This window comes from Erinaceus europaeus, chromosome 7, assembly GCF_950295315.1.
Source record: "Erinaceus europaeus chromosome 7, mEriEur2.1, whole genome shotgun sequence".
Lineage (NCBI taxonomy): Eukaryota > Metazoa > Chordata > Mammalia > Eulipotyphla > Erinaceidae > Erinaceus > Erinaceus europaeus.
In genome coordinates, this window is record NC_080168.1 from 117,512,491 (window position 1) to 117,656,669 (window position 144,179).

The window sequence follows — 144,179 nt, forward strand, 5'->3', positions numbered from 1 at the left end:
GTAAACGCACCCTAGAAATGCCAGCCCTCTTGGGGGAGGGTGTTACGGGAGGTGGCTGATGTCTAATTGCTCAAGAGGCAAGGAAGCAGTGCAAGTCCAAGCAGGGTGCTCTGGATCCTTCTGTCCTCTTCCCCAAATGCCTCGCTGCCTGCTTCCTACACAGCCTTCAGCAGGAGGATTTGGAGGCGTCTCTCATCAGCCTGACAGGAGGTGCACAACCACCCACAGCAATAATGTTTAACGAAGCTAAACAGTGTAAGGGAGCTTTCACTTGCGAATCTGATGAGCAAAATTATAGGGCTTAGCTCTAATAGGAGGGGGAAATGGAGCTCAACTCAGTGTTTCCTCTTTAAGATTAGCAGCTGGAAAATACAGTACATCTGTCAAGTGATAGCGTCAGAGATACCCCTGTTTTGTAGGACACCGGCCCCCCATACCAGAAGAGAGTAAAGATAGATGGTTTTCTGAGAGGTCATGTCGGACGGACATGTGTTTGCCACATAGCAAACAAGGCTACCATGACATCAAGTTCTGAAATTATTGATTAAGTTCTTTGGAAAAAAGGAGCTAGGGAGTCGGGCGGCAGCGCAGCGGGTTAAGCACAGGTGGTGCAAAGAGCAAGGACCCGCGTAAGGAACACAGGAGATGTCTTTCACAGGTCAGAAGGAAGTGTCCTTTGCCTGAAGACATCCTCCTTTCTATAAATCAAATAGGGAAGATGGGGACAGAAGGAATAAATGTAGGAGTAACAAGTTGTCCTGGGAGAAAGTGAACACCCCCCCCCCTTTCGTTTCTGTGGATTATTTATTTCTGCATCAGTCAGTAATTGGTTGGGGTCTTAGCTCCCAAGAGACTTGAGTTTAAAACCTTCTGTGTCATTGACTTGTGAGGCCTGAAGCCAGCTTAGTCAAGGTTTTGCTTTCTCACTGGGTAGGAGATAACAAAAGAACCTAGATGGTAGAATTTCAAATGAAATATTAAATTTTTTACAAAGAACAATTGTATACCTTGCTCATAACTTCCTAGATGTTTAATATTATTAGTTTTAACAAACAGTTGAGATTAGAAATGGTCCTCAGGAACTTTTATTGTAATCAAAATAATAGTTTCAAATATTCAGCCTAGAATTTGTTGAACTCCATAATCTTGGTATGCTCAGCTGTATTCTGGGCAGTGTGCATGTGTGTGTGTGTTGGAGGGGTGGCCAGCCATCTGGTTCTGGGGTAGCAGTGGGGTTCCTCACAGGGTAGAAGATGCAGCACCTGCCCATAATCTTCTTAGTTTTTCTCCAGCTTCAACCCAAACCCTTCCTGATTGAAGAACAATGTCAAAAAATTGGACCTAATTACCTAAAAGCTTTTTAATAGGTTCCTTAGGAAATTATTTATAGCATGGCACTTCGCTTAATGTCGTTAAGATAATTCCATGTGCACTAAAGGAAACTTATTTCGGATTGCTGTGATGCAAAATGTCTTTCCTACATTTTTTAGGTTTCACTTGCTTAAAATAAAAATTTGGATCAAGCAGCTAATAGAAATTTTGAACAATAGGCATGGATAGAAAATTCAGAGTGGGTACAAGACTTATAGCCAAGTTCTAACTTATAGAGTTACTATGAATATATATATATATATATATATATATATATATATATATATATATGGCTATGTAGGCAGGCTTCAGCAATAAATGCATATATTAACAATTAGTATTTCAGGGTAGAACAAAAGTGACTTAAAATTGAGTTTTAATTATGAACACTCATTTTCTCTGCAATTTGAAAAAGGTCCTACTTTGCTAGTGCACGCTGCTTTGCCATGTGCACAATTCAGGCTCAAGACTGATTCCCAATGTATTGAAGGAAGCTTTGGTACTATGCCTGTGTGTGTGTGTGTGTTTTCTCTGTCTCCCTATCTCTATCTAAAATGCATGCATGCATACATACACACATACATACATATACATGTATACATACATACATACATACATACATGGCCTTCCTTTGGGAAATACTTTGGGTCTATTTTTTAGAGGCACTTGGACTTCATGCAAGCATGATTCCACTGTCCACAGAACAGATTTTTTTTTTCCCATTTTATTTCAGAGAAACAGAAAGAGATAGAGGTGGAGAGATAGTTGCTATAGCACTGCGCCACCACCTGTGAAACTTCCTGTGGTGCCCAGGTACTCCCAATGTGGTGTCAGGGTTCAAACCCTCAGAGTGAGAAGGGTACTTTATTGAGTGAGCTATCTCCCTGATTTGGAAGCTTTCTGAAATATGTGCTATAGTCACTTGCTTTGTGCTTTGTTATATTTATAAAGTTTTTCATGTGTGTGTGTAGTAAATACAGAATTTCCTCCTTTTTATTTTTTAATTTTTATTTATTTATTTTCCTTTTTGTTGCCTTTTTTTATTGTTGTTGTAGTTATTAATGTCGTTCTTGTTGGATAGGACAGAGAGAAATGGAGAGAGGAGGGGAAGACAGAGAGCAGGAGAGAAAGATAGACACCTGCAGACCTGCTTCACCGCCTGTGAAGCGACTACCCTGCAGGTGGGGAGCCGGGGACTCAAACCAGGATCCTTATGCCGGTCCTTGCGATTTATGCCACCTGCACTTAACCCTCTGCACTACCGCCGACTCCCAGAATTCCCTCTTTTTGTTATTGTCTTTTCTACGCCTAGAAACTAGTTTTCCACTCATTCATCTCTATCTCCAACCATTACTTTACTGAATTAATCTCAGCTACCTAAGAAATAGTATCGAATATTTACAATATTCTAGGCATACATCAAAAACCAAACCATACAATATTTTCTGCCCTCACCAAATTTATTTCCCAAGGAAAGAAGAGAAAGTATGATTAAAATACAGTGTTCATACCCAAGATGACACTTAATAATAAAACGGTTGGGGATGGAACTGAAGCGGGGTAAGGGGATCAATCATGCTAAGGGCTGGGAGGTAGGATTTGTTGCAATTATAAACAAGGTGACCAGAGTAGAATTTATTTGAAGAGGTGACATTCGAAGATGTTTAAATGAGGTGAATGAATAGGAAAAACCTAGTAGGCAAAAAAAAAAAAAAAAAAAAAAATACACGTACAGACTCTGGGACCTGAAAGTGCTTTGAATATTCAAGAAATAGCATGGAATCCATACATTATGATTGGAGTGGACTGGGAAAATGAGAGAAGAATCAGAAAATAAATTTCCAGGGTGACAGGCCCCTCCCTGTACCTGGAGGTCAGTGACAACCGTAACCTCCAGAGAGAGGAAATATGGACATATTGTCATCGACATAATAGTTTCAAATATTCATATATATTCGGGTGGTGGTGTACCCAGTTAAACGCACACAGCGTCAAGTGTAAGAACCCACACAAGGGTCCAGGTTGGAGGCCCTGGCTCCCCACCTGCCAGGTGGGGGTCACTTCACAAATGGTGAAACAGGTCTGCAGGTGTGTCTATCTTTCTCCCTCTCTATCACCTTAAAAGGTTCTGGTTTTCTTTTTCTTTTTACTTATTTATTTATTTAATTATTTTCCCTTTTGTTGCCCTTTTTTTTTAATTGTTGTTGTAGTTATTACTGTTGTTATTGATGTCGCCATTGTTAGGACAGAGAGAAATGGAGAGAGGAGGAGAAGACAGAGAGGGGGAGAGAAAGACAGACACCTGCAGGCCTGTTTCACCAACTGTGAAGTGCCCCCCCCCCCCGCAGGTGGGAAGCCGGGGACTTGAACCAGTATCCTTAAGCTGGTTCTTGCACTTTGCGCCAAGTGTGCTTAACCCGCTGCACTACACTCTGACTCCCCACCTTAAAAGATTTTAAGTGCACATGGCACACTTAAAAGCTTCCTAAGCTGGGAGATAGCTCACTCAATTTAAAAATAATAATAATAAGCTGCCAGGAACAGTGGCTTCGTAGTGCTGGCACCGAGCCCCAGTGATAATCCTGGAGGCAAAAAAAAAATTCAGCCTAGAATTTACTTAACTCCAGAAATCTGCTTAAAGCAGCTCTGCTCAACTTTGGTAATTAACAAAGAAGTCTAAAGTAGCTGTCCCATCAGCTGTTCACAATATATCATTTCCTTGTAGAAAAGACACATATACTGGGGCCAGGTGGTGGTGCACTTGGTTGAGTGCATGTTACAACACACAAGGACCTGGGTTCGAGCCTCCAGCCCCCACCTGTAGGGGGAAAGCTTCATGAGTGGTGAGGCAAGGCTGCAGGTGCCTTTCTGTCTCTCTCCCTATCATTCCCTTCCTTCTTGAAATCTGGCTGTTTCTTATCCAAATAAAGATAATTTAAAAAATTTTTAAAGACATATATAACCAACTGCTTTGTGCACTTTGGGGGTTCATATTGGTGGAGCCTCCTAGCAGACAAAACCCTTTTCTCCTGTTACTCTGTACTGTGTTGATGTAAATATCAGGCTAGCCAGAGGCATTTAGAAGGAGAAAACAAATTTTTCTGCTCTACACAATTACTCCATGCACACAAAATGATAACCAAGTTTCTGTCTTTTCGGTAATTGCATCTTTTTATCTCCTTCCCTCCTTTCACGGCTAATTGAGACTCATCTAAACCTCCGTAACTCACTACAGAGACTTGCCACTGATCTTTGCAGCAATCCTAGAAATGAGGTTGGGCTGCTTTTTACCTAATTGAAATTGCTGCCACTGCTGTCTTTTCCTCAGGTATCCCTTCTGTTTACGAGCCTCCAGCTACTCCACCATAGGAGTTCTGTAGCTTCTAATCTGATACATTAAAAAAAAAAAAAAAAAAAAAGCTCCTCTTCTATCCTCTCCCGGATCAGCTAGGAATACCAAAGGAGACCACCCGGGACTGAAACAAGACAGGACTAGAATGACCACAGGAACCCAGTAAATCACCGGTGAGTACAAACATGTGTGGCTGGTGACAGAGAGGAGAGAGGAGCGTAAGGAGAGATTAAGTGACTGCTAACAGTTCAGCAGTTTATCAGTTGAGACACCACCTCCAGTCTGCTCCAACAACAAGGGGACAGCTGAAGGGAGGAAAGGACTCCCCAGAGACTCACCAAGTGCAACTCTGAGTCTCCATTGCTATTACCCTCAGAATCTGGAGCAGCGACAGGGAGGGACACCAGGGGACAGAGATCTAACCAGGAAACTCAGGAGAAGACCTATACCTCGGTGGCATAGCTGAGGGGCTGTGAAAGTCTCTTTGCATAACCACTGGGTTATCTCTGCCACACCCTGCTTTATCTCTTGGTCAGGAGTCAGTGATTAAGCTAAGAAGCCTATTGATAGTTTAAAAGCCCTCAGGCTCCCATAGCCTACAAGGAAAGAGGCTTTTAAACCACTGAGCTCCAACTCAGGGATTGAAACAACTATTAACTTCCACCACTGTGAACCCTTTAATTAACTTACTTAGACACAAGTCAATCCAGGCAATAGTGATCAATAATTTGAAAAGTACTGATAAAGGGAACTCATAACATAATATACAAAATGATTAAAACAGCAAGAAAAAATATTGGAGAATCGAACCAGGACAAGAGACCAGTTAAAAGTTCTCGAGAGAGTGAAGCAGAAAATAACGAGTTCAACATCCAAACATTAGCTAAGCAAATAATAACAGGAGTGAGTAAAGAATTTGAAAAAATTGTAATCAGAAATACAGGAACAACAAATGAAACTATGGAAGAAAATACTAATTATCTCATGGTTATTAGAGAGCTGAAAGCTGAAATCGCTGAGCTAAGAATGCAACTAGCTGAACAAGCTAAAACAGTATCAGAGCAGGGCAACAAAATAGATGAACTCCAGAAAACAGTAGAGGGCAGAGAGAATAGAATCTATGAGGTTGAAGACAGAATTAGCAAGATTGAGGATGAATTAGAGACAACTAAAAAAGAAGTAAGAGATCTCAAAAAGAGATTAAGAGATGCTGAAAACAACAGAGTCCTATGGGATGACTTCAAAAGAAACAACATACGCATTATTGGCATACGAGAGGAAGAAAGAATTTTCCAGGCCATAATAGCTGAAAACTTCTCTAGTCTAGACAACATCAAAGACATAAAGATTCAAGAAGCCCAGAGGGTCCCAAACAGAATTAACCCAGACCTAAAGACACCAAGACATATCATACTTAGAATGGAAAGGAATAAGGATAAAGAAAGGATCCTCAAGGCTGCAAGAGAAAAACAAAGAGTCACCTACAAAGGAAAACCCATAAGATTAGCAGTAGACTTCTCCATACAAACACTACAGGCCAGAAGAGAATGGAAAGATATCTATCGAGTGCTCAATGAGAAAGGCTTTCAGCCAAGAATACTATATCCTGCTAGACTGTCATTCAGACTAGATGGAGGCATCAAAACCTCAGACAAGCAACAGTTGAAGGAAGCAACCATCACCAAACCTGCCCTGAAAGAAGTTCTGAAAGGTCTCCTATAAACAAGCAGACCACCACAAATAGGCCATATATCAGAACACTCTAAAAATCTACAAGAATGGCATTAAAATATCTTCAATCTTTGATATCAATAAATGTCAATGGCCTGAATTCACCTATTAAAAGACACAGAGTAGGAAGATGGATCAGAAAACACAACCCAACAATATGCTGTCTACAGGAAACCCACCTAACTCAACAAGACAAACACAGACTTAAAGTGAAAGAATGGAAAACTATCATACAAGCCAATGGCCCACAAAAAAGGGCAGGAGCAGCTATTCTCATATCTGACATGATCGACTTTAAAACAGATAAGATTAAAACAGATAGGAATGGACACTACTTAATGCTCAGAGGATCAGTCAATCAAGAGGACTTAATTATTAACATCTCAGCACCCAATGAGAAGCCATCTAAATACATCAAACTTTTTTTTAAAGAGATAATGGGGTCTTTTTTTAAAAATGTTTTTAAATATTTATTTTATTTATTCCCTTTTGTTGCCCTTGTTGTTTTATTGTTGTAGTTATTATCATTGTTGGATAGGACAGAGAGAAATGGAGAGAGGAGGGGAAGACAGAGAGGAGGAGAGAAAGATAGACACCTGCAGACCTGCTTCACCGCCTGTTAAGCGACTCCCCTGCAGGTGGGGAGCCAGGGTTCAAACCGGGATCCTTATGCCGGTCCTTGTGCTTTGCGCCACCTGCACTTAACCTGCTGCGCTACAGTCCGACTCCCAATACATCAAACTTCTACTGAAAGAGCTACAGCAATATATTGACAGTAACACAATCATAGTAGGGGACTTCAACACCCCACTCTCTCAACTTGACAGATCATCCAGGCAGAAAATCAATAAAGACATAAGGGAGCTAAATGAAGAGATAGATAAACTAGAACTATTGGACATTTGATAGATAAACTAGAACTATTGGACATTTTCAGAGTCATTCATCCCAAGAAACTGGAATACACATTTTACTCAAATCCACATGGGTCATTCTCAAGGATAGACCATATGTTAGGCCACAAAGACAGCATCAGCCTATTCAAGAGCATTGAAATCATCCCAAGCATCTTCTCAGACCACAGTGGAATTAAACTAACACTTAACAATCAACAAAAGATTAGTAACAGTGCCAAAATGTGGAAGCTCAACAGTACACTTCTTAACAACTTCTGGGTCAAAGAGGAAATCAAAGAAGAAATCAAAATGTTTCTAGAGTTCAATGAAAATGAAGACACAAGCTATCAAAATATTTGGGACACAGCTAAAGCAGTCCTAAGAGGGAAGTTCATAGCTATACAAGCACACATTAGGAAACAAGAAAAAACACAAATAAACAGCCTGATTGCACATCTTAAAGACCTAGAAGAAGAACAACAAAGGAACCCTAAAGCAACCAGAAGGACAGAAATCACTAAAGTTAGGGCAGAAATAAATAACACTGAGAATAGGAAAACCATACAAAAGATCAATGAAAGTAAATGTTGGTTCTTCGAAAGAGTAAACAAAATCCACAAACCTTTAGCCAGACTCACAAAACAAAAAAGGGAGAAGACCCAAATAAATCTGATAGTAAATGAAAGAGGAGATATCACAACAGACACCGCAGAAATTTAACATATCATGTGAGGCTTCTATGAACAACTATATGCCACCAAGCTAGAGAACCTGGAAGAAATGAATGATTTCCTAGATACCTACCAACTTTCAAAACTAAGTAAAGAGGAAGTGGATAACATGAACAGGCCCATCACAGCTAATGAAATTGAAACAGTTATCAAAAATCTCCCCAAAAATAAAAGTCCTGGACCAGATGGTTTTACAAATGAATTCTACAAAACCTTCAAAGAAGAACTAATACCTCTACTTTTAAAAGTCTTCCAGAAGATTGAAGACACTGGAATACTCCCTGCCAGCTTCTATGAAGCCAACATCACCCTGATACCAAAAGCAGACAGGGACACAACCAAAAAAGAAAACTACAGACCAATATCTCTGATGAACACAGATGCGAAAATATTGAACAAAATTCTAGCCAACCAGATACAGCAGTATATCAAAAAGATTGTTCATCATGACCAAGTGGGGTTTATCCCTGGCATGCAAGGTTGGTTTAATATACGTAAATCAATCAATGTGATCCACCATATCGACAAAAACAAGACCAAAAACCACATGGTCATATCAATAGATGCAGAGAAAGCCTTTGACAAAATACAACATCCCTTTATGATCAAAACACTACAAAAAATGGGAATAGATGGAAAATTCCTCAAGATAGTGGAGTCTATATATAGCAAACTTACAGCCAACATCATACTCAACATTAAAAAACTGGAAGCATTTCCACTCAGATCAGGGCTGCCCACTGTCACCATTACTATTCAACATAGTGTTGGAAGTTCTTGCCATAGCAATCAGGCAGGAGCAAGGAATTAAAAGGCATACAGATTGGAAGAGAAGAAGTCAAACTCTCCCTATTTGCAGATGACATGATAGTATACATGGAAAAACCTAAGGAATCCAGCAAGAAGCTTTTGGAAATCATCAGGCAATACAGTAAGGTGTCAGGCTATACAATTAACATTCAAAAGTCAGTGGCATTCCTCTATGCAAACACTAAGTTAGAAGAAATTGAAATCCAGAAATAAATTCCTGTTACTATAGCAACAAAAACAATAAAATATCTAGGTGTCAATCTAACCAAGGAAGTGAAAGACTTGTATACTGAAAATTAGGAGTCACTACTCAAAGAAATTGAAAAAGACACAAAGAAGTGGGAAGATATTCCATGTTCATGGGTTGGAAGAATTAACATCATCAAAATGAATATATTACCCAGAGCCATCTACAAATTGAATGCTATCCCCATCAAGATCCCAAGCATATTTTTTAGGAGAATAGAAAAAATGTACAAATGTTTATCTGGAACCAGAAAAGACCTAGAATTGTCAAAACAATCTTGAGAAAAAAGAACTAAACCGGAGGCATCACACTTCCAGATCTCAAACTGTATTATAGGGCCATTGTCATCGAAACTGCTTGGTACTGGAACATGAATAGACACACTGACCAGTGGAATAGAATTAAGAGCCTAGAAGTAAGTCCCCACACCTATGGACATCTAATCTTTGACAAAGGGGCCCAGACTAATACATGGGGAAAGCAGAGTCTCTTCAACAAATGGTGTTGGAAACACTGGGTTGAAACATGCAGAAGAATGAAACTGAATCACTGTATTTCACCAAATACAAAAGTAAATTCCAAGTGGATCAAGGACTTGGATGTTAGATAAGAAATTATCAGATACTTAGAGGAAAATATTGGCAGAACTCTTTTCCGCATAAATTTTAAAGACATCTTCAAAGAAACGAATCCAATTACAAAGAAGACTAAGGCAAGTATAAACCTATGGGACTACATCAAATTAAAAAGCTTCTGCACAGCAAAAGAAACCACTACCCAAACCAAGAGACCCCTCACAGAATGGGAGAAGATCTTTACATGCCATACATCAGATAAGAGTTTAATAACCAACATATATAAAGAGCTTGCCAGACTCAACAACAAGACAACAAATAACCCCATCCAAAAATGGGGGGAGGACATGGACAGATTATTCACCACAGAAGAGATACAAAAGGCCAAGAAACACATGAAAAAATGTTCCAAGTCTCTGATTGTCAGAGAAATGCAAATAAAGACAACAATGAGATACCACTTCACTCCTGTGAGAATGTCAGACATCAGAAAAGGGAACAGCAGCAAATGCTGGAGAGGGTGTGGGATCAAAGGAACCCTCCTGCACTGCTGGTGGGAATGTCAATTGGTCCAACCCCTGTGGAGAACAGTCTGGAGAACTCTCAGAAGGCTAGAAATGGACCTACCCTATGATCCTGCAATTTCTCTCCTGGGGATATATCCTTCTTCCCCTTTCAATTGCTACCTGTCCTAACAAATAAAAGAAAAAATAAATAAACATGAAAAATAAAAAAGACCGGGGCTTGGCGGGAGCACAGCAGGTCAAGTACACATAGTACAAAGTGCAAGGACTGACGTAAGCACCCTGGTTCCAGCCCCCAGCTCCCCACCTGCAGGGGAGTCGCTTCAAAAGCAGTGAACAAGGCTACAGCAACAAGGGCAAAAGGGGGGAAAAAAGTTCGTCACTGGAATTTTACACATTTAGATATGGCCTTTGGGAGCCGGGTGGTGGCGCACCTGGTTGAGCGTACATGTTACAATATGCAAACTCAAGTTCAAGCCCCCTGTCCACACCTACAGGGGAGCAGCTTTATGAGGGCTGCTGGCGTCTTTCTCTGTCTCTCTCCCTCTCTCTCCCCCTTCCTCCCAATATCTGGCTGTCTCTATCCAATAAATAAATAAAGATAACTAAAAACATATATTTTTAAAAGATGATGGCCTTTTTTTTAAAAAAAAAAGTCAAGCAATAGTCTCATTTTTCTGGAAATAATACTTGTGGTTGTGGTGAGACCAAGGACCTACTGCTAATATTAAAAATAAGAGTCCCAGGGGGGCGGGCTGTAGCGCACCAGGTTAAGTGCACGGTCCTTAAATGCAAGCGCAAGGACCTGTGCAAGAATCTCGGTTCAAGCCCCCAGCTCCCCACCTGCAGGGGAATCGCTTCACAGGTGGTGAAGCAAGTCTGTAGATGTCTTTCTCTCCCCCTCTCTGTTTTCCCCTCCTCTCTCAATTTCTCTCTGACCTATCCAACAACAATAACAGCAACAACAATGAAAAAAAAAAAGATAGCCTCCAGGAGCAGTGGGTTTGTAGTGCAGGCACGGAGCCCCAGCGATAACCCTGGAGGCAAAATAAATAACTAAAAGGCCCAGATGTTCTGTCTTGTTCCTTATGCAAATTTCAAGAAGTTTTTTGGAAGGCAGCTATGCTCACCACTAGGCCATCAACAAAGTTAAGGAAATTACTTTAAAAAAATAGTTGATTTATTTCTTTACTGCACGGAGACAGAGAAAAATTGAGGAGACAGAGAGAGCAAGAGTGAGTGCAAGAGAAAGGCCTGTAATAGAGCCTTCCCATTGGTGAAGCTTTCCCCTTGCCATGTGGGTACCAGGGACTTGAACCTGGGTCCTTGCACATTGTAACATGGGTATTCTATGGGGGCACGAAACTGCGTAGGCCCAGAGATGACTCTGAAACCAAGTAGTGGGGATAAACTTATAAACTCTGCCAAACTACTTTTGCAAAAAAAAAAAGGGGGGGGGAAGCTTTATTGTCACGGGACTAGGGATATTATTATTGAAACCAACTTTCCATCCTCCAAGAAGTGTGAGTACTTCTACCAGTAGAAGTAGGGAAGGCACTGGACTTAGGGACAAGCAGGTAAGAGTCCAAAGCCTTCAGATCTGTTCTCCTCTGAGCCAGGCCTTCATTAAACTTCATTCTAGAACAGAACCTGTCATGCAGTCTTTTAACTCTTCTGTTTGGTTTTGGTTGTTGTTGTTGTTGTTGTTTTTTTAAGAGACAAGGTGAGTAGAGAATTGGGCCCCTCTGTTTCCAAATTCAGTTTTAGAAGATTAACTGTTTCTTTGCCAAACAGTTCCTGTAAGCAGAGCACCCAGAGAGATTATCAGATCTCTTGCAGCTCAAGGCTATATTAGACAGTCTGTCCTTTGGGGCTTGGTTTAAATTGAGCTGCTATCACTTTTCCCATCTGTATAGCAGCCCACAGTTATATTCCTCATATACCAGAGTTGGTGGTGGTGGTGGACAGTGGCACACGTGGTTAAGTATACATATCACCATGTGCAAGGACCCAGGTTCAAGCCTCTGCTCCCCACCTGCAGGGGGAGTGCTTCATGAGCAGTGAAGCAGGTCTGCAGGTATCTATCTTTCTCTCTTATCTCTCTATCTCTGCGTCCCTTTCAATTTCTCTCTGTCCTGTCAAATAGAAAATAAAGAAAAAAATAAAATAAAATAAATCAGCAGAGTAGAGCATTGCTCTGATATTTCTCATTTCTCTCTCTCCTCCCTCTCTCTCAGAAATGCAAACAAACAAAGCCTGTAAAGCATCTTACAGCCCAGGCACATCAACGTTAATGATGTGTAATCATCTCAACACTCCCCTATGTAATTTTCATCCAGGTCGTTCGTTTTGGTTTTTTTTTCCCTTTCCTAGTCTGAGATTAATTTGCTTTTCCTGCTTGCTTTTTGCCAACCTCTGTTTTCTATGTCTTTCTCCACCCCTTTATTTTCAGACACCGCTTTTCCTTCGCCTAGATTCAGCCTGGCCTTGAAGGCTGAACCCAACTGTGTAATCAATGTGTCAAGTGACCTGTTCCTCCCACGTTCCCTCAAGCGCTCCCAGCTGAGTCAGCAGCCTGCAGGGACATTCCCCCCAAGCTGAGTTCATCTCTGCGGGTGAAGAAAGGACATGCCCATGGGGTGCCTTGCAGTGTTTTCTCCATAAGGGATTAGCAAGGATTTACCTGATTTGAGTTTGTGTTTGTTGATCTCAGGGAGGGTTCAAAGCAAACTGGATTGGCTATTATAAGGAAGCAAGGTAATTCTCTGACTGGAATCTTAATAAACGTTTTGTAGCGAGAAGGCAGACTCCAGAGAGACTGAATTGAGAAAGAAGCAGCTGTCATTTATTGACTGGTGAAGGTGCTATAAACAAATCAGCCCAAGTTCCTCAGAGCCTTTAATTCTCAAGAAACCCATCTTTGCTGGGTAGATTATTTTAAACTGAAAAAGAAAATTTTTAAAAAAGCAGGCCTTGAATTCTCCAGACTAGCTTGACCTGCCCCCCTTTACCAAGTGAACACCACCTCACAATCATGGCCTTTCTCAGTGCTAGAGTTATTTTCAATCTCTTTCAAGTCTGTCACCTGGAGTCCTCTCTCCCCTCTCTTAAAACTCCCCCAAGGGAGTCAGGCGGTAGCGCAGCAGGTTAAGCGCACGTGGCACAAAGCACAAGGACCAGCGGTGTAGGGATCCTGGTTCAAGCCCCCGGCTCCCCACCTGCAGGGAAGTCGATTCACAGGTGGTGAAGCAGGTCTGCAGGTGTGTCTGTCTTTCTCTCCCCTTCTCTGTCTTCCCCTCCTCTCTCCATTTCTCTCTGTCCTATCTAACAACGATGATATCAGTAACTACATCAATAGCTATAACAACAATAAAAAAAACAAGGGCAAGAAAAGGGAAAAAAAAAAAAACCTCCCCCCAAACACAGTTTTGAACATAAACACTCTCACTACCACTGTGGTGTCTGGACCTCGTGCATCATTAAATGATTTTTTTTCTCCTTCACTCATCTAATGTCTGAGAAGTACCCAGAAGACAGGGATTTGCCCCTGCACCATAACACTTTTGCGAGCCAACCTGGAGAAACTTTGTAGACTAGACATGTTTCTTTCCTCTGTGAAATATCTCGGAGAGAGATATGGACATCTGACAAAAACCAGCTATAGGTGGTTTTTTCCCTTTTGTTTATATTTACTTATTTATTCCCTTTTGTTGCCCTTGTTGTTTATTATTGTCATTATTATTGTTGTTATTGATGTCATTGTTGTTGGATAGAACAGAAAGAAATGGAGAGAGGAGGGGAAGACAGGGAGGAGAGAGAAAGATAGACACCTGCAGACCCGCTTCACCACCTGTGAAGCGACTCCCCTGCAGGTGGGGAGCCGGGGGCTCGAACTGGGATCTTGATGCCAGTCCTTGTGCACTGCCGCCCAACTCACTTTTTCCTAAATTTTTATCCACAAGCTACAGAAGTGAGATACGTTGAGTTTTTTTTTTTTTTCCTCTTCCTATATTTTGAGTTAGCAACAAACAAACAAACAAACCGAAAACTAGTTCAGTGGTTGTTTCATTTGGTTTTTTTTAAAGGGTCTTTCCCCTCCCTCCCCCCTTTAAAATTGGTTACTCATTCAAAAAGTCTTTGGTTTATTTCTCTTTCCTATAGATCTCCTGAAAGAGACATTGTGTTTTGAACCTTATTATGTAGTCTCTCTTGCATAGGCCTCTTCTGTCTAAAATCATGGCAAATGAGAGAGTAGTTTGGTAAAAATATAGTGTAGGCCAGAGAAGTCACCTTGAAATCTTTCATAAGGATGGTTAATTGCTCTGAAATAAATTTACTAAGAGTGAAACCTGGGCCCCCAAAAGGACAGAGCTGGCTATCTGAGATGGCCCTGGAGCAGCAAGAGTCTGAGAAAATAGGTTGAATTTAACCCCAGCACTCAGTATGTAAAAAACAAATATGAAAAACAAAGCACGCCCCCGTTTCCTTCTTGTTTATTTCTCCCTTAAAAATCAGATGGAATGATCACAACTGAGTAAAGGCTTTGCTCTAGGAAGAAACTTAAGGAGCCATGGTCTAAAGATCAGGCGCTTTGAAGACTTTGGACCTTTACTTGCTGTCTCAAGAATCCGGCTAAGCACACATGATCAGCAAACGCAAGGACCTGGGTTGGAGTCGCCTGCAGGGGTTATACTTCACAAGTGTTGAAGCAGGTCTGCCCATGTCTGTCTTTCCGTCTCCCTCTCTATCTCCTCACCCTCTTCAATTTCTCTCTGTTCTATCAAATTAAAAAAAAAGAAAAGAAAAGAAAAGGAAAAAAGCTTCTGGGAGCATCAGATTCATTGTGAAGACACCAAGCCCCAGCAATATCCTATTGGCAATTAAAAAAAAAAAAAATCCAGTTCCTCCTGATTGTCCAGCCTCTCTTTCTACCAGTATAAATGCCAAATCCCTTTAGAGGAAGGAGAGATTGATATGATACTAGTCCTCACCTTCATCTCTGGTTTGAATGGTAATTCAACCAGCTTTTTTCCCTTCATGCAAAAGTTGGTATAACAGTGTTTGGCTTTGAATTGGAAACAAAATGCTATATATAGATATTTTTCTAAAAAGTTGTTTTTGTGTGTGAATAGAGAGGGACACTGAGACCAGAGCACCACTCAGAATCTGAGCTCAAGAATATGTGAAGCCAGGAATTGGACCTGGGGCCTCTGGTATATGGTGGGATTCTGTGCTTTACAGCTAAGCGCTCTAGTCCTTTTTTTTTTTTTTTTCCTCCAGGGTTATTGCTGGGCTCGGTGCCTGCACCATGAATCCACTGCTCCTAGAGGCCATTTTTCCCCCCTTTTGTTGCCCTTGTTGTTTTAGCCTCGTTGTGGTTAATATTATTACCACCGTTGATATTGTTCGGTGTTGGATAGGCTAGAGAAATGGAGAGAGGAGGGGAAGACAGAGAGGGGGAGAGAAAGATAGACACCTGCAGACCTGCTTCACTGCCTGTGAAGCGACTCCCCTGCAGGTGGAGTCGCTCTAGTCCTAAGACACCTATATATAAAGAGTAGTTAGAGAAAGCTCGTGAGAAAAAACTTTCCTATCGGTATTCTTTTTTTTTTTTTTTTTGAAAAGTAGTTCAAAAAGAGAATACAGAAAAGAAGCTTAAAGGCACCCCCCGCTCTAGTCCTAAGACACCTATATATAAAGAGTAGTTAGAGAAAGCTCGTGAGAAAAAACTTTCCTATCGGTATTCTTTTTTTTTTTTTTTTGAAAAGTAGTTCAAAAAGAGAATACAGAAAAGAAGCTTAAAGGCAAAAGTGAAATCAGATTTAGAACAGAAAAAAAATCACAACTTTTATGGGAGTCGGGCGGTGGCGCAGTGGGTTAAGCGCACGTGGCGCAAAGCGCAGGGACCGGCGGAAGGATCCCGGTTCGAGCCCCCGGCTCCCCACCTGCAGGGGAGTCGCTTCACAGGCGGTGAAGCAGGTCTGCAGGTGTCTATCTCTCCTCCTCTCTGTCTTCCCCTCCTCTCTCCATTTCTCTCTGTCCTATCCAACAACAAAGCAACGTCAACAATGGCAATAATAACCGCAACGAGGCTGCAACAACTAGGGCAACAAAAAGGGGGAAAAATGGCCTCCAGGAGCGGTGGATTCATGGTGCAGGCACCGAGCCCAGCAATAGCCCTGGAGGGGGAAAAAAAAATCATAACTCTTATCAAACACGGACTTCTCTTTCGACTCCACTTCTCCTCCTCTAGATCGAATCCTCCCACCAACTCCAAGGCTAGCCCTTGCTTAAGTTTCTGAAGCCTTAAGAATCCGACTTCTCCAGTTACACCTTAAAAGCTACCAGCTATCTGCTTCATTTCTCTTCTTTTGCAAGACTGATGTTTATCTCGCTGCTCATTGGCCATGTCTGTGGCACAGTGACAATGAAAGCCAAAGCTAAGGAGAGGGCTTTCACAGAGGGGATTTTTTCTTTCTTTCTTCCTTTCCTTCTTTCTCCCTTTCGTTCATATTTATTTTTGTCTCTGGGGCTCGGTGCGTACACAATACATATCCACTGCTCCTGGAGGCCATCTTTCGTCTTTTTTTTAAAAAAATTATTACATTTTATTTATTTATTGGATAGAGACAGCCAGAAATCGAGAGGGAAGAGGTGATAGAGAGGAAGGGAGACAGAGAGACACCTACAGCACTGCTTCACCACTTGCAAAGCTTTCCCTCTGCAGGTGGGGACTGGGGGCTGGAACACAAGTCCTTGCTCACTGAAACATGTGCGCCCAACTAGATGTGCCACCACCCGGCCCCAAGGCCATCTTTTTTTCCTTTGTTGTTATTGCTGTTATTGTTGCTACTTATTGTTGTTGTTAGGTAGGAGAGAGAGAAATTGATAGAGGAGGGGAAGACAGACAGGGGGGAGAGAAAGACCTGCAGACCTGCTTCACTGCTTGAGAAGCGAGCGGGGCCTTCTCCCCTTCCCCCTCCTCCCCACCCGGGCAGGTGGGAGCCAGGGATTGAACCGAGATCCTTGCGCCTGTCCCTGCGCTTCGCCATATGAGCTAACCCGTGCGCTACCGCCTGGCCCCCGAAGATTTTTATTTTCAGGGGTGCCTTCCTGGGAGAAGGGCCAGCTACCAGCTCTGAAATCAGATCTCACTGACTAGAAGATGGAGCAGGAGCTTAAAGAGGTGGGAGAAGTCAGGGTACCAGGTCCAGGGGAGCTTCCTGGACCTCTTCTGGGATGGTGATTATTGGAAGACTTGCAGGCCACTGGGTGCAGGTATGAGGAGTGGTGAAATATTCTGTCCATGTCCTCCCCCCATTTTTGGATGGGGTTATTTGTTTACTTGTTGTTGAGTTTGGCAAACTCTTTATATATTCTGGTTATGAGCCTCTTGTCTGATGTATGGCATGTAAAGATCTTCTCCCATTCTGTGAGGGGTCTCTTGGTTTGGGTAGTGGTTTCTTTTGCTGTGCAGAAGCTTTTTAATTTGATGTAGTCCCTTAGGTTTATGCTTGCCTTAGTCTTCTTTGTAATTGGATTCGTTTCATTGAAGATGTCTTTAAAATTTATGCGGAAAAGAGTTCTGCCAATATTTTCCTCTAAGTATCTGATAATTTCTTATCTAACATCCAAGTCCTTGATCCACTTGGAATTTACTTTTGTGTTTGGTGAAATATAGTGGTTCAGTTTCATTCTTGTGCATGTTTCAACCCAGTGTTTCCAACACCATTTGTTGAAGAGACTCTGCTTTCCCCACTTAATAGTCTGGGCACCTTTGTCAAAAATTAGATGTCCATAGGTGTGGGGGCTTACTTCTAGGCTCTCAATTCTATTCCACTGGTCAGTGTGTCTGTTCATGTTCCAGTACCAAGCAGTTTCAATGACAATGGCCCTATAATACAGTTTGAGATCTGGAAGTGTGATGCCTCCAGTTCTGTTCTTTCTTCTCAAGATTGTTTTGACAGTTCTAGGTCTTTTCTGGTTCCAGATAAACATCTGTAGCATTTGTTCTCTTCTCCTAAAAAATATGCTTGGGATCTTGATGGGGATAGCATTCAATTTGTAGATGGCTCTGGGTAATATATTAATTTTGATGATGTTAATTCTTCCAACCCATGAACATGGAATATCTTCCCACTTCTTTGTGTCTTTTTCAGTTTCCTTGAGTAGTGACTCATAATTTTCAGGATACAAGTCTTTCACTTCTTTGGTTAGGTTTACTCCTAGATATTTTATTGTTTTTGTTGCTATAGTAAAAGGAATTGATTTCTGGATTTTGTCTTTTTCTAACTTAGTGTTTGCATAGTGGAATGCCACTGACTTTTGAATGTTATTTTGTAGCCTGACACCTTACTGTATTGCCTGATGATTTCCAAAAGCTTCTTGCTGGATTCCCTAGTTTTTCCTATGTTTAGTATCATGTCATCTGCAAATAGGGAGAGTTTGACTTCTTCTCTTCCAATCTGTATGCCTTTAATTCCTTGCTCCTGCCTGATTGCTATGGCAAGAACTTCCAACACTATGTTGAATAGTAATGGTGATAGTGGGCAGCCCTGTCTAGTACCTGATCTGAGGGGAAATGCTTCCAGTTTTTCACCACTGAGTATGATGTTGGCTATAGGTTTGCTATATATAGACTCCACTATCTTCAGGAAGTTTCTATTATTTTCATTTTTTGTAGTGTTTTGATCATAAAGGGATGTTGTATTTTGTCAAAGGCTTTCTCTGCATCTATTGGTATGACCATGTGGTTTCTGGTCTTGCTCTTTCTTTCTCTTTTTTAAAGAATATATTCAGACTTCTTATTTATTTATTTATTGCCTTTTGTTGCCATTGTTGTTTTTATTAGTGTCGTTATAATTGCTGTTGTCATCATTGTTGGATAGGACAGAGAGAAATGGAGAGAGGAGGGGAAGACAAGAGGGGGAGAGATAGACACCTGCAGACCTGCTTCACCACCTGTGAGCCAACCCCCTGCAGTTGGGGAGCCGGGGGCTGGAACCGGGATCGTTATGCTGGTCCTTGCGTTTTGTATCATGTGCACTTAACCTACTGAGGTACCGCTCAACTCCCTCTTTTTAAAAATATTTTATTTATTCATGAGAAAGACAGGAAAGATAGACAGAACCAGACATCACTCTGGAACTTGTGCTGCTGGGGACTGAACTCAGGACCTCATGCTTAAAAGTCTAGTGCTCTATCTACTATGACACCTCTCGGACCACCTCTCTGCTTATTTCTCAATTCGCTCCACGGTCCTTGGTCCTCGGGATGAGTAAGAATACATCATGTATTTCTGGTATCATTGCTTAAAAAAAAAAAACAGAGGTACACCCTCTAGTGAAAAAAAAAAAACAGTGTAATAAATACATGTCGTGTTTCCCTCTTTTACCTAGATATTAACTTGCTTTAACCAGGATTTAATCTACAGTGTCTCTTACCTAGGGCTATAAAGTTGTTTGAAGGCAGAACTCATTAACTCTATATGGCTGAGTGATTCTTAACTGCTTTGAGATGCTTCAGAAATCAGCAAACATCTGTAAATCTCGCTGCACTGAAGTAATTTCACTCTGTAGAAAATGTATGATGGTATTTTAATTATGGTAGTACCAAGTCACCCTAACGTCATAAATTTCAGAGGCATCCAAGTGTATATTCTTCCCAAGAATGAATCTGCTTCTTAACCTTTATGGACTTCCCTTCCCTGAGGCCTACAAATTAGAAAAAAAAAAAAAAGATTTATTCATTTGCAAGTGAGAAAGACACACAGAGAGGGAAACAGGATCACTCTGGCACATATCGTGATGCCAGGGATCAAACTCTGGACTTTGTGCTTGAAATTCCGACACTTCATCTGCTATACCACCTCCTAGGCCACAGACTGTTAAGTTTTGAAAAGGCAGTTATGTCAATCTCCAACTGTTTGTTCTAACTTCTTTATTTCTAATGATCTCAAGGAAGTTGCTTTATTTTCCTGCTGATGTTCTCTCAAAACAAATCAAACGGAATAAAAATAAACACAGACTAGAAAACAGAGCATCCTCAGTCATCTAGTCAGGCAATGTGAAATGTGTACATTATGCAAGCACTGCCAATTATATTTTAGGCATCAAAGACAAGCATAGATGTGATTATTCTGCTAACTGACAGACCTACTTTAGAAAACTACAAGCCACAGTATCAACAAATCTCTAAGGACAATGAAATAGGAAAAAAAAAATCTCATAAAAAATTGATAAGAAAACGTGAGGGATAAGTCACTTTTCCTATCACATATAAATATTCCTCCCAACATATTATTTATTTTTATTTAACGTGTGTGGGGCCGGTGGGGAGAGAGAGGGAGAGAGTAGGGGCTGGAGAGACAGTGTAGCACAAAAGACTCTCATGCCTGAGGCTCTGAAGCAGAGCTGAACAGTACTCTGGCCTCTCTGTGTGTTTTCTTTCTCTCTGTATCTCTCTCATTAAAATAAGTAAAAATATTTAGTGTGTGTCTGTGTGTGTGTGTGTGTGTGTGTGTGTGTGTGTGTGTGTGTGAAGTAACTCAGTTTAAATTCCAACTTGAGCAAAGAGTAGTGTGCTTCACACATCACCTGGGTTTGAGCCCCAGCTCCCCACCTGCAAAGGGAACACTTCACAAGTGTTGAAGCAGGTCTGCAGGTGTCTATCTTTCTCTACCCCTGTCTGTCTCCATTCCACTTTCAATTTCTCTCTGTCCTGTCAAATAAAAATAGAAAGAAAATCATTGGATCGACCTTCTCGTGGTGCATCCCGTGAGTACCCATTCATTGGGGAAACTGACGATCCTTCCTAGCCGACTGAATCCACATGGATCCCAGTCACTTTCAAAGCCAGCAACAAGCAGCTCCTGACAGCTTTCAACCTGACCTGTTGACTGGCTACGGAAGAAGGGCAAACGCTAGAAGAAGAAGAAGGAGAAGAAGGAGAAGAAGGAGAAGAAGGAGAAGAAGGAGAAGAAGGAGAAGAAGAAGAAGAAGAAGAAGAAGAAGAAGAAGAAGAAGAAGAAGAAGAAGAAGAAGAAGAAGAAGAAGAAGAAGAAGAAGAAGAGGAAGAAGAAGAAAGAAAATCCATTGTTGGGAGCAGTGGATTCGTAGTGAAGGATCAGTAAGAGTCCACATTAATATTGGTGTGCTCTGGAGGTACTAGTCATGTAAAGCATATATATTCTGCACCTTTGTCTAGACGTTAAATACAGCCTATTCATATTTAGGTCAGCAAAACTGTTGTTAGTTGAAAACAAAATTTTAATGGCAGACTGATGTCTCACATTGAAACCCATCACACAAAAAGCTTTGCAGCAAGGAACAATTCAACACAGCTTGCCTCCGGTGGCATCAGAATGCCAGTATTCAAGGGGGGAAAAACACACCTTCTCGTGGAAAAGCTTAAGTTAGGCCTGGAGAACAGGACACAATATGTAATTATCTGCTCTCCTCCCAACTTGACATGTAGCTGTTAGGTAAGAGAAGGTAGTGGATGGAAAAGAGCATCTTAAAGATGAAAGAATCAAAGCCATCAAATTGTTCAAGAGGGAACAGGACTAAAATGGTGCTTTTAACATCTATAATATGAATCTGTGTCCTTGCTTTATAGCAAAATCCAGCTAGCTGCCTTTCATGACTAAATGACTGAAGAGAGGAACCAAGACACAAAATGTTCTCTGATTTTATTTCTTTGACAAAGACTTTTTCTCTCCCACCATTGTCATCAAACATCTAAGGAACAGATCTACCGGCTACTACTACCTACTGGTAAGTCTCTCTCCTATAGTTCAGGACCTACTGTTCTTTTCTCTGAGAAAAGACCTCTTCTCTTCCTCCTGGGCAATTCACGTCTTAGGTTTGATAATGCTTCGTGTGACTCCTAAAACAATTTAAAATCTTATTTTCTCTCTCTCTCTCTCCCCTTTTCTCATTTCCTCCAGGATAGACATGACATGTCGTTGACAGATATGAAATCAAAACATCCCTCAGGGTATTCTTTCATTATGAATGACATTTCCCTTCCAGAATTCTTACTTTTTCTCTTCAGCTTCCCAGGCAATGGTAATACCTGGGGTAAACATACAGCAGAGCTGGGGAGGTGGTTCAGTGTAAATTACAGCACTTGCCTGTGTGAAGCCTCAGTGTGTATGTATATGTGTGTATGTACACACACACACACACACACACACATTTTCTCTCAGTAGATTTTTTTGGGGGGAAGGAATTTATACAATGAAACTTGCTGGATTTTTAATTTTTTTTTTCAGAGAAGTCATCTGAATTTTCCCCTGAAGTCCTTTAGTTTTCTTAGAATATTTCTGTGGGGGAAGTAATTACAGAAGCCAGACATTACCACCTTCTGCTTCCCACAATGACCCTGGGTCCATACTCTCAGAGAGATAAAGAATAAGAAAGCTATCAGGGGAGGGGATGGGATACGGAGTTCTGGTGGTGGGAGTTGTGCTCCTCTTATCCTATGTTTTTTGTCAGTGTTTCCTGTTTATAAATAAAATAAAAGAAAATTCTTCTGTGCTCTATCCTTTCAAGTAACCTTAAATTACCCTTAATATGTGTCCCTATCTGTTGTTCTGACTCTGGTGTATATCTCTCCTCCTTGAAGCTCCTTTTGAATTCAGTAGAGAGTCTCTCTGCAGAGCTAACTGGATGCTTGGGCAGATAGGATGCTTGGCCTGGTAGCATAAGGGCTCTATGAAATAAACAGGCTTTATTTTCACTCGATGAAACTGATTACTTGCAATTCAAATCATTTTCCAAACCAGCATGTCAGGGAGACAAACATAATGAAACAAGTAACACTCTGTGGAGATGCTGGTATCACCTATATGAATTATTCATTCAAGAAAACCAAAGTTCAGAGAGCAGTGCTTTGCCACCAGATGGCTACATCTTCCCTGTATCCGGTCACGTACGGCATGCCCTTTGCTCTGCAGTGTGCTCCCCGTGAACTTTTACTCATTCCTGCCTGCCTGGGTGTAGTAATCCATCTGCTAACTAGTAATCAGCTAACTAGTTAATTCATCCACTAATTTATTGATTCATTGTCAGTTTATACAATCACAATGGGCTCCGAGCCAATCCTGATTTAAGCATCCTAAAAAGGATATTAGAAGGTAGACTGTCGCAACTCATGTGGGGAAACAGAAGAACACTCTTGTTTCTCAACATTTCTCCCCACTCTCCTTAGCCCTAGAGTGCAGCCTCTTACCCTTCTCCACCAAGAAGCTAAGCCTATTGGAGATGGCTTCTACCTTTACTAGGCAACTTTGAAGTATCTGGTTGGAATAGCAATGCCAGTGCGTCATACTGAAGATAATCTCTTTTATTGTATCTCTTCCAAGCTTACAACCTACCTCCACAAAACTTCTGATCAGGAAAAGGAAATTTCAAGCAGCTTTTCACTGGCCTTTCACTAGAAATAACTGTGAGTGTCCGAGCATCTTAAAATGCATCCAAATCACAAGATGTATGGCAGGCTTGGTTCACAGAAAATGAAACTATGAAGTGGAACTCTTGTGGACTGGGCAGTAGCGCGGAAGGTTAAGTGCACATGGCATGAAGCGCAAAGGACCAGCTACAAGGATCCTGGTTCGAGTCCCTGGCTCCCCACTTGTTGGGGGTAGGGTGAGGTGGGGTCGCTTCTCAGGCAGTGAAGCAGGTCTGCAGGTGTCGGTCTTCCCCTCCTCTATCGATTTCTCTCTGTCCTATTCAACAACAACAAGGGCAGCAAAAATGGAAATAATGGCCTCCAGGAGCAGTGGATTCATAATGTGGGCACTGAGCCCCAGCAATAAACCTGGAGGCAAAAAAAAAAAAAAGGTGGAACTTCGTCAGGAGGTATAAGCTTGTTCTTTCCATGTATGGTTATCTTGGAAAAATGTAGTTTTTCTTTTTTTTATTATCTTTATATATTTAGAGACAGCCAGAAATCAAGAGGAATGGGAGCTAGAGAAGGACAGAGATAGAGAGACACCTGCAGCCCTGCTTCACCACTCGTGAAGCATTCCCATGGCAGGTGAGGACCAGGGGCTGGGACCTGAGTCCTTCTGCATTGTAACATATGTGGGTCAACCAGGTGCACCACCACCCTGGCCCCTGAGTCTTTATTTTCTTCATCCTTTACGATAGACACAGTGAGTTTTAAATTTCTCCCCCCTGACTTGTAAATGTACTACATGGTTTTGTTTGCTTATTTGTTGGCTCTCACACACCCCCAGCTCATTTTAGGAAAGTGCTTCTGTTTTTTTTCTGGAGATGTTTCTTCCACTAGGAAGAATCAAAAAAGGAAAGAGAGAGAATGAAGAAAAAAAAAATGGCATAATTAGGGGTTGTATTGTTATGTGGAAAACTGAGAAAAGTTATGCATGTAAAAACTATTGCATTTACTGTCGAACGTAAAACATTAATCCCCCAATAAAGAAATTGTTTAAAAACAGAAGAAAGAAACTAAAAAAAAAAAAGGAAAAAATTGGGGGCCAGGTGGTGGCCTACCTGGTTTGAGTGCATATGCTACAATGCTCAAGGACCCAGGTTCAAGCCCCCAGTCCCCATCTGCAGGGGGAAAGCTTTGCAAACAGCAGAGCCATGCTGCAGGTGTCTCTCTGTCTTTCTTCCTCTCTATCCCCTCTGCCCTCTTGACTTCTGACTGTCTCTATCAATAAAGATAATTTTTTAAAAAATGGCATAGTTGATAGATGAATTTGATCATCTTTGACTTGAAAGTGGACACACTCTTTGCCATATGTCAGAAACCATGGAATAGTCGTTATCATCCCATTATGCTCAGCTGTTGTTTACTTTCGGTGAAGTGAATGTTGACAATTATAGTCTGAGGATTTGTTTTCTCCCTTCTTAACAGCATATGCTGAACTAGATAAAATATTTAGAACAACTTACTTTGAACTTAGTCATTACGGTACATTCTTTCAGCCCATTTATGACTAAATTAGAACATTTAGTAATGTTTGGTGACAACACCCACACTTTGAAAGCACTAAGGGGAAAATATAATGTATTTAATTGGTTTTCATTTGGAAGGGAAATAACCCCATTTCAGTGTGTTCCCAGGAAAATACACAGATGCCGATACATTTGGGGACATTAACATATATCTTCCACAAGGAAACGCTATGAAAGCTACTTCATTGCATCCCGAGCTTTCCTTCCACACATGTTCACAGGAGCATTGCCAGTCACCTCTTCCCTTGCCACAGCCTTCCCTGAAGACCTGCACATCCGAGATAAGGCCGGTAGATTGGCGCTGGTTTGCAGAACTACGAGACGCCGACTATCTGGCATCATTCACTCAGCAAGCACTTAAAAAGTGGCTACTCTGTTAGGCCAGATTTGTGCAGGGTGCTGAGAGGCTAAGATGAATAAAGACAAACAAACAAATTCATGACTTAAAGACAGAAAACCAAAAAAAATCCAGAAAACAAAGTGGAGGAAAAAAAACAAAAAAACTCCTTTGTAGGAAAGCTTAAGCAATGATCATGGCAGAAAGAAAAACCAAATCCTTTGGTTCATCAGAATAGCCCAACCTAGATGCAAGCCATGCCCCCACAGCACTGGAGAAAGCTTCAGTGCCCATGGTGTCCCTGCTACCCCCACCCCACCCCCCATCTTTCTCGCTCTATCTCACTATCTGAAAAATTTTGACCTGAAGCATGAAAGCCCATTTAGGGCCAACAACAACAACAACAAGGAAGATATAAAAAAGCTTCATCCCAGAATGGGAGAAGATCTTTACATGCCATACATCAGACAAGAAGCTAATAACCAGAATATATAAAGTGCTTGCCAAACTCAACAACAAGACAACAAATAACCCCATCCAAAAGTGGGGGGAGGACATGGACAGAATATTCACCACAGAAGAGATCCAAAAGGCCGAGAAACACATGAAAAAATACTCCAAGTCTCTGATTGTCAGAGAAATGCAAATCAAGACAACAATGAGATATCACTTCACTCCTGTGAGAATGTCAGACATCAGAAAAGGTAACAGCAGCAAATGCTGGAGAGGGTGTGGGGTCAAAGGAACCCTCCTGCAACTGCTGGTGGGAATGTCAATTGGTCCAACCTCTGTGGAGAACAGTCTGGAGAACTCTCAAAAGGCTAGAAATGGACCTACCCTATGATCCTGCAATTCCTTTCCTGGAAATATATCCTAAGGAACCCAACACTCCCATCCAAAAAGATCTGTGTACACATATGTTCTTGGCAGCACAATTTGTAATAGGCAAAACCTGGAAGCAACCCAGGTGTCCAACAATAGATGAGTGGCTGAGCAAGTTGTGGTCTATATACACAATGGAATACTACTCAGCTATAAAAAATGATGACTTCACTTATCAGCCCATCTTGGATGGAACTTGAAAAAGTCATGTTGAGTGAAATAAGTCAGAAACAGAAGGATGCATATGGGATGATCTCACTCTCAGGCAGAAGTTGAAAAACAAGATCAGAAGAGCAAACACAAGTAGAACCTGAACTGGAATTGGTATATTGCACCAAAGTAAAAGACTCTGGGGTGGGTGCAGGGGAGAATACAGGTCCAAGAAGGATGACAGAGGACCTATTGGGGTTGTATTGTTATATGGAAAACTGGGAAATGTTACACATGTACAAACTACTGTATTTACTGTAATTAATGTAAAACATTAATTCCCTAATAAAGAAATTAAAAAATGACTACCAGGAGAGTGGATGCACCAAGTTCCAGTGATAACCATTGTGGCAAAAAAAAAAAAAAAAGCTTCATCCCTCAGGCCCAGGTGGTGGTGCACCTGCCTGAGAACATATGTTACAGTGCAGAAGGACCTGGGTTCAAGTCCCTGGCCCCCATCTGCAGGGGGAAAGTTTCCCAAGTAGTGAAACAGGGCTGCAGTGTTTCATATCGCTCTTCCTCTGTCTCCCCTTCTGTCGATTTCTCTCTGATAAATAAGATAATAACAATTTTTTAAAAATACTTTAAAAGAGGACCAGGTGTTAGTGCACCCGCTTAAGAACATACATCACAGTGTACAAGGATGTAGGTTCAAGCCCCTGGCCCCCACCTGCAGAGGGAAATCTTCACAAATGGTGAAGCAGGGCTGCAGGTGTCTCTCTCTCCCTCTCTACCTTTTCCTCCCCTCTCAGTTTCTCTCTGTCTCTATCCAATAATAAATAAATACTATTTTAAAAAAATACTTAAAAAGTGAATAAAAATAAAAAGCTTCATCCCTCTTCCATTCTACTGGGACTGGACTCCAGTTCTCCTCTGTTAGGGATCCACTGCCTACTGCAACCAGGCCTGGTCACTAACAGGGATGTGATATGTCACCACCCACTATGCCACTTTGGCAGGATTAGTTTAAGATGAAGGCAAGTGAGAATCAAGATGAGAGCTTTCTGCCCATCCTGTATTTGCCTACAGCTGAGTGCAAATGCCCCCGAGAAGATGCTCCCCACATTGTAGCTGGAGGGGGAGCTGCACTCCTCTACCTGGCACGGCACTATGTGAACATCAACACTGTTGAGGGACAAGACCCCACCCAGAAACTAGGAGTGATTACAGGTGCGGCAAAAGAGAGACTTACATTGTGGTGGCCACATGGTGATGAGAGATGGAGAGAGAGAAAAAAGGGAGAGGGAGGGGAAGAGGGAGAGACAGAGAAAGCCCAAAGGCTAAGCCTTTTAAAACCCAAGCCCTGCCTCCAGCTTTCTTTTTTTTTTTTTTTCACATTTCTGAGAAAAAATGTATGATTTTTTTGCATTTTTTAAATTTTTTTTCTCTTTTTTTCTTATTGGGGAATTAATGTTTTACATTCAACAGTAAGTACAATAGTTTGTACATGCATAACATTCCCCAGTTTTTCATATAACACTACAACCCCCACTAGGTCCTCTGAATCCTTCTTGGACCTGTATTCTCCCCACCCACCCACCCCAGAGTCTTTTACTTTGCTGTGATACACCAATTCCATTTCAAGTTCTACTTGTGTTTTTTTTTCTGATCTTGTTTTTCAACTTCTGCCTGAGAGTGAGATCATCCCATATTCATCCTTCCATTTCTGACTTATTTCACTTAACATGACTTTTTCAAGGTCCATGGGATCCTTACACTGGTCCTTGCGCTTTGCACCACCTGCGCTTATCCCGCTGCGCTATTGCCTGACTCCCTCTCTGTCTTTCTTAAAGACCTCTTTGGCCTCCTTGTGGTCAGTGATGCACCGGAGAGAGAGTAAAGCAGCAACAAAGGTTTTTATCAAGTTTATTGGGATGAACATATCAAGAAACAGGCGCCAAGAGAAGCGTAGACAGTAAAGAGAAGCCATCGGCCTAAAGCTGAGGCAGAGAAAGGCCTGTGGCAAGGAGAGAACCATGGGCTCTCTGCTGGGCATCACTGCTTTTCAATGAAAACTGGGTCCCTGGGAAAGTAGGTGGCATGTATTGGTGGTTACCCCTGATGTCAGCAGCAAAATTCTATTCAGTGCCCAGGTGTCTGGATGCCTTATCTTTTGATATTCAGAATAACTGAGTTCTTGCACTTGTAAATGCCTTAAGCCTAGGGCTTTTCTATCTGTGGCTGTGGAGACACAGCAGACTGTCTCCCAGGTGATCTATTCGCAGGCCCTACCTGTGTGTCTTGGGTGACACCATGACCCTAAGATCTTTTGATTCTGCAAACGACTGTGAAATTGCTAACAATGAAATGTTCTTGAAGATTTTTCTCTTTGTCAGCCTGGCAAAAGGCCTTGTTTATTATTTTATGGCATAGCACTTCTTTCTTTTTCTTTCTATATATAGACACAGAGAGAGAATAAAAGAGTAAAAAGAGACTTTCAATGAGGTGGGGGTTAGGCTTGAACCTGGGCTGTGTACAGGGAACAGTCAGTAGCACAGTACCCAAGTGAGGTGTTTCAATGGTCAAAACCCCTCATCTTCCATTCATTTCCTACCCACTTCCCATCCTGTTCGCTTTTGTTAAAAATGGTATAAGAGCAGGGCCAGGTGGTGGCGCACCTCGTTGAGCGCATATGTTACAATGCACAAGGACCCAGGTTCGAGCCCGCAGCCCCCACCTGCAGGGGGAAAGCCTTGCAAGTGGTGAAGCAGTGCTGCAGGTGTCTCTCTGTCTCCCTCTCTATCACCCCCTTCCCTCTTGACTTCTAGCTCTGTCCAATAAATAAAGATTAAAAAATTATTTTAAAAAATGGTATAAAGGCCCGAGTCCAACTGCATCTTTGTCTCCCTGCTTTTCTGTAAATGCCTTACATGTAAATTACAAAAGTTGTGTTTTTTTCCTATTTTTTTAAATTTTATTTTTTTTATTTATTCCCTTTTGTTGCCCTCGTTGTTTTATTGTTGTAGTTATTATTGTTGTTGTCGTTGTTGGATAGGACAGAGAGAAATGGAAAGAGGAGGGGAAGATAGAGAGGAGGAGAGAAAGATAGACACCTGCAGACCTGCTTCACCGCCTGTGAAGCGACTCCCCTGCAGGTGGGGAGCCGGGGTTCGAACCGAGATCCTACTGCCGGTCCTTGTGCGTTGCGCCACCTGCGCTTAACCCACTGCGCTACAGCCTGACTCCCAAGTTGTGTGTGTTTTTTAAAAAACCAAAACAAACAAACGAAAACCTTTGTGTGTGCATATTTTTCTAAGAAGATAGATTTCTTTTTTAAAAAAAAGAATTTATTTATTTATTTACTTATCTATTTATTCATGAGAAAGATAAGAGGACAGAAAGAACCAGCCATCACTCTGGTACATGTGCTCCTGGGGATCGAACTCGGGACCTCATGGTTGAGAATCCGATGCTTTATGTACTGCACCACCTCTTGGACCACAAAAGTTGTGTGTCTTTTTTTTCTTGTTTTCATTATTGCTGAGATTTGACCATTGTAAGTGGACTTTTTCAGCTGGGAGGGCAGAGACAAAGATAGAAGGAGACAGAGGCAGAACTAAAGCTTCGTTCAGCACAGTGAGAGCCTGGCTTGAACCTGGGTCGTGTGCATGACGCAGCAGACACTCTCCCAGGTGATGTGTTTTGCAGGCCCAAGCTTTGTCACGGCTGAAACCATAACCTTGAAATCTTTTTTTTTTTTTCACCAGACCATTATTCAGCTCTGGCTTATGTTGGTGTGTGGGGTTGAACCTGGGGCTTTGGAGCCTCAGCTATGAGAGTCTCTTTGCATAACCATTATGCTATCTACCCTTCACCCCTGAGATCTTTTAATTCTGCAAACCACTGTGAAATCACTAACAGTGAAATGTACTTGAAAACAAAAAGTGTGTCTTTCCTCCTGTCACTCTGTCTTGTATTAGTTTAATTAACATGAAATTTAAGAGTGTAAAGAAAAACTTTACTTCCTAACAGTGTATATCATCATCTCATTGAATTCCCCTTTCTTTCTTTCTTTTTTTTAATCTTTATTTATTTACTGGATAGAGACAGCCAGAAATCAAGAATGGAGAGGAAGAAAGAGTGGTCCAGGAAGTGGTACAGTGGATAAAGCATTAGACTCTCAAGTGTGAGGTCCTGAGTTCATTTCCTGGCAGTACATGTACCAGAGTGATGTCTGGTTCTCTCTCTCTCTCCTATCTTGTTCATGAATAAATAAATAAAACTGAGAGGGGGCCAGGTGGTGGCGCACCTGGTTAAGCACATACATTACAGTGCGCAAAGTCCAGGGTTCAAGCCCCTGGTCCCCACCTGCAGGGGGGGGAAGCTTCATGAGTGGTGCAGCGAGGCTGCAGGTATCTCTCTCTCTCTCTCTCTTCCCCTCTCTATTTCCCTCTCCTCTCGATTTTTCTGTGTCAAATAAATAAACAAAAATAATTTTTTAAAAAATTGAGAGAGAAAAATCTGCAGCACTGCTTCACCACTTGCAAAGGTTTCCCCCTGCAGGTGGGGACCAGGGACTCGAGCTCCAGCCCTTGTGCATAGTAGCATGTTGGCCCCTCCCGTTGAATTCTCTCGCTTCTTATTAAGGAAGGTATTACCGACTGCTGCTATCACACTATATCCAATAGCCAACAGATGTTAAGGAGCTAGTCCAAGGCCATGGAGCTAATAAAGGGAAGATCTGAAATTTGGACGTATGCCTACATGACTACACAACCTGAAATCTAACAAGTACTATCTAATCCCGATATAATGGAAAGACAGGCTAACAGAGCCAGCAGACAGGAACAGAGACGACAATCAATTATCTATCACACCAAAGAGAAAGGCCTCAGAAGGGACTAGGCCAAGAGCAACTTGATCTAAGACTTACAGCCTTGACAGCAATGAGGAAAAAGACACTGCTGTTGTTAAAACCACCCATCAGTGGCACTTGGCAATGCCAACCTTATCGAACCAGTACACAGAAGCAACTAAAGGGGCCAGGTGGCCCCCTGGTTGAGCGTGTTACAGTGCTCAAGGACCCAGGCTCGCGCCTCTAGTCCCCATCTGCAGGGGGACTCTGTCTCTCTCTCTGTATCTTCCCCTTCTCAATTTCTGGCTGTCTCTATCCAATAAATAAAAAAAGATAAAACATTTTAAAATTCCTATTATGTCCTAGGCACTGTTTTTTGTTTGTTTGTTTTTTCCTTTTAAATTGCAGTGATTAACGCCCTCCAGTCATGAGCCCTTACTTCAACCACATCTTTTTAAATTCTATAGTTCCGGGAAAAGAAAGCAGTTAAATCCTTTCCATTCCATTTTCATTGTTTTAAATGCAAAACAAACGCCTACGCAGTCAGGTGGGTGCACTTAATTTAGGCGTGTACCAGGGTAACTGAGTGGTCAGTGGCTCTAAATTGAAAGAGGTGCATTTAGAGCAGGGCCTTACCTAGGCCTTTCTTTTGGGCAGGTGAAAACGTGAGATCGCGGGGCTGCCTAAGACGTGTAAAGTTATCCCATTCGCACCACGCACCCCAACTCAGAGCCTTGAGGGGGTCACGGAAGGAGGCCCAAAGGAGAGTCCTCTTTAACTGATATGGTGAAGATTTAAAGTTAAGCCAAAAAATAGTTACAAAAAAAAAAAAAAAAAAGAAGCCCCAGGCCAGCAGGGGGTGGCGCATCTGGTTGAGTGCACAAGTTAGCAGGTTCAAGCCTGCACAGGGGGAAGCTTCAGAAGCGGTGAAGCAGTGCTGCTGGTGTTTTTCTTTCTCCCTCTTCTCTCTCCGTCTCCCATCTCAATTTCTCTCTGTACTATTACATATAAGAAACAAATAAAGGGAGTGGGGCGGTAGTGCAAGTTGAGCGCACGCGGCGCAAAGCGCATTACAGGCATGAGGATCCCGGTTCGAGACCCCGGCTCCGCACCTGCAAGGGAATCGCTTCATAAGCGATAAAGCAGGTCTACAGGTGTCTCTCGTTCTCTCTCCCTCTCTGTCTTCCCCTCCTCTCTCCATCTCTCTCTGTCCTATCCAACAACAGCGACATCAATAACAACAACAATAAAAAAAAAAAAAGGGCAAGAAACAAAAATAAATAAATGAAGAGGAGCCCCACAAGTTGCAGTCCAGGTTTTTGTGTGTGCATGGGAAGTGAGTGGGAGGACACAGGGCAGTTGTGGTAGGGACTAATGTCATTCACCTGTAAGGACCCAGATTTCTAATGAAATCTTCCCGGAGTTGTTTGCTGAGTAAGAGCACACGAGCCGCACCTCTCAGGTGAGCAGACTCCCTCGCTCCGCGTGCTCCGGCCCCTCCTGCAGCTCCAGGCTTCACATGTTCCCTGTTGGCGGCAGGTGAGCCTGTGCATGGCCTGCCCCTGCCCTTACTGTAATGTTGGGAGCGTCTGTGAGCTTGTCTCTACAGCGTCTCTTTCTCAGCCTGCTGGGTGAAGAAAGATCCCACTCCCCACCACCCCCTCAGAGTATGTTTCCTTTCTTCCTTTTGACCCAAGAGTACTTACTTTCTTTTTTTTTTTTAAAGCCGATTTTATTTCTATTTTTTATTCTTGCATTTGAAGTATCATTCCTCGATGACATCTTTGGTCTGAGATTCTTTGCCATAGTCCTTCACGACTACACAGCTGCAACCAAACCAACGAGGTTTGCCCTCTCCATCAGCTTCACAGAGGCCTACCCATTCTCCAAGCTTCTTGTCATCAACCTGAACTAGGCTGCTCTGGTGTTCAGCACAGAGGGCCTCTACCAACCACACATCGGCTCATTCCAGTCGGATGCAAGCACACAAAGGTGGGCTTGGCGCTTGTCTAAGGCTTTGGCAGCTTCGCGAAGGCGCCTGCTGGGCGGTCTCCAGCACCTCTTGGAGAGCGGTATTCGCGTCCATTACACCTGCAGCTGCAATGCCTTCCTCCCTCCCTCGGCCTTGGCGGTGGGTTAAGGGTGGAGCTGAATCCTGAATACACCTGAGCCTCCGCCTCCACCTCCGCGCATCCTGGAGGCCGGCGGTAGGGAAAGAGACAACTTTCCTTTTTAGAAAATACTTTATTTTTGTTTTGTGTGTTTTATTTATGGCCTCATGAACCGAGTCCTGGCTGCTGGTAACAATTTTTGGAGCTACCGGGAATAGTTTTGGGAACTGTTGATTAACAATAGTTTATTATGAATTCCCTTTTTATTTATCAGAGCACTGTACAGCTCTGGCTTATGGTGGTGGCAGTTGGGGTGGGGGGTGGGAGATTGAATCTGGAACTTTGGAGCCTCCGGCACGAGTTTCTTTGGGTGACTATTATGCTCTCAACCCCTGCCCATGAATTACCCTTTAATCTAGTGCAAAAAATAATGCTAATGAAACTCATTTCCCCTTCACTCAGTTCACCCCTGTGGCTCTGCAGTGAGAACCTCCATCACAATTTTGGAGGAATTGCAGGACCTGTTGGTTCAGCTCCGTGTCTTCCTTCTTGGAGAAAGCCTTCTAGCACAGCACAGAGCCTGTCTTCTCCATTCTCCATTCCCATCCTCGCCTTGTCTGCAGAGGCCTGTCCCACCTAGCTAGTATCTGACTAGGGACAAGTCTGTCTAATTTCAGTCCACTAGACCTAAGCCTGCTCCCAAGCAGTAATTGAGGGAAGTGACCCTTGTTCAAACTTGATTTCCTCAACTTGTTTAGAACCCCAGTGAGGAAGAAGAGAGCGGCTTCTACCTCAACTAATCCACCATTTCTTTCAGAACTGGACTTCAATGTCTCTTGGCCAATAAATAAGGCTTTTTTGTTTGTTTGTTTGTTTTGGTGCTGGGGCCTTTCATATTTCACCATGTCCGACTGCTTTTTCATTCAGATACAGAGACAATAAGAGGGGTAGAGAGGGCAGGAGTGGAGGGGTAGGTAGCATAATGGTTACATGCAAAGAGACTCTCATGCTTTGAGGCTCCAAAGTCCCAGGTTCAATCCCCCACACCACCGTAAGCCAGAGCTGATCAGTGCTATGGTAAAAAGAAAAAAAGGGGGGGGGGCAAGAGAATATTAAAAGGAAAAAAAAAAGGCAAGAGAGACACTAGGACACTAGACCAGCAGGAGATTGTTTTAAGGATTAAATCAGAACATATATAGGCACCTGAGAAACTTGCTGGGCACCTATAAGACCAATATAAGCATTTGCTACCATTAAGAGTGGTGTTCTTAAGAGTCTATGAGGGGCCCAGGCGGTGGTGCACCTGGTTGAGTGCTCACATTACAGTGCACGAGGACCCAGGTTCAAGCCCCAGGTCCCTACCTGCAGGGGGAAAGCTTCACAAGTGGTAACACAGGGCTGCAGGTGTCTGTCTGTCTGTCTCCCTCTTTAATTCCCCCTTCTTCTCAATTTCTCTCAGTCTCTATCCAATTAGTAAATAAATAATTAAAAAAAAAAAAAGAGCCTATGAGTGGATTCTAGGCAGTGTTATTTTGTAAAATGCCCTGGATGATTCGAATGTGCATCTGAGCCAGAGAATCAAAGGCAAATGGCATTAGAGTGAGGTCTATAAAACAGGGCAACAAATGATTTTATGTGTTTTTTAATCTTTTTTATTTATATGTTTATTTATGAGAAAGAAAGAACCAGACATCACTCTGGTACATGTGCTACTGGGAGTCAAACTCAGGACCTCATGCTTGAGAGCCCAGTGCTTTATCCACTGCGCCACCTCTCAGGCCACTTATGTTTTTTAAAAGAGAGCTCAGGGTCCCAGGGAGATAGCTCAGCTTCAGAGCATCAAACTTGCATACCTCATGCCCCAGAGACCCACCGGCTTCAGTACCAGTGCCTTCATATGTCAGAGCTGAGTGGTATTCCGGTCTCTCTCATGAAAATGTCTAACTAAATAAATGTTTAAACGAATGTTAAATATTTACTATGTGAGAATGATAGAGGAAAGACAGAAGGGAGTGATCAGAGCACTGTCCAGTACTGGTATATGTAATACATATATGTGATACATGTGATACATATATGTGATACATGCTAGAGCCCTAACAGGCAGAGCTGTCTCCCCTGCTCTAAATGAAAATAAATAATTGGCCAGGCAGTGGCATACCGAGTTGACCACACACATTATCCGCAGAAAGACACGGGTTTGAGCCCTCACTCCCCACCTACGGGAAGAAACTTCCTGAGTGGTGAAGCAGGTCCGCAGGTGTCTCTCTTTCCCTCTCCCTTTATGTCCCCCTTCAATTTCTCTCTGTCCTATTTAAGAACAAGACAGACAAAGGGAAAAAAAATAAAGGAAGGAAGGAAGAAAGAAAGAAAGAGAGAAAGAAAAGGGGGTGTGTGGCCAGGAGTAGTGAATTGCTACTGCAGGCACCAAACCCCAGTGATAAACCAGGTGGCAAATAAAATTTAAACTTACGGGGAAAAAGAGAGAGATGTCTGGGTTCCCGAGTTTGTTCCCTGGCATCGCATCTACTGCAGTGCTGCTCTGGTATCTAGCGTGCATGCTTGCTCTAGAATGATTAAATCATTTAAAAAAAAAAATATTATCTTTATTTATTTACTGGATAGAGACATCCAGAAATTGAAAGGGAAGGAGGTGGTTGAAGGGAGAGAGACAGAGAGACACCTGCAGCCCTGCTTCATCACTCGCAAAGCTTTCCCCCTGCAGGTGGGGAGTGGGGGCTTGAACCTGGGTCCTTATGCACTATAATGTGGGCTCAACCCGGTGCGCCACCACCCGGCCCCTTAAAATAATTAAATCTTTTAAAAACGAGAGCGAGAAATCAGGGATCGACTGTCACTGTCACTTACCAGTAGGATGAGACTTGATAATCTCCCTAAGCCACAGTCCTATCCTTGGAAGTAAGGTTACTATCAGCATATGGCTCACAGAGGAATAATGAGAACCAGCAAATCTGAACAATAATATGTGTTCAACGGTTACAATTTGTAATGTGTTGATGAGCTGCACCAGGGCTGGGCAGTGAACATGTTGCCATACTCAGGGATGCAAGTTCAAGCCCCTGGTTTCCATCTGCAGGGGGAAAGTTTCCCAGGGGGTGAGACAGTGCTGCAGGTAGGGGTCTTTCTGTCTCCCTCTTTATCTTCCCCTCCCCTCTCAATTTCTCTATTACAAAATTTTGTTTAAAGACAGAAAAAAAATAGAGAAGAAAAGGAAATAGAAAAGGTGCATAACAGACTAAGATGGTCCGTGTCTCCCCGCCTGTATTCATCTGTCTGTGGGAAGAGTTTGTCCCACCTCTTCACCATTTATTCAAATAAAAAAAACAGCCACTAAGACTTTGATGGCGGGAGGGGGGAGTAGTCCGCATACAAGAGGCTGTTGGAGAGGTTGTCTGTACTCAGTGCAGTCACCAGCTACGTACATTCATGTGCTGGCAGTTGACAGCAGACCTTTTCAAATTGAAGTGATATTTAAAAGGGAGACTATTCAGATTGGCTAAGCAAATAATTGAAGGCTATTCAAAGAGCTCCATGCTCAAGTCTGGAAGGGTTTTCTGTTATCTTATTTGTACTCTCCATCTCATCAAATAATCCTTCCATTTGCCTGAAGCACAGCTCTAAGTCATTTGTGTTCATTATCTATGGACTCTAAATTTGGGACATTTAATTTGAGATACTATGTTCTTTCTTTCTTTCTCTCTTTCTTTTTTAAATTGATTATTGAGAAAGACAGGAGGAGAGAGAAAGAACCAGACATCACTCTGGTATGTGTGCAGCTGGGGACTGAACTCAGGACCTCATGCTTGAGAGTTTTATGCTTTATCCACTGAGCCACCTCCCAGACCACAGATACTATGTTCTTTAAAAAAGAAAATTGGGGAGTCGAGCGGTAGCACAGTGGGTTAAGCACACATGGCACAAAGCACAAGGACCGGCATAAGGATCCCAGTTCGAACCCTCCAGCTCCCCACCTGCAGGGGAGTTGCTTCACAGGCAGTGAAGCAGGTCTGCAAGTGTCTATCTTTATCTTCCCCTCTGTCTTCCCCTCCTCTCTCCATTTCTCTCTGTCCTATCCAATAATGACAACAATAATAATAACTACAACAATAAAACAACAAGGGCAACAAAAGGGAATAAATAAATATTAAAAAAAAAAAAAGATAATTGTGGTCCGGGAAATGGCACAGTGGATAAAGCATTGGACTCTCAAGCATGAAGTCCTGAGTTCAATCCCTGGCAAACACACGTACCAGAGTGATGATTGGTTCTTTCTCTCTCCTCCTATCTTTCTCATGAATAAATAAATTCTTAAAAAAAAAAAAGACCATTAGTTTTCCCCAAGATCCTAATTTGCCATTGATAACAATTACAGTCAGTGAGCCTTTAAGAGACAGATGGTAAAGGATGAATTATTGATCAATCCATAAACAAGTTCAAAAATAAAATACATTTGGCAAATTGGTTTTTGATCATTTCCGAATTTCTCCTCTGCCAACCTTACAGATGTGGAACAATAAGGAAACTGCCAAACACAGGCAGGTCCGACAGGGATGATCAGAGGCCCTATTTTATTTTTAAGCTTCTACTATTTCCAATACTAATATTTCCCTTTATGGCTTTCTTTTCCCATGAACTCTTGTTTTGAAAAACTGAGCATACCAAACTGCCTTTACCAATATTTAATTTATTTCCCCATTTTTTATTAATCAAAGTCATCTATTAACTGTCAACCAGAACATCTGGGCAGTGAGGCAAGCTGTGTTGCTCTACTGAATCTCTACAGTTCTAGGTAAATGGAAGAAAATACTCGAACCGAAATCATCTTGGACCTGAAGAGAGACCTCGCACTTTTGCCCCGTCTCAAGAACAGGCATGAAACCCCTAGTATTGGAGGCCAGTGAAACAGCTCACTTGCATGGTGTGAGGCTTTGCCACCTGCACCCGGGTTCAAGAACCCTCCCCCCACTGCCACCCCCACCCAGCATAGAAGGAAGTTCCGGTGCTGTGGTCTCTCTCTCTCTCTGTCTTGAATAAACAAACAAACAAGAAACCCTGACATTTAGGATCTTTTTTCATCTTTGGTTCCAGCCCCTGGTGGATAGAACAGCCAGCACTCGACCAAATCCGCCTACGTCCTGCTCGTGAAACCTGCCCACTAGTGTGCTGGGTTTCACGGCAACTGTGGTTACAGGGGCACTTCAGATTGCTAGTCTGAGACAAAGAGATCATGCTGGATTATCCAGCTGGCCCCCAGGCGATGACAAGTCCTCGAATGTGGAAAGCAGTAGTCAGTGTCAGGTGACTAAGACATAATCAAGTAGGCAAAAGATCTGAGGAAACAAATTCTCCAAAGACTTTTAGATGGCCCACAGACATATATATTAAAAAAAAAAAAAAGTCCCACAACACTTATCACTAGAGAAGTGCAACTTCAACCCAGTTTAATAAGCTCCTCACACCAGTGAGAATGGCCAACATCAACAAAACAGGAAACAAGGGTTGGTGGGAATGTAAACTGGTGCAGTCCCTGTGGATATACGTTGAAGAAGTTTCTGATCCCAGATTTCTTATTGTTAAAAACTTTATTGATAGGGGGCCGGGCAGTAGTGCAGCGGGTTAAGTGCACGTGGCACGAAGCGCCAGGACCGGAGTAAGGATCCGAGTTCGAGCCCCTGGCTCCCTACCTGCAGGGAGTCACTTCACAAGAGGTGAAACAGGTCTGCAGGTGTCTTATCTTTCTCTCCCCCTCTCTGTCTTCCCCTCCTTTCTCCATTTCTCTCTGTCCTATCCAACAACGACAGCAACAATAATGACAACAATAAACAAGGGCAACAAAAGGGGGAAAAAATAGCCTCCAGGAGCACTGGATTCATAGTGCAGGCACCGAGCCCCAGCAGTAACCCTGGAGGCAAAAAAAAAAACAACCAAAAAACCAAAAACCTCTATGGATGTTACCTAAAGCCTCCATGTTTACAAAACCTGTCTGGCTGATTGTAAACAGGTGACCAGGAAGGAAGGAAGGTATCAGGCCTCCTTGCTGTCACTGCTGCAGGTGCTGCTGCTGCCCTGAAGGCAGAAGTGTGAAGAGCGTCAGAGTTATGATGGCAGCCCACCCACAGGCCTGGAGATCATGCAAAATGCGGATCTGTAACTCCAGCTCCGGTTCCTTCCCTGAAGGGTATGGTATGGGGTTGTGCATAGCAGAGTGACCTGCGTATTTCTTGAAGTGTCCAAGAATTACACCTGCCTGAAGACATTCAAAGATTATTGTCATCAAGGTTTAACACATTCTTTTTTAAAAAAAAATATTTATTCCCTTTTGTTGCTCTTGTTGGTGTTATTGATGTTGTTGTTGTTGGATAGAACAGAGAGAATGGAGAGAGGAGGGGAAGACAGTGAGAGGGAGAGAAAGACACCTGCAGACCTGCTTCACTGCCTGTGAAGGGACTCCCCTGCAGGTGGGGAGCCCGGGGCTCAAACCCGGATCCTTACTTGGGTTCTTGCGCTTTGTGCCACGTGCGCTTAACCCGCTGCGCCACCGCCCGACTCCCGGTTTAACACATTCTTGATCTCTCCCGCACCTTGTAAGTCATTTGTGCTTTGACAATTGCTCTGGAGTTGTTTTACCTAAAAGCATCTTGGATCTTCCTGTTCCTTTTGATGTGATGTGATTGTATCAATAAATACTCTGTCCAGACGACCCCATCAATGTGCCCTGGAGCTCCGCTTCCCCAGAGACACACCCTACTAGGGAAAGACAGAGGCAGACTGGGAGTATGGACCGACCGACCAGTCAACGCCCATGTTCAGCGGGGAAGCAATTACAGAAGCCAGACCTTCCACCTTCTGCAACCCACAACGACCCTGGGTCCATGCTCCCAGAGGGATAGAGAATGGGAAAGCTATCAGGGGAGGGGGTGGGATATGGAGATCGGGTTATGGGAATTGTACGGAATTGTACCCCTCTTATTCTATGGTTTTGTTAATGTTTCCTTTCTTAAATAAAAATAAAATAAAAATACTCTGTCCAGAGGTCTGATGAGGGCACTCCTGACATTCTCCCATTTAAGGTATTAGGTTCTGTCCCTCTAGACTCTTCAGATACAACTATGAAGTGACTGAAGTTTATTTTCTCTCAATCCCAGGACACTCTAGGATCTCAGGGTCCTGGCACAGGGCGAAGAATTCTTCTGCCCAAGTAGAAGCCATAGACATATTCACCTCTACACTAACAGCTGCATTATTCACATAGCTAAAGTAAGGAATCAACTTAAATGCCCACTGACAGGTGACTGGATAAATAAGTTATGGGATATCTATTCATTTATCTACAACCATGCTGTTGAGAGACCTTTTTAAAAAGGACCTTTTTACTTTCTGTCTCTATCTTTCTCTCATGCCCTAAAATGTGAATGTTCTCAACTTTTCCCGAATAAAAGTTTAAAGTATAAACTGAATAATCATGAATAAACTGAATAATCATGCTCTCTCCTCAATTCTTACATGACGGTCAGGCCGAGAGCGAGGGTCTTTCTTTTAAAACCCAAGCCCTGCCTCCACCTTTCCAAGTCTCACCTGGAACCACTCCTATTTTCTGGGTGGTACCTTGTCTTTCAACAATATTATGCAATGGAATACTACTCTTAACTTTTTTTTTTCCTTTGATTTTAAAGTATTTTTTTGTGGTTTTTTTTTTTTTTTTTTTTGCCTCCAGGTTTATTACTGGGGCTCCCTGCCTGCACTACAAGTCCACTGCTCCTGGAGACCACTTTTTTTTTTCACCTTTGTTGCCCTTGTTGTTTTATTGTTGTTGTGGGTGGTTGTTGTTATTGATGTCATTGTTGGCTAGGACAGAGAGAAATGGAGAGAGGAGGGGAAGACAGAGGGAGAGAGAAAGACAGACACCTGCAGACCTGCCTCACCGCCTGTGAAGCGACTCCCCTGTAGGTGGGGGAGCCGGGGGCTCGAACCGGGGGCTCGAATGGGGATCCTCACGCTGGTCCTTGCACTTGGCGCCATGTGCGCTTTACCCACTGCGCTGCCCGGCTCCCTTAAAGTATTTTTTGGTCAGTGATTTATTTACAAGGGCAGTTTCACACCTCACCTACTGCCTAAGTTCTGCGCCCCGCCTCTCAACTATAACGGCGGAGCTCTCACAGATTCTTAGGGGCAGTTTGCTTCTTCTTTGACCTGTTTTCCTTTTGCAAGTGAATGTAGTTTTTCCCCACCCTGTATTTTCTCTCCTTTCCTTTCTCTCTTTTGACTTTATTTATTATTGGACAGAGACAGAAATTGAGAGGAGGGGAGATAAAGAGGGAGGGAGAGACAAAGAGACACCTACAGTCCTGCTTCACCACTTGTGAAGCTTTCCCCCTGCAGGTGGGGGACCAGGGGCTTGAACCTGGCTACTTTGCACACTGTAATGTGTGTGCTTCAACAGGTGTGCCACCGCCGGCCCACCTTTCTTTCTTTCTTTCCTTCTTCCTTTCTTAGCGGTGCTTTAACAGCAGCTTACAATATTGTAAAATTACAGGAATGTAGCTCTACACCACATCCACCACAAAGCTCTGTATCTCCCCCACCCAAACAGATTTATGTTAAATTTGATATTACAGTCACTATATGTGGAGAGCCATGTGCCGCGCCCCAAGATGGCACCAGCCTCCTCTACCCTCCAGACCACAGGGAGAAGTAAACGACTCCATAAATGGTCTGAGACTGAGAGAGCGCTTGCTTCCGCGATCATGTGCCTATGAGCAGCTGCCACGTGTGCCCTTGGGATTGGCTGACCCATGAGTATATAAGTTGGAGGTTAGGTTATAGCGGGGCTTTTTGCTGTTCAAGGTTCCCGAATAAACTGCTTGAAGAAGAACTCGGCGTTGCGTGATCCTTGCAGGCAAGGGTGGATGCGACAACTATACATTCATACATCTGCATATGTCAATATATAGCAAATATCACATTTACTATGTTGAATGTTAAATCACACTCAAACTGGGTTAGTAATTCCTAGAAGGTGGTGTATATAGGGGTAGGTAAGGTCATCGAATAAACCTAGAACAGATTTTTATTAAATGCATACTTTACAGCGTTGTGTCCGTCTTCATAAATACTAACTCGGGGCAGGGGTAGATAGCATAATGGTCATGCAGAGACTCGTGCTTCGGTGAAGTTTTGGCTCCTGACATTTTATATGCCACAGCCATACTCTGGCCACTCTCTCATTAAAGAAATCCTTTGAAAAGGAACTCGGGGAGGGCTGCAGGGCACTGGAGCAGCTGGTGAAGCACGCAAGCACACTTTGCCTTGCCCAAGGACCTAGTTCAAGTACTGCAGGTGTCTGTCTGTCTCTCTCCTTATCTTCTCCCTCCCCCTTTCAATTTCTCTGTCTTTTCAAATAAAGGGGGGAGAAAGGGGTAGGGGACACAAAATGGTCGCTAGAAGTAGTGAACTCACTCTCCACTTAAAACCCCCAGCAATACCTCCGGTCAAAAAAAAAAACAACAAATAACTTGGGGCTTTGCAGTGGCACACTTGGTTAGGCACACACATTACCATGTGCAAGAAGCTGGGTTCAAACCCCCACTTTCCACCACAGGAGGGAAGCTTCACAAGGGATGAGACAGCATCGCAGGTATCTCTCTCTCCTCTCTGCCTTCTCTCTGTAAATCTCTCTCTGTCCTAGCAAATAAGAAAACAGGTAAAAATTAACTCAGTGTATTGTCCACAACCATCCTGAGGTAGGTGAATTTATAATTTGGTTCTATTGTAAAGCTGGGGTAGTTTCGCATTCCGATGGAAAGGGGAGAGGAATATAGTACCAGAACTTTCCATGGTACCAGGGACTTTCTGTGTGGTGCTGGGACTCAAGCCTTGGTTTCTCGCAAGGGAAGGCATGAACTCTGCTCAGTGAGCTGTCCTTTCTAGCCATCTGTCCCAATTTTAAAGCTGAGATACGACTTTTTTTCCCCCACTCTGGTAGTGGCTTTAATCAATGTGTGGAAGGGATTATAAGTGGTGGAGCGTGTATTCTAGTTCAAGGGGTGAAGAAAGTGGCAGCCCCTGAAGCCGCTGCTAAGTGGGGCAAGCACAACTGTGGAAATAAGAGAACTTGACGGATAGTCAGGCATTTGTTGAGTGTACACCCCGAGGCACACCAGCTGCTCCTTGAGCTGTTACTCGGGCCCCTAGGACAACACTGAAATAGATTAAAGTTCTTAGAGCATCAAGCTGTTTGAGCATTTCTTCAAACCCGCTACCACTAAAACTCAACTGATAGTTTTCTTAGAGATGAGGGTTGAATTCTCAGCAGGAACACATTTGAACAAGTGTCCATTATGAGGGACCAGAGCACAGCAGTATCATCAATGACGTTCATGTTCCACCTCTTCATGCAAAAACTATTATCCAGAGCTGGGGAGATCTGCATAATGGTTATGCAAAAGGCTCTCATCTCTGAAGCTCCAAGGTCCCAGGTTCAATCCCCAGCACAACCATAAACCAGAGCTGAGCAGAGCTTTTGTCTTTCTCTGTATCTCTCTCATTAAAATAAAAAGTTAAAAAAAAGGGGGGGGGAATATTACCCAGTACTTACTAGATGCTAGATGTTGCTTCAGATCTGAGACAGGAAGGTAAATAATAGAAAGTGGACGTAAAACCTATAATTGGGAGTCAGGGGGTGGCGCAGAGGGCTAAGCGCATGTGGCGCAAAGCGCAAGGACAGGCATAAGGATCCCGGTTCGAGCCCCCGGCTCCCCACCTGCGGGGGAGTCGCTTCACAGGCGGTGAAGCAGATCTGTAGGTGTCTTTCTCTCCCCCCCTCTGTCTTCCCCTCCTCTTTCCATTTCTCTCTGTTCTATCCAACAACAAATGACATCATCAACAATGATAAAACAAGGGCAACAAAAGGGGAAAAAATGGTCCTCCAGGAGCAGTGGATTCGTGGTGCAGGCACCATTTGAAAAACCTATGTAATTTTTTTTTTGGGGGGGGAAGGGTAGATATCTGATCTCATCCATTTCTTTGACCCTTATGAACTTTATTTCTGCATGACAGCATTTTGGACAATTTTGGTCACAAAATTTTTCTCTAAATACAAACAGCTCACTAGACGAGTGTGACTAGGCTTAAACATTCAGTGTTTTCATTTTTCCTTTTTTTTTTTTAACCAGAGCACTGCTCAGCTCTGGCTTAGGGTGGTGCAGGGGGATTAAACCTGGGGCATTAAAGCCTCAGTCATGAGTCTCTCTGCATAACCATTATGCTATCTACCCACTGCCCTCAGTCTTACCTAACTACAAAACCAAAGAGTTAGTCACAGCCAGGTGTCAGAGTAGTCCAATGGGAAGTGCTTTTATACTGCAACGGTGATGCATGGTGTCATTGAACACATCTGGTCAGCCACAGTGTCATGTACACCCGTCCCCTTCATGTCAAACCAACAGACATCTGATTATACAACTATGGGATTTCTTTCTTTTTTATCACTTGCATAAAATGATCATGTACGGTGACCTGCCCCTATTGGTTTTCTATTTGCCATGGTACACTGATCAGTCCTATTATTTAAAATTGAAATAAATTACAAACAAGAATAGAGGGCTGGGGTGACAGCCTAACAGTTATGCAAAATAGACTGCTGTCTGAGGTTTCAGTCTCCAACACAATCCAGAGCTGAGCAGTGCTCTGGTCTCTTCCTCTCTTTCTCCCTGTATCTCTGTGGTTTACCCCCTCTTGCTCTCAATTTTCCTTGCCGGGCTAATGTGGGGGTGCCTCTTCTCGTGCGCAGACTCTCTGTGTTGGAGAGAACACGACCGGAGGCAGCCGGGGCTGCTACTCACTCAGCCACTTGACAGAGATGACCCAGTAACCGAGCTGGTGGTGGCAAGGCGACTCAAATCTTTATTCATCCGAGCGCCCAAGCTCTTCAAAGTCGGAAAACGGAAGTGGCAAGTCGGAAACGGAAGTGGCTTGACAATACCATACATGGATAGGAAAGGGCGGAGAAAGGTAAAAAGGGAACTGGGAAAGGTAGGAACTTCCTTAGCAACTGTTGCCAGGGGTTCAACTGGTAGGATTAATAATACCCTGCAGGCAGGGAGGGTCTTGAGGGCAGAAAAAGAATCTATCAAATGAGCAGAATGGGTGGGGAAATAGGGAGGAGACCGTAAGTCATTTGTTAGACACAGCAGAACACTGATGTGCAGATAATAAGAGAGTGGCCAGTGTATCAAGGAATACAGGGTGAGGCCGGGGAGCTGGCTTAATGTTTTAAGGAATGCTGAGCCCCTGGAGGCAGAAAAATGCAGGGTCTCTGGAGACAGGGAGTAAGCTAACAGGGAGGCAGAAAACTGAGGTCTGTTCCTCTCCCAAGCTCAACCTCAAAGAGAAAGTCTGACAGGGAGATTCCTTTCCTCAGTTCCCCATTTTCCAATGGGAAGAACCTCACCACGCTCCACCTGGTTCTCACAGTATTCCCAGCATTTCTTGTCTGTAAATGTCAGTTTTTTCTCTGTTGTTTTCCTTGTTCTCAGTTCCATCTGTCTCAAGAATCATAGCTGTGAAACAAAACGCTCTTCTTTTTATTTGTAAGGAAACAGGTTCATCCTGTGGAAGGCCTCAACATTACTGCAGAGAAATTCCGTTTTGAACAGTTTTATCAAGATGTCAAAACTAGGGGCCAGGTGGTGATGCACCTGGTTAAGTGCTCACATCATAGTGCATAAGGACCCAGGATGGGATGCACTGGATCGACCTTCTCGTGGTGCATCCCGTGAGTACCCATTCATTGGGGAAACTGACGATCCTTCCTAGCCGACTGAATCCACATGGATCCCAGTCACTTTCAAAGCCAGCAACAAGCAGCTCCTGACAGCTTTCAACCTGACCTGTTGACTGGCTACGGAAGAAGGGCAAAGGCTAGAAGAAGAAGGACCCAGGTTCAAGCCCCTAGTCCTCACCTGCAGGGGGAAAGCTTCACGAATGGTGAAACAGGGCTGCAGTTGTCTGTCTCTCTCCCTATCTCCCCTACCCTCTCAATTTCTCTGTCTCTAGCCAATAATGAACAAATAAAACAAAGATGTCAAAATTATTCTAATACTCTGCTCTCAGGAAATGCCAGGGAAAGGCAGCATTAAATATGCATACATATACACATACCTGACGACCGCCACCTCTGAGAAATAATGTCTTTATTCCAATCTTGTTTACAAAAGTACGGAGTGGGTGGGCTGGAATGCTTGGCTACTGAACTGTGGGTCAAAGGAACAGAGCCCATAGGAATGCATCAAACCGGCAACGGGAATGGACAGAGAAGCCCACGAGGGGACCTAAGTCAACGTTCAGAAGACAAAGGCCCGAGGTAGCAGTCTACTGAGGTCTCGGCTCTGGGTGGACACGGGGTCTTCTTTTGAAAGGCCTGGGCAGCAGCCTGCCAGACCTATAAGGAGCAGGAGGCCGAAGCCGGGGATATCCTCTATGAACCACAGGGCCCCACTGCTGGGAACAGGGTGGGGGGTAGGGGAGTGAAGGTGGTTGCGGGTCCAACATAAACTCAGCACCAATGGTAAATCCAGACTGGGGGCCTAAGGGGACATCTGAGTGGAAATCTATGGGGGCTTCACCAGGCTGGCCAGGCTGGCCTGGGGAGAAATGGACATCTGGGGGGTAGCGGGGGAACGGGCTCAACTGAAGAAGGGGCACAGAGTGAGGTGGTGGGAGAGGGAGTAGGGGTGGAGGTAGGCCATAGGGAGGGGGTGGGGGCGGGGGTGGGGGCGGGGATGGGGGCGGGAAAGGGAGCAGGGCTCTGTGCATAAGAGGACCGGGTTGGGGGTAGGGTCGGGATCGAGACCTGGCCAGGGCACCCCTGCCAGCCCGTGTCTCCACCCTCTGGCCAGCTCCTTTCCTAGCAGGGCCCTCCTTGATCCACTTGCCCACCCGACCACTGGGGGGCAGATCCACACCCCAGGCTTCCGCCACATGGGCCAGCAGCAGCTGCGAGAGGTGTCTGTGCGCGACCTCATTCCAGTGCACCCCGTCCGTGTGCCGGTACTGCTGGGCCAGGCGGAAGTGGAAATGCAAGTCCAGCACATCGAAGTTGTGCTTTGAGGCCTCGGTGGAGCTATAGAAGTTGGCTTCCATCACCTGGGCTTTCAGGTTGTTGAGATAGGGCTTGTAGTTGGCCGGGAGGAAGCTGGCTTTGATCTTATCGGCCACCGGCATGGTTGTGTTCCACACCAGGAGGCAAGACTCGGGCAGCACCTGGCGCAGGTGTCCAAACAGGTACTCCAGGTTCTTCAGGTAGCTGGACAAGGCCCTGGGGCCGTATCTGGAGAGGTCCCAGAGGCAGGAATTCATGACGATCAAGTCTGGGGGCTGTTCACCCAACTGCAGGTCTCTCAAGATGGTCTTGAGGTACTTGGAATACGCTCGTGTGATGAAGTAGAAGCGCACCAGGTGGTGACCGGAGCAGAACTGGCGGACCTCCTGGTAATTGATGCCACTGTGCATGGCGCACAGCTGGCCTCCCTCCAACAGCTCGTCCTGCTCAAAGCTCAGCTCGCCCTTGCCCTTGAGCTGGCTGAGGGTAAGCAGGCAGTCCTTCTGCAGCAGGAGCACCAGGTCCTTGTACACGGACCTCTGAACGGAGTCCCCCATGATGACCACGTATTTGTTGTGCAGCAGCTGCTGAACTTCTCTAGAGGTCAGCAGGGGGGCCATGGCGCCCAGGGCACAAGGCCTGGCTCCTTCTCTGGCCCAGTGTGGGTCTGTGGATTGCTAGGAGAGCAAGGACAGAATGGCTGGGAGGTGCCCACAGGACAGGATTCCAAAGGACTTAAACCTGGGAGCAGAGAGAGAGAGAGAGCGAGAAGGGAGTCCGTGGGTGGGGAGACAGGTCATGCTGTTACAGTACCAATCTGCATGCCTAAGGCTTCCGTGGCCCCAGATTCAGCCCCCAGCACCACTTGTGCCTGCGCTGAGCAGTGCTCTCCCTGCCCCCAGCACATTCACAATAAATACATCTTAATTTTCATAATAATAAAACAAGGGTTGTCTGGAGGCAGAAGTCTCTTTTGACCTGGTCTCGGGAGAGCTTAGGTCAGTACTTACAAGCCCCAGGCTGTCCTTGGCTAATAAGAACCAACCGTACCTGCCCCCGAGAGAACTTCATTTTTGCAGATCATTTTATGCCTTTACCCTTTTCAAATTTAGGGGTGGCCCAGATGAGGGCCTGTATGTCAGCCAAGTCAATCTGAGGACTGTTTCTATGACCTGGACTTCAGTCACGTCCCATTTAAATCTATGGAATAACATTTCACTCGTCTAGTTCAACTAGGGGCTCCCTCTGTCCCCCCACCCGTACCACGACACAGCCATCCACGGTGTTCCCACGGGATATGGTGGTGCCTCTTTCGTGGTAAGGCATGCACTCGACTGGATGAGCTATCTCCCACCCATTTAAAAAAAAATGCATTTTAGGGGCCGGCTGGTGGTGCACCTGGTTGAGCGCACATGTTACGATGCACAAGGACCCAGGTTTGAGCCCCTGGTCCCCACCTGTAGGGGGAAAGCTTTGCAAGTGGTGAAGCGGTATTGCAGGTGTCTCTCTTCCTCTCTGTCACCCCTTTCCCTTTGATTTCTGGCTGTCTCTATCCAATAAATAAATACAAATTTTTTTTTTTTTTGAGAAATGCATTTTACTTGAGAGAAAGAAGGAACCGGCGAAAATTAAGACTCTGGTGGGTGGGGAGAATATAGGTCCATGAAGGATGATAAATGACATAGTGGGGGTTGTATTGTTAAATGGGAAACTGGGGAATGTTATACATGAACAAACTATTGTATTTACTGTTGAATGTAAAATATTAATTCCCCAATAAAGAAATAAATTTAAAAAAAAAAAGGAACGGGCGAAAGGAACATGAACCACACGTGTGGTGCAAGCCTGCACTCCAGCTGCCGACTCACTTCCGCACTGCTGGCTTTGCTGCCTTGCTTTTCTGAGCTTTATCTTTTTTTTTTTAATATTTATTTTATTTATTTATTCCCTTTTGTTGCCCTTGTTGTTTTATTGTTGTAGTTATTATTGTTGTTGTCGTCATTGTTGGATAGAACAGAGAGAAATGGAGAGAGGAGGGGAAGACAGAGAGGAGGAGAGAAAGATAGACACCTGCAGACCTGCTTCACCGCCTGTGAAGCGACTCCCCTGCAGGTGGGGAGCCGGGGTTCGAACCCGGATCTTTATGCCGGTCCTTGTGCTTTGCGCCACCTGCGCTTAACCCGCTGCGCTACAGCCCGACTCCCTCTGAGCTTTATCTTATGTCGCTCCTGAAGATGCCACTCTGGCAAAGGCCTACTTGGAACTAAAGATGACAGAGCCCACTGGCATAGGAAGGATTCTCCACCTTCTCTTTATCTACCAGATAAAAGCACTGCATCCATATGCCTCCAGGATGGTGCCTGCCCGACTACACAGAGAAGCATCAAAGAAAACAGGACTGGCGATCCCAAGTCTAAGGCTAAACAGACTTTGCCAGCAAAGTCCAGGTTTTCAACTAGTTTACCTCCCTGTATTTTGAGAAGCAAAATTCTCCATCCCCCCCCCCACCCATTATTACTAGTCCAATCATTTATCTGCATTTTTTTTTCTTTTCAGATATCTTTTCCCTTCCTTCACTGGGGCTTCACCACTCCAGGCCAATTTTTTCAGATCCAGGTGCAGAAATACGGGGCAGAGAGAAGATACGGCAATACTTCAGTTCCATCCAGTGTGGTGGGCTCCAGGCTTAAGGCCAGGTCCCATGCATGAAGAGCAGGAGTATCATTCAGATGAACTATCTTATCTCACTGGCCCTGCAGGATTTTTTTTTGTGTGTGTGACCTCTCATGCATCTAAACGTGAATAAACTGTGTTCCTTGCAGCAGGGGTATATGATTCAATTTGTAGAGCACTGGACCTCCATGTCTGAGGTTCCAGGTTCAGTCCCTAGCACTGGATGTGACAGCGGTGCTCGGGCCTCCCCCGCCTCCCCCCTACCCATCTCATATGAAGAACCATTACGCTGTCTCCCTGCACACTCTCTGTCTTGGATGAAACACTATATGGCAAATAAAATGAACCTTTAATCACAGTGCTCCTTATCTCCTGTTAATCTGTATCATGTTGGAGGGGAGAAGAACACAGCAACTTACAGAACAGACCTCCCTGCCTGAGAAACCGAGGTCCCAGGCCCAAGTACTAAGTGGTGCTCCGGTTAATCAAATAATTGTTTACAAATCTGCATTTTGTTATTTTAATTCACAGTGCCCCAGACACTGAACCTAGTAAAAGGAAAAAGTTTTACCTTTCCAGTACATAAAAGAAATCAAATGATCAGAATTAGGGTCTTGTGGTAGGTTTTGACCCAGTCCATAATCAAACAGCCACTGGCCCTCTAAACATAAACATATTAAAGTTTTAACCTGCCAGGGCCAGGTGGGAGTACACCTGGCTAAATGCACACATTACAGTGCACAAGGACCCGGGTTCAAGCCCCTGGTCCCCACCTGTACTGGGGAAGCTTCACAAGTGGTGAAGCAAGTCTGCAGGTGTCTATCTCTTTCCCTCTCTATCTCCTCTCAAGTTCTGTCTCTATCCAGTAATAAATAAATAAAATAAATTAAATTTAAAACACAAAGTTTTAACCTGCCATTTACAATTTATAGACATCCCTGCGTCAAAGACAGAAGCACATTTCACGATCACTAGCAGATCTCAAGTGGTGAGGAAAGTGGCGGCCATTTCATTTACTTACATGGAAGCCACTGAACTCATAGGATTCTGTGCACTAGTATACATTCTGACAAGTACAGGCAGATTTAACAAATTTCCTTATCATTCAATTTTTGAAGCTATAGGATTTGTTGTTTTCCTTGGTCACAAGAACATAGAAAACAGTTGAAAATATTGGCTTGTACCCCCCCAGTTTTTTTTTTTTTTTTTTGCTGAAGGGTTACTTTGATGTTAGCTGCCCCTCCCAAAAAAGGGTAAAAATATAATTAAAGCTCTCCCTGCTCCCCACCTGCAGGGGAGTCACTTCACAGGCAGTGAAGCAGGTCTGCAGGTGTTTATCTTTCTCGGTCTTCCCCTCTTCTCTCCATTTCTCTCTGTCCTATCCAACAATGACGACATCAATATCGACAACAATAAAACAAGGATAAAAAAAGGAATAAATATTTATATATATAATTAATGCTGACACCAGGCCTTTCTGCTTTTCCTGTGAGTCCACATGCCTCTAACGTGTGTATCTTTTCCTAATAAGCTTTCCCTTGCTTACCTGAGAAAAAAAAATCCAACACAAACTCTGAGTCTCCTAGGATCTCCAGCACATTCACTCTCTTACAAAGAACTACAAAATGCTCTACAGGAACAACATAGAACCAGTCAAACAGCTGACCAGGATGTGGGGAGATGAACTAGAACTGGCATCCACCTTGTCAGGGTGACGCTCTGGCTCTCTCTCATGTTAATAAATAAAATCACTTAAAAAAAATAAATAAGTGTGCAAGGACCGGTGTAAGGATCCCAGTTGGAGTGCTGGCTCCCCACCTGCAGGGGAGTCGCTTCACAGGCAGTGAAGCAGGTCTACAGGTGTCTGTCTTTCTCTCCCCCTCTGTCCTATCCAACAACAACATCAGTAACAACAACAATTACAACATCAATAAAAAACAAGGGCAACAAAAACGCAAATAAATAAATATTAAAAAATTAAAAATTAAAATAAAATGAGTAGGGGAGTTGGGCAGTGGCGCAGCGGGTTAAACACAGGTGGCACAAAGCACAAGGACCGGCGTAAGGATACCGGTTCGAGCCCCTGGCTCCCCACCTGCAGGGGAGTCACTTCACAGGTGGTGAAGCAGGTCTGCAGGTGTCTTTCTCTTCCCCTCTCTATCTTCCCCTCCTCCTATCCAACAATGACGATCTCAATAACTACAACAATAAAATAACAAGGACAACAAAAGAGAACAAATAAATAAATTTTTTAAAAATGAGTAAAACATGGTCTCATTCTTCAGATGGCAATAAAAAAAATGATCATAGAGAACTGAAATACAAAGGATAGAGTGTTAAGTGACCAGACGGATAAGCAGGTGTTGTGAACAGCCAGGGGTCTTTATGAACCGAGCTCCTCTGCCCCAGGCCCCATCTTCAAAGAGAAATATGTGACAAGGCGACTTTTCCTCAGGGAATTCACAGGGTGTCCAGGGGTCCCCACCACACACCAGCTCGGTGTGTTGTGTGCTGGCACAACCATGGCCTAATGTGTTCCTTTCCGGGAGCTGGGGGTTGGAGAAATGCCCTAGATGGGAACTGGGCGCTCCCGAATATTGAGTGAAATCCTCCCCTTAAAGCTATTGAGCAATGTAGGCTACGAGGTCTGCAAGAGAACATTGCTTTAGGAGTCATGCTGTCTACGGGCGAACCCCAACTCTGGGCTATGCTAGTCCTCTGTCCTCAAATACGTCACCGTCACCAAACTTCTCTCCCTCTCTGCTTCCAGGGTTGTCGCAGGGGCTCAGTGTCAGCACTACAAATCCACGACAGGCATTTTTTTCCTTTTTTTTTTTTTTCTTGTTCCCTATTCTATTTGATAGGACAGAGAGAGACTGAGGAAGGGCAAGGTAGGGAGAATGAGACACTCTGCACACTGCTTCACCACTTGGAAAGCAACCACCCCACCCCACCCCCCTCAGGTGGGAAACCTGGGGTTCAAACCCGGATCCTTGCGCAGTCCTTGTGCTCTTAACCCGCTGAGCCCTTGCCCTGCCCTCCATCCAACCTTTCTCTGCCTTAGTTTTCTTCACCTGTAAAATGGAACTTTTAGTACTCCATCAATTTGAGGTGGAGATTCACTGTAAAGTGTTTCGAGTGATATGTAGATGTAATATGAAGTACTTCGTAGTTAGCACTTAATTCATTATTATAATTTCTAAACAAGCTTCATAATCAGATTTGGCATCCACAAAAAGGGGTTACAATATTTATGCTGCATATGTAGCAGTGTTTTGTGAGGGTCAGATCAAGTGGTGCAAATGGAAAAACTGTGAATAAAACAAAATTCTGGGGAGACGGCAAAATGGTTAGGCAAGATTTTCATGTTTGAGGTTCTAAGGTTCCAGGTTCACTCCCCAGCACCACCATAAGCCAGAGCTGAACAGTGTCTTCTCTCTCTGAAATAAATACATTAAAGTATATTTTTAAAATGAAGTTCAGTGGCTTACATGTAACATGAATGTTTTACAAGCACTATCCTAGTTTTGAAATAATTCACTCTACATAAGAAAGAGAGATTGCTATGAAGGAGCTAGGATTCCAAGCCACTGGTTCCAAAGCACTGGTTTCTTGCATAAGACTTTTTTTTTAAAGTACGGGGGACATCCTGCATCCTAATTCCCATCAAAGAGACAGGAAGAGGATTTTGTGCTGTTCCTTGACCCAGCTCATAACCAGGCAACCATAGGCCCTGCCTGCTCAGGACAAATAAGAGGGAGGGTGGGGGTAGATAGCATAATGGTTATGCAAAGAGACTCTCATGCCTGAGGCTCCAAAGTCCCTGGGTTCAACCCCCCACACCACAATAAGCCAGAATTGTGCAGTGCTCTAGTGTTTCTCTGTGTCTTTCTCTCTCTGTATCTCTCTCAAAAATAAAATAAATAGGGTGCAGCATAATGGTTATGCAAACAGACTCTCATGCCTAAGGCTCCAAAGTCTCAGGTTCAATCCCCCACACTACCATAAGACAGAGGTGAACAGTGCTCTGGTGTTCCTCTCTGTGTCTCTCTCAAAAATAAAATAAAATATTTTTAAAAATTTGAAAAAAACTTTAAAAAAAAGAAAGAAAAGCCTACAAGAATAAAATAAATAAAACAGTATAAAAAACTTTTTAAAATAAAATTTAAAAATTAAGGTAAGAGGGAGGAGATGTGGGTGAGAGAAAAATCTCTCTCAGCCCATACTGGAATCTCGAGCAAGACACATGCGAAGTAATAAAATAAAAAGGCTAGGCTTTGGATAACCACAACAAAAATCCTACGCACTCCAGAGTCTCACGGCGTTTGAGGAAGTGTGAGCACACAGGTGCCCTGACCCGCGAACGGAACCCACCTGGGCGCGGCTGCACGCGCTCGGCCGCAGATCGAGTCCCGGAGCCGGCGGTTCCCACGCAGGCCGGGCTGCAGGACACAGCGAGGGGCGGGACGGGACGGGGCCGGGAGGCGGTGCTGGCAGCAGCTGAAAGGCAAGCACACTGCAGCTCCAGCACGACGAGCAGGACCACCGCCTGGCAAAGAACTGTCGAGGCGGCCAAGTATTACAAACAGACAAACAAACAAACACACAAACACTCACATAAACACAAGGGCTTTTGGTTTGGTTGCCGCTGGGGCTCAGCGCGCCCGCGCCACGAATCCACCGCTCCAGTGGCCGTTTTCGACCACCACCACCTCCACCACCCCCCCCTTTTTTTTATTATTATTTTTTATTTGATAGGACAGAGAGAAATTGAGGAGGGTGGGGAGACCGAGAAGGAGACTCACCTGCAGACCTGCTTCACCGCACTCGGGGAAGCCAGGACTCGAACCAGGTCCTTGGCGGCGGCGCGGTGCTCTGAGCCGGGGCCCCGCCCCCCGACAGGGGCTTCTTAAGGGGGTGAATGAATAACGGTTTGGACAGCGCAATTTTTTTTTTTTTCTGACCTAAAGAGGTTGGTAAATTTCCAAAGCTGTTTTTAAATCATAAAAATGAGATAAGATTTGAAAACAGACCAGGTTTTTTTTTTTTCTTCTTCTTCTTTTCAAAACTGCTAGACTCCCTTGGTTTTGGTAGCTGTTTTGTAATTAGATTGACTCATTCATTTAATTATTCAGAATTATTGAGAATCTGAAATTGTGCTGCAGTGCATGGGGCATCTTAACAGGCAGGCTTAGGGGTGGGGGTAGATAGCATAATGGTTATGCAAAGAGACTTTCATGCCTGAGGCTCTCAAGTCCCAGGTTCAAACCCCCACACTGCCATAAACCAGAGCTGAACAGTGCTCTGGTAAAAAAAAAAAAAAAAGCAGGCTTAGGGCTGGCGGGGGGGGGGGGGGGGGGGGGTAGTGGGCCCCCTGGTTGAGTGGTCACCTTAACCATTCCTAAGGATCTGGGTTCAAGCCTCCACTGGCCACATGCAGGCTGGGGGGTGAAGCTTCCCGGGCAGTGAAGCAGGTCTGCAGGTATATATATCCTTTCTATCTCTGCCTCCCCTCTCAATTTGTCTCTCTGTTCTATCTCATGAGAGAGAGAAGAGAGTGAGCAGAGTGGTGGTCAAGCACACAGGTTACAGTGCACAGTGACCCAGGTTCAAGCCCCCGGTCCCCACCTGCAGCAGGGGTGGGTATCTTCACCAGCGTTGAAGCAGCAATGTATGGAGGTGCTTTCTCGGTCTCTTTCTGTCTCCCCCTTCCCTCTCAAATTCTATCCTATCCTAAAATAAATAATGAAAAATTATTAAAAATTATTTTTTAAAAAAGGAAAATGGCCACTGGGATCATGGGTTTGAAGTGCAGGCTCTGAGCCCTAGTGATAACCCTTGTGGCACAAAGAGGGGCAGGCTGTAGGGCCGGGGAAATAGCTCACTTGGGCAGTGCGCTGCTTTGCCATGTGTGGACCCAGGGTCAAGCTCAGCCCCCCTCGCCATATCTGGTTACCACCACACTGAACAAAGATTCGGTGCCGTGACCTCAAACTTTCCTTCTACCTCTGTCTCTGTCTAAAATAAAAAATAATTTATTGTTATTGTAAATATAAATAAGTGAAAAGGCAAGCTTTACCTCCAAGATGAGCAAAAAAGTCAACTAAAAAAATATTAAAGGGAGGGGGCTGGACAGTGGGGCACTGGGTTAAGCGCATGGTAGTACAAAGCGCAAGGACCCATGCAATAATCCCGGTTCGAGCCCCCACTCCCCACCTGCGGGGGGGGGGGGGGGCTCGCTTCACAGCAGTGAAGCAGGCCTTTCTCTCATTCTTTATTTTCCCATCCCCTCTCAGTCTCTGTCCTATCCAAAAGAAAAATATATATATATTGAAAAAATGGCCACAAGAACAGTAGGGGGAAAAAAGATAATAAAAGGCCACAGGAGCAGTGGATTCATAGTGCAGGCACCGAGCCCCAGTGATAATAACCCTGGAGGCAATAAATAAATAAATAAATAAATAAATAAATAAATAAAGGAGCTAGCAGCTCAAATTGATGTATGCAAACAAAGCACCAAAGGCATGAGAGAGAGAAGGCACAGAAGATCATTGAATTGATGATTTCAGACAAAAATCATTTTTTGAAAGTTTCACGATGGCTCCTCACATTTAAAGCAGTTTCATGCTTTTCTGTCTTTAAAGCAAAATCTGAGTTTTTGCTAAGTAACTGATAGAAATAATGCATTAATAATGGTTACTGGGAGTCGGGCTGTAGCGCAGCAGGTTAAGCGCAGGTGGCGCAAAGCGCAAGGACCGGCATAAGGATCCCGGTTGGAACCCCGGCTCCCCACCTGCAGGGGAGTCGCTTCACAGGCGGTGAAGCAGGTCTGCAGGTGTCTATCTTTCTCTCCTCCTCTCTGTCTTCCCCTCCTCTCTCCATTTCTCTCTGTCCTTATCCAACGACGACGACAACAACAATAATAACTACAACAATAAAACAACAAGGGCAACAAAAGGGAATAAATAAATAAAATAAAATAAAAAAATAATAAATAATGGTTACTACTGGGCAGGGGTAGATAGCATAAAGTTTATGCAAACAGACTCTCTATGCCTGAGGCTACAATGTCCCAGGTTCAATCACCTGCACCACCATCATAAGCCAGAGCTGAGCAGTGCTCTGGAAAAAAAAAATAAATAAATGTTACTACTATAATAAATTACTTTCAGGCTAGTTGCTTAGCATTATGTTTGGGAAAATTAACTTTTTAATAGCTTCACAAACTGAATTATAAATCACTGGCCATTGTGTTAAACTACCACAAACCAAAGACATAGCGTTTGTTTGTCATTAATCAATGTTTTGCAAAACTTAGGTGAAATGTTTTTCTTAATGATCTTTACTTACAGGAATTGTGATGCAAAAACAAGTCAGGGAGTTGGAATAACAGCACAGTGGTCGTACAAAAACTCTTCATGCCTGAGGCTCTGGCTCTGAGGTCCCAGGTTCAAGCCCAAACACCACCATAAACCAGAGTTTAGCAATATCCAAACAATAAAAGGGCATATGTCAGGATCTCCAAACACTAGAGAAAATTTTTGAGGACATGTTTTACAAGACCTGAGAAAACTTAAATCATAGAGACTAACAATTAGGCTTTTACTTCACACACTTGGAGAAAGCACTCACCAGTGCTAGCTAGTACTCACTAGTTTCTGATCATCTTTTTAAAGGAACTATTTTTATTTTTTTATTATTGGATAGACAGAGAGAAGTCTCATGCCTGAGGCTCCAAAGTCCCAGGTTCAGTCTCCTGCACCACCATAAACCAGAGCTGAGCAGTGCTACGTAAAAAGAGAGAGAAATTGAGAGGGGAGGAGACAGAGGGACAGACACCTGCAACCCTGCTTCACACCTCCTGAACTTTTCCCTCTGCAGGTAGGGACCAGGGCCTTGAACCTGGGTCCTTGTGCAGTGTGAGTGCTTAACCAGGTATGCCACCACCTGACACCCTTATTTATTTTATTTTCTATGAGAGAGGGAGAGAACACCAAAGCAATGCCCTCTTCTGGCCTATGTGGTGCCTGGGATAGAACCCAGTTCTGGGCTCTTTAGTCGCTGGGCCACTTTCCAGGCTGTGACTAGCCTTTTTATTTATTTATTTTTGCCTCCAGGGTTATAACTAGGACTCAGTAGGAATCCACTGCTCCTGGAGGCTATTTATTCCCATTCTGTTGCCCTTGTTGTTTGAATTTGTTGTTATTGTCTTGTTACTGCTATAGTTCTTGTTGGGTAGGACAGAGAGAAATGGAGAGAGATGGGGAAGACAGAGAGGGGGAGAAAAAAAAATAGACACCTGCAGACCTGCTTCACCGCCTGTGAAGGGACTCCCCTGCAGGTGGGGAGCCCAGGGCTCTAACCGGCATCCTTACGCCAGTCCTTGCACTTCACGCCACGTGCACTTAACCCACTGCACCACCACCCAGCCCCCACTAGCCATCTTAATGCAAATTGGTAACAGAAATAGCTTATTTCTTTCCAATGGCATTTGTGTGTGTGTGCGTGTGATTAAACTAGTGTTTTGAACTTTCCAAGATTTCCTCACATTTTAATGAAATAACTGATACAATACAAAAATAGATATATTGGGGGCATAGAGACAGTGTGCTACATATTAGGGTGCACAAAGGCCTTGGCTCAGTTCCTGTCACGGGCAAGGTAGAAGAGTAACGACTCACTTAGAGAGCATGTCGGGGTTAAGCTGTAATTTTTACTTATTTAGATGCCAGAGAAGGGATCCCACAATTCACACAACACAGTCAACCCGATCCCTCTCCTTACTCAGTAACCGTTCGCAGGTAAGGCTCAGGACGTGTTCACCAGTCGCTGTGTCACCGAGCTGATGGTCCTTCGTCTGCTGGCTCTGGAAGCTGGGGAAGCAGTTACTTAGCCTGGCCGCGTGTGCTTAAGTCTCTAGCAGCACCGGCAGCATCCCGGTCAGTAACGGTGAAGGTGCTTCATCCAGCTGGTTTCTGAGCCTCTACTTACACTGTCTTGCCTCTGGTTTTAAGGTTACATCTCCACTGGCCAATCAGGTTCGGGTTGACACCTTATCCTGCTTATACATATGTACCTGTCTTATCACACTATGCAGGTGCACGCACTATGGTTACTGTGGTTACATGTTCACTACAGGTCCCTAATCCCCCACCTGCGGAGGGGCGGCCTTCACAAGAGGTGAAGCAGTACTGCAGTTGTCCCTCTTTCCCTATGTCCCCCTTTCACCTCAATTTGTCTCTATCCAAAATAAATATCAATAGATAAATAAACACACACACACACACATTTTTTCCCCTTTGTCATGAACTCACCTCTATAATTTACCTCGGTTCTAGGCTTTAGCTTAGCTTTCTAAGTGGAATTTTATCTTGTCAAAACCCTAAAATTGTATTGTGGCCAGCGAAGTGGCTCATTAGGAAAACTGAAGTCCTGGGTTGGATCATAGCACAGCTTATGATGAAGTGGTCATAGGCTTATCTGGTTCTTCGCTCACATAAAGGAATCAATAATCTTTGAAAACTAATCAAACTGTCATACAAAGTTTTGAAGAGTAAAAAAAGAAAGCAAACAATTCAAACTCTTCTAGGGAAAGTCTAATACTAGTTGACTGGGAATTCTCAGGAGAATTGATTTAGGGCAAGACAGTTAGTATTCACTCCTCCACAAGACTGGGGAGAATAATGCAGACTCACTATTTCAAAGAGTGGTTTATGGGCAAATTTTAAAAAATACCTAAGAGTATTGTGAAATAGTACAGTAAATAATGCAATAGAAACTAATTTCCAAACCTCAGTCATAGGCATACCCTATTTTATTCCCCCACCCATGCCCTCATCTCTTAAATAGGTCTCAGCTCCACAGCTCATTTAATCAGTTCAGTGAAAATGTGGCCAGCATCCACGTCTGAGACTGTGACAACTGTCATTCTGCATCCACATCCCTCAGCATCTGGCTCCTCCACCCAGCCTCTGCAAAAGTTGCAAACATTTCAAGAGTCTGAAAGTTACCAAATCAAAAAGAAAAAAAAAAAACCTGAAATATCTGATCTACAGGTAACTTTTTTTTCCCTAGTGGCAATTTGTTTTAATTTATATTAGTTAGGTAACTGCTTTTATAAAAAAAACCCAAAATCTAGGGAGCCAAGGATGGCTAGTATAATGGTTATGCATAGAAACTCTTATGTTTGAGGCTCCGAAGTTTCAGGTTCAATCCCCTGCTCAGTGCTCTGGAAAAACAAACAAACAAAAAATCTAGGGTTGGAGAGACACCCTAGTTAGTGGTTATATAAAAGATTCCAAGGTTTGGAAGTCCTAGGTGTAGCCTACCACTGCAGACCAAGCCAGAGCTGAGCAGTTTTGGTGATAACGATAATAATGATAAAGATAATAATAGCAAACTTAAAAACTTATGCATGTCAGAAAGAAAAAAGCTGAAAACCAAATAAAGAGCTTTTATTTACAAAGAACCATCAAACTTTTGTTTTGAAATGAACCTCCCTGGGGCGGGGGTCAGCTAGAGTTAGGGTCTTACATGCAAGAGGCCCCAGGTTTAATCCTTGGCACCACCAAAGGGAAGAAATCCGAGGTTACCCTGGTCCAGAAAAAACCAAAAAAAAAAAAAAAACCACCACCACCCCCCAAAGAATCTCCTTAAGTAAACAAACAAATTTAGAGACACAAAACTCTGATTTCAGTCCAGTGAATCATTACGTAAACCTTTGCCTAGCACCCCACCTGTGACTCCTCTTAGGTGAGAGAAAGATACCGGAAGACAGTGGTCAGGCTTTCACTTCCAGGAGCCAAATGAAGTCACAAGTGGGTTCTGGCCCAGCCCAGATCTGCCCTGCGGCGGGCTGATTACCTTTCTGAGCCGGTTCCTAGAGCCACAGACCTCACTGAATAATGCTTAAGGTGAGGTGCTCGCACCAGTGTCTTAGTACAGCAACCCTGCCCGCCCAAGTTGCAGGAAAAGGAAAAACAAAAAACAAAACTAAGCCTGCAGTCAACACCTCCCTCAAACCTCGGGACCGCAGGTCCACCCCCACCCTCCTCCTCCACCCCCAGAACTATACCTCTTCCGACGTGAAGATAATCCCTCAGCTCAGGTTGCAAGCCCTCTCACATTTAACTTCCTCAGAAACTTTGCTCCAGGATGTCCCCCCAGTGAGGGGTTAATTATGCATTCTACTTTGTCCTCACTCTCCCTAAGCAAGCGCCTTCCTTGAGGCTTTAAACACATTCTAGTTCCATGCTTTATACAAGGAACTTCTTTGACTCCACCTCCAGGCCAGTCCTATCTTTTGCCTCCTCTTCAAGGCCACTTTTCAAAAAAAAAAAAAAAGGTTGTTTGCACTGTCTCTGGGTCCGCTCCTCCCACTCACTCCTTTTGACTTCACTTGATTTCCAGCACCACCAAGCCAAAAAAAAAAAAAAAAGTCAGCAAATGGCCAACGACTTTCTTACCGCACTTTTCTGGGATGACTTCTTCTCCACCTTAATTGCACTGAAACACCGGAGGATTACTCCTCTCGGAAAGCCGGTCCAGAGTCTGGCATGCAAGACTTCCAAGTCTCACCTCCTAAGATATTCTTTATGGGTTCCCCTTTCTCTTCCACCCCCCATTCCCACCGCAAATGTTGGTCCTTTCCAAGGCCCAACTAAGCAGCTTCTTCTGTATTTCCTCGACTTTCTTTAAATTTCCCCCCCCACACCCCCTTCACTCTCGGGGTACCAGTTAATAAGGTGATCTTAAGTCTGTTTACCCCTCGCCTCCCGAGCACTTCTGATTTCCCCAACTTAATTAACCGAGCTCCTCCCCACCCCCTCTCAGTTTGAGTCCGGTCCCTTATCAATTGCCATTTGTATGCAGATGACTGAATTGGGGCTGTAAAGGACCGCTGGTGGGGGGTGCCGAGGACCTCTGCCTTTTGCTAGACTGAGTCTGCGGGCAGGGCAAGTACTCACCGAGCATCACAAAAATCTCTTAAACAAAATATTGTCACACTAGTTTGTGTGTATGCGCGTGGCTTTTTTTTTTTTTTTTTTAGTATCGAAGGTTAAGTTAGCATATACAAAATCAGGAGCCTGAAGTCTGCTCCATTTTTAAATGCTCAATAAATTTAGCTAGCCCAAACTTGTTTCCGAAGTTCCAGACATACTCAGGGAGTCAAGGGGGAGGGAGCATGGAGTAATTTAGTCTTTGTAGGCTTCTTATCACTTGCAAATTCTCGAGCCTCCTGACCTATGCAGCCTCCCATCAAACTGGCTGAATTCCTAAAATGATTTTCCTGTGACCTTTGAACAGTCTTCCCAAATGTAAATAATGGTCCCTTGATGGGAATGGTGGCAACAACTATTGGCCATAAATTTTCCGGAGAGCTAGTATATGAATTATGTCAACTATCTAAGAATAGAATTAATTACTGAAACTTCAGTTATAGTTAACTAGGTAGAAATGAAATAAAACTCGCCTGAAATGCTTGGTCCCAGTAATTTTATTTTTTCAGACAGTGGCTATTTCCACTATGCTCAAGATATCAAAGTCTTCCAGCAATCGTTTGGATAGAAGACAATTCAACCATTTCTTGGCAGCAAGAAGTTAGATACGGTTCTTGAAAATCTGCTTTAGGGAGGACGGCATTGCAATGCATTTTGGAAAGTTAAGCACAATAACCAGTTTCAACTCTTTCTGATTTTATGGTTAAGTTTTTTGAGTTTTATATATTGCTCTTAATCCTTAAAAAACTATTAATAAAGAGCATCTTATGCATAGTGCAAAGCGCAAGAATCCTGGTTTGAGCCCCCTGGCTCCCCACCTGCAAGGAGATCACTTCAGAGACAGTGAAACAAGTCTGCAGTTGTCTGTCTTTTCCCCCCTCTGTCTTCCCTTCCTTTCCCTCAATTTCTCTGTCCTATCCAACAATGGAAAAGAGATGGCCTCCAGGAGCAGTGGGTTCGTTGTGCAGGCTCTGAGCCCAAGCAATAACCCTGGAGGGGAAAAAAAAAAAAAGCATCTTGCAGGAGTCAAGCAGTGGCAGCGCAGTGGGTTAAGTGTACTCGCGGTGGGAAGAACAAGGACCAGCCTAAGGATCCGGTTCCAGCCCCGGCTCCCCACCTGCTGGGGAGTCACTTCACAGGCAGTGAAGCAGGTCTGCAGGTGTCTTTCTCTCCCCCTCTCTGTCTTCCCCTCCTCTTTCCGTTTCTCTCTGTCCTATCCAACAACAACGATAACAATAAAACAAGGGCAACAGAAGGGAATAAATAACTAAATAAAAGATGCATCTTGCTTTATTTAAAAGACTTTCTAAAGCACTGTAGCATTTAGACATGTTTTTTCACAGTACGCATCTATGTTTTCAAATTTCCTAACTTTGGTTTTATTTGCTATGCTAACTTTCTCTCTTTACCAGAGCACTGCTAGGCTCTGGCTTTACAGGTGCCATGGGCTGAACCTGCAACCCTTGAACCTCAGTTTTGAGAATCTATTGCTATCTCACTAGCCCCTACTAAAATTCTTTAAGTTCCTTCTTTAAGAATAAGCTTAAGGGGGAGCAGGGCAGTAGCGTACCTAGTACTAAGCGCAAGGATTCAGGTTCAAGCCCTGGCTCCTTGCCTGCAGGAGGGGCGAGGCAGGTCTACAGGTGTCTATCTTTGTTCCTCTTTCGTTTCTCTCTGTCCTATCCAATTAAAAAGAGGGGAGGGTGGCCACAAGAAGTGGTGGATTCATAGTGCCTACATGGAGCCCCAGTGATAACCCCAGAGGCAAAAAAAAAAAGCAGAGAAATAGAGAGAGAGAGAGAGAGAGAGAGAGAGGGAGAGGAAAAAGAAAGAAAGGGGAAAAAAAAGAAAAGAAAAGAAAAAGCTTAGGGGGCCAGGTGGTGGCACACCTGGTCGAGTGCACAAGTTCCTGGGTTCAAGCTCCCAGTCCCAACCTGCAGGAAGGAACTTTTGAGAGTGAAGCATTGCTGCCAGTTTGGCTCTGTCTCTCTCCTTCTCTATCTCCCCCTTCCCTCTTGGTTTCTCTCCGTATTTATCCAATAAATATATATATATTAACTGCTAGCTTAAAATGCATTTCTTTCAGCCTTCTCTACTGTCCCAGAAAGAAAAATCTCTTTCCCCTGGTACGGGCTTCTCTCTAGCACTTCGCCCTGTTTTCCGATATGCTAACTGCCCCCTTTGCCTTTCCACTTCAGTGTTTACTACTTGCTATAGCAGAAGCTGCTGTCTTTCTTTCTTGTGTCCCTCACATCCCCCGTGCCTTACACATCGTAGTCAGCAGGCATGAGTATGTACTCTGCCCCAGACCTATGCTATCTTCACAGCCTACTGAAGTAGGAACTACTGGTATCCCCATTTTATGGATGGGTAAACTGAGTCTTGCAGAAGTTAAGTAAATTCCCCAAGTTTGCTCAGCCAGTGCAATATCTGATATTTACAGTGAATCTTCTCACTGATTAAATAAACTTTCTATTTAATGTGTTTCCAGAGACTGGGCTTTTTCAACTCAGATGAAAATATTTGTTGAGATTTAGGGGGAAAGGTATAATTATTTAGAAATAAATATTTGCACTTCACTTTTACTCTGTTCAAAAGTAAAACACAGTTTGAATCCTTTTTCATGATACAGCAAGCAGTCGATGAACAGGGAGTTCAGTTTCCTTTCTTTTCCAGAAATTACTGTGAATATTTATTGACTGGTTGATGATAGAACAAGAACAAGCTGGTCAGGGAGTCCAGTGGTAGCACAGCGGATTAGGCACATGTGGCGCAAAGCTCAAGGACCAGCATAAGGATCCTGGTTCGAGCCCCCAGCTCCCCACCTGCAGGGGAGTCACTTCACAGGCGGTGAAGCAGGTCTGCAGGTGTCTATCTTTCTCTCCCCCTCTCTGTCTTCCCCTCCCCTCTCCGTTTCTCTCTGTCCTATCCAACAACGACAACATCAGTAACAAAAAGCTTCTATAGAGAGGAGTTCTTTTGGTCTTTTGCATTTTGGACCAGGTCCAGAGACCCTGTCCCCAAGCTTTCTAGTGTAAGTTTACTCTTACACAGCTGCAATAAAGGACGGATTTAAAAACTGCACACCTGTCACTTGTGTTCTCTTGAAATTCTTTTCCACCGAAACCCGCTTCAAACCCCAGGAGGGGATCGTTCCTTCATAACCCTTCTACAGTAGTTAGCTATTTGGATTTTGGAGGTCAACAAAAGACTCAGTGCTTCATGAAAACTACTTTCAAATCTGTTTATACTTAGACTAACCGGTCTAGATTCTAACCAGTGGCTGAGTAAAATGTTCCCATGGGATAAAAAGAAAAGGTGATGGGAAGCTAGGAATGACTAGCTAGCTACTTTCAACATTGCGGGCTGGGGTCTGGGAATTCTGTCTCCAGTACAGACTCTGAGCAATGGCGGAAGGCTTAGGCTGAATCAGCAAGTCAGCAGGTGGGGTTTCTGCCTCTCCACCCAACCCCGATGGCCTGTGTATCCATCCCTTACCAGGGAAAAGGGACCTCTATCCTCTGTGCTTCTTTTAGGGGACTACACAAAAAAAGCTTGTTAAATAAAACTATTATTTCAATATTGTCACTGTTAGCTAATGAAAATTAAGGGCAACTCTGTGGTATTTTTTTTTTTTTGGGGGGTGCAATACTTTGAATCCAGATCATGAAATAGGCTATAAATTCCATGTTTGTTTATGTATATGTGTACGCACCCATGTACATCCCATCCCCTTTCCCTGTTGTTTAACTGCAGTAAATAAAATTGATGACAGATGGGGGCTGGGCGGTGGCACACCTGGTTAAGCACACATATTACCAAGGGCAAAGACCTGGGTTTGAGCCTCTGCTCTCCACCTGCAGGGGGACTGCTCCACAAGGAGTGAAGTAGGTCTGCAGGTGTCTTTCTCTCTCCCCTTTCAATTGCTCTTTGTCCTATTTAAAAAGAGAGAGAGAGAGAGAGAGGAAGGAATAAAGGGAGAGAGGGAGAACTGGCTACTCAGGTAGCAGGAAAAAAAAATTGATGAACTGTAGTGTATACCCCATAATCCCTTTTTCTTATCATTTAAAATTGGTAAAGGGTAACAGAAAAAAAATCTGAACTAAGTTCCTGGAGCAAGGGAGTAGAAATTAGAGTGAAACAGAGGAGATTCTCATTTAAATAGTATGCATCCGATCCATTTATGCCATGACACTTCCAGAACTATTTATGGACACACACACACACACACACACACACACACACACACACCCCTGCAATTCCAAAAAAATGCTCCACCCTTTCAAAAGAAGTGGTAACTAGGGGTCTGGGCTGTGGGGCACTTGGTGGAGCGCACAGATTACCACAGGAAAGAACCTGGGTTCAAGTCCCTGGTCCCTGCCCGCAGGGGGGAAGCTTCGTGAGCGGTGAAGCTGTGATGTAGCTGTTCTCTCTCTCTCTCCCTAGTTCCCCCTTCCAACTCAGTTCCTCTCCATATCCAGTAAATTAATAAATTAATATATATGTTTAAAATGATTAATACATTGCCCCATAGCTAAAAAATTATAAATTATACATTCTTTATCTGTCACTGGAGGGATGTGCTTTTTTTTCCCTAGCACAAACTCTCCCTTTGCCTTCCTTGGTCAAGAAATACATCTTGTCTAATTTCTCCTATGGCATCAATACGCATGTGTTAGGACAGGAGATTTCCAGCCCTCAAGTATCTTCTGAGTCTTTCCGAGAGTTCCAGAGTACAGCATAAAGCACAGAAGGGTAAAAGACACAGAGACAGACACACATTTGGATGGAATTATCTCCCATCTCAATCTCCTTTGCCGTAGTTTGGTGGAGGTTAGCATAGGCATTACTCCCTTTTCCTGACTGTTGAACAATACCAACAGGAGTTGTTCTCTATCACTACACATTTTTTGTTCCTCTGCCACTTCAGCAAGGACTGTTCAGAACACAAGCTCCCCTCCTCCTCCCTTAAACAAAGAACTAATGTTTCCTTTAATCACTTTGCTTGTGTACTATCTCACCACAGGGACTGTCTGCACTATGGGTAACAACAGAAGAATGACCGCGTGAACTAGTCTGATACCAGGCCTGTTTCTAAGTTTCGGCTTTTCTCCCTCTGGATCTAAGTCTGGGCAAGGAGCTTCTCTAAGGCCTATGGGACCGCTCGGCTTGATGTTTTGTCTTCCACTTCCCAGTGACCAATGGGAGTCCACAGCTCCGAACTCCCTCCTTGAGGTTTAATGGTAAAAATGACGTGAAATATTCTGGAAACTCTACCAAACTAAGTTGCTGCTATTCTGACTCACCCCAGCAGTAATTTGGAGTGAGACTTAGTAGTTAAGGGACTTTTCCAATTCAGTAAAATATTTAACTGTTTTATTTATTTATTTTATTATTATATTTATTTATTTATTGGACAGAGACAGCAACTGAGAGGGAAGGGGGAGATAGAGGAAGAAAAAGACAAGAGACACCTGCAGCCCTGCTTCACCATTTGCAAAGCTTTCCCCCTGCAAGTAGGACCCAGGGGCCGAACTCAGGTCTTTACTTGTTACTCTTTGTAACACATGTTCAACCAGGTGCGCCACCACCGGGCCCTGTTTGTTTGTCTTTAATGGTTACTAGGGTTACCGATGGTGTTCAGTGCCTACAGGATGAATCCTCCACTCAGCAGCCAGGCCCTGCCTCCCTCCCTCCCTCCCTTCCTTCCTTCCTTTTGATACAAAATTGAAAAGGGTGAGGGAGATAAAGAGGGAGAGAGAATGGGGCCGGGTGGTGGCATATATGGTTGAGCGCACATGGGCCGATGTGCAAGGACCCAGATTCGAGCCCTGAGCCCCCAGCCCCCACCTGCAGGGGGGAAAGTTTTGCTAGTGGTGAAGCAGGGCTGCAGGTGTCTCTCTGTCTCTCTCCCTCTCTGTCTCCCCCATCTCTCTCAATTTCTGGCTGTCTTTATCCAATAAATAAAGAGAATTTTAAAAAAGAAAATAAATACAAAGAAGTCAGGCCTATCTTTAAAAAAAAAAAAAGGATTTAGAAAGGGAGAGAGAGAGATTGCAGCATTGCTTCACTATTTGTAAAGTTTTATCCTGCAGATGAGGACTGGGAGCTTGAGCCTGGGTCCTTGGGCATAGTGATATGTGTTCTCAACTGGGTGTACCACTACTGGGCCCCTTATTACTTACTTTTAACACTTCTATGTTAGAGTAACAGTAATGTCAGTACCCTACTCAGCTGTCTGTGGTTTACGGTGGTACCAGGATTGTACTTGGGGCCTCTCGGTCCTCAGGCATGCTCATTCCCGTGCTCTAACATACTGAGCTATCTCCTTTGTACTAACTTATTATTTAGTGCCACTAACTTAATCTATCAATATAGGTGATTCAGTAACATTATTTAATACTCACTCTAACTCTGTGCTAGGCACTTTTTTTTATTCCACTTAAGAAGTCAGTAGAGATTGAGTCATCTGCCTAAGGTTACCCATTTTTCCACTTTACAAAAAAGCAGAGCTGGAAGTCAAAGTGATGTCAAGTCTTTGTGGTCAACCACAACATACAAGATTGCACAGACAATAATAGATGCTTCACATCCTCTCTCTCTCTCTCCAGTTCACAGTGGGCTGTTTCCTTTCAGCAGTACATTTTCAGAGACCGAGCAGTTTATCACTCAGAAATCCTTCTTAGTACCAAATGAAGGTAATGTTACTCAGCGAAGTGGGCTAGGGTGAGGGATCTCCTTCTCTATATAGTAAAGAGCTAGAACCCTAGGAAAGGCCAGCCAGAAAGGCAAAACTCGTGTTTACGTAAAGTGGGAGGCTGGAAAGTACTTACTTGTTAAGGCAGCTGGTGGTTAAGACATATACCTCTCAGTTGCTTCTAGATCTCTTGACAGACTCCTTTCGACTGTGGATCCGGAACAGTGTCAGGTTGGAGAGCAGTGTGGGCAGCAAGGCAGTAAAATTCACTGCTGGGTGCTGTTACATTTGTGAACCAGTGTCTGGGGGGGGAAGATGTCATTTCCGGTGGCATCTGGGACAAATGACACGAGTCAGCATTTGTTTTCTTACACTAGCAACTGGAAGACCGGTGCCCAGAGCTTGAAGACTTTGGCAAACATGAAAACACAAAGTAGTCAGTCAATCCAAAATAAAGCATCTTCCCAGAAGTTGCCTCTGGTCTTGTTTTCATTTCACACTTCTCCGTAATTTGGTTGGAACTAATACCCATTCACCATTGGTTTTGTTTGAACAATTCAGACTCTCAGATCTTAATTCTCTTAGCTTGTGTGGCGTGCTCAGGGCTGAGAAAGCTATCAAGAAGCAGGAGAGATATTGGGAGGAAAATAAATAAATAAGTTGGGGAGGAGGGAAGAACAAAGAGAAATATTGCTTCCTTTCTAATGAATTTCTCATTGCTCAATAATCTCGCACTTTAGGGGGTGGTATGTCCTGGTTTCCAAATGGTTCTCAGATTCTTTTACTTGCCTCTCTCTCCTGTGGCCCTGTGAGTTGAGGAAAAGCTCATTCCACAGCTGTGGGGGTGTGTGGGGGTGTGGGTATGTGTGTGAAGGGAGTGAAACAGGTCTCAGCTGCTGGTCTCAGGTAAACACAGTGGTGGAGTCAGGACAAGGGCTCTCCTCTGGAAACCAGCTGGCAGCTTAGATGGGGAGGTGTACATAGAAGGGTCCTGGTCCTGGTCCTGGGATTAGATGAACCACTGGAGGCTTTGTTTCCTATATGTAAGAGCTAGCCTCACCCTGCGAATGCAAGATAAAAGAGAAGGAGGAAATGAAACAGAAGAAAGAAAAAAATAAATGAGAAATGAGGAAATGAATTTTTAAAAGTTTCTCTCCAAACAGTGAAGCTTCTGTAAGTAGTCTATTAGAGGCCAGAGTTGTTCTATGGCATTTAAAAAAGAAAGAAAGAAAAGACACAATAGGAAAGAGTAATGGATTTTACAGCAGTCTTGAAAGTGCCTGCCCTGTACACTTCGGTTTTGGTTTGTTTGTTTGTTTGTTTGTTTTAAAAATAGGCTCTTTAAATAAATTCATGTATATAATGACACAATAGTCATTTCTTGAAAAATGTCATTTTATTGACCAGCATGGGGCTTAAAAATGATTCCCACACATCCATATCTTTTTGTCTAGAGTGATACAATTATTTTGCAGTTTTAAGTATTTACATTTGTTATTGTATGTATTAACAAGAGAGAAGCAGAACATCACCGTGGGACATGTGATGTTGGAGATCAAATTTGGGGCCCTCTCCTCACAGGACAGAGGCTGTACTTCTTGGCATCCAGAGCTACCATTTGACCTGTTTTCCCTCTGATTAAAATAAAACAAAATCTTGATTTATTTGAGAAAGAGAGAAGCAGAGGATCACTCGGACACATGACACCACGGACTGAACTTGGAACCGCAGGCTGGAGAGTCCAAAGTGCCACCCACTGCACCACCTCCCAGGTCTCCCATGATTCTCAGCACAGTCACGACTGTGTCTCCAAGCAGGGCTCCAAGTAGAACCCAACCAATACTTTTAGTCTGTTTTTAACTAGCAATATATATACTATTACTTAAATTTGAGAATGTCCACCTATTTGAATCTAGCAGTTCTGTGAGTTGCAAATATTTAGATTCATTCTCCAGGTTCTGACTATTCTTTTTATTTTTTAAATTTTATTTATTCCCTTTTGTTGCCCTTGAGGTTTTATTGTTATAGTTATTAATGTTTCCGTCGTTGTTGGATAGGACAGAGAGAAATGGAGAGAGGAGGGGAAGACAGAGAGGGAAAGAAAGACACCTGCAGACCTGCTTCACTGCCTGTGAAGCGACCCCCCTGCAGGTGGGGAGCTGGGGGCTCGAACAGGTGGTCCTTGTGCTTCATGCCACGTGCGCTTAACCTGCTGTGCTACCACCTGACTCCCTCATTCATTCATTTTTAAAGATTTATTTTATTTATACATATGACAGAGAGAGAGAGAGAGAGAGAGAGAGAGAAAGTCAAAGCACCATCTCAGTACAAATGGTGCAGAGTCAAACCAGAGCCGTAGGCTCTACACGTCAGACACCTCCCCAACCAATCATTCATTCTTTCATTCATTCAATAAAAAGCTGGCAGACAGGCCGGGCAGTGGCACACCTGGATAAGTGCACATAGTACTAAGCACAAGACCTGCTCAAGGATCTGGGTTTAAGGCCATGCTCCCCACCTGCAGGGGGAGGGGACGCTTTACAATTGGTGAGGCTGATTTGCAGGTGTCTATCTCTCTCTCTCTCTCTCTCTCTCCTCCTTCCCTCTTAATTTCTCTCTGTGTGTGGTGGTGGGGGGGAGGGCGGAGATGGTCACCAGAAGCAGTGGATTCATAGTGCCAGCACCGAACCCCAACGATAACCTTCGAGGCAAAAGTAACAATGTTTTAAAAAAAAAAAAAAAATCCCTGCTTTTACAGAATTACGGGGAGGCAGACGCCTAAAATATAAGTAAAACAATGTGCTAAAGAGAAAAGGAACATCCAGTGTTGAATGGGGAGGACACAGGCTGTGGGTTTGAATTTTAATGTTTTTTTATATTTTTTTCCCTTTTGTTGCCCTTGTTTTATTGTTGTAGTTATTATTGTTGTTATTGATGTCGTCATTGTTGGATAGGACAGAGAGAAATGGAGAGAAGAGGGGAAGACAGAGAGGGGGAGAGAAAGACAGACACCTGCAGACCTGCTTCACCGCCTGTGAAGCGACTCCCCTGCAGGTGGGGAGCCGGGTGGCGCCATCTTTTTTTTTAATCAGAGCACTATTCAGCTCTGGCTTATGGTGGTGCAGGGGGTTGAACCTGGGACTTTGGAGTCTCAGGCATGAGAGTTTGTTTGCATAACCATTATGCTATCTATCCTGCGGCCGAATTTTAATGTTTTGTTTAATTTTTTATTATTTTATTTTTTACCAAGGCAGTGCTCATCTCTGGGACCTGGGAGCATCAGGCTTAAGAGTCTGTTTGCATAACCATTATGTTATCTCTCCAGCTCAGTGGGTTTGAAGTTTAAATAGGGTGGTGATGGCATTCAGGATACCTCTCCACCTATAAGGCAGCTACAAGTGTCGTGATCAATCTACCTGATGCAGGTCATAAGACTGTGAGAGGTTTTCTCTCTATATGTATCCCCATTACTGAAGACAAGGCATTCCAAGGGGAATTAGAACAAACAGGTCTTGCTAAATTCCCAGTTTCCCTCTATATATATATTTATTTTTCCCATTTGTTGCCTTTGTTGTTTTTCATTGTTGTCGTTACTATTGTTGTTGTTATTGGTGTCGTTGTTGTTAGATAGGACAGAGTGAAATGGAGAGAGGAGGGGAAGACAGAGGGAGAGAGAAAGATAGACACCTGCAGACCTGCTTCACCACCTGTGAAGCAACTCCCCTGCAGGTGGGAGGCCAGGGACTCGAACTAGGATCCTCATGCCGGTCTTTGCGCTTTGCACCATGTGTGCTTAACTTGCTGCGCTACCACCCGACTACCCAGTTTCCCACCCTTTTTTTTTTTTTTTCAAATTTTATTTATTGATTTATGAGAAATGATAGGAGAGGGAAAGAACCAGACATTACTCTGGTACATGTGCTGCCGGGGATTGAACTCAGGACCTCATGCTTGAGAGTCCAATGCCTTATCCACTGTGCCACCTCCCGGACCACCAGTTTCCCACTCTCAACTCTTCTCCCTTGGCCTATACTCAAACTTCTCTTGTTCTACCTTTATTTTTCTTTCTTTTTTTGAAACATTTTAAAAATTATCTTTATTTATTAATTGGATAGAGGCAGCCAGAAATCGAGAGGGAAGGGGGGAGATAGCAAAGAAGAGAGACAGAGAGACACCTGCAGCCCTGCTTCCACCACTGGCAAAGCTTTCCTCCTGCAGATGGGAACCAGAGGATCGAACCTTGCTCCTTGTGCATTGTAACCAGGTGCGCAACCACCTGGCCCCCCCCCCCCCCCGTTTTTCTTTCTTTAACTTTACTTTTTTAGTTTGATAAGTCAGAGAAATTGAGAAAGGAGAGGGAGAGAGACACCTAGAGCCTTGCTTTGCTGCTTGTGAAGCTTCCTCCTGCAGGTAGGAACCAGGGGCCCAACCAGGACTGCCACAACTCAGCATGGTCCTCCCTTTCTTCTGGCCTTCATTTCCTTATGAAGGCTCCCTCATCTCATATAACGTGCATACTGGATAAGGTGAAAAGCAAAGCTATCTTTCCTCCTCAGTAGAGATCTGGAGAAGATCTTCCTGGATAATGACACTTGAGTGAACTCTGGAGGGAGGTGGTGATGGAACAGAGAAGAAAATGAAGAGGTGAATGTGACGACGGGGGGGGGGCGGTGAATGAGAAAGGGAGAAATCTGAGAATCAAACAAAAGGGGGTACAGACCTTGGAGATTGTGGAGGGCAGCTTGTGGGCTTGCGTTTGTGAGACAGAAGAACGAGAGCAGACTACCTCTCCAAACTTTATGATGTCTTGTTTTTGTCTTTGTAGTTTTTTTTAAAAAAATATTTATGTACTGCCTTTTGTTGCCCTTGTTTTTTATTGTTGGACAGGACAGAGAGAGATGGAGAGAGGAGGGGAAGACAGAGAGGGGGAAAGACAGACACCTGCAGACCCGCTTCACCGCCTGTGAAACGACTCCCCTGTAGGTGGGGAGCCGGGGGCTTGAACTGGAATCCTACGCCAGTCCTTGCGCTTTGCGCCACCTGTGCTTAACCTGCTGTGCTACCGCCTTAGTCCTGTCTTTGTAGTTTTTTTAAAAATTTTTTTTTATATTTTATTTTATATTTTATTTTATTTTATTGATTTATTCCCTTTTGTTGCTCTTGTTGTTTTACTGTTGTAGTTATTATTGATGTCGTTGTTGTTGGATAGGACAGAGAGAAATGGAGAGAGGAGGGGAAGACAGAGGGGGAGAGAAAGACAGACACCTGCAGACCTGCTTCACCGCCTGTGAAGGGACCTGCCTGCAGGTGGGGAGCCGGGGGCTCAAACTGGGATCCTGACGCTGGTCCTTGAGCTTAGCGCCATCTGCACTTAACCCGTTGTGCTACAGCCCGACTCCCGTCTTTGTAGTTTTTAATGCAGTGTCAGGGTTTCTACTTTTGAGAGTCATTGTGAGGATTTGACCAAAAAGCAGACACCATCTTGCTTAACTTTTCATTGTCACTGGGGTGTCACCACTTCAGGCCAAAACTTTTTCAGACAGAAAGACAGAAACAGAGACAGACAGGAGCAAGACAGCACAGCACCAAAGCTCCCCTTAGTATTGAGGGGTTGGGCTCAAACCTGGGTTGTGTCCATCACAAAGCTAGTGCGCTATCCAATTGGCCTGTCTAGCCAGCCCTCAAACACCATCAAACTATATACTGTATGGGGAAAAAACAAAACCGAAGCGGAGAAGCTGTTTGGGAAATTGGGGCTTGAACCATGCCAATGCTAACTAAAGAAAGAAAGGCAGAGATGGCAGGATTTGTCCTTGGAGGGTAGGTTGTGAGCAAAGAAGACTCAAGACTAGCTTCAGGGCTTTGTGGCTTAAGTAACAGGAAGAATAACGTTCCGATTTACTGGGTGGACATGAAGTGTCTGATTTGCAGCTTGATGGGTTTGAGATTCCTTATCTACATCTAAAGTGAGATATTATTGATTGGGGATTTGGATGAAGGAGGAGTTAAGGAAAATGGTCCCAATTGGAAATATCAGTTTGGTGTGAATGCTGTAGTTCACTGGAGAAGATGGAGCTAGAGAAGAAAGGACGGGCGTCCAAGAATTGAGCTCTGGGGCAGTCCAGGTGTAGAAGATCAGGAAGATGAGGAGAAACCTGTAGAGGAGATTAAAATTGATGAGTCAGTGAAGCAGGAAGAAAACTAATAAAGTCTAAGATTCTGAAAGTCCAAGGAGAAAGTCTTTCAAAGGAGAACTCAAAGGAAGACAGTCTGCATGGGAAATCAATGGAAGGCAAGTGGGATGTTTTGGGGGTAGACTGTTGTGTACTGGTGACCTGGGTAGAGTGGTGAAAACAAAAGCTAATCAGTTTGCTAAGAAACCATGGGAGGGAGTGACCAGGAAATAAGCTCAAGTGGTAGAGCACAGAACTTACATGTTTGAGGTTCCTGGTTCAATCCTTGGCACTGCATATAGCAGAGTCTTGCTCTGGCTCCTCTCTGTCTCTCATAAATTCTTTAAAAAAGCAAATGGAAACAGTGGTCTGGGAGGTGGCACAGTGGGGAAAGCACTGGACTCTCAAGCCTGAGGTCCTGAGTTCAATCCCCCCGGGCTGCTGCACATGTACCTGACTAACGTCTGATTCTTTCCTCTATCTTTCTCATGAATAAATCATCTTTAGATTGGATATAAAGCCATCTTCAAGGAGCTTTACTATCAATGAATTAGAGATGGAGAAGCCAGCTAGAGGGGAAGAGAGATTGAGAGAGTCTTATTTTCTTTTAAGATAGGTACATTGATAGCACGCTCACATGCTTACATTCTGTAAATGGAAAAACACAAGACTAGGCAGGAGGAGGAGTTTTTGAAACAATAGTTTCAATGGGTGAAAAGGAGTAGGTCTACCTCCCAAATGGAAGTGTTGTGAACAGATTTAATATGATTGCAAATCCACAATTTGAAAGCTTCTTTTGGTCAACCGTTGTTTTGTGATTTCAACTGGTCTTGATGAAACTGTTTTAAAGTTGGCCATCAGGGCCTTTCCTGGTGACACAAACAGGATCATGACAGTGAAACTGTTGTCCTTGTGAGTGTCTGTCAGTCTGAACCTATGAGGGCCCTTAATTTACATCACTAACACCAAAGGAACAACTGTGGAGTCCTGCATGGAATGGACATCCAGAGTAAGTTTCTCAAAGGCGGGCTACTCTTTGCTAAGCTGTCTGAAAACTTTGTTGCATTAGTTCCTGGGCATGCGAGGCCAATCTTCACTAGCAGTAGTGAGATAGGGTGCAGAGGCCCTGTGAAAAGAATTATCTGCTTTGTGAAGGAGATAATCTTGTCTCCCTCTGCCAACACCATCAGGTGTCGCCTTCACTTTCTTCACTTTGGTAATAAAGGACTTCCACTTTGTGCTGTCAACTGGATGTGATCTCTTGATTGGTTAAATTGACCCTCTGAGAGACCAACTTGAAGAAAGGTACAACTAAACTGGACTTTCTTTTACCTCCCCACTGCCTGATATAATAGTGAACTTAAATGGTTTGAAGTATGTTATCTCTCTTTGTCTCAGAGGGAGAGAAGCAAGAACACCTCTCCATCATTTATGATACTCTACTGTTTTTTTAAAAATATTTATTTTATTTATTTATTCCCTTTTGTTGCCCTTGTTTTATTGTTGTACTTATTATTGTTGTTGTCGTTGTTGGATAGGACAGAGAGAAATGGAGAGAGGAGGGGAAGACAGAGAGGAGGAGAGAAAGATAGACACCTGCAGACCTGCTTCACCGCCTGTGAAGTGACTCCCCTGCAGGTGGGGAGCCGGGGTTCGAACCGGGATCCTTACGCCGGTCCCTGCGCTTTGCGCCACCTGCGCTTAACCCGCTGCGCTACAGCCCGACTCCCTCTACTGTGTTTTTTTAAATTTTTTAATATTTATTTTCCTTTTTGTTGTCCTTGGGTTTTTTTTAATTGTTGTAGTTATTATTGTTGTTGTTATTGATGTTGTCATTGTTAGGACAGGGAGAAATGGAGAGAAGAGGGGAAGACAGAAATGAAAGAGAGGGGGAGAGAAAGACACCTACAGACCAGCTTCACTGCCTGTGGACCGACTCCCCTGCAGGTGGGGAGCCGGGGGCTCGAACTGGGATCCTTATGCCTGTCCTTGTGCTTTGTGCCACGTGCACTTAACCCACTGCGCTACCGCCCGACTCCTGTCTACTGTGTTTTTGTCTTTTGGGCTTATTATTATTATTATTTATTTATTGGGTAGAGACAGAGATGGAGAGGGAAGGGGCGAGAGAGAGAGAGATAAAGAGAGAGAGAGACGCCTGCGGCAAAGCTCCCCCTGCAGGCGGAGGCCGGGTACTCAAACCCAGGCCCCTTGAGCGCTGTAAAAGTGAGCGCTCGGCCAGGTGTGCCAACGCCAGCCCCCGTCTTTCCAGCTTTTACAGTGCCAGGGAGGGACCCAGGCCTCACACATGCAAGGCGTGTGCTCTATTGCTGAACCATCTCCCTGCTCCTGAAGTAGGTCATTTTTAAGTTGACTTGAGGAATATTATCCTGTATGTGATTGGTTTGTGCTCTCATTATAAATCATAATTCCTGCAGAGAACCTGTGTAAAACAAATGATTGGCAAAGAAAATCTGAGTCTCTGGCTATAAATTTGCACTAGAGGAAGGACTGGCCTCAAATAGAGGCACATAGTTCAACAAAGATGGTGTGGAAGATTGAAGACAGACCCTTGATGCAGGTTCCTGGAGAGCTGTGTGGTTTTCTCCCTTTCTCCCTTTCTTTTTTTTTTTCTCTCCAAGATTTTTGCTGGGGCTTGGTGCCAGCACTATAAATCCACTCACTGCTCCTGGCCGTTTTTTTTTTTTTTCCTTTTTTTCATTTTTACTGGATAGGACAGAGAGAAATTGAGAGAGGAGGGGGCAGATAGAGATGGAGAGAGAAAGACAGACAACTGGAGACCTGCTTTGCCATTTGTGAAGCATCTCCCCTGCAGGTGGGGAGCCAGGGAATCGAACCACAATCCTTGCATGGGTCCTTGCAGTTAGTAGTACGTACACTTAACCAGGCGTGCCACCACCTGGCCCCAATTGTGGTTTCCTTAAAAGAAATGGGCAGCAGAGTCAGGGTCACCAGTTGGGAACAGGTGAACACGAGGGAACGGCTACTAGACATTTAAAAGGGGAGAAAGTCTGCACTCTAGGAGATGGGAGGGATTATAATCACTGAACACCACGGAGGCCATTCATGAAGTTGGGAATGTTTGCACAGTTTGGTTTTCTCTAGTCTGCTTCAGCTACACAGATGCAGGAGGAGGCAAGGCAAGAACTGTATGTAGTCAGAATAGGGATTTTGCTTTTTGGTTTCTACTGATGTGTGTTAGTAAGCCATCACAGATCCAGAATTTACTTTTCTTTCTTTTACCAGAATACTGCTCTGTTGTGGCTACTGGTGGTACCAGGGACTGAGCCTAGGACCTCTTGCAAGCTAGTCCTCTTTGCTACTGCCACACTACATAATTTTTAATCAGTTGGTCAATTAATTAATTAATTTGGATAGAGACAGGGAGAAATTGAGAGGGGAGAGGGAGATAGGGAGTAAGAGAGACATTTGCAATACTGCTTTACTGCTCATGAAATTTCCCCCCTGCAGGTGGGGACTGGGGGCTTGAACCTGGGTCTTTGTGCACTGTAATGGGTAGGCTCAACTAGGTGTGCCGCTGACTGGCCCCTGCACTATATATTTTAAATCATGAGCTATTTAAAATCAAGCCTATGGGGCTGGGTGCTGGCACACCTGGTTGAGTGGACAAGTTACAATGTTCAAGGACCCTGGTTCAAGCACTCGGTCCCCACCTGCAGGAGGAAAGCTTTGCACCAAGTTGAGAAGCAGTGTTGCAGGTGTGTCCCTCTCTCTCTCTTTAGAATTTTACTTATTTATTATAAAGGTAGGAGGAGAGAGAGAAAGAACCAGACATCACTCTGGTGCTGCCGGGGATTGAAGTCAGGACCTCATGCTTGAGAGTCTAATGCTTTATCCACTGCACCAACTCCCAGACCACCTCTCCCTCTCTCTCTCTCTCTCCCCTTCCCTCTCAATTTCTGGCTGCCTCTATTCAATAAATATATAAAGAGAATTTAATTTTTTTTAAAAAAATCAAGCCTATAAAAGCCAACTAGTTTAATTTGATAGTGACAAATATTCCAAGTATGGGGGCCAGGTGGTGGTGCAACCAATTAAGTGTACATAGTACTAAGCACAAGGACCCAGGTTTGAAACCCCACTACCCACTTGCAGGGGGGTCTGCTTCATGAAGGGTGAAGCAAGTCTGCAGGTATCATTCTCTCCCTATCCATCTCCTCCTCCCCTCTCAATTTTTCTCTGTCCTATCAAAGAAAAATAAGGGAAAAAAAGGAAAAATGTGGCCCAAGCAGTGGCCCAATTAACCAAGCAGTTGGTGCCAATTAAAAAATATATATATACACATATACAAGTACTAAGGCACAAATAATGTTGCTTTACTTTTTATTATTATTGTTTAGGTAGAGGCAGAAAGGAAGAGAGAAAAAGAGAGAGAGAGAGACAACCACACTAAATCTTCCTTCAAATTGGTGGGGGCTGGGCTTGAACCTGTGTTATGCACAGCAAAGCGGTACACTATCCAAGTATTCTATTCCCAGCTCCCCACCTACAGGGGAGGGTCACTTAAGCAGCGATGAAGCAGGTCTGCAGGTGTGTATATCCCTCTCTCCCCAACTCTGTCTTCTCCTCTCTCGATTTCTCTGTCTTATTCAACAGCAATAACAAACAAAAAAAAAAGAGAGAGAGAGAAAGAAAAGAAAAATATTAATACCCCCTTGACAGGTCAGTCACAGAAAAAAAATAAATCATCTTTATATGAGCCACTATCATTTTATCTATGTTTTCTATTTTAGGGAGCATAATTCTTTTTCTTATCTTCTGGAAATAGAGAACTTGAAGCAGATAAGAAAGCAGCTCACTAAATGTCTTCCTATAAATGCACTTACTAGTGGGCATTTTGTTTTAAAAGCTATCATGGCCTACCTCAAGAAATAGACCAAAATGGCAATTCATAAAGCTATATGTGTTTACTATGCTTGTATGACCTGAAACAGTCTTGGGTTTTTGATAACTTCTTTAAAGCACTGGCATTCGGTATTTTTAAGCACTTAGGAAAAATTTGTTTAGGTTGAGGCACTAAGTCTCTGGTGCTCTACTAATAATAATGAGATTCGGGGTTAAAACTTGTTATGGGATCAGTTTGATAGCTGAATCACGTTCTAAATCAATACAAAGTCAAGCAGTTTGCACTAAGTCAGCAAACTATTGTGCTGTTAAAAAGCAAGTTTAGGGGCTGGAGAGGTAGCATAACTGGTTATGCAAAAGATTTTCATGCCTGAGGCTCTGATATTCCTGGTTCAATCCCCAGTACCACCATAAGCCAGAACTGGAGTAGTGCTTTAGTGAAAAGAAAAAAAGAATTGAAAGAAAGAATAGAAAGAGAGAGAGAGGGAGTCAGGTGGTAGCGCAGCGGGTTAAGCACAGGTGGCATGAAGTGCAAGGACCGGCATAAGGATCCCTGTTCGAGCCCCCGGCTCCCCACCTGCAGGGGAGTCGCTTCACAAGCGGTGAAGCAGGTCTGCAGGTGTCTTATCTTTCTCTCCCCCTCTCTGTCTTCCCCTCCTCTCTCCATTTCTCTCTGTCCTATCCAACAACAACCACATCAATAAAAACAATAATAACTACAACAATAAAACAACAAGGGCAACAAAAGGGAATATTAAACAAATATTTGAAAAAAGAGAGAAAGAGAAGAAGGAGGAGGAGGAGGAAGAAGAAGTAATGAATGAATAAAGAGAGAGCGAGAGAGAAGAACAAGTTTAGTGGCCTGGGAAGAGGTACACTAGGTAAAGCAGCAGATCTGTGTGCCTGAGGTCCTGAGTTCAATTCCCAACATCACATATGCCAGAAGGACTAGCCAAACTGGTGGTTTCATCAAGATAGATGAGAAAAATGAATTCATAAAACACCCCATTCTGTCATGATTTCTTAAAGTTTCCTACAGACTTTCCTGTATCTCCCCCTCCCAATCCTCCTCTCCACTTTCCTCCCTGCCAAAGGGATACAGAATCAGAAACTGGGCCAGGGAGATCACTTAGTGATATTATGTGTGAGTGAGGCCCTAGGTTTTTCCCCAGGTAAAAATTAATTAGGTGATAAATCATTAAAATGCCTTTTATTTTACTTTCAACTTGAGGACATTATCCACAGTATCACCGATTTAAAATATCAGGACATTAAACAAAAATTCAGGCAGTTAAATGGCATTATAAAGTCATTCTAGCAGAGTTAGCATGCTTTGTTAAAAAATAAAATCCCACTTTTCTTTTATTTTAATATTTATTCATTTTCCCCTTTGTTGCTTTTGTTGTTTGTTGTTGTTGTAGTTATTATCGATGTCATTGTTGTCAGACAGGACAGAGAAGAGGGGAGGTCCAAGAGGGGGAGAAAAAGACACCTGCAGACCTGCTTCACCACTTGTGAAGTGACTCCCCAGCAGGTGGGGAGCCGAGGACTCGAACCAGGATCCTTAAGGGTCCTTGCGCTTTGCTTTGCACCAGGACTCCTAAATCCCACTTTTCATATTACCTGCAGGATAAGATTATAAATTCAGTGCTTCATAGTGCTAAGCACAAAGGACCCACAGAAGGATCCCGGTTCCAGCCCCCAGCTCCCCGCCTGCAGCTAGGACGCTGCACAAGCAGTGAAGCAGGTCTGCAAGTAACTCTCGTTCTCTCTCCCTCTCTATCTCCCCTTCCCCTCTCCATTTCTCTCTGTCATATTCAATATATGGGAAAAAAAATGGCTGCCAGGAGCAGTGGATTAGTAGTGCTGGTACCGAGCCCCAGCAATAACCCTGGAGGCAAATAAATAAACTAACTCAGTGCTTTACTTTCAAAACTGTTCAAGACTAGGTCATACTGTGTTGTTGTTGTTGTTGTTGTTTCCACCACCGGGTTCAGAAGAAGAAAAATTTTAAATACAGATGGAACCATGAGAGACCTCAGTTATTTACCAAATCACTCCTGGGGTGAGGGGAGAAAGACTGACTTCAAACTATATTACAAAGTAATAGTAATCAAAACCAGTATAGTATTAGAATAAAAAAAGGGCACACAGATCAATGGGAAAAAAACTGAGATAAGAAATCTGGAGATGGGAGTCGGGCTGTAGCGCAGCGGGTTAAACGCAGGTGGCGCAAAGCACAAGGATCAGCATAAAGATCCCAGTTCGAACCCTGGCTCCCCACCTGCAGGTGAGTCACTTCACAGGCGGTGAAGCAGGTCTGCAGGTGTCTATCTTTCTCTCCTCTCTGTCTTCCCCTCCTCTCTCCATTTCTCTCTGTCCTATCCAACAACGACGACAACAACAATAATAACTACAACAATAAAACAACAAGGGCAACAAAAGGGAATAAATAAATTAAATAAATATTTTTTAAAAAAAGAAAAAAAAAGAAATCTGGAGATAAGCCTACATATACATGGACAACTACTTTATGACCAAGGAGCCAAGACCATACAATGGAGCAAGGAAAACGCCTCTTGACTGAATGGTGTCAGGAAACCCAGACACCTGCATCTAAATGGACGAAGTGGGACTACTGCCTTATACAGTGCACATACACACAAAATTCAAAAGGGACGTGGCGCAAAGTGCAAGAACCGGCAGAAAGATCCCGGTTCGAGCCCCCGGCTCCCCACCTGCAGGGGAGTCGCTTCACAGGCGGTGAAGCAGGTCTGCAGGTGTCTGTCTTTCTCTCCTCCTCTCTGTCTTCCCCTCCTCTCTCCATTTCTCTCTGTCCTATCCAACAACAACGACATCAATAACAACAACAACAATCACTACAACAATAAAATAACAAGGGCAAGAAAAGGAAATAAATAAATATTTTTTTAAAAAATCAAATGGGTTCAAGACACAGAGGCAAGACACTAAGCCATAAAACACATAGAAGGAAACATAGGAATTAAGCTATTTGACATCAACCTAGTAAATGTCTTTGTGGATTAGATTTCAGTAATGGCACAGGAAATGAAAGCAAAATTAAAGCAAAATGCAACCAAGCAAAACCCCTCCTCCCCTAAAGAAAAGAAAAGAAGGAAAGAAAGAAAGAAGGAAAGAAAGAAAGAAAGAAAGAAAGAAAAACCTAAAAAGTTTCTATACAGTGAAAGAAACCACTGTTAAAATTAAAAGGCACGTTATTGAATGGGAGGAGTTAGGAATCATATCACCGTGTGTCAGACAAGCAGGTAGCAGAAAAATACGCAGGCAGCTAGGAGACGGTGCACATTTACCGAACAGGACTTCGTGGGTTCGAGCCTCCCGTCAGCATATGGAGGAGCCATAACCATGCACCAGGAAAGTTTCATGGTAGGTGGAGCAGTGATGTGGTATTTATCCTGTTTATTTTTGGGGGGGGTGGGGGAGGGGTGAGGGGAGAGTAGAGACAGAGACATTGAGACAGAGGGAGAGAGCGAGAAAGAGACCCCCGCTTCACCACTTGTGAAGCTTTCCCCCCTGCAGGTGGGGGCCAGGGGCTTGAACCTGGGTCCTTGCGCTCTGTCAGATACGGGCTTAACCAGATGCACCACCACCTGACCTCCCTCTCTTTATTGAAACAAACAAGCAGGGAGTCGGGCTGTAGCGCAGCGGGTTAAGCGCAGGTGGCGCAAAGCACAAGGACCGGCATAAGGATCCCGGTTCGAACCCCGGCTCCCCACCTGCAGGGGAGTCGCTTCACAGGCGGTGAAGCAGGTCTGCAGGTGTCTATCTTTCTCTCCCCCTCTCTGTCTTCCCCTCCTCTCTCCATTTCTCTCTGTCCTATCCAACAACGACGACAACAACAATAATAACTACAACAATAAAACAACAAGGGCAACAAAAGGGAATAAATAAATAAAATAAAATATTAAAAAAAAAAAACAAACAAACAAGCAAATGAAGCCTGCTGGGAATGACAGATTCAAGCATGCAAAGCCCTGGAGGTAGACACAAAATAAAAATATGTAGACAACTCATATAACTTAACAACAAAATAGCTGAAAAACAAAGGAGCTAACTAGATACTTCACCAATAAACAGTAAACAGACATGTGAAAAGATCTTTTTTCCACTAGGGAAATGTACATTTATAGCCATAGTAGGATTATCACTTTGTACCTACCTGTTGGAATGGCTATCATCAAGGAAAGAAGAAATAAAAGTGAAAAAAACCGCAAATTCATTCTCTGTTGGGGGATCTATAGAATGGTTCAGCCACTGTGGGTAACTTTATGAAGATTTCTTGAAAATTAAAGAGAACTCTCACCTGACCCAGTGATTTTTCACTCCTGTCTAGTTTGGTTATTTAGTTAAAAGAGTTAAGACAACACTAACTCACAGAGATATAGGTTATGTTCATTACAGCATTAATCGGGACAGACAAGCTATGGAAACAACCTATGTCCTCCTCTATGGATGAATAGAAAAGTTGTGCTTCTTGTAACAGGGGGGAAAAGAAGTGGTGAGATGATTCCGTTGTTGGGGAGATGTTATAGGGTGTATTATTATTGTTATTATTAGCCTCCAGGATTATTGCTGGGGCTTGGTGCCGGCTCTATGAACCCACCGCTCCCAGCAGCCTTCCTTTCCTCCCTCCCTCCCTCCCTCCCTCCCTTCTTCTCTTTCTCTTTTTCCCTTATTTTATTCAATAGGACAAAGAGAAATCGAGAGGAGAAGGAAGAGAGAGAGAAAGATACCTGCAGACCTGCTTCACTGCTTGTGAAGAGTCCTTGCTGCAGGTGGGGAGCGGGGGCTGGAACCCTGCATCCTTACACATATTACTACATACTTTTAAAGGGGTGCACCATAGCCTGCCACCCCCCTCCCCTTGAGTGTATTAGTTACACAAACCTAGATGATGGTATGGTTAACTCCCTGTGTAGACACCATGGTATAGCTGCTAGCTTACTGTCAGTACCTCCTTTGAAACGTCAGTTATCAATACATATTGATCTAATTATGAATATACAGTAAGTACTATGCACCTCCAACAGAGGACTTAATTGTGCCTTGGTGACAAGTATTAAACTTGGGGGGGGTAACTAAATTAAATAAGTCATTTATTTACAGTTTGAGAGAGGAACAAACACCTTATGATATCATTCATGTGTAGAAGAGAAAGCATCAGGGGCAAATAAGCAAACCGAAAACAAAAGCCTCCCATCCTGACAACAAAGTAGTGGTTACCAGAGAGGAAGGGGATGTGGGGTAAAGAAGTCACCAGACTGGGGGCCATGGAAACGATACCTTGGGTGGAGGAGGGCTTGGTGCAGTCCTTACAGATGGCAAGTGTGAAATTGTACCCTTGGACCACGGACTTCCCTGTAAACCAGTGTCACTTGAATCCAAAAGGGAAGGTGCCGGTATTGATTCCTAACACGAAGCTGCTTTGTCTCAGGAAGTAGTAATGGATCCTTAAGATTTCAGATACATATTTTTCCCCATAAAAAGGAGTTTTTGAGATTTTTTCTGAAAACAAAACAAAAAGAAAATGGCAGAAACTAGCACTGTGAACGACAACTTCTGGTCAGATTCTTTTTCAGTTGTGTATCTGCTTGGTAAACACAGGAACGGGCCTGAATTGTGTTGTTTTATAAGTCACTTGTTTAGCCTGATTGCACATCTTAAAGACCTAGAAGAACAACAAAGGAATCCTAAAGCAACCAGAAGGACAGAAATCACTAAAGTTAGGGCAGAAATAAATAACATTGAGAATAGGAAAACCATACAAAAGATCAATGAAAGTAAATGTTGGTTCTTCGAAAGAGTAACCAAAATCGACAAGCCTTTAGCCAGACTCACAAAACAAAAAAGGGAGAAGACCCAAATAAATCGGATAGTAAATGAAAGAGGAGATATCACAACAGACACTGCAGAAATTCAACATATCATGCGAGGCTTCTATGAACAACTATATGCCACCAAGCTAGAGAACCTGGAAGAAATGAATGATTTCCTAGATACCTACCAACTTCCAAAACTAAGTCAAGAGGAAGTGGACAACATGAACAGGCCCATCACAGCTAATGAAATTGAAACAGTTATCAAAAATCTTCCTAAAAATAAAAGTCCTGGACCAGATGGTTTTACAAATGAATTCTACAAAACTTTCAAAGAAGAACTAATACCTCTACTTTTAAAAGTCTTCCAGAAGATTGAAGACACTGGAATACTCCCTTCCAGCTTCTATGAAGCCAACATCACCCTGATTCCAAAAGTAGACAGGGACACAACCAAAAAAGAAAACTACAGACCAATATCTCTGATGAACATAGATGCGAAAATATTGAACAAAATTCTAGCCAACCAGATACAGCAGTATATCAAAAAGATTGTCCATCATGACCAAGTGGGGTTTATCCCAGGCATGCAAGGTTGGTTGAATATATGTAAATCAATCAATGTGATTCACCACATCAACAAAAGCAAGACCAAAAACCACATGGTCATATCAATAGATGCAGAGAAAGCCTTTGACAAAATACAACATCCCTTTATGATCAAAACACTACAAAAAATGGGAATAGATGGAAAATTCCTGAAGTGAATTTAGTGAAGATAGTGGAGTCTATACATAGCAAACCTACAGCTAACATCATACTCAATGGTGAAAAACTGGAAGCATTTCCCTTCAGATCAGGTACCAGACAGGGCTGCCCACTATCACCATTACTATTCAACATAGTGTTGGAAGTTCTTGCCATAGCAATCAGGCAGGAGCAAGGAATTAGAGGCATACAGATTGGAAGAGAAGAAGTCAAACTCTCCTTATTTGCAGATGACATGATAGTATACATGGAAAAACCTAAGGAATCCAGCAAGAAGCTTTTGGAAATCATCAGGCAATACAGTAAGGTGTCAGGCTACAAAATTAACATTCAAAAGTCAGTGGCATTCCTCTATGCAAACACTAAGTTAGAAGAAATTGAAATCCAGAAATCAGTTCCTTTTTCTATAGCAACAAAAACAATAAAATATCTAGGAGTAAACCTAACCAAAGAAGTGAAAGACTTGTATACTGAAAATTATGAGTCACTACTCAAAGAAATTGAAAAAGACACAAAGAAGTGGAAAGATATTCCATGTTCATGGGTTGGAAGAATTAACATCATCAAAATGAATATATTACCCAGAGCCATCTACAAATTTAATGCTATCCCCATCAAGATCCCAAGCACATTTTTTAGGAGAATAGAAAAAATGCTACAAATGTTTATCTGGAACCAGAAAAAACCTAGAATTGCCAAAACAATCTTGTGAAAAAAGAACAGAACCGGAGGCATCACACTCCCAGATCTCAAACTGTATTATAGGGCCATTGTCATCAAAACTGCTTGGTACTGGAACATGAACAGACACACTGGCCAGTGGAATAGAATTGAGAGCCCAGAAATGAGGCCCCACACGTATGGACATCTAATCTTTGACAAAGGGGCCCAGACTATTACATGGGGAAAGCAGAGTCTCTTCAACAAATGGTGTTGGAAACAATGGGTTGAAACATGCAGAAGAATGAAACTGAATCACTGTATTTCACCAAATACAAAAGTAAATTCCAAGTGGATCAAGGACTTGGATGTTAGACCACAAACTGTCAAATACTTAGAGGAAAATATTGGCAGGACTCTTTTCCGCATAAATTTTAAAGACATTTTCAATGAAACAAATCCAATTACAAGGAAGATTAAGGCAAGTATAAACCTATGGGGCTACATCAAATTAAAAAGCTTCTGCAAAGCAAAAGAAACCACTACCCAAACCAAGAGACCCCTCACAGAATGGGAGAAGATCTTTACATGCCATACATCAGATAAGAGTTTAATAACCAACATATATAAAGAGCTTGCCAGACTCAACAACAAGACAACAAATAACCCCATCCAAAAATGGGGGGAGAACTTGGACAAAATATTCACCACAGAAGAGATCCAAAAGGCCGAGAAACACATGAAAAAATGCTCCAAGTCTCTGATTGTCAGAGAAATGCAAATCAAGACAACAATGAGATATCACTTCACTCCTGTGAGAATGTCATACATCAGAAAAGGGAACAGCAGCAAATGCTGGAGAGGGTGTGGGGTCAAAGGAACCCTCCTGCACTGCTGGTGGGAATGTCAGTTGGTCCAGCCTCTGTGGAGAACAGTCTGGAGAACTCTCAGAAGGCTAGAAATGGACCTACCCTATGACCCTGCAATTCCTCTCCTGGGGATATATCCTAAGGAACCCAACACATCCATCCAAAAAGATCTGTGTACACATATGTTCTTGGCAGCACAATTTGTAATAGCCAAAACCTGGAAGCAACCCAGGTGTCCAACAACAGATGAGTGGCTGAGCAAGTTGTGGTATATATACACAATGGAATACTACTCAGCTGTAAAAAATGGTGACTTCACCATTTTCAGCTGATCTTGGATGGACCTTGAAAAAATCATGTTGAGTGAAATAAGTCAGAAACTGAAGGATGAATATAGGATGATCTCACTCTCAGGCCGAAGTTGAAAAACAAGATTAGAAAAGAAAACACAAGTCGAACCTGAAATGGAATTGGAGTATTGCACCAAAGTAAAAGACTCTGGGGTGGGTGGGTTGGTGGGGAGAATACAGGTCCATGAAAAATGATGAATGACATAGTGGGGGTTGTACTGTTAAATGGGAAACTGGGGAATGTTATGCATGTACAAACTATTGAATTTACTGTTGAATGTAAAGCATTAATTCCCCAATAAAGAAATAAATTATTTAAAAAAAATAAGTCACTTATTTATCATTTGTCATCATGGGAATGGTACCTGAATCATTTTTTGCTGTTGTTTTTGCCTCTAGGGTTATCACTGGGGCTCGGTGCCTGCACAACAAATTCACCGCTTCTAGAGGCCATTTTTCCCATTTTTGTTGCCCTTATTGTTGTTATTGTTGTTGTTGGATAGGACACAGAGAAATCAAGAAAGGAGGGGAAGACAGAGAGAGGGAGAGAAAGACACCTGCAGACCAGCTTTACCGCTTGCACACTGATCCCCCTACCCCCGCAAGTGGGGAGCTGGGGGCTTAAACCAGGGTCCTTGCTCCAGTCCTTGCACTTTGCCCTATGTGTGGTGCCTGAAGAGTTGAACACATTCCTTTCTAAATTATCACTTTAAAAACTAATGTTACTGATTATTTACTTTAATTTAATCCCTTAACATAATTTATTCTTGACTCTTTGAAATACCTTTAAATGAATGTGGAGAACTAGCAATTACTTTTATTTCTCTGAATGTAGTGTCTACCTATTGAATTAGCCCATAAGTTTAGACCTTTGAATCACATGTCAATATTTTATTTTCTTGGCATCATGGTAGCATCTGGAACAAGTTGTTGACTAATCATGAACCTAAAGGCTGGTTTAGTGCAGATGATGAGTTGGGAAGGTTTCTGTTTTGTAGACAGACTTCCCTGGATAGACAACCCCCTCAATATGTCCTGGAGTTTCCCAGAACCCCACCCTACTAGGGAAAGAGAGAGGCAGGCTGGGAGTATGGATCGACCTGTCAACACCCATGTTCAGCAGGGAAGCAATTACAGAAGCCAGACCTTCCACCTTCTGCACCCCATAATAACCATGGGTCCATACTCCCAGAGGGTTAAAGAATAGGAAAGCTATCAGGGGAGAGGATGGGATATGGAGTTCTAGAGGTGAGAATTGTGTGGAGTTGTAACCCTCTTATCCTGTGGTTTTGTCAATGTTTCCTTTTTATAAATAAAATTAAAAAAAAGAAAAACACTAATAAAATAAAATATTCAAAAAATCTATTTTCTTAGTTAAGATTTATTTTTGTCAAATAATTTTTATTGAAGAAATGTTGATTTGCAGGGCTATTGCTGTCATGGTAGTTAGTTACGATTTCTAAGTGTTGTATAACTGCAAACCCAGTCACCTTACACATCAGGATCAGAACATAGTATTCTGTTTACTTTCTGTGTTGCATTTATTTGTGGTGCTTCAGGAGAGCTAGTTTATAAGGTAGTTTTAAAAGACAGGATAAATAGAGGCAGCAATAAAAAAAAGTCTTTGTTACTGTGTGTATTCAATATCCAATAGAAAGTAAGTTCTAAACCAATGATCTTATTCCCCAAGCCTGTTCCCTACTTATTAGTGAAGTCAATATTTATCTAGTTGTTCCTTGACAGAACTTCAAGATCATCTAGTTCTTCCTCAGTTTTGTCCTCTAGGACTAGAGAAGGTTCTACCTTCCAGCCATTTTCTGATCAGTCAAGTTCTCTCTCTTCACTACATAGCAGGGCGGGGAACACTTCTCCTGCCAAGGGCCATCTGGATACTTATAACATCATGTCAAGGGAGGACTTGGCCTTGGGTCTGAGATGAAGCCAGTTCCCTCCTGGGAGAAGTTAATCTGCTCACAGATGTGGCTTTGAAATCACAATGCTTCCGTGATCAGGTGTGCAAAATGAAAACTTTGATTTCAAAGAAGTGAGGTAGAAGGTGTGCGGAAATAGAACTAAGGTGCAACGTGACTCATATAGTACTTATGGGGGGAGGGCCATGAGAAAGCCCCCCCCCCCTCCTCTATTATACAATTCTACTTGGAACCAACTTCTTGGTCCGCTGAAACTGAGAAAAATGGTTACTTCTTTCTCTCTTTCTTTCCCTTCCTTCCTTCCTTCCTTCCTTCCTTCCTTCCTTCCTTCCTTCCTTCCTTCCTTCCTCTCTTTCCTCCAGAGTTATTCCTGGGGCTTGGTGCCTGCACTACAAAGCCATTGCTCAGTGGCCATTTTTTCCATTTTATTGGGTAGGACAGAGAGAAATTGAGAGGGGAGGTGAAGACAGAGGGAGAAAAAGATAAGATACCTGTTGACCTGAGTCACCGCTTGTGAAGTGACCCCCCCCACACACACACACACACACACACTGCAGGTGGAGAACACAGGCTTGAACTGGTATCCTTGGGTGGGTCCTTGTGCTTCTTACTACGTGGGCTTCACCGGGTGCGCCACTGCCCAGTCCCAGGTGGTTACCTTTTTAAAAAATATTTATTTATTTATTCCCTTTTGTTGCCTATTTTGTTTTATTGTTGTAGTTATTATTGTTGTTGTTGGATAGGACAGAGAGAAATGGAGAGAGGAGGGGAGACAAAGAGGGGGAGAGAAAGACAGACACCTGCAGACCTACTTCACTGCTTGTGAAGCAACTCCCCTGCAGGTAGGGAGCCGCGGGCTCGAACCAGGTTCCTTCCTCTGGTGGTTGAGCTTCGTGCCATGCTACCTCCCAACTCCCCCTGGTGGTTACCTTTTTAAAGCTCCTCCCACAGTGTACAATGCTTCCCCTTGTGCTCTTGAAAACCCTTCCTGCCACTTCCTCAGTGGAATTTTAAAACTCTTCTGCACTTGTTGGGGAAATAGGTGACAGAAACAAAACAAAAGGGTCATAGTCTCAGACTCTCCCAGCTAACTGGGGTTCCCAGGTCTCCTATCCCTCACAGCTCTAGCTAACAATCACTTGCAGGCCATTCAAAGGGATCAGTTAGCAAATTAGTACAGGTGGGGGTAGATAGCATAATAATTACACAAAGAAACTCTCGTGCCTGAGGTTCTCAAGTCCCAGGTTCAATCCCCCAGACTACAGTAAGCCAGAGTTGAACAGTGCTCTGGTAGAAAGAAAGAAAGAGAGAGAGAGAGAAAGGGAGAAAGAAAAGAAGGATGAAAAAGAAAGAGAAAGTTAGTACATAATGTTCCTATGAAAGAAGATGCAACTGTCTTGGGAGACCCACCAACCCCCCCCCAGCCCTGCCCAGTTCCCTAGTTCCCTCACTCTGTTAAAAGACCAAGTGATTTTGCAGGCTTTCTACAGCCTGAGGTCATTCTTCACCCGAGCCCTATATCCTTTATCTTAGTTCAAATCAGAAATCCTGTTGTGGTTTCCTAATTTCTTTTCCTATTTTTTATGTTCTATTCCTCCATTCTACCTTTGCTCTCATCATTTCATTTCCCTTCTCTTCCCTTCCTTCCTTCCCTCCTCCCATCCTGGTGAAGCAGATCTGCAGGTATCAGTCTTTCTTTTCTTTCCTATTCTTTTAAAAGTATTTACCAGACATCACTCTGGTACATATGCTGCCGGGAATTGAGCTCAGGACCTCATGCTTCTAAGTCCAATGTTTTTTTTTTTTAAAAAAAGATTTTATTTATTATTTAATGAGAAAGATAGGAGAAGAGAGAGAAAGAACTCAGGGCCTCATGCTTGAGAGTCTAATGCTTTATCCACTGCGCCACCTCCCAGACCACAGTGTTGATCTTCTCTACCTCTCTCTCTCTCTCCCTCTCTCTCTCTCTCTGCCTCTACTTCCCTCTCCCCTCTCAATATCTCTCATTCCTATCAAATAAAACGGGAAAATGTTTGCCAGGAGAAGTGGGTTTGTAGTGGTAGCACTGAGCCCTAGTGAAAACCCTGGAGGCAAACCAAACCAACCCAAAACAAAAAGACCAAATTGAATCTACTAAACCCTGTCAAAGTGTTTCTGGACATACCAAGCCTTCTGCCATTTCTTAATCAGGAATATTAAACCAGTTATGTGGCATCATCTCAGAAACAGGACGATCTCAAAATCACAAGCCATATGGAATTCATTAGACCTCAATTATAATAGTGAACGCTTAGCAAGTATGCTATCCCTTTAAGCCACTCAGTGCAATAGGCAGAGTTGTCTCCACAAGAAATATGAAATAAGGGGAGTCGGGCGGTAGCGCAGTAAGGATCCCAGTTCGAGCCCCCGGCTCCCCACCTGCAGGGGAGTCGCTTCACAGGCAGTGAAGCAGGTCTGCAGGTGTCTGTCTCTCCCCCTCTCTGTCTTCCCCTCCTCTCTCCATTTCTCTTTGTCCTATCCAACAACATCATCAATAACAACAAAAATAATAACTACCACAATAAAACAAGGGCAACAAAAGGGAATAAACAAATATTTTAAAAAAGATAATGCCAAATAATAAAAAAATATTTAAAAAAAATATGAAATAGGACTCTAGTCAGGTTGCACCCCAAGCCAGCCACCCAGGAAGTAGCCCGGCTCCTATCAGCGTGTCCTGCTGTCTGCCCACCCTCCAACACGAGGCACCTTGCCACTTCCTGGGTGGCACCACTTCCTTATCTACACTATAGGCACACAGAGCACGATGATGCTGGTGGAAATTTAAATACTGTGGCCAAGCCAAGGACACCGTTTTGCTTTATTTCTTGTGAGGGAACAGGGATTGGTGCTGAGCCGACAGCACCAGGCTTATCCTGTCTCTTATCACTGCTTTGATTTCAGGCATCTGCCCAGTGGTAGCAGGTGCAAAATCTCTGGTGGAGTTACAGAACTGGGACCCCAAGAAAATGTCTCTTGCTTCATGGATTTGAAATTGCATTTGGATTGCTCACGCTGCTCACTCACACACAAAGACATGCAGAGAAGTATTTTGAAAGTTGTGTTAGGCCCTGGTTTGAAGGAGAAACTGTCTTTTGTAGAGCTTGATTAAGCAGAGTTTCAGGAGGAAATGTGCCACGCCCCACTCAAATCCAGAACGATGGGTCTGACAGGGTCAGCACCCAGGAAAACTTTCTTCAAGGAAGAAGAATTCTCGGAGTGGGTCTTGGCATCCTGAGCAGATCTAAATTGGAAACTCTGATTATTGTTTTCATTATGTACATGGTAATGATGCTGTGTAATCGGGGATGAACAGCCCCTGTTCCCAGATTAGATACAGATGAACAGGAAATGAGGTGGACAAAGTTATGGGTCATCAAATACATAAAGTTTTAGGAAAAATTCTTAATAATACTTACTCACCTCCTCTTATGAAACATGTTAAAACTCTAAGTAAAATACTCTCTGCTAAGCCTATTACTCAGAAATACATCACCCCATGAAGTATGACATTACTGTGAAAACCGCAAGGGCATCTAATCAAGAAATGAGCTTTACTTTCTGTTTCAGATATTGTTTATGTAAGGCTGAAAGATATATAAGTTCTCACTGGCTGAATAAAAATTGAGTTCAGATTCACCCTCCAACAGAGTGTGGTGTATTCTGTTCTCCCCTGCGCCGACTCCTGACCCACCTAGGTGGTCGCCTTCGGAGTTCCCTGATCCTTCCTGATGCTCTTCCGCTGTAGCGGTCCATCGCAGAAATGGATTGGAAATCTGCAAATCCTGCCAGTCTTAATTTGTTAAAGAAGACTAGAGAAGGAGACTCAGGAGATAGCATGATGGTTATGCAAAAAGATTTTATGCCTGAGGCTCCAAAGTCCCAGGATCAATTTCCAGCACCCCCCATCCCAAAAAGTAAGAATAAGAAATAATACAAATGAATGAACTAGATAAAATAAAAACTTATAAGTAAAGTGGGGAGGGTGGGAGTCAATTGCTAGCAGTGGGTTAAGCGCACATGGCACGAAGCATAAGGGCCGGCGTAAGGATCCTGGTTCGAGCCTCCGGCTCCCCACCTGCAGGGGAGTCGCTTCACAGGCAGTGAAGCAGGTCTGCAGGTGTCTGTCTTTGTCTCCCCCTCTCTGTCTTCCCCTTCTCTCTCAATTTCTCTCTGCCTTATCCAACAACAATGACAGCAATAACAACAAGAATCACAGCAACAATTTAAAAAAAAGAAAGAAAAGAAAAAAGTAGAGAGGGAGAACATTTGTCTCTTCTTATTATTAGCAATTGAACCTGGAACCTCAGAATCTCAGGCATGAGCCTTCTGCATAACCAGCTAGGTCTCTGCTATCTCCCCCACCCAGGAGGATGGAATTTACTCTTATTTTAAATGGAAACAGCACCCAAATATAATATTTTGGCATTTCATTTCTCCCAGTGGGTGGGTGTCCCTTAAGAGTATGAATGATGGGGAGACAGTAATGTTTATACTGAAGACTTTCATACCTGAAGTCTGGAGGTCCCAGGTTGTACCCCACCCCCAGCACAAGCCAGAGCTGAGCAGTGCTCTAGTTGTGAATAAATCAAGACTAGGTGGTGTGTATCATCACTGATGACCAGGAGCCTTGACAAGCTTCTTACAAACTCCTTACCTAGTGGCTGTGTTTGCTAATGTGAAATGCAGACTTACGTGTTCAAGCAAGAAAACTTTTCTTCTGGCCACGTCCAGTCATCCTAGAGTCCAGAGGAGGAAGGTAGAGAGGTCAGTGGGCGTGCCACAAAGAGGGGAAGAGGCAGTTGGGAGCTCCTGTTGGCCATTTGCCTCCTCTGGGCCATCCTCGCCCAATCAGGAGAGAGACTATGGTTCCACCAACAGATTGGGTGGGGGCAGTAGCCTCAGCCAACTGGAGAGATGACCTGTGACCTCAGCCTGCTCAGGAGGGGGTAGCTCGGGGCTTCCTCTTTCGGGGAGCTAATTCTGGCTCGCCTGACTCTCTATCTGTGCTACCAGATGTGCCCAGCTGCTAGCTCTCCTCTTCATCTCAACCAATTGAACATGCTTAGGTAAACCAACACTGATATCCTAATTATTTATTTTATATTCTGGAACAAACAACTTAAGCTCGTTTAGCCCATTGCCTCATGAAGACTAAGGTTCGTCGCCCTCCCCCTTTGGTGCCTTGGTCACAGGGTGCCAGCTTGGCCTTAAGAAGATCTTTCCTTGAAGGCGCTAACTTAGAGATGGCTAGGGGAAGCATGGTCTATTATCTCCTAGTGAGATTTTGGTAATATCTATTTGCTAACATCCCGTTCAAAAAAGCTCAGTTCCAACCAGAGTAGTCAGATGTTTTGTTGGCTGCGGCTCTGATTCTGGATGTGTCTGTCAAAATCCTTTACAAAACATTTAGGCTCTTGTTGACTTCTGCAGGGCGAGGACGCCAACTGGATAAGTCATCTGGTCACTTGGGGTGGGGGGAGGGGAGAGTCAGGGGTGGGGTTGCAGGTGCAGAGTGGGAGGTCCCTTCAACTTTCTTTCTTTCTTTCTTTCTTTCTTTCTTTCTTTCTTTCTTTCTTTCTTTCTTTCTTTCTTTCTTTTTTGCCTCCAGGGTTATTGCTGGGGCTTGCTGCTGCCTGCACTAGGAATCCACTGCTCTTGGAGGCCATCTTTTCCTCTTTTGTTGCCTTTTTTTTTTTTAATCGTTGTTATTATTATTGTTGTTGTTGCTGTCACTGTTGGATAGGACAGAGAGAAATCGAGGGAGGAGGGGAAGACAGAAAGGGAGAGAAAGATAGACACCTGCAGACCTGCTTCACTGATTGTGAAGCGACCCCCCCCCCCCCCGCAGGTGGGGAGCCAGGGCATAGAACCGGCGTCCTTATACCTTTTCCAATATATGAGATCCTTAACAAAACAAACAAAACCCCCACTCACCTGGAGGAGGTGCAGTGAATCTAGCACTGGACTCCAGACATGAGGTCCTGAGTTTGATCCCTAGCATCATATGTGCCAGAGTGATGTTCTGGCTCTCTCTCTCATTAATGGATAAATCTTTTAAAAGGGCCAAGGATTAAAAAATAAAATGGAGGCCGGGAGGTGGCGCCCCGAGTTAAGCGCACATAGTATGAAGCTGCGAGATCCTGCACAAAAGTCTAGGTTCGAGCTCCCAGCCCCCACCGGTGTGTGTGGGGGGTCACTTCACAATCGGTGAAGCAGGTCTGCGGTGTCTCTTTCTCTCCCTCTTTATCTTCCCCTCCCCTCTCCATTTCTCTGTGTCCTATTAAATCAAATGGAAAAAAAATGCCCACCAGGAGCAGTGGATTCAGAGTACTGGCACCAAGACCCAATAATAACATTAGAGGCAAAAAAAAAAAAAAAAGAAAGAAAGAAAAGAAAAGAAAAAAGAGAGGATCATTATGATAAGAGCACAGAAAATTAACCTTTGCCTTGTCTCTAGTAAACTGAAAGCATCACTAAAGAGAGAAATAGAGTTGATGCCGATTTGATGCCAACTACTGATAGCATTTATTATGTTTATTTCCCATCTCTGTTGACTCCCACCATCTTTGCGACCTTCTCCCTGCCCCCCACCCCTATTTACTTACACTTTATTTATATCTGGTCCCCCTTGGGGACAGGCCCCCCTTTCATTCTTTTTCTTATAAAACAGTTGACTGGGCTGAGGAGGCACCACCATAAACCAGAGCTGCGTAGTACTCTGGTCTCTCTGTAGCTCTCATTAATATGAAATAAACAAAACATTAAAGAATAAACTGGCGCCAAAATCAGTTGACAGCTACAGCATAATCTACACATAACTTCAATTACAATGACGTTTAAATGATTAGGGAGGGTGGCCTAAGAGGCAGCGTACGCAGTGTGAGAATTCTGAAATGACAAGCATCACGTCCCTGAGTTTGATCCCCTGCAGTGCACTGCCAGAATGATGCTTTGGATCTCTCTCTCTCTCTCTCTCTCTCTCTCTCTCTCTCTCTCAATAAACACATTTTAAGTGATATGGGTAGTAGCTGGCCTAGGTTCTTTTAGGCTAAGAATATATGGCATTCCTTACAAGACGGAAGAAACTGTAGCTGCTCTTCGGCAGACATCAACTTGCTTGTAGACAAGGCAAGAGGAGAAGCAGTGATAGCTACTCACTTTTACATGTCTGACCTGCCTCTCCTGGTCTAGAGGTCTTTAGGAGGATTAAGGAAGCAAGGCTGAAAGCCAGCACAGGAGTGTGTCCGGCACAGAATACTCATTCCAAGAACACCCGGAGGCTGGAGAAGTAGACCAGGAGCCATAAACGCCAATGGTGGTAGGGATTAGCTCTGAGATGTAAGTGTGAAGAACACGGGCTATTCTGTCATTTTGCTTAGTAAATAGATCTCTGCTTCCTTTAAAAACTGCACAGCCCTATCTCCTTCTGTTGTACCTTATTGTTTAACTGTCTTTATTATTCTCACCATTATTTTTCTTGTCAAGTGAACTCAAACTGTATCCTGATATCAACAAGGGACTTGACAATACTTGTCTTTGTAGTCTTATAAATAAGATGGAGATGTTTAATAACTTTTGAGGAGTTTCTGCTTTTTAAAAATTTTTATTTATTTATTTTCCCTTTTGTTGCCCTTGTCTTTTTTGTTGTTGTTGTTATAGTTATTATTGTTGTTGTTATTGATGTCATCATTGTTAGATAGGACAGAGAGAAATGGAGAGAGGAAGGGAAGACAGAGAGGGGGAGAGAAAGACAGACACCTGCAGACCTGCTTCACTGCCTATGAAGTGACTCCCCTGCAGGTGGGGAGCCGGGGGCTTGAACCAGAATCCTTCTGCCGGTCCTTGCGCTTTGCGCCACGTACACTTAGCCCGCTGTGCTACCGCCCGACTCCCTGCCGCTGCTTTTTTAAAAAAATATTTTTACTTATTTATTAAAAGACACAGATATAGAAGAATTGAGAGGGAAGGAGGAGATAAGTGGAGGGAAAGAGACAGAGAGACACCCGCATCACTCATGAAGCTTTCCTCCTGCAGGTGGGGACCAGGGGCTTGAACCCAGGCCCTTGTGCACTGTAATGTGTGTACTTAGCCAGTTGTTGTTTCTCAATGAATTTAGAAAGACAGAGCAGGGTGAGTGGGTAGATGGAGAAAAGGAATAACGGTTGCAGCCACACAATGCAATTGGAAAGACACTCTTTCATTGCCCTCACCACGAGACATAGCTCTCACTGTGAGAAATATTCCTCCAGATTGAATCCAAATGACCTACGGAGGTTTCTTTTCCTTCCAGCCAAGTACACACACACCTTCATTACGCTAGCTAAATACGTAAAGCTAATAAGTACTTCACAATAGTCAAAAACGAAGACAATAACTCTAAGTAGAATAACAAGACAGAATAAATAGCCTGTGTTAATTTTAAACAGAACAATTGCATTTACTGCCTTATTTTGCCACATTGCACCTTTCTTTCCCTGCCTTATTCAGACCTTGACCCTGTGTTGCTGTTTCCCCATGTAAGGAGTGCTTGCTTGTTCTCTGAGTAGTGGACAAAACTTCTACCCGTGAGACCTTTCTTCTTGGCAGGTCATCAGAGAATAGTAACTAGACTACTTTGTTCCACCATTCCCAGAAAGGCTGGTGACCTTAATATTCAGAGAAGCTTCAGAGTTACAAGAGTTGAAGCAGTCTGCCAAAAATGATGGACTTCTTTTGCTCTGACAAAGTTTCTCTTATATTTGCAACAAGAGACATTTTTGAGTCTAAACTAACCCTGAACTCGTAAGGAGATCTGCACCCGTGAAGCAGCAGCCAGTGGGGAGCCGTCTGCTGGGGCAGTAGGGGAGGAAGCCATCTGCAGAACCCCAGATGAACGCAGCACAGCCAAGTGTCCCCACAAGTGGCAGCACTTGGCAAAAGCACAACAAGAGAATGTGTTCATGCAGAGTCAAGGTGTGTAGGAAGGAAGCAGGCATGCCGCTTAGTGAGGGCAAGGATCCCAGCCAGGGAGAGAGAATGAACGATGAGCTGCACTAGAGGTAACTTGGGAAAACAAGTACAGTCACCAAAACTGGAGCCCCAGCGCCAGCCCCTCTGGACTAAACTGGTGAAATGCACTCAGCAAAGGAGATTAGGATCTTGGAGACTCTGGTTGCCTCCTATGATTTACAGGACTGGAGCAGCGTGCTGACCCTCACAGGGAGATTTATGCCACAGGGTGAAAGTACAAGTCTAACTTCCCAGAAACCATGATTTAAACTAGTCAGGGCAGAGGGTTTGTCAGTACATCTTTGTCCCTTAGGGAGGTTCTGAGAGATGCATGACGTTTATAAAAAGTCATTCATGATCTTCAATCATTTTGCCTTGGAAATCAGCCCAAATTCCAAATGTTCTACCTAAACTTCAGTAGTCATTCAGGTGAATAAAGGCAGTAATCTGAATTACAGTGATGATCAAAGGGGATGATGGTGGTGGTGGTGGTGGTGGGGTGATGGACTAAACAATGGCTAGAAAGTAGTGGGGGAGAGGACAGAATTTGGGAAGAGGAAGTAGTGTACAGAATGGCTCTCTGGCATAATTAAGATAGTAAGAGTTGTGACCCAGAAGGTGGTACACTGGCTAGAAATCTCAGGATTGGTTTGCACAACAGAGTGGTCAGTAATGACTGCACACAGTAGGGTCAGTCTGATGTCCGAGTTCAAAACCAGTCTCCAGCTTTTACTTCCTGTGTGAACTTGAGCCAGTTACTTAGGCTCTCTGAGCCTTTATCTGTGTCTATCCTTACTTTATCTTGTCAAAGTAAAGATACTTCTATATTGTTACACTCTGACCGTTCACAAGCACTAGGTATGTACTGATTGCTGAGTTCTGAACGCAAAGTGCTTTTTATTCTGTTCAGGAATAAAACCATGGAGGGGCTGGGGTGGGACTGCTAGAATGTCAAAGTGTGTGACCTGTTAGAGGAGACCAGAATCCCATACTCTTTGCAGATGTGGGGACAAGAGAAAGGACAGTTGAGCTAGGTTTGAAAGATTCTGGTTTCATCCAAACGTGCTTCCCCTGTGAGCTCGGACAAGTGAATCTCAGCAAGCTTCATTTCCTCACATGGGAATAATGATAATACCCGTCTCAAGAAGTGATTGTGAGGCTTACATGCAGTACTGCTTGAAAAATACTCAGCTCAGTGCCTGCTAGACAGTAGGCTCATCACAGATGCTGGCTACCGTTAATGTTATTAGGATGGAGAATTCTTGGAGTCAGAGAGCCCCAATGAACTCAGTGACATATCAAGGTCACAGCTAGTAAGGGGCAGAGTCTAGACTAGCATCCTGGCCAACAATTTCAATGTTTCTCTATTTGGAGAAAGGCTCCAAAGAGTGTTGAATTCTTTTGTGTAATTCAGACACTGGAAACTTTTCTGAAAGGAAAGTTTTAAATGAGATCGTTTAACATTTGAGTGTGCTTATATATAAGAGGATTAGACACTTTGCCAGTTAATCAGGATATAAATCAACTTTTGCTTACTGGGCAGTTTTTTTTTTTTTTAAAGTTCCAGCCTACACATTCAGTCCTCTAAACACTTTGTTCTCCGAAGCATATTTAATTGACTTTCACATCAAAGGGAAATGAAAGCAAAAAGATTGGACACAACTTGTAATCAATGCACATTTACTGTCTATTGTGGTTGAAAAGCCCTTTGCTAGCACTGTAGAAAAGAGGAAAAGATAGAAGTATAGTCTTCATTTTCGGCATAGTTAACCATCTTGTTTATGGAAACCAGATCTCCATGCAAAAAGAAGCCAATAATTCTAGAACAGTGTCTAGATATTCTGCAGAGGTGGGGGGAAGGCTGAGAGAATTGGTGGTGTGTGCCAGGTAGGAGTTATTGACCAGAGCTGTGCTAGAGGCTTTCTATAGTAACGGAGAAAATGAGTGAGCTCTAGAAAAAGGCCAGAACGTGAACTGGCCAGGAGAATGGCAGGCAGGAGTTTACTTAGAATCACCTGGTATTAAAAAGCAAAACAAACTTGCCCCCAGGTGATTCTATTTATTTATTTTTTGCCACCAGGATCATAAATGGAGCCTGGTGCCAGCACTACAAATCCACTGCTCCTGGTGGGCGTTTCCCCCACTCCCTTTCTCTTTCTCTCTCTCTTTCTTTCTCTCATTGGAGAGGACAGAGGGTTAGGGGAGAGGTAGAGAGGGGAAGAGAGAGAGACAGACACCTACAAACCTGCTTTACCACTCATGAAGCGTCCTCCCTGCAGGTGGGGAGTTGGGGCTCAAACCCAGGTTGCTGTTCATGGTGATGCATGTGCTTACCTGAGTGTCCACTGCCCGGCCCCACTCTCAGGTGATTCTAATTAAGGTGTGACTAGGCCAAGACTATCTACTTTAGGGATGTACTCGGCAATAGAGGAGGAGAATCAAAAGCAACCAAGCTGAGACAAAGAAAAGTGGCAGGGGCTACAGTGGCCGTAGTCTTGAGATTTGAAGATGCATTGCATCTTTCTCTGGTGTTGATAAAAATAAAATATTTTTTTAAAATTAAAAAAAAAGTATCTGCTTTAGGGCACAGACAAGATCTCTTAAGTCTGTGTGGAGAGTTGCAGGTCTGTAATAAATACTTAAAAAAAAAAAGATTTATTTATTCATCCATGAGAGAGGTAGGAGAGAGAGAGAGAGAGAGAACCAGACATCACTCTGGTACATGTGCTGCAGGGGATTGAACTCGGGACCTCATGATTGAGAATCCAGTGCTTTATCCATTGCACCATTTCCTAGACCATGTAGTGAATACTTTCGTCTTCCCCATTCTATGAAAACAAGGCTCCCTCCATCTTGCCTGAGAGTAAAGTGGATGCGTGGGCCATGACTGCACATACCGTCTAGGCAAGGTCTAGGTGGAATTTGGAAGAGGCCATCAGAGATGGAGTGTGATTATTGGGGTGTGGTGGTATGGACTTTGGAAGAAACCTGTGGATTTTTTATTTTTGCCACAGAAGTTATTGCTGGGACTTAGTGTCTGTATGAAGAATGTATTCTCCTGAAAGTCTCTCTCTTTCTTTTTCTTGTATTTGATAGGACAGAGAAATTGAGAGAGGAGAGTGAGGTAGGAGAGAGAAAGATAGACACCTACAGCACTGCTTCACTGCTCATGAAAATTCCCCCCTTGCATCCGCTGATCACAACCTAACCAACGCAACGATTGCCACCTCAACATGTTTCACCTCAGACTGTGTCCAGAGACTTCACGAGTGGAATGACAACCCTTCAGCTTCATTACTTGGGTGAGACCTTTCCTTTTATAGTACACTCTAATTTCATCTCAGGTGGTTCACTTTCTAACAAAGTCCCAAAACCTAGATATACACCAGTTTCTGTGAGAGAGAGCTTATGTTCACACGTATCCATAAACTACTGCAAAATATATACCTGAAAGCAGAAGTACACTAGAATTTGCAGTGAGTACCCCCCTAACACTTCCTCTCCATTATTCCAAGCTTTGGGTCCATGATTGCTCAACAATTTGTTTGGCTTCGTATGTTAACTCTCTTTGCAATCACCAGGTTCTAGATGCCACCAGGATGCTGGCCAGACTTCCCTGGATTGAAGACCCCACCAATGTGTCCTGGAGCTCAGCTTCCCCAGAGACCCACCCTACTAGGGAAAGAGAGAGGCAGACTGGGAGTATGGACCGACCAGTCAACGCCCATGTTCAGGGGGGAAGCAATTACAGAAGCCAGACCTTCTACCTTCTGCAACCCTCAATGACCCTGGGTCCATGCTCCCAGAGGGATAGAGAATGGGAAAGCTATCAGGGGAGGGGATGGGATATGGAGATTGGGTGGTGGGAATTGTGTGGAGTTGTACCCCTCCTACCTTATGGTTTTGTTAATTAATCCTTTCTTAAATAAAAAAAAAAAAAAAAGAAAATTCCCCCCTACAGCTGGGGACTAGAGCCTTGAACCCTGATCCTTGCATGCGTGTGCTCATGTGTGCTCAGCTAGGTGCACCACCACCTGGCCCCCAAACCTGTGAGTTTTAAGCAAACGTTTTGTGCCTCTGAGGTTGTATTTAATCCAATGAATGGACTTGTGGTGATGTCAGAAGATAAAGGGAAAAAGACAGTCTTAAAAGTTACCCATAGGCTTCAAGGTCATGTGGTTCTCTTGGTGAAAGTTTGCTGAAATTTAATCTCAGCTTCTCCATCTCCCTATGGCAAACTTCTTGTAGCTACCTTGCATCTTTGTTGTGAAGACAAAATGGGTAATGGTTATGCAATGAGACTCTCTTGCCTGAGACTCTGAGGTCCCCGGTTCAATCCCCAGCACCACCATAAGCCAGAGCTGAGCAGTGCTCCGGTGTCTGTTTGTAATAAAATTAAAAAAAAAAGTAAAAATAAATAAATAAAAAGAGGCAAAAATAAAGGAGAAATTGTAGGGAAAGCAGGAGAAGAATGAAAGGGAGGAAAAAAGGAGAGAGCTTGAATGATAATTAGATTTTCTCCTCTCTTTCTTCCTTCCTTTCTTTCTTTCTCTCTCTCTCTTTCTTTCTTTCTAATCAGAGCACTTCTCAGTTCTGGTTTATGATGGTGAAGGGACTGAATCTAGACCATCACATGTGAATTGGTTGTTACTGGCAGTAGAAAGTCATGAAAATGCTCTAAGTGCTGGTTAGGATATTACTGAAAATTACAGCAACTACCTTGCAACCAAGGTCAGCATCCATTAAGGTCAGCCTTTCGAGAAGCATGTTTCCACCATGAGCTCCAGGATTGCTATAAAAATCGCAGCAAGGTCACAGACTCTTTTTCCTGCACAGGGCTGCACCTTCTGGTGGTGATGGTGGTGGGGGGGGGTTGCTTGTGGCATAAGGTGCATAACAGGTTGGTTTTGAAATGAGTGCCCCTGGCTCACCCAACCATGAACTCTAGCGTGGGGTTGCATGGGAGCAGAAAAAACATGATTTTCCAGTTCACACAAAAGCAATCATTGGAACAGTGGCAGCATGTCTCTCAAGGCCCCAAGGGGGTAAAAAAAAAAAAAAAAAAAAAAACGAAAGAAAAGAAAAGAAACAATGCTGTTTTTTCTGCTTGGATAGACTTTGAAGGTCACTTCTAGAGTCTGGGGGTAGGAAACCAATGGTAACAGCAACAGTAAAACAGAAGAGAAAGAGATAAGATAAAGATAGCTAAAATACAAAGTAGAAAAACTAAAAAAAGAACAGCAAAGTAAGTTGAATCATGAAGAAAAAAAACAGGCAGTCCCAAGATGGGTGTCATTCCCCCCCCCAGTGTTCTGATACTGTGAGTAAACGCAGCCAGTTCACAGTGACCTCATCATATATGGCAGAAACGAAACCGGGGCAAAATGCAATGCAGGGACATTTTGCAGCTCCCATTCCATCCTCTCTTGCACCCAGATGTTTAGTTTCTAAGTCTTTGTGGGATATCATAACCATTCTGAAGAAAGCACACATCTTGGTCCTAAGGCACTGCCTTACAGCCTACTGCGCTTCCCTATTAATGCTGAGTGAAAAGTAGCATTGTAGCCTCTCTTCTTCCCATGGTGTTTAGTCATTGCTAATGAAAGATAGATTCCATTACTGTAAATTCTTTGTTCTTGGTTCATTCCAGCCAGAAGAAACTCCCCCACCCAGTACCAATTTCCCTCCTCCTTTGGATAAAGAGAAAAACATTTCCATTAGCTTCTCCTCCTCCTCCTCCTCCTCCTCCTCCTCCTCCTCCTCCTCCTCCTCCTCCCCCTTTTCATTACTTTCTTTTGTTTTGTGTGTGTCCACTTATTACCTCGTGGACCGGCAGGGACTATTAGTACCACAATAAAAGCTGTCATGATCAGGCTTCTAAATCCAGCAGTATAAGGGGGGGGGGGAGAAGTCTGGAAACAAATCCTTTCTTTCTTCCCCCTCTGGGCAGATTTACTCATATAAGACAAGAGAGACAGAGGGAGAAAGCAACAGGAACCCCAGCGTCTTCTAGTGGAGCAGGGTCCAGGCTTCATGCATGGCCAAGCAGGCACTTGCTCGGGTGAGAACACATATGACGAACTCTCTTCACTTTTCAATTTTTTTTAATTAGTAATTATTTAATTAATTTTGGATTGAGATGGAGAAAATTAAGATGGGGAAGATAGGGGGCTGGGCGGTAGCGTACCAGGTTAAGCACACATAATGCAAAGCTTAAGGACCAGCGTTAAGGATCAGGGTTCGAGCCTCCAGCTCCCCACCTGCAGGGGGTCGCTTCACAGGTGGTGAAGCAGGTCTGCAAGTGTCTATCTTTCTCTCCCCCTCTCTGTCTTCCCCTCCTCTCTCAACTTCTCTCTGTCCTATCGAACAAAAACAATGATAACAATAACAATAACAAAGGCAACAAAAATGGGAAAAGTAGCCTCCAGGAGCAGTGGATTTATAGTGCAGGCACCAAGCCCCAGGGCTAACCCTGGAGGCAAAATAAAGGGGGGAATGGAGAGAGACAGCTGCAGCACTGTGTCACTGCTTTTGAAGCTTCCCCACCCCACCAGTGGGGACAAGGGACTTGAACCCAGACCCTTGTACACTGTAATATGTCATACTCTACCAGGTGAACCACTACTTAGCCCTGCCTTTAAATTTGTGTGTTTTTATTTTCTTATAGTGACAGGAAGAAACTGCGAGGGAAGGGAGAGATGGTGAGGGAGGGATGGGGGGAGGGAGAGAGAGGTGGGGGGAGAGAAACCTTCAGTGCTTCACATCCCTACTGGTGGGGACTGGAGGCTTAAACCGTGCCCTTGCACATGGTAATGTGTGTTCAACTAGGTGTGTCACTGCCTGATCTTTTTCAGTTTTTTTTAAACTTTTTTTTTTTAATTGAGAGAAACCAACCATTCTGCCATTTCATGGTGTATCAGAGATCAAACCCAAGGCCTCCTGTATACAAGGCAGGGGATCTCCCACTGTCCCACTCGCTCCGATCACATTTTAATCTAGATGATGAGAGCTTCTATATTATGTTCATTCACAACTTCGAGACTCTGCTGCTTTCACTTCAAACTGCTAACGCTTCATGTACACATTCAGAAGGGGAAGTCCTTAATTCTGAGAAACAATTTGGTCCTGAAACCACCTAAGAGATGGCTCAAGTCTTGTCTCTTTTGAAGGAACACAGCATTTGCAAATAGAAACAATCACTACGCCTAAATACAGAATTTCTTTCTTTCTTCTTTCTTCTTTCTTTTTCTCTTTCTTTTTTTGTGTTTCAGTTTTTTTTTCTTTTTCTTTTTATCTTTATTTTACAAAATTACATGTCAACAGGGGTTTAAATCCATTTAATCCATTCCCACCACCAGAGTGCTGAATCTTGTCTCCCCACTGCCATCCACCACATTCCCCTAAAGTAGACATGGGCCAACTATCATCTCTACAACTATCTAAATACAGAATTTCATAGAAATAGCCAGCTTACTTTAAAGATTATGTGTCTTACTGACAATATAGTTAATGCTTTTCCAAAGAACAGGAAGATCTGTGGCCAAGATCCCCCTTGAACTCTTGTTCCTTTAAAAACGTGTGTGTGTGAGAGAGACATCACTGACCTATATGAGTTCTAGCTAACAAATTTATTTTTAAATAAATGATGATGATAAATATTAAATTAATGAGATGATCTGTTTCCTGGGGGTTAGCATTTAATAACGTACTTATCCTACATTTAATAGGACACTCCCCCCCCCCCCCAACGGGTGTGCTGAGAACACAAAGAAAGCCAGGAAGTAGTTACTGCTTCCATGTCAACAAGGGAAGAAGCCAGACAAAGAATATAATAGATGCCACTACATGGTATGGTACTGTGACAGAACAATGTCTGGGGTGTACAGGGGGACACTAAAGAGAAGGAAATAAATGTTCTCAGGCAGAAAAACCTGTGGGAAGAGAGCAGCCAGGAGTAAGTGAGCTTGGTGTGGTCAGGAAGATGCAGGTAGATCAGTTGGTCAATTTGACCCTACTCTCTTGGAGCAAGTGGGATACAGTAGATCCGAGTGGAACAGGTGTCAGGCAGGGGGGCTTGGGCTAGTGACTCTAGGAAAACTCAGTTGGAACTATTCAGTGTTTTACTACTCCACAAGGTCACGGTCTTCAGAAGGCTTGACCTTGCAGTGAGTCTGTATTTCACTGAAGTCCATTTAATGTTTCAATTGCAGAACATGTAGAACTGGGAGTTGCCTGGGAGCTGGACTGCTCAGACAGCTGCTCCCCATAACCTCTGTCCTTGAAGCTGAATTCGCCAGCTTATTTAATTAAAGATTGTCTTAGCTGTGAAAGCCTGCATTTCAACTCATTGATATGTGTAACTATTTAAACTTGCCACTAAATGAATATTTAAAAAAATACATATAACAAGTTACTGCCTATAGTTAAAACAATATCTCTGATCTTTTTTTTTTTCCCCTCTCCCTCATTCTCATCCTCTCTCTTTCTCTTTTTGAAAGTGCTCACTTGGGAAAGACCAGGAGATCCTATTTAAATCTCAAACTAAGGCTTGGCAAGATAGCTCACTTGAGCAGGTGCCTGCGTTGTCATGCACAGGTTCCAGGATCACAAGAGGTCCCCTCTGCAAAGGAGAGGCTCTGGTGTTGTGGGGTCTGTCTCTCTCTGTCTGTCTCCTCTCTTTCTCTCTAAAAAACTGGGCTAGGAGTGTTGATGCCCTGCAGATTACAAAGACGACTGGTCATAGATCGGGATTCAAATGAAAAAAGGCTGCTCTTAATTTGGAAATAATCTTAAAAATAACTTTGCTTTTGGGGGCACAGTGGGTTAAGCGCACAGGGTGCAAAGCACAAGGACTGGCATAAAGATCCCAGTTTGAGCCCCTGGCTCCCCACCTGCAGGGGGGGCTCGCTTCACATGTGGTGAAGCAGGATTGCAGGTGTCTGTCTTTCTCTCCCCTTCTCTGCCTCCCCTCCTCTGTCCTATCCAACAACAGCAATGACAACAACAATAATAATGACAACAACAAGGGTAACAACAAGAGCAACAAAGTGGGAAAAATGGCCTACAGGAGCAGTGGATTCATAGTGTAGGCACCAAGCCCCAGCAATAACCTTGGAGGCAAAAAAAAAAAGGAGTAAAAATTACTCACTTGAGTCTTATAAATACAGAAAACAAAACAAAGCCAACCAAAACAAAACAACAAACCTATGGGGCATATGCTTGATGAAATACTACTCAGCAATCAAAAAAGATATTGCAACCTTTGGGACAAAATGGATGGAACTGGAGATGATGAGTCAGTCTCTCTCTCTCTCTCCATATATATGTATATATAAAATACATATAAAATGTATATATTTTTTGTCACCAGGGTTATCACTGAGACTGTTGCCTGTAAAATGAACCTATTGCTCCTGGAGTAGGAGACTCATTTTTATTTTTACTTGTATAAGTAGGATATGGAATGTGAATTTTTTTTAAATTTTCTTTCTTTAATTTTTATTTATTTATTATTGGATAGAGACAGAGAGAAATTGAGAAAAAAGGTGGAGATAGAGAGGGAAAGAGACAGAGACACCTGTAACCTTGCTTCACCATTCGTGAAACTTCCCCCTGCAGGTGGGGACCGGGGGGCTTGAACCTGGGTCCTTACACACTGTCATGTGTGTGCTTGACCAGGTGTGTCACCACCTGGCCCCTGGAGCCTCACTTTTATACAAGAGAAGATGGAGCATGTTAAGTGACTTGCCATGGCCACTGTCATAGACAGACAAGTGGCTCTACATGATCCTGGCCTTTTCTTTTTGATATATATATAATTTGCAAGATTATAAAATAGGAGTATAATTCTACACCACTCCCACAACCAATCCTGCCCCCACTCAAAGATAATAACCACAGTACTCCTAAAGTCTTAGCTATGGATTCACTTCTTCTTTTTCTGCCCGCCCCCCAAGTATGTTTCAGTTCTCTATATTCCACATATGGTAATCATCTGGTAACTGTCCTTCACTTTTTTTTTTTGCCTCCAGGGTTATTGCTGTGCACTAAACTTGACGTACCACCGCCCAGCCCCCTCACTTTCTTACTTACTTCACTAAGCATGATCACTGCCAGTTCCAATCATTTTGTTCCAAAAGACACAATATTGACTTTTAAAATTGCTGAGTAGTAAATCCATTGAGTACATATTCTAGAACTTCTTTTATTGTATTGTATTTGTGAGACTTAAATCTGTGATTTTTATTCATTCTTAAAGGCACCCTCCCCCTTCTTACTCCATCAAAGTACTCCTCAGAGGATTCTTTCCCCCTCCCCAGATATTTGAAATCTTTAATCAGGAAAATGGAAAGGAACTTTCCAGAGAGGCATGTAGGCCACTCAGGCAAAAAAGAATGGCTGGCCTCCTGTGGAAGTTGATGCCTGTTTTTATTCCCTTTTTTTTTTTTTTTAAGTTTTTAAATTATTTTCCCTTTTGTTGCCCTTTTTTTGTTGTTGTTGTTGTTATTCTTGCTGTAGTTATCATTGTTGTTGTTATTGATGTCATCATTGTTAGATAGGACAGAGAGAAATGGAGAGAGGAGGGGAAGACAGAGCGGGGGAGAGAAAGACAGACACCTGCAGACCTGCTTCACCGCCTGTGAAGCGACTCCCCTGTAGGTGGGGAGCCGGGGGCTCAGAACCAGGATCCTTATGCCGGTCCTTGCGCTTCTCGCTATGTGTGCTTAACCCACTGCGCTACCGCCCGACTCCCTGTTTTTATTCACTTCTAAGGCCCTGCTTCCCCTTCCTTTCTAATCACTCCTAACACCTGTTACAACTTCCAGCTGTCTTCATTTTCGTTTCCCTCTTCTCTCTCATGTAAGCTAAAGAGCACCTGATTTCCTCAGGTGTTTTCTAAACTCTTTTCCCTCTCAGTGATGGGACAAAAACAAAGTTTTCTGTTCACAAAAGTTCTGAATCCCGGTGGAAATAGGGCTCAAGGGACTCTGATTACCTTCCCCTAATATTTCCCGCTCTGGTAGTATGGACAAAAATTCTTTTTGGAGTGCAGAAGGAAGTAGTTCTGGCTACTGTAATTGCTTCTCTACTGGACACAGACATTGTGAGCCCCCCCCCCCCCCTTCAAGTCCAACACTTGCAGCACTGCTTCACCACTTGTGAAATATGGGGGTGGGGATCAGGGACTTGGACCCAGGTCCTTGCACACAGAAACATGTGAGCTTTACCGAGTGTGACACTATCTGGTCCCAACTGCCATTTGCTGTTGTTGTTTTAGCATCCTTATTGGCAAAGGAAGGAAAGAATATAGAAATAAAGTGATTTTAGAAAGTGAGCCTCTTGGGAGTTGGGTGGTAGTGCAGCCAGTTAAGTGCAGGTGGCGCAAAGCACAAGGACCCGCGTAAAGATCACGGTTCGAGCCCCCAGCTCCCCACCTGCAGGGAGGTCGCTTCACAAGCAGTGAAGCAGGTCTACAGGTGTCTATCTTTCTCTCCCCCTCTCTGTCTTCCCCTCCTCTCTCCATTTCTCTCTGTCCTATCCAGCAACGATGACATCAAATAACAGCAATAATAACTACAACAATAAAACAAGGGCAACAAAAGGGAATAAATAAATAAAATACATCTTTTAAAAAAAAGAAAGTGAGCCTCTTTTGGGGGTCCGGCAGTTGTGCAGTGGGTTAAGCGCACAGGGAACAAAGTTCAAGGACCGGTGTAAGGATCCCTGTTTGAGCCCCCGGCTCCCCACCTGTAGGGGGGTCGCTTCACAGGTGGTGAAGCAGGTCTGCAGGTGTCTATCTTTCTCTTTCCCTCTCTGTTTTCCTCTTTTCTCTTCATTTCTCTCTGTACTATTCAACAACAACAACAGCAGTGACAACACTAATAATGACAACAACAAGGACAACAAAGTGGGAAAAATGGTCTCCAGGAGCAGTGGATTCGTAGTGCAGGCACTGAGCTCCCATAATAACCCTGGAGGCTGCAAGGCTAAGGGATGGGGCATGTACACATTTTTCAGAGTCTGGTTGCCTTAGGTACTGTTACGGTTACTTGTTATCTTCCCTGCATAGCTGTGTCTGGAAAAGTTTAGCCTAGGCATAAGATACACCACTGGGGGTGGGGGGTGCCTTTTAGGAAGACAGAAGCCAGTCAGGGTTACGGAAGCTGATGAGACAAGCAATTAAAGACAAAATATGGCAGTAACCTTCATCACTCTAGATACAGGTTGGCACTTTTGCTTTTTTCTGTATCAGACATCTGACTTTCTTGGCCCTCGGCTATTAGCTTCTCAGTAAAGTTCAGTCTGACTTTCATCTTCTCAACTTGGTTTTCACTCTTTTGACCTTCTGTGCTACCACCTGCTCCATCTCAAAGTTCCTGGCACAGATTCAGTCCTTCTACCCATTCTTTTTTTTTTTAATTTTTTAAAAAATATTTATTTAATTTATTTATTCCCTTTTGTTGCCCTTGTTGTTTTATTGTTGTAGTTATTATTATTGTTGTCATTGTTGGATAGGACAGAGAGAAATGGAGAGAGGAGGGGAAGACAGAGAGGGGGAGAGAAAGCTAGACACCTGCAGACCTGCTTCACCGCCTGTGAAGCGACTCCCCTGCAGGTGGGGAGCCGGGGGCTCGAACCGAATCCTTATGCTGGTCCCTGCGCTTTGTGCCACATGAGCTTAACCCGCTGCGCTATAGCCCGACTCCCCTTCTACCCATTCTTAACCCTTTTTAGCCTCAGTCACTCTGTTCTGTTTGAGGCCTTCTTACAAACACACCACAGTCATACTATAAGCACGGATTCTGAGGCTAGCATTTTGGAAATTCCCTCTAGGGAGTTCTGGCTTCTGCAATTGCTCCTCTGCGGGACAAGGATGTTGGTCATGTAGATTCATAAAGCTTCCAGAACCCTTCCTTTCCTTCTAGTTTCTGGCTTGGACTCTTTTAGAATCTTACTAATTAATTCTTTTTTTTTTCTAAATTATCTTTATTTATTTATGTATTAGATAGAAACAGCCAGAAATTCAGAGGGAAGGGGGAGATAAGAGGGGAAGAGAGAGACACCTGCAGCCCTGTTTCCCCACTCGCAAAGCTTTCCCCCTGCAGGTGGGGGCGGGGGCTCAAACCCCGGTCCTTGCACATTGTAGCATGTGCACTTGCCACACCTGTCTGGCCAGATAGGCAGGCCACGACCGCGGTGTGACAAAACAGTGCGGGTGACCTGGTTAGGGAACCGGACAGGGGCCTTACAAGCTCCTGTACGGAAGACCGTACCCAAGATAGGTGGTGGACAGAAGCCTGGATATTTGTGTGGACGGATCCCTGGGTCTCCCGGTTGGCGGAAAGGCCTTGGAGGGCTAGGTGGACTTGGTTTCGCTTCTGAAAGCTTACTGTTGTTGTTTATCATGCTTTATGCAGGCCACCCAGGGAATGTCCAGGAGACTCCGGAGACGCTTACAGTGCAACCCCCCAAGTCTAGTCTGGACATTCCAGATGGGACCCCACTGGATGAAAAGCCCCTTACAACAGTAAATCCCAGCACTTCAAGCCCCAATGACTTGGCTATCCAGGTTGAGCAAGGACTGAGCACTATTCTCAGAAATATTACATTCAATCATACAGACAATGGTCCTTTAGCTTTCCCAGGAAACATGTTACATAGCAACCCTGAAATGCACCTGCATATTGTCTTAGGTAGATTACAGGAAAGTGAGCTTGGCATAAGGATCAGAGCAAGGTGCCGTGTTCCCACTAGTGCCCCCCCTATTCTGGGTATTAAGGTCCAGTGCTTGGAAGGAGAATAGCCTTTTGGATAAATGAGAGCAGTGAAAGCATTTAGTTCTTACTGATAAATTGACTTTTGTCTGAAACCAAAGGGATGTGGTTAATAACCCATGAAAGAACAGTATGGCTGTGCTTTCGTTTTGCTGGTAGTTGTATGCCTTCAGTTCCTCCTGTCTGTGTTACTTATAAAAAATGTACCCTGCGTACTTTGTGGTCAACTGACTTGGCCAGCTTTTGATTTATGCTTCTTTGTTATGCTATTATAAAAAGAATCTCTATATCAGTAAAAGATTGCAGCAGCATTGAAACTCATGTGTCTCAGTGTTGTCTGTCGCGCCGAATCCACCTCCCACCTATAAGTCTCATTCTCCCTGGATCGGCCTGCTGAGCCCCCAGTTGGGTGGTCGGCGGCATGCACTCAACCAGGTGCACCACCTCCCGGCTCCCTTACTAATTAATTCTTCCCTGACAATCATTCTTTCAGTATCTGCCACTTCTTAAAGATTCTTCTGAAACATGGCTTATGCTCACAATTGCCACTCACTCCCCGGGCTGAGCTAAGGCACCGGCTGGGGCAAAGACAGGGACAGGAGACAGCCATGTGCATGCTACAGGTTCCTCCATTCCCAGCTGGCAGGAGACACCCTGTTACTCATCCTCTTCCCCTCCCCCCCACCCCCTTAGAATGGAGGACTGGAAATGGTATCTTTCATCTTATAAATGACCTGTCTGGCTAGGGGTACAGGTATGCAACTTTCCAAGCTGCACCCTAAATTTTCACTAAAATGTCATTAAATTGCACGCAAAACACAAATTGTGAGCTGCCACGTCACACTGGTATGGAGTCTGCAGTCCTTGCGAACAGGCTAGATGCTTTTCCCTGAAGCAGCAGCTCTCAAGCCAATTATCTACCTTCCACTTAAGATGAAGCCAGTTACACATGGCTTGTATTTCAGCCTTTGCTTGTATTCCTGCTAATGTCTTGGTGGATTTAGTCACCTAGCATTCCAAACTTGAGAGCGAGTTGTGTAATCAGCATTCGCAATTACTCCTGGCTCTGTGATGTCCGCAGATAGGACAGCTGCCTTTTACAGCTTCTGTGAGTTACACGCGTTCCGATCAAAGTCAACTCCTACTCACGGAGCACCATTCTGAGTCTGCCATTCTCCCAAATGCGAGGGTAACTGAGATGTGCTTATGTTCCCCAAAGTTCTGTGAAAGTATACAGAACCCAGAGGCATACTGAATCACTGTAGTAATTGCTTTGGCTCCTTATATGCACAGTTGTTTTTTTTTAAGGGACAGGGAGTAACACAGAGAAAGGAGAGACACTACAGTACTGCCCCATTACTGATGCTTCTTCTCCATGACATCCATGGTGCTTCCATGTGGTGTTGGGACTTGAACCCAGGGCCTCTCAAGTCACGCAAGGTGCAAGCGGTGCTGGGTGAGCCATCTCCTGGCCTCATGTATGTGCAATTTTCAGGGCCCAGGTGGTGGCTCACCTGGCACAGCATATATATTACTGTGAGCAAGGACCCAGTTTCAAGCCCCCAGCCCCCACCTGCAAGGGGAAGCTTGGTAAGCTGTGAAGCAGTGCTGCAGGTATCTATCTCCCTTCAGCTCTCCCCACTTCCCTCTCAGTGGATCTCTGTTTATAAAAAAATAGGAGAAAGAGGGGGCTGGGCAGTCTCACAGCAGGTTAAGCACACATGGTGCTAAATGTAAGCACAGGTGTAAGGATCCCGGTTCAAGCCCCCGGCTCCCCACCTGCAGAAGGGTTGCTTCACAAGTTGTGAAGCAGGTCTGCAGGTGTCTGTCTTTCTCTCCTCCTCTCTGTCTTCCCCTCCTCAATTTTTCTCTCTCCTATCAAACAACAACAACATCTATAACAAAAATAACAAGCACAACAAAATGGGAGAAATAGCCTCCAGGAGCAGTGGATTCATAGTGCTGGTATGAGCCCCAGAGATTAACCTTGGAGGCAAAAAGAAAAAAAAATTGGAGAAAAAAAAAAAAAAAAGACCACCAGGAGAGGTGGATTTGAGCTCCAGCAATAACCTTGGTGACAATTTAAAAGAAAGATAATTGTCACTATTGGGAGCTGGGTGATGGGCCACCTGGTTAAGCGCACATAGTAAAAAGCACAAGGGACTACCCAAGGATTCTGGTTTGAGTCCCCACTCCCCACCTGTAGGGAGGATGCTTCACAAGCTGCAGAAGAGGTCTGCAGGTTTCTTTCTTTCTCCCTCTGTTTCCCCCTCCCCCTCTCAATTTCTCTCTGTCCTATCCAATAAAATGGGGGGGGGGGAAATGTCTACCAGGAGCAGTGGACTCAGTGCTGGCACAGAATCCCAGCGATAATCCTGGAGGCAGAAACAAACAAAACCCCTTAAAATATCCAGTCAGCTGTTGTGGTATCAGTTTAGTCTGAAGTTAAGTCTGCCTAAGGCAACAGGCCCAAGGGACTGAGATCTTCATACCTCCCGTGCTTATCACAGCAGACTGTGAGAATCTGACTTCCTTAAGATTTTTGTTGGATGTGAACAAACACCTCATCCTACTGGCTCTTTCTGTACATTCATTTCAAGACGACAGCAACATGCAAGGCAGCACACAAGTCACCTGACTTTGCTGCCTCTCTGACATGCAAAAAATAGCAAGTAAGCAACAGGGGAACAAAGGGCCTCTATCTGCAAGGCTAACTCTAACTGTGATGGGGTGATTGTCCCGGTAACAAGTCTCATTTAGCCCATGTCTAGATTTCTGCATCTTGATATTGTGTCCTTTGGGACTAAATGGATGTAACTGGAGGGAATTATGATTAGGGCAATAAGTAAAGAGATGAAAAGCAACTACTAGGTCTTTCACTCAGTCCTATAAAATTGACACATATAAACTTACAATAAGAAAGAAACAAAACAAAAACACAGAAGCAAGCAAACTATTTCTAAGACTTGTGAGAACTAAGGGCGGAGCCAAGATGGCGACTTGGACGACTTGGACGCAGCCTGTGACTGGGGATTCTCTGGATAGGGTAGGATACTGGGCCGTCAGCAGGAGGGTGAATATGGGGGCCTAAGCGTGATACCACTCTTGGGGTAGAAAACAGAGGCCAGGAGGAAAAAGAAAGGCTTGTGAGGACTACAGTGGTTATGTTTGGGAGGTGGGAGAATGGGACACAGAATTTTGGTGGTGGGAGTGGGGTGGGACTATTCATTGTAGTCTTAAAATATTTTGTAACCCATAATAAATCACAAATAAAAAAAAATGTTTCTGCATCTTGTAGTCAACCACCAAGCATGAGTACAGGTTTTGATAGCAGAAGCTAAAATTATTAATTGGGTGGTTGGCCAATTAGTCCTTCATGTTGCCTCTCAGATGGAAGGAGGAAGAGGAGGAGGAGGGGGGTGAAGGGGGGAAGAGGAAGAGGAGGAAACCTTTCTACCCATTGTTTTTACTCAGCTGCCAAATTTACATTGGCTGTGTTCAAGTGGAGTCTTGGCAACAACAAGAGATTATTTTCTCAGATATGGGGGTTCTGGTGTTTTATGCTACAAATCTTTGATTCAAAGGGGGAGTTTTGTTTGTTTGTTTTCATTTAGCCCATAACCATTCAGCCCCAAGCCATTTCATTTAGCCCATGACTTCTTCTAACTAGAGCCTTGTGTTGGCTCCTTTCAGAGCCATCCACAGCCCTGGGGCTTGGGACAGGCACTTAACTCTTCGTCCCCCAGGCAGGATCCTGGGCACAGTCCTTCCCTTAAGTGTGTGCATTGCTGGATGGGTGCTTGCTCAACCAGGAAGTACCTGAGGGCCAGTACCCCAAGAGTTTCAGTTGACTTTCTGTTAGTTTTGTTTATTTATTTCCTTTTCTTCATTTTTCTTCCTAGATCATTTATATATGGGCCAGAGAGACAGCTTAGCTGGTAAGGTGTCTGCCTTGCCAAGCTGCACAGAGTACTATGTACTGTGGGAGAATTTCCAGTGCTCTGCTATCACTCCCTCTCAATCTGTCTCCATCTGTCTGTCTTGTCCGTCTGAAGAGTCAGTTTGGAGCAGTGAAATTGCTCGTGGCTGAAGTTTCTTTTCTTTTTTTTTTTAAATAATTTATTTCTTTATTGGGGAATTAATGTTTTACATTCAACAGTAAATACAATAGTTTGTACATGCATAACATTCCCCAGATTCCCATTTAACAATACAACCCCCACTATGTCATTCATCATCTTTCATGGACCTGTATTCTCCCCACCCACCCAGCCACCCACCCCAGAGTCTTTTACTTTGGTGCAATACTCCAATTCCATTTCAGGTTCGACTTGTGTTTTCTTTTCTAATCTTGTTTTTCAACTTCGGCCTGAGAGTGAGATCATCCCATATTCATCCTTCTGTTTCTGACTTATTTCACTCAACATGATTTTTTCAAGGTCCATCCAAGATCGGCTGAAAACGGTGAAGTCACCATTTTTTACAGCTGAGTAGTATTCCATTGTGTATATAGACCACAACTTGCTCAGCCACTCATCTGTTGTTGGACACCTGGGTTGCTTCCAGGTTTTGGCTATTACAAATTGTGCTGCCAAGAACATATGTGTACACAGATCTTTTTGGATGGATGTGTTGGGTTCCTTAGGATATATCCCCAGGAGAGGAATTGCAGGGTCATAGGGTAGGTCCATTTCTAGCCTTCTGAGAGTTCTCCAGACTGTTCTCCACAGAGGCTGGACCAACTGACATTCCCACCAGCAGTGCAGGAGGGTTCCTTTGACCCCACACCCTCTCCAGCATTTGCTGCTGTTCCCTTTTCTGATGTATGACATTCTCACAGGAGTGAAGTGATATCTCATTGTTGTCTTGATTTGCATTTCTCTGACAATCAGAGACTTGGAGCATTTTTTCATGTGTTTCTCGGCCTTTTGGATCTCTTCTGTGGTGAATATTTTGTCCAAGTTCTCCCCCCATTTTTGGATGGGGTTATTTGTTGTCTTGTTGTTGAGTCTGGCAAGCTCTTTATATATGTTGGTTATTAAACTCTTATCTGATGTATGGCATGTAAAGATCTTCTCCCATTCTGTGAGGGGTCTCTTGGTTTGGGTAGTGGTTTCTTTTGCTGTGCAGAAGCTTTTAATTTGATGTAGTCCCATAGATTTATACTTGCCTTAGTCTTCCTTGTAATTGGATTTGTTTCATTGAAAATGTCTTTAAAATTTATGCGGAAAAGAGTCCTGCCAATATTTTCCTCTAAGTATTTGACAGTTTGTGGTCTAACATCCAAGTCCTTGATCCACTTGGAATTTACTTTTGTATTTGGTGAAATACAGTGATTCAGTTTCATTCTTCTGCATGTTTCAACCCATTGTTTCCAACACCATTTGTTGAAGAGACTCTGCTTTCCCCATGTAATAGTCTGGGCCCCTTTGTCAAATATTAGATGTCCATACGTGTGGGGCCTCATTTCTGGACTCTCAATTCAATTCTATTCCACTGGCCAGTGTGTCTGTTCATGTTCCAGTACCAAGCAGTTTTGATGACAATGGCCCTATAATACAATTTGAGATCTGGGAGTGTGATGCCTCTGGTTCTGTTCTTTTTTCTCAAGATTGTTTTGTCAATTCTAGGTCTTTTCTGGTTCCAGATAAACATTTGTAGCATTTTCTCTATTCTCCTAAAAAATGTGGTTGGGATCTTGATGGGGATAGCATTAAATTTGTAGATGGCTCTGGGTAATATATTCATTTTGATGATGTTAATTCTTCCAACCCATGAACATGGAATATCTTTCCACTTCTTTGTGTCTTTTTCAATTTCTTTGAGTAGTGACTCATAATTTTCAGTATACAAGTCTTTCACTTCTTTGGTTAGGTTTACTCCTAGATATTTTATTGTTTTTGTTGCTATAGAAAAAGGAACTGATTTCTGGATTTCAATTTCTTCTAACTTAGTGTTTGCATAGAGGAATGCCACTGACTTTTGAATGTTAATTTTGTAGCCTGACACCTTACTGTATTGCCTGATGATTTCCAAAAGCTTCTTGCTGGATTACTTAGGTTTTTCCATGTATACTATGATGTCATCTGCAAATAAGGAGAGTTTGACTTCTTCTCTTCCAATCTGTATGCCTTTAATTCCTTGCTCCTGCCTGATTGCTATGGCAAGAACTTTCAACACTATGTTGAATAGTAATGGTGATAGTGGGCAGCCCTGTCTGGTACCTGATCTGAGCAGAAATGCTTCCAGTTTTTCACCATTGAGTATGATGTTAACTGTAGGTTTGCTATGTATAGACTCCACTATCTTCAGGAATTTTCCATCTATTCCCATTTTTTGTAGTGTTTTGATCATAAAGGGATGTTGTATTTTGTCAAAGGCTTTCTCTGCATCTATTGATATGACCATGTGGTTTTTGGTCTTGCTTTTGTTGATGTGGTGGATCACAATGATTGATTTACGTATATTAAACTAACCTTGCATGTCTGGGATAAACCCCACTTGGTCATGATGAACAATCTTTTTGATATACTGCTGTATCCGGTTGGCTAGAATTTTGTTCAATATTTTCGCATCTATGTTCATCAGAGATATTGGTCTGTAGTTTTCTTTTTTGGTTGTGTCCCTGTCTGCTTTTGGTATTAGGGTGATGTTGGCTTCATAGAAGCTGGCAGGGAGTATTCCAGTGTCTTCAATCTTCTGGAAGACTTTTAAAAGTAGAGGTATTAGTTCTTCTTTGAAGGTTTTGTAGAATTCATTTGTAAAACCATCTGGTCCAGGACTTTTATTTTTGGGGAGATTTTTGATAACTGTTTCAATTTCATTAGCTGTGATGGGCCTGTTTATGTTATCTACTTCCTCTTGACTTAGTTTTGGAAGTTGGTAGGTATCTAGGAAATCATTCATTTCTTCCAGGTTCTCTAGCTTGGTGGCATATAGTTGTTCATAGAAGCCTCGCATGATATGTTGAATTTCTGCAGTGTCTGTTGTGATATCTCCTCTTTCATTTACTATCCGATTTATTTGGGTCTTCTCCCTTTTTTGTTTTGTGAGTCTGGCTAAAGGCTTGTCGATTTTGGTTACTCTTTCGAAGAACGAACATTTACTTTCATTGATCTTTTGTATGGTTTTCCTATTCTCAATGTTATTTATTTCTGCCCTAACTTTAGTGATTTCTGTCCTTCTGGTTGCTTTAGGATTCCTTTGTTGTTCTTCTTTTAGGTCTTTAAGATGTGCAATCAGGCTGTTTATTTGTGCCTTTTCTTGTTTCCTAATGTGTGCTTGTATAGCTATGAACTTCCCTCTTAGGACTGCTTTAGCTGTGTCCCAAATATTTTGATAGCTTGTGTCTTCATTTTCATTGGACTCTCGAAACATTTTGATTTCTTCCTTGATTTCCTCTTTGACCCAGAAGTTGTTAAGAAGTGTACTGTTGAGCTTCCACATTTTGGCACTGTTACTAATCTTTTGTTGATTGTTAAGTGTTAGTTTAATTCCACTGTGGTCTGAGAAGATGCTTGGGATGATTTCAGTGCTCTTGAATTGGCTGATGCTGTCTTTGTGGCCTAACATATGGTCTATCCTTGAGAATGATCCATGTGGGTTTGAGTAAAATGTGTATTCCAGTTTCTTGGGATGAATGGCTCTGAAAATGTCCAATAGTTCTAGTTTATCTATCTCTTCATTTAGCTCCCTTATGTCTTTACTGATTTTCTTCCTGGAAGATCTGTCAAGTTGAGATAGTGGGGTGTTGAAGTACCCTACTATGATTGTGTTACTGTTAATATATTGCTGTAGCTCTTTCAGTAGAAGTTTGATGTATTTAGATGGCTTCTCATTGGGTGCATAGATATTAATAATTGTTAAGTCCTCTTGATTGACTGATCCTCTAAGCATTAAGTAGTGTCCATTCCTATCTTTTTTAATCTTACCTATTTTAAAGTCTATCATGTCAGATATGAGAATAGCTGTTCCTGCCCTTTTTTGTGGGCCATTGGATTGTATGATAGTTTTCCATCCTTTCACTTTAAGTCTGTGTTTGTCTTGTTGAGTTAGGTGAATTTCCTGTAGACAACATATTGTTGGGTTGTGTTTTCTGATCCATCTTCCTACTCTGTGTCTTTTAATAGGTGAATTTAGGCCATTGACATTTATTGATATCAAAGATTGAAGATATTTTAACGCCATTCTTGTAGAGTTTTAGAGTGTTCTGATATATGGCCTATTTGTGGTGGTCTGCTTGTTTATAGGAGACCTTTCAGAACTTCTTTCAGGGCAGGCTTGTTGATGGTTGCTTCCTTCAGCTGTTGCTTGTCTGAGAAGGTTTTGATGCTTCCATCTAGTCTGAATGACAGTCTAGCAGGATATAGTATTCTTGGCTGAAAGCCTTTCTCATTGAGCACTCGATAGATATCTTGCCATTCTCTTCTGGCCTGTAGTGTTTGTATGGAGAAGTCTGCTGCTAATCTTATGGGTTTTCCTTTGTAGGTGACTCTTTGTTTTTCTCTCACAGCCTTCAGGATCCTTTCTTTATCCTTATTCCTTTCCATTCTAAGTATGACATGTCTTGGTGTCTTTAGGTCTGGGTTAATTCTGTTTGGGACCCTCTGGGCTTCTTGAATCTTTATGTCTTTGGTGTTGTCTAGACTAGAGAAATTTTCAGTTATTATGGCCTGGAGAATGCTTTCTTCCTCTCCTTCTCTTTCTTCCTCTGGTAAGCCAATAATGCGTATATTGTTTCTTTTGAAGTCATCCCATAGGACTCTGTTGTTGTTTTCAGCATCTCTTAATCTCTTTTTGAGATCTCTTACTTCTTTTTTAGTTGTCTCTAATTCATCCTCAATCTTGCTAATTCTGTCTTCAACCTCATAGATTCTATTCTCTCTGCCCTCTACTGCTTTCTGGAGTTCATCTATTTTGTTGCCCTGCTCTGATACTGTTTTAGCTTGTTCAGCTAGTTGCCTTCTTAGCTCAGCGATTTCAGCTTTCAGCTCTCTAATAACCATGAGATTATTATAATTTTCTTCCATATTCTCATTTGTTGTTCCTGCATTTCTGATTACAATTTTTTCAAATTCTTTACTCACTCCAGTTATTATTTCCTTAGCTAATGTTTGGATGTTGAACTCGTTGTTTTGTGCTTCACCCTCTGGAGAACTTTTAGCTGGACTTTTGTCCTGGTTTGAGTCTCCAATATTTTTTCTTGTTGTTTTAACCATTTTGTATATTATGTTATGAGTTCCCTTTATCAGTACTTTTCAAATTATTTATCACTATTGCCTGGATTGACTTGTGTCTAAGTAATTTAATTAAAGGGTTTGCAGTGGTGGAAGTTAACAGTTTTTTCAATCCCTGAGTTGGAGCTCAGTGTTGTAAAAGCCTCTTTTTTTTTTCTTCCCTGTAGGCTATGGGAGCCTGAGGGCTTTTAAACTATCAATAGGCTTCTTAGCTTAATCACTGACTCCTGACCAAGAGATAAAGCAGGGTGTGGCAGAGATAATCCAGTGGTTATGCAAAGAGACTTTCACAGCCCCTCAGCTATGCCACCGAGGTATAGGTCTTCTCCTGAGTTTCCCGGTTAGATCTCTGTCCCCTGGTGTCCCTCCCTGTTGCTGCTCCAGATTCTGAGGGTAGTAGCAATGGAGACTCAGAGTTGTACTTAGTGAGTCTCTGGGGAGTCCTTTCCTCCCTTCAGCTGTCCCCTTGTTGGTGGAGCAGACTGGAGGTGGTGTCTCCACTGACAAACTGTCGAACTGTTAGCAGTCACTTAATCTCTCCTTAGGCCCCTCTCTCCTCTCTGTCACCAGCCACGCGTGTTTGTACTCACGGGTGATTTACTGGGTTTCTGTGGTCATTCTAGTCCTGTCTTGTTTCGGTCCGGGTGGTCTCCTTTGGTATTCCTAGTTGATCTGGGAGAGGAGAGGAGAGGAGAGGAGAGGAGAGGAGAGGAGAGGAGAGGAGAGGAGAGGAGAGGAGAGGAGAGGAGAGGAGAGGAAGTGATCTGCTCATGGCTGAAGTTTCAGTGATGGAATCAAAACAACAAATGGTTTTAGTTCTACCTAAAACCATATATAAAAATAAACCCAAAACCGCATCATGAATTTTAGTGTACAATGTAAACCTGAAACATTTCTTTTTTAAAATATTTTTTATTTATTATTTATTCCCTTTTGTTGCCCTGGTTATTTTTTATTTTTGTAGTTATGATTGATGTCGTTGTTGTTGGGTAGGACAGAGAAATGGAGAGAGGAGGGGAAGACAGAGGTGGAGAGAAAGATAGACACCTGCAGACCTGCTTCACCCCTTGTGAAGCTACTCCCCTGCAGGTTTGGAGCCGGGGGCTCGAACCAGGATCCTTATGCCGGTCCTTGCACTTTGCGCCACCTACGCTACCGCCCGACTCCCGAAACATTTCTATAACAGAACATAAACATCTTTCCTGCAATGTTGAGACAGACAAATATTTCATAAATATGACACAGAAGCACAAACTATAAAATGAGGGTGGGGAGAAGGACATATATAAACTTCTTGACAGATACTGTCAGAAGAATAACAGATGAGGTCTGGCAAAAACAGCTCACTTGGGTAGTGTGCCTGTGTTACCATGCATGTGATGGCCGGATCCGCGCCCCCCACTGAACTGGAGGAAGCTGTGCTGTTCTGGTGTCTTTTCCCTTCTTTCTCTGTCTCTGGTCTCTTTACATGAAAAAGTCATCCCAGAGTATTAAATCCTGGAGATGACAAAAAAGAAATGACATTACAAAATAATAATAGGGGGTCAGGTGGCAGCACATCAGGTTACGTGCACATGGTGCTAAGCACAAAGACTGGCATAAGGATCCTGGTTCGAGCCCCTGGCTCCCCACCTGCAGGAGTGTCATTTCACAGGCGGTGAAGCAGGTCTGCAGGTGTCTATCTCCCCCCCATCTCCCCCTCCTTTCTTGATTTCTCTCTGTCCAACAATGACAACAGCAATAGCAATGACAATAATAATAATGACAACAAGGGCAACAAAAGGGAAAAAAATAGCCTCAGGAGCAGTGCAGGCACTGGGCCCCAGCCTGGAGGCAAAAATAATAATAATAAATAAACAAACAAAAAACTAGCTATGGATTGAGAGAAATTATTTACAGAAGGACACGTCCGCTTAAGGTCTTGTAGCCAAAATTATAAAAGACTTTCAAAACTCAGTAAAAGGAAAGTAACTTCGTACAAACGGTTAATCCTTAAGAAAGAAACAGGTCTATCAGGTGGTTCGGATGTAACCCACTTTTCCAGAATAAAGCAAAGTTCATCTCTAGTACCCTCTTACATGACACTTCATTTTTTCTCTCTCTGATTCTCCTCGAGCTTATGCAAATCTGCCTCAGACCCCCCCCCCCCCACAAATATATATTTTGCTACCTTTGCAGACTTCCTGGTTTCAAAATCACTTCCCCTGACCCTTTCCCTAGCCACCTTCCTTCACCAAAATGTCTGTGTCCCCTCGTCAAGCCCAGTCCTTAGAACCATATGCCCTTGTCCTGACACCACTCCAGCAGTCTGGGAGGAGGGGTTCTCATAATGGAGAGGTCTGCTCTTCTCTCCAGGGTGAACACTACCTCCCTCTTGTGGCCTCTGCTCCTGCTGATGGAGCGGAGAAGATTCCTCTTATCACTCAAGGTGTGTCTGCCTTTCAGTACCAGCTGCAAATGTCGTAAACGATAAAACAGTCTTATATGAAGCGTTGGTTGATTCATTGACTTAGCAATATCACGTGAAATTCAACTTCCTTCTCTCTCTCTCTTTGTTGTTGGATAGGACAGAGAGGGTTCGAGAGAGGAGGGGAAGACAGAGGGGGGAAAGAGAAATAGACACCTGCAGACCTGCTTCACTACTTGTGAAGTGATCCCCCTGCAGGTGAGGAGCCGGGGGCTTAAACTGGGGTCCCTGAGCCTATCCTTGCGCTTCGAAGTATGCGCTTAACCCAGTGCGCCACCGCCCACCCCCTCTTTCTCTACTCTACTTATGCTGTGAACTCTATCCTAAAGTTGGTTTCCCGACTATCACCATGTAGCTGCCAGCCAACTGAGGATACCTGTGATCTTTCCCATGTGTAGGCCGGTCAAAGACAATCCACTCTTTCCCTGGACAACTCGAGCAAAACGTCACATCTCTTTTTAACCCACTGCCGTTCTACTGTAAGTGATCTGGAGAGTATTGCTGTCAGCATGTTTCTGAGGAATGCTGAGCTATGCAGCCATACATTTTAATTAATTAATTAACTAATTAACTTACATCCATACATTTTAATTAGCTAATTAATTTTACATCCATACATTTTAAATTAATTAATTAGTTAATTTTGTTGGTAGAGACAGAGAGAAGTTGAGAAGGGTGGTCCAGGAGGTGGCGCAGTGGATAAAGCACTGGATTCTCAACCATGAGGTCCTGAGTTTTATCCCCGGCAGCACATGTACCAGAGTGATGTCTGGTTCTTTCTCTCTCTGCCTTTCTCATAAATAAATTCTTTAAAAAGAAAAGAAATTGAGAAGGAAGGGTGAGATAGGGAGAGAGGGAAAAGTACTCGTGAAGTCATGAAGCTCCCCCCTGCCAGCAGGTGGGGGTGGGGTCTTGAACCCTGGTCCTTGTGCACTGTAACACATGCACTCAACTAGGTGTGCCACTACCCAGCCTCTTATCCACATTTTGAAAGATTGATTTACTTATAAGAAAGAGAGAGAGAACCAGAATACTGGCATCTATGTTGCTAGGAATAGACTCAAGACCCCATGCTTGTAAGTTTTGCCTTCTTCTTCTAGCGTTTGCCCTTCTTCCGTAGCCAGTCAACAGCGTCAGGTTGAGCCTGATGTAAAGTTTCGAGACATCCTTTGAATCTGGGGAGGTGGCAGTCGTTGATTATGTGGGTCATAGTCTGTCTGGAGCCGCAGGGGCAGTTCGGGTCGTCTCTGGCTCCCCAGCGATGGAACATAGCGGCGCACCGGCCGTGGCCTGTTCGATAGCGATTGAGGAGGGCCCAGTCATAACGTGCTAGGTCAAAGCCGGGTTGACGCTTGCAGGGGTCTGTGATGAGTCTTTTTATTTTTCTAGATTTGTTTTATTTATTAATGAAAGAGAGAGAGAGAGAGAGAGAATGCACATTTCATTGCTTTAGTTCAATTTTGACTACGTTAAAGAAAAATAAAACCAACACTACTTAAGGATAAAAACAGACTTTCTTCAGTAATTCCTGCAGTAGAGGAAAAGGATTTCAGCATGGAGCTGAGTTCAACTCCAACCCATGGAGAAGTATCAAAACTAAGCTCACTTGATCTGAGTAAGATCAGGGAGCTGGGAAATTATGAAAAAGCAGGTGTGTGTGTAGGGAGGTTGATAAATATGATCAGGCCATCTGGGCTTGTTAATTGGTGCTTATGAAAATGATGATTATATCCTCCCACAGATGCTACAGCTTGTGACTCTGTCTTCAGATACTGATTGGAACAGTCAGTTCTTTCATCAGCCTTGAGTTTTCCCAGATAGGAACTTAGAGGTTGACAGGTAGGAGTTGGGTCATCCCAAGGACTTGGCCTTGGAGCTACTGGAAGTGTTTAAGATCTCTCCCCCCACCCGTGTGTGTGTGTGTGTGTGTGTGTGTGTGTGTGTAGGGCTGGGTAGGTGGGTGGGTGGTGGTGGTGGTTCATTGGTAGGAGTGAGTGAAGTAATTTGTGATGAGAGTTGAGGACAGTTCTCAGATGTAACCTAAATAAGTCATATTACAAGAATGACTTCACTTTGCTGACAGCCCTTACCATGCAAGTTCCTGTCTGCTATTAGATACATATTTTCACTGACTGTGCTCAAATCAGACTATTACTATGTGTTTAAGGTTTTAACCAAATAGAGGACTAAATACTTATACATTATATATACCTCAGTTGCTTCTAAAGACATTGGTGAGTGACTTAACCAGCTCCAAAAGGGAGGAGCAGCAAGAGTTTGTGGGGTATACAGCTCATAGTTCACTCTACCTACTGACTTAGAGTGTGGACAGGAAGTTGATGCATTATTTACAAAGTCTTTTTTTAAGTGTATGTATTTATTTATGTTGGTATTTATTTATTTATAATGTCTGTATTTATTTATTTATTTATTGGGTAGAGACAGAGAGAAATTGAGAGGGAGAAGGGAGAGAGAGAGAAAGAGAGAGACTTGCAGCACTATCTCACCACTTGTGAAGCATCTCCCTTGCAAGTAAGGGCTGGGGACTTGAACCCAGGTCCATGAACATTATGATATGCGTGCTAAACCAGGTGTGCTACCACCTGGCTCCTGCATTTATAAAATCTTTTAAGTAGATACTTGAACAAATAGAGGATGGAACTGCTAGCCTCATGAATCCTTTTATTACAATAATTATTGAGACAACTGGCAAATAAAGACCTTGGCTCTCTCTCGAGTTGATAAAAATAAATTGTGCCAAATTAGTTTTCAAAATGTTTTTCTGGGGGAGGGTGGTGATGCACCTGGTTAAGTGCATACAGTACTATGTGCAAGGACCTGCTCAAAGATTTGGGTTCGAGCAACCATTCCCCACCTCCAATGGGGTGCTTCATGAGCAGTGAAGCAGGTTTGTTAGTGTCTATCTTTCTCTCTCTCTATTTCCCCTCCCCTCTCAATTTCTCTCTGTCCTATCCACTAAAATGGAAGGAGGGAAAAAAAAAAAAAGGAAAATATTTTCCCAATGCAGATACACTCTTTGGAAATATGCACATGAAAATGTGAAAAACATGGGGGCCAGGTGGTAGCGCAGTGGGTTAAACGCACATGACACAAAGTGCAGGGACCGGCCTAAGGATCCTAATTCAAGCCCCTGGCTCCCCACCTGCAGGGGAGTCTTTTTCTCCCCCCTCCTCTCTCCTTTTCTCTCTGTCCTATTTAGCAGTAACTACAAGGACAACAAAATGGGAAAAATGGCCTCTAGGAGCAGCGGATTCATGATGTAGGCACCAAGTCCCAGAGATAACCCAGAAGGCAAAAAAAAGTGAAAAACTTCATCAAGCTGAAATGAAAAATTGCTTCAAAAATGAAAAGCAATTCCAGAAAAGTTGCCTAACATTCACTCTTTAAAAAAATTTTTTTAAAAATATTTATTTATTCCCTTTTGTCACCCTTGTTGTTTTATTGTAGTTATTATTGTTGTCGTCGTTGGATAGGACAGAGAGAAATGGAGAAAGGAGGGGAAGACAGAGAGGGGGAGAGAAAAACAGACACCTGCAGACCTGCTTCACCGCCTGTGAAGTGACTCCCCTGCAAGTGGGGAGCCCAGGCTCGAACCGGGATCCTTCCACCGGTCCTTGCGCTTTCCCACATGTGCTTAACCCGCTGCACTATCGCTCGATTCTCCATTCACTCATTTTTTTATTATAAAATAGTTTTCATGTTTGCAGTTCTCACCCAGACTTTGACTCCCAAATCTGAGTCTTTTTTTTTTTTTAACTTTATTTATTTTAGAACACACAGGGCAGAGAGAAATTGGGAGGGCGGGAGAGATAGAGGAGTGAGGCAGAGACATCTGCAGCACTGCTTTAAGCATTGCTTTAAAAAATGCTCAGTGCAGACGCATCCATTTGAACTACAACTATTACTCAATATCTTAGATATTCTGCTTAAATGTAGTTAAAATGCTCTTTTTGAAAACTCTGCTAATACATACATTTTTTTTTTTTTTGCCTCCAGGGTTATCACTGGGGCTCAGTGTCTACACTATGAATACACTGCTCCTGGAGGCCATTTGTTTTCCCCATTGTTGTTGTTAGATAGAACAGAGAGAAATGGTGGGGAGGGAAAGACAGAGAGGGAGAGGAAGATAGACACCTGTAGACCTGCTTTACCACTTGCAAAGCAACCCCCCCAAACACACACACATGTGGGGAGCCAGAGGCTAAAACCTGGATCCTTATGCTGGTCTTTGTACTTCGCGCCATGTGCGCTTAAACCCCTGTGCTATTGCCTGGCCCCTAACTAAGCATTTTTCTTAAAGAGATAATAAAAAGAGAACTCAGATTGTTGCTTACAAAAAAAAAAAAGACATGTTATTAATGTCATCCTTTCTCACTGGTACACAGACACAATTATTTTCATTTGATATTCCCAGCACTAGATCTCCCTTCTAAAAAACCTTGGTGAAACTAAAGAGTGAAGCAAAAATGCCATCCCTCCCGCCCAAGTCAACCAAAGCTCTTGGATTCAGAGGCAGCAGGTTTAGAGCTCTTATCACAGGACAAATGCCCAGGGTCACAAATCAAAGCGTATTTTGTCTCATTTAGCACAGTGCTTAGCTAATCTTGTTTATCTGGTTTCTATAGCAACAGATGAGAAGGATTTTTATACAATATTTTTCTCCTGGGGAAGACTTTTTTTCTTTAAATTAACTTCCTACCAAGAATATATACATATATATGTATGTTTAAATATTTATTTATTCCCTTTTGTTACCTTTGTTGTTTTATTGTTGTAGTTATTATTGTTGTTGTTTTTTATGTTGTTGTTGTTGGATAGGACAGAGAGAAATAGAGAGAGGAGGGGAAGACAGAGAGAGGGAGAAAAAGATAGACACCTGCAGACCTGCTTCACCGCCTGTGAAGTGACTCCCCTGCAAGTGGGGAGCCGGGGGCTCGAACCGGGATCCTCACGCTGGTCCTTGTGCTTTGCGCTACTGCCTAACTCCATTATTTATTTATTTTTCTGCCACCAGGGCTATCACTAGGGCTCAGTGCCGGCACTACTGTCTTCTGCTCCCAGTAGTCATTTTTTCCTTTTTTTTTTTTTTTTAATTGGATAGGACAGAGAGAAATTGAGAGGGGAAGACTGAAAAAGGGAGAGAGAAAGACAGACCCCTGCAGAACTACTTTACCAATGGTACTACTGTTCCCCCTGCAGGTAGGGAGTTGGGGCTCAAACCTTATGCACGGTAATGTGTGTGCCTAACCAGGTATACTACCACCCAGCCCTACTCTGCACCCCTCTCCCTTAAAGTCTTCATAGTAGTTATTTTCTCTACACGTATCAAGAAGCTGGGACTTAGGTCCAGTGGCTTGTCCAGGGTCACCTAAGCAACAAAGGAGAATTTCCAGCTCAAACAAGCAGCTCTAGACACTCTTCACCAAGTCAATTCAAACAACTATACTCAAGGTAGCAAGTGCTAAGATTGTGGTAAAGACAGCATTATGGGAAAATTTAAGACTTGTATTTAGTTTATGGAGTATGGAAGAAAGCATAGGGAAAGCTTCCTGGAGGAGGTACTTTCTTTATGGACTAGAATGTGAGTGAGAGTAGGAAGGTATGAAAGGGAGTTGGAACAGAAATCTTGTGTGCTTGTACTCAGAGGCTGTGGAGACAGACAGTGACACACACTTTGTATATGTGGTCCCCCTTGGCTGAAGTAAGGGTAGTTGTGTATGTGTGTGTGTGTGTGTGTGTGTGTGGTTGTGTAATGATCGGGGAGCCTACAATATAGTTAGGATCTCGTGACAAAAGGACTGATTTGTCTCATCCAACAAAAAATAAGTATCTTTCTTTCAGCTTCGCACTGGTGGGTGAGAAAAGGGCAAAGCAGATTCTGCCAATCCCAGCCCTGTTTGACTGATTGCTGTCATGGTAACCCAGCAGCCGCCAACACCTGTCAAGGCCTCTTCTTTGGATGTAGTAGTAAACAGTGCTAAAACCTTACCTCAAGGCTTTACAGCTTTGTCAGTGGCTAAAATTCAACTTTTGGCTATGGTGAAGATGTCTTTAAATCACAGTCAATAAGTAAACATATGAATACACAAATATAGATTTTAAAGAATGTGCTGAAAAGGCTTCATGCCTATACTTTCAAAGTAACATTTGAAGCACTTGAAAAGCCAAAACACCTTCTCAAGGCAGAGAATTATGAAGCGACTTCTTCCTAAGAACAAAGGCTGGGCAGGAGGTAAACAGTAACACTGCACTTTGTAGCTGCACAGAGCGTTAGCCCCGGCTGTCTGCAGTGATTTCTGTGGAGGTAATGATCCACCGTCTGTCTTACTCTGCCTTTTACTCAAACTGAAAGAGGCATCAATTCTCACAATTCTTTCTGGGTGACAGCTGTGTGATGGGTGGGAATTTGTTTCTAAAACAATCTACAAATATTTAGATTTGGTACCTTTTTTTGTTGTTGTTGTTGTTTTTAAGCCATACTCAACTCAGCTTCTTCAGAGAGACAATTCTTTGAAGTAACTAACGCTTCTCAGCTGAGAGGGCAAACCACTGTTCAAATCTCAGTTCCCACTCCCGCTGCTTCCACGTCAAGCCTCACCTAACCTCCAGGAGCCCCGTTGCCTACTAAGTCAATTTAGATTTCCCCCTCTCCTGCACACAATGGGAAAAAGACTGAAGTAACCTCGCCCCTGTGGCAGGCATACAGGATGTGTTTGACAGTTGGTTGCTCTTAATCTATTCAGGGTCACAAACTGAAATGGCAGCTCAGACAGTAAAACAGTGTGAAACAACCAAGTAGAAAGTTTTCAGCCTCAGACCTATATATCATATTCCATCAATCCTTAGACGACTTTTTTTCCTTCACATTTTATATCTCTGAAGTTATAATGTGTCTTACAATACACAATTTAATTAGCAATGAATTTTCTTTCTTAAGTAGACCACAAAATAACGGAACCTCTTACAATGAAATAGGACAAATTTCAGCATATGAAATATTTTACTTTGATCATAGGCCAACAAAGAAAAGAAGGAGTGAAGTTTTTCCTCCTAGTCAGTAAATCTGACAGAAAAGATAAGGCTCCGCGGCAAGTACTCATCTCCTCTTTCTAAGCTGTTGCAACCTGGCAACACATCTGTTCCTAAGAGAAGACCCATCAGAACCACCAGCTACTCAGTCTCCTACCCATCTGGCGCTACTTTCCTGTATCTCAGCCGCCCTTCTCCCCACCGTGTCCGCCTACTGAAGCCAAACAAAATGGGGAGAGGAGGAGGGGGAGTCTGAGTCTGAGATTTGCAAGGATGTTTTTAAAATGGAGCTAGGCAAGAATGCAATGATTGTCCAGGTATGGCGGAAACATGTTGATCTCAGCAACAAGACACACTGTTGGGGGGCGGGGGTAGGGAGAAGCTCAAGCAGACACGCACGCATGCACCCAAGTTTGTCTACTCTATGGAGTTCTGCATTATGTTTTCTTTATTTATTCATTCCTTTTTGTTGCCCCCCCCTTTTTTAATTGTTGGAGTTATTACTGATGTCGTCATTGTTGGATAGGACAGAGAGAAATGGAGAGAGGAGGGGAAGACATGGGGGGAGAGAAAGATAGGCACCTGCAGACCTGCTTCACCGCTTGTGAAGCGACTTCCCTGCAGGTGGGGAGCTGGGGGCTCGAACTGGGATCCTTACACCGGTCCTTGTGCTTTGCGCCACGTGCGCTTAACCCGCTGCGCTACCGCCTGACTCCCCCAGGTGTTAGGTTTTAACATGATTCCTGAAACCTGAGCTCTAAGAAACATAGGTGATTGGGAGCCTACAGTGGTTATTGTCACCGTTTTCGGGAAAACGAGACACAGACAGATGCACACATACTATCTGTTCATAGGCACTGAACCCATATTGTGAAGAGGGCTAGAAACAAATGCCTGGGGAACCAGTCTCTGGAATACAAGGCTACTAAAATATCACCAGCACAAATCAGAAACAGGATACCGGGGCGGGGGTAGAGAGCATAATGGTTATGCAGAAACACGATACCAGCTACTGGTAACTTTCCAAAGCAACTTTATGTGATGTAAGAAACACAAGTTGATTTTTAAATTTTAATTTATTATTAATTAACTACTTAGTTAATTTTTATTGCCACCACGATTATTGTCTCTGGGGCTTGGTGCCGGCACTGTGAATCCATTGCTCCCTGTGGCCATGTTTTTTTTTTTTTTTTTTAATATTTATTTATTCCCTTTTGCTGCCCTTGTTATTTTTTTATTGTTGTAGCTATTATTGATGTCGTCGTTGCTGGATAGGACAGAGAGAAATGGAGAGAGGAGGGGAAGACAGAGGGGGAAAGAAAGACAGACACCTGCAGACCTGCTTCACCACCTGTGAAGCGACCCCCCTGCAGGTGGGGAGCCAAGGGGCTCCAACCGGGATCCTTCCACCTGTCCTTGGGCTTTGCGCCACGTGCGCTTAACCCGCTGCGCTACCGCCTGATTCCCCCCCCTTTTTTTTTAAATTGGATAGCACAGAGAAAAATTGAGAAGGGAAGGGAGATAATGTGAGGGAGAGGAAAATAGACACCCACAGACCTGCTTCATCACTTGTGAAGCTTCCCCCATGCAGGAGGCACGAGCCTGGGTTCTTGCGCTTGGTAATATGTGTGCTTAACCAGGTACACCACTCCCCGCCCCCCTCCACAAGTTGATTTTGTTGTCACTAAAAATGATACTTATTCTAGGAACCATATATATATATATATATATATATATATATATATATATATATAGTTTAATCATATAATTCACTTATTATTTGCCTCCAGGGTTATTACTGAGGCTCGGTGCCTGCACTATGAATCCACTGCTCCTGGAGGCCATTTTTCCTATTTTGTTACCCTTGTTGTCGTTATTATTGTCATTGCTGTTGTTGTTGGATAGGACAGAGAGAAATGGAGAGAGGAGGGGAAGACAGAGAGAGGGAGAGAAAGATAGACACCTGCAGACCTGCTTCACCGTTTGTAAAGCGAGTCGCCTGCCGGTGGGGAGCCGGGGGCCCAAACTGGGATCCTTATGCCAGTCCTTGTGTTTCACAGCCACCTGTGCTTAATCTGCTGTACTACTGCCCGACCCCCTATTTATTTATTTTTATTAGAACACTGTTCAGCTCTGGCTTATGATGGTGCATGGGAATGAACCTGGGACCTTAGAGCAGGAGTATCAAGCATGAGAATCTTTTCTGCCTTACTAATATATCTCCCCTGAGCATTATATCTCTAAAGCTTTATCTGTCATCATATATCTAAAGCAGCTGGGAGTTAGCCTGTTCAGTGAGGCCTGGACGTTATCATGCCTCATGCCTTTCTTTTACCCCAGCATTACCTGGGGGCACCATTCCACTGGGGAAAGCTCTCCAGGTGGTAGAGTGCTGTGTGGCCTCTCCACTAAAGTTTAAGAACAATGAGAAATAAGACAGCCTGGGATCTATGGAGTCACACAGATATGAAATCCCAAAGCATCATTCTGGCACAGGTAATGCCAGGGATCAAACTCGGGACCTCACTCTCATAAATCCTGTGCTCTTACCCTCATTGTGCAACCTCCAGGATCATGAGAAACAGTTTTTTAAAAGTCCCCTACTGGTGCTAAACCTGCTTCATAAGCAAATCATGCAGTTCAACGATGGAGCCAATAACCAAACTTAAAGTCAGTCCTATGTCTAGGATTATGTGTTTGAACCCAGAGCTGCCAAGGCCATAGTATTTTTTAAAATATATTTTTATTTATTTATTTATTATTGAATAGAGACAGAGGGAAATTGAGAGGGGAGAGGGAGGGAGAGAAACAGAGAGACACCTGCAACCCTGCTTCACCACTTAGGAAACTTCTCCCCTGCAGGTGGGACCAGGGGCTCGTACCAAGGTCCTTGAGTGCTTCAGTGTGCGCACGCACTACCGCCTGGCCCCAGCCGTAGTATTTTTGCCTTCTTTTGCCTTCTTTTGCCTTCCTAAGCTAAGAAGTTAGCCTGTCACTGTTTTATGTATGCTAGGAGATGAAACAAGTCTCTGGGGTCAGATAGTTTGGAACAAAAAGCGTCCGGCATCTTACTTCCAAGATGTGCAGAAACAGGAGAGACCCTGCAGAACTCTGTCCCAGCACTGCCAGAGTTTGCATGTTTGACATAGTGGAGCACAGTATAATAGTTTCCGCCTCAAACAGGAATAATGACTAACACTGAAGCCACCGGGAGAATGTGAGTGTGAAGAGACAGGTTATTCGACAGCCTAGAAGGTTGACCTGGTCTGGCTCCAGGCATGAGCAGTGCAGTTATTTTTTTCATAGGAATGAACTTTTTTTGATTTTATTATTATTATTATTAATCTAACAGTAGTTTACAAGATCATAAAATTATAGGGGTATAGAGCCACACCACACCTACTACCAAAATTCTGTGCCCCCTCTTCCAGGATAATCACTGTAGTCCTCACAAATTGTAAGAAATAGTTTGCAGAGTTTGGTTACTTTTTTTTTTTTCTTTGCAAATCCATGTGCTTCAGTTTTCTGTATTCCATTTCTTACTTTATTAAGCATCATCACCTCAAGTTCCATCCATTTTGTTCCAAAGGACAGAATATCATCTTTTTAAAATGTAGGAGGCCAAGTGGTGGCACACCCGGTTGAGCACACATGGTACAATGTGTAAGGACCAGGGTTCAAGCCTCCAGTCCCCACCTGAAGGGGGGAAGTTTCATGAGTGGTGAAACAGTGCTGCAGGTGTCTCTCTGTCTCCCTCTCTATCTCCCCCTTCCTCTTGATTTCTGGCTATCTCCATTCAATAAATAAATGAAGATGATAAAAATTCAATTTTTAAAGTGTAGAGTATTATTCCATTGAATATATCTCCAAAGCTTCTTTTTCTAGTTGTCTGTTGATAGGTAACTAGGTTGCTTCCACACTTTGGCAATTGTGAATAGTGCAGTTGGTCAACATGTCCCTTCAAATTAGTGTATTTATGTCATGTCCTTTGGAAATGTGCCTAGAGTGGTATTCCTGGATCACAAGATACTTCCATTTTTATTTGCTTGAGGACTTTCCATACCCACAGGAATGAACTTGAATGACAAGGTCAATTCATGGAAAAGAAAACAGAATAAAAGAGACAAAAGGGATTTCTTTTTCATTTGTATGCAAACCTTATATAATGTATTTCATAATTAGAGGAAAGAATAAAACTACATGCTTACAAGTAGCTAAAAAAAACTCTTAGCCTAGAGGAAGTGCAAGGGTTCAAAGTATACTTGAAAGATATGTGTTTATCTTCAACAAAACAGATCTAACAAATCTCATAGCTTTAAAAAATCGGGGTGTGTGTGAGTGTGTGTGTGTGTGTGAGTGTGTGTATAAAATCACACAGACACAAAGACACAGATGACGGCTGCTTTGTTCCCTTTACAGGTTCTATTAGTTCTCATTAGGGAGAGATTTTTTTTGTTCCTTTTAAGTATTGATTTTCTTTTTCTCTTGGATCTATTTAACCATTCACTGGCTTCATATTTAAATAACTGCAGTGGGGATATAAAGAAAATTATATATGAGATAAATGGAACTTGAATCATTAGAATTTATATATCAAACTGATTGGAATAATTTTGTATAATTTGAAAGTGCATAATTTAGCTAGAACTTTAATTTCTAAATTCTAAGCTTTTTTTTCCCCTTTTCATAGAACCAGCACATCTGATTACAGTTGTCGTGGAAATATTAATTTTCTTTCTTTCTGTCTTTCTTTCTTTCTTTCTTCCTTCCTTCCTTTATTTCTTTTTTTCTTCTTCTTCTTGAACCAGTGCAATGCTCAGCTCTGGCTGTGGTGGTACGGGGGCTTGAACCTGTGACCTGGAATCCTCAGGCATGAGAGTCTGTTTACATAACCATTATGCTATCTCTCCTGCCCAACATAAAGATGTTCTTAATAACTTTTACTAACTGGTAGTCTAATGTCTTTCAGAAGATAACATTGATAGAGTACTAACTAATCTATAAGCTTCATTAAAAGGTCTCCAGTTGTTCTTTCTGGTTCAAAATCAATATGGTTCTATATTACATGTGATTGTTATAGTCTCTCCCAATTTGTAAAAACTGTTTAGTTTTTCATTACTTTCCATGATCTTCATATGTTGTTTATTATTGGATAGAGACAGAGAGAAATTGAGAGGGGAGGAGGAGACTGAGAGGGAGAGAGACAGAGAGACACCTGCAGCTGCTTCACCACTCATGAAGCTTTCCCATTATAGGTGGGGACCAGGGGCTTGAACCTGGATCCTTGTGCACTGTAATGTATAGTTAACCAGCTGCACCACCTCCTGGCCCCGATCTTCATATTTTGAAAAGTACTTTGGCTTGAGTTGGTTTGATGTGTTTTCATTATTATACAGAGGTTAAATATTTTTGGTAAGAAAACCACGGAAGTTACATTATAGGGAGCCAGATTAAGTGCACATGGCAGAAAGCGCACGGACTGGTATCAGGATCCGGGTTTGAGCCCCCCTGCAGGGGGTTCGCTTCACAGGTGATGAAGCAGGTCTGCAGGTGTCTCTCTTTCTCTCCCCCCTGTCTTCCCCTCCTCTCTCCATTTATCTCTGTCCTATCCAACAACAATAACGACAACAATAACGACAACAATAATGATGATAAACAAGAACAACAAAAGGGAAAACAGTTTTAAAGAGAAGTTACATTATACCCTGCTCAGGTATAAAGTACATGGTGTCATAACTGGCGATGTTGACTGCAATCATTTGTTTGGTCATCTCCCAAATTCTCAGCTGTGAAGTTATGGTAGTCCCCATATTAACTAATAAACATTGTACACAGGTTTCCCTCAAATATACCCAAGTGACGTATTGATTTCTTAGTCGTTAAAGTCAGTTAAGAAGTGGTCAGTGTAGATTTTCCTTTCTTTCTTTCCTTCTTTCCACCCTCCTTCCCTCCTTTCTCTTTCCTTCTTATTTTCTTTTCTTTCTGTCCTTTCCTTCCTTCCTCCCTTTTTTCTTCTTTCTTTTTGATAGTTACTAGAGATAGAAATGAGAGAGAGAGAGACAGAGAGAGACAGAGAGAGACACACACACAGAGAGAGAGAGAGAAACTACAGCACTTCTATTCTACTTGAGAAGCTTCCCCACTGTGGGTAGAGATGAGGGGGCCTGAACCCAGGTCCTTGGGAATGGTGACGTGTGGGCTGTACTAGGTGAGCTGCCACCAGGCCCTCTTCAGACTTAGATTTACCTCTCTTTCCTGGAAGCAGGAAGAGATTTTCTGAAAAAGAACCCTCCCAGCACCTGGAGGTTGAGAATCACCTCTGTTGCTAAGGAGAAGAAATTTGGAACCCAGAAAGCTATGTAAACCAATTCTGCTTAGTATCTTGCTCCTTAAGATTTAAACCTAGGGCAGGGAAGACTGTCATGGTTATGCAAACAAGACTTTCATGCCTGAGGCTCTGAGGTCCCAGGTTCAATCTCCTGTACAACTGTAAGCCAGAGGTGAGCAGTGCTCTGGTAAACAAAACAAAACCCCTCAAACCTCAAGTTTTTAAAAAATATTTTATTTTATTTATTTCCCTTTTGTTGCCCTTGTCATTTTTTATTGTTGTTGTAGTTATTGATGTTGTCATTGTTAGATAGGACAGAAAGAAATGGAGAGAGGAGGGGAAGACAGAGAGAGGGAGAGAAAGACACCTGCAGACCTGCTTCATCACCTGTAATGGGACTCCCCTGCAGGCGGGGAGCCAGGGGGCTCCAACGGAAGTTTTTTTTTTTTTTTTTTTTAAGATTTATTTCACTGGGGGTTGGGCAGTAGTGCAATGGGTTAAGCACATGGCACAAAGCACAATGACCAAAATAAGGATCCTGGTTCGAGCCCCTGGCTTCCCCACCTGCAGGGGAGTTGCTTCACAGGCGGTGAAGCCGGTCTGCAGGTGTCTATCTTTCTCTCCCCTGCTCAGTCTTCCCCTCCTCTCTCCATTTCTCTCTGTCCTATCCAACAATGATGACATCAATAACAACTATAATAACTACAACAACAATAAAAAATAACACGGGCACAAAAGGGAAAATAAATATGTATATAAATTTAAAAAAAGATTTATTTCACATGAGAAAGAGTTTCATAGAGTGGGAGAAGTACCATAGCACCTATGATGTGACACCCCAACTTGAACCTGTTGCCACAGCCTAACAAGGCGTGTGCTCTACTCTGTGAGCTATGGATATTTGGCCCACCACGTATAGTCCGTCAAACTGTTAAATCAGGTCATAACTGTACAAAACCCTCCAAGACTACCCATCTTACTCTAAATCAAGGTCAAAGTCTTTTCATGATCTAAGTCTGCCATGTCCTGGCCTCCTGACATCTCCTGCCCTTGTCACTTTATCTTCCTGACCCCTTGCTCACGCCGGCCGACTAGTCATCCTGATCTCTTTAGCATCCCTCTCACAGAATCCTCTACCCTGAGGATTGAGCTGCATGAGCCAGGCCCTCTCTCCTCCCAGTCTTCTGCTGTCGACGTATTTTCACACATCAGTTCCTCTGTCTGTCTTATTCACAAGAATGCAAGTTCTGTGAGGGACTTACTTCTGTTCACTACCATCCACGCACTCTGACCTAAGCAGTCCTTAGATCTTAGTAGGAACAGATAGCTACTTGTCTGTGCATCTGTTGAATCAACCTGCTTTGCATTTAAGACAATGCTTTCAATATTTTAGATATCAGTGATAAGCGCCAACAAATATTAAACGCCAGCACAAGGACTGGCAAACCTGTATTTCCCCTTCAGATGCATATTACAGTAACTATGCAAGTACAGTATGTGATTCAGTCTTATTCATCAGAATGTTTGCCTTCAATATACTCCTCCACACCTCATCTATTAGCTGCTGCTTCTTATATAAGGGGGAAATAGGTTTTTTCCTCTTTACAATGAACATGTGCTATCTTTATAATTAGGAAAAAAAAGTGAAAGTTACTCAAACAACAGGCTCATATGTTAAAGTGTTAAAAGTCCTTGTCATTAGTCTTCTTCTTATTTTTTAAATATTTTATTTATTCTTTTCCTCCCCCACCCTCCCCGAGCCTTATTTTATTTATTTTAGTAACAGAGGTACAGAGAGAAAGACACACAGAGAGACCAGAGCACTGTTCAGCTCTGGTTTATGGTAGTGCCGGGGATTGAAACTGGGAGCTCAGAGCCTCAGGCACAAAAGTCATTTACATAACCATTATGCTACCTCCTAGCACCAAATTCTTATGATATCTTTTGTCACCAAATTCTTATGATATCCTTTGTCACTCCCTTGTGGAATCTTTCATTTTAGCAGGTTCCACAACCTCCTGTTAAAACATCTGTCTGGAAAAAAAAAATAATGACCATGAACACTTATTTTCACATTTTTTTTTTCCTCCAGGGTTATTGCTGGGCTCGGTGCCTGCACCATGAATCCAACGCTCCTGGAGGCCATTTCCCACGCCCCCTTTTGTTGCCCTTGTTGTTGTAGCCTCCTTGTGGTTATCATTATTACCATTGTTGATGTTGTTCGCTGTTGGATAGGACAGAGAGAAATGGAGAGAGGAGGGGAAGACAGAGAGGGGGAGAGAAAGACAGACAAGACAGACACCTGCAGACCTGCTTCACCGCCTGTGAAGCGACTCCCCTGCAGGTGGGGAGCCGGGGGCTCGAACCGGGTTCCTTATGCCGGTCCCTGCAATTTGCACCACGTGCGCTTAACCCACTGCACCACCGCCCATTTTCACATTTATTGTTGTGTAAACCAGTCTATGAAAAGACACTTGTCCCCAGTCATCTAAAGGGAGAAGCAGCATAAGGAAATAATAACAAGAGAGCAGAAAGAAAGGGTGAGAAGACTATTGACTCTGGGAACTTGACGAAGGGAGAGAGGTGTGTCAGGAGAAAGGATCTGAGTGAGCTCCAATGGGGGTGAAGATGTCAAAGTTTCTTCTTGCATTTAAACATGATGAAGGGAGGAGGTGGCTCAGGTGGGGAAGTACGGAAGTAAAATGTATTGTCAGTTCTGTCCCCAGTGTTGGGAAGCTCAGTAGAAAAGACCAAATTATAAAAACCATTGAGTGATGCCTAAACAGAGAATAAGAGCAAGAATGTTGTTGTTGCCACTGCTTGAGAACCCAGATTTTTCTGTAAACGGAAAGGACTGAGAATAGACAAAGGGTCTGTTAGATTAATGGAATCTTCTGAATTTCACTGGGGGTGGGGGGGGGGTGGGGGGAGATTCTCAACAATTCCATTTCCTGATGGGATTATACCCAACCTGAAGGGATGAGGACAACAGAAAAGGAAATGGGGAGAAAGAAAAAGGTGAAGGGAGGATTAAAAAAAAAAAGATAATTGTGTAAAAAAAAATCTCACAGAATAAGGAAAGATTCTAAGGGGTGACATACACGGAAAACGGAGTAGAGCAACAGAATCTAGCCAGTGCAGGCAGGCACTTCTGAATTAATGAGCAAATGTCTGAAATACAGAGAGTGCTTCTTTCTGAAAAGAGAGGACTTTGCCTTATGGAGAAAATGGAAACAATAGGAAAATAGAGCTTAGGTGTGCACCCACATGACTCTCCAGGCCTCTCTTCCTCTCTGTCCCCAGAGAGACCATTTAATTCAAGGAAACTGAGGCAACACAAATGACCCCTGAACCCCCAGAGGCTGAGAGGGTTCAGGTGAGGAGAAGCACCTCAGATATGCTGCTTTACCTGAGCGTTTGATTGTGTCCCCAAGAGCAATTCCCTGGGTGTGGTGTTTGTGGGGGGTGGGGGGTAACATAATGGTTATGCAAAGAGACTTTCATGCCTGAAGCTTCAAAGTCCCAGGTTCAATCCCCTGTATCACCATAAACCATAGCTGAGCAGTGCTCTGGTAAAAAAACCAAAAAGAATAATTCCTTATTTGCTCTCCTCCAACAGACCCTAAATTCATTCTAGTTTCCACACTTTTTCAAGAAGCCATGAGCTCTAGGGAATGAATGTTGGCTCAGCTCCCAGTGTCGGGGATTAAAGTTTATTACACTAACTCAATAGTGAAAACATCGCTGCTTGCCAGTGATGGCTTAGGAAGAAGCAATTTTGACCACAAGGCCATGAAGAAAAGCTGGTAGAAGTAAGGCTTCTGGCAAAGATTTCTTAGTTCTTTATTTTTTATTTATCTTGTGTGTGTGTGTGGTGTGATCTAACACATGCAAAGTTTTTCATTCAGAGATAGAAGGTTGGGAGTAGATAGCATAATAATGATTATACAAAGAGACTGTCATGTCTGAGGTTCCAAAGTTTCAGGTTCAATCCCTCCACACCATAAGCCAGAGTTGAGAAGTGCTCTGGTAAAAAAAAAAAAAAAAGGTGTGGAGTGGTGGCGTACTTGGTTGAGTACACGTTACAATGCATAAGGACTCAACGTGCGAGTGCCCGGCCCCCATCTGCAGGGGGAAAGCTTTATAAGTGGTGAATCAGTGCTTCAGGTGTCTCTGTCTCTCTGCCTCACCCTTCCCTCTCAATTCTGGCTCTCTCTATCCAATAAATACATAAAGATAATGAAAAAAAATTAAAGAGATAGAGAGGGAGAGATGACCCAGGCCAGTGATTCCCCTGGCGTTGTGGTATTCCTTTGTGGTGCTGGGCTTGGGATCTAGGTCTCCTGCCTGACAAGCCATGTACCTTATCTGGTAAACAATTTCTCTGGCCTTTCTTTTTGGCTTTTCATCATCATCATCATCATCATCATTATTATTATTGCCACTACAGTTGTCGCTGGGGCTTGGTGCCCCACCACTCTTGGTGGCCATTTCTTCCTATTTTTTCTTTTTTAATTTCTAATTTTTTTTTTATTAGGACGGAGAGAAATTGAAAGAGGAGGGGGAGGTAGAGAAGGAGAGAGAAAGATAGCTGTAGGTCTGCTTCACCACTCGTGAAGTGTTCCCTTCCCCCTGCAGATGGGGAGAGGGGGCTTGAACTCAGGTCTTTGTGCTTGACCAGCTATGCCACCACCCAGTACTCCGTCTCCTTTTTTCAGCTTTTTAAAAAATATTTATTTATTTATTCCCTTTTGTTGTTTTATTGTTATAGTTACTGTTGTTGTTATTATTGATGTCGTCGTTGTTGGATAGGACAGAGAGACATGGAGGAGGGGAAGACACAGAAGGGAAGAAAAAGACAGACATCTGCTGACCTGCTTCACTACCTGTGAAGCGACTCTCCTGCAGGTGGGGAGCCGGGGGCTCGAACTGGGATCCTTATGCAGGTCCTTGCACTTTGCGCCATGTGCGCTTAACCCACTGCGCTACCGCCCGACTCCCTTTTTCAGCTTTTTAATGAGACACAAAGGACGCTAGAGATAGTGCAGTTCCGACTCTAGCACCACATAAAATAGTGGAGCAATACTCTGGTTAATTTCAATTAAAAAATAAAGAAAGCAGGAGTGAGGCGGTAGGTAGCGCAGCGGGTTGAGCGCACATGGTGCCAAGTACAAGGACCGGCATAAGGATCCTGGTTCGAGCCCTGATTCCTCACGTGCAGGGGAGTCGCTTCACAGGCGGTGAAGCAGGTCTGCAGGTGTCTGTCTTTCTCTCCTCCTCTCTGTCTTCCCCTCCTCTCTCCATTTCTCTCTGTCCTATCCAACAACGACGACATCAATAATAACTACAACAACAATAAAACTAGGGCAACAAAAGGGAATACATAAATATTAAAATAAATAAATAAATGAAAGTGTCAAAACCATAGTGCCTGTTCACTTAAAAAAAATAAAGGGAAAAAGGAAAGGAGGAAAGAGAGAGGGAGAGAAGGGAAGGAAGAAAGAAAGGAAGGATGGGAGGAGGATGAAAGGTGTGGCCTGAACCAGTGCCTGGGAGACCACCTTTTCGTGTCCTGTATTTATTGAAATTACTTTTATTTTTATTAGTAGTACATTATGTGGCCTGAACCAGTGCCTGGGAGACCACCTTTTCACGTCCTGTATTTATTGAAATTACTTTTATTTTTATTAGTAGTACATTATGTGGCCTGAACCAGTGCCTGGGAGACCACCTTTTCACGTCCTGTATTTATTGAA

General features: G+C 43.4%; 1 protein-coding gene and 1 pseudogene across 3 annotated transcripts; both read right to left on the reverse strand.

Moving 5' to 3' along the window:
• Positions 1–31,776: 31,776 nt before the first annotated feature.
• Positions 31,777–36,116, reverse strand: LOC132539226 (small ribosomal subunit protein eS12-like; annotated as a pseudogene).
• Positions 36,117–46,748: 10,632 nt separating this feature from the next.
• On the reverse strand, positions 46,749–85,655 carry PCED1B (PC-esterase domain containing 1B). 3 transcript variants are annotated; one of them, XM_060195496.1, is made up of 4 exons: positions 85,427–85,655; positions 69,181–69,658; positions 54,723–54,908; positions 46,749–48,416 (listed from the first exon to the last, which is right to left on the reverse strand). In XM_060195496.1, exon 4 carries the CDS (start codon positions 48,293–48,295, stop codon positions 46,946–46,948), a length of 1,350 nt encoding a protein of 449 aa, XP_060051479.1. In that variant the 5' UTR covers positions 48,296–48,416; positions 54,723–54,908; positions 69,181–69,658; positions 85,427–85,655; the 3' UTR covers positions 46,749–46,945. The 3 variants fall into 3 exon arrangements, with proteins under 3 accessions (XP_060051479.1, XP_060051480.1, XP_007516317.2); XM_060195497.1 differs by lacking the exons at positions 69,181–69,658; positions 85,427–85,655 and adding an exon at positions 61,423–61,984 and having other exon boundaries at positions 54,723–54,790; XM_007516255.3 differs by lacking the exons at positions 69,181–69,658; positions 85,427–85,655 and adding an exon at positions 61,423–61,984.
• Between the last annotated feature and the right edge of the window lie 58,524 nt (positions 85,656–144,179).

Bases quoted from the DNA above. Each gene is read 5' to 3' on its own strand.
- PCED1B (XM_060195496.1), bottom strand. From the start codon at position 48,295: ATGGCCCCCCTGCTGACCTCTAGAGAAGTTCAGCAGCTGCTGCACAAC.